This window comes from Galendromus occidentalis, unplaced genomic scaffold, assembly GCF_000255335.2.
Source record: "Galendromus occidentalis unplaced genomic scaffold, Mocc_1.1 scf7180000076522, whole genome shotgun sequence".
Taxonomy (NCBI): domain Eukaryota; kingdom Metazoa; phylum Arthropoda; class Arachnida; order Mesostigmata; family Phytoseiidae; genus Galendromus; species Galendromus occidentalis.
This window is the reverse complement of record NW_003804511.1, coordinates 1-112,748: the sequence shown is the minus strand read 5'-3', so window position 1 is coordinate 112,748 and position 112,748 is coordinate 1. Positions and strand designations below refer to the sequence as shown.

The following is a 112,748-nucleotide window of genomic DNA, read 5'->3' as shown; positions in this document are numbered from 1 at the left end:
AAAATGAGTCACGATGAAAGCTCACTTTAGTACTTCTACTCGTTCGAGGACATTCGAGCCGACTCGGGTCGATGATAATAAGTATTCCACTCCTCCAATAAGTCAGTCGTCTGTCATCGATGACACAGCGGCTAATCCGTGATTCGAATCTGAGTGAGGTTTCTACGAGATTCAGCGTACTTTTCTTTCTGTTTCGTCGGGTCGTTCCAAAGGCAGCAGCGTTTGGGTGGAGCAAGCAGTCCGTCATGTCCACCGTTCATTCTCCCGTTTTTTCGGCCAAAAGATCGACAGATCTTCAAGTGGAATACTTCGCTGGAGCGGTGATCGATCGGTGAACTTGGGCCGGGGGCCGGTCAGTTTTAAGAATCTAGAGCGAACTAATGGGCTCGAGTTGATTCAAGTTTGATGATTCGCCCCGGGCTCCCTCTCCATCGAACGTGAGAATGTTCCGCTGTGAATTCGATAAGACCGTGTCGGTACCAAAGCCTGCGGGGGAGGGGGGCCTCAGGAAGGCCGAGTATGGTGAAAGGTCGAGAATGAGTATCGGCGATAACTTCGATAAAAAAAGAGAGGTAGAAGATGATGGAGATCGGGGAGCCAACATATCGTGGATTGGATGCGCATTCGATCGACGCTTGTGACGCTGAGCCATACTGGACAACGGCACAGAAATAATCAAATGTGCCTCCGGATCGTTCTCATCACAATGGCAGAAGCCCACGTAGAGGTCGATCGAAGTAGCAATCGTACCCGCCGCTTTGGACTGCAGATACCCACTCTTGAAGTGCTGAGAAAATTACTGCGGAAATTCTGAGCTTCCCAAAAAAAGTAACGCAGACGGAAGGAAAAACTGAAGTACGCGCCGCGGCACACCACTCACCGCGTGAAGGCTGATATTCGATTGCTTGGTTTCCGCGAAGCCACCGCGGAACGAGGAGTTTCGGGGGTACTTGTCTAGGCGTTGTATTTCGAATGGACCCGGACTAAATCCGTTCCTCGGGAGGAGGATCAATGTGGATGAAAGTCCTTGTCCTTTATAGCTACTGACGCTCACCTAAGCGATCTGATCTGACCAGCTATTTAGATCTTTCCAAGTATTCCCTCCAGTCTCGAGCGATTCATCGGCCGGCGAAACAAACCCAGTCAATATTAGGTCAATAATTGGGTGCGATCATCGATTTCGACGTTATGATAATAAAAGTCGTCCAAGCGCTGAGCCGCCAACTCATGAGACGGTACCCAAATGAATGTCCATCTGAGAACCTCCTCTGCATGCACACTCAGCACAATGTGATTCCGGTCGGGGAAATTCCAGAGGATCCCATTTCCGTCCTATGTTCTCGATGCTCGGTCTCCCAGCGAGGGAATGGGTCTGGGCATAGAATTGGTAATCCCTCCCCGTGGTCGGCCGAGATCAACTCGGGACGCCGAGAAAACCCGGAGAGCATTCGAGACCACCTCGCTCGGCTCAATCGATGATGCAGGAGTTCGTCTCTTCACCTGCTGGCATCGCCAATGAGATCGTTAGCATGAGAGATGTTCTTCATTGTAATACGATGAGACGATTCGAATGTTGTACCAAAAGATTCTTGACCGCTCTCTGAGATCTAGCTTGAGGGAGTCCGCGCGAACTTCCTCAGCGGAGCCCATCGTCGAGGTACAGGCGTTTCTCGGTGTGAGTGAAATAATAACATACGAGTGAGGGATTACAGTATAGAAAAATGGAACGGAAATGGCGATTCGATTACGGAGAAATAGAGCGCCACGTCTAAGACCGTCACGCAGAAGTTCTCGTTGGCAGAAAATACCGCAATACGGACAGGATAGCATCAGCCATCCGTCGGATCGCATGGACGTAATGATAATAAGAATAATGGAAGAAGTATATACCCATATGTATGCGGATCGAAAAGCGGGCGACTCTTCGGGACGGTAGACCGCCACGCCTCCTCAAGACTACTTACTTAAATAGATCGACTCGTTGCAAAATCTGCAGTCAGGATTCGGGCAACAGAATCAAATGGCATTGAATTTTCTTGAGAATTATTCGCTCACTTTCGGATCTTTTGAATGTTTCTCTCCTCGTTCGGAAGAAGAGGAGGGACGGAACTGATTCAAGAAAAACGCTGACGCTGTTCGGGAGAATCTGGGGGCAGAGAATGAGAAAAAAACTGAAGCCTTGTACCGACTGCGGTCTGATCTGCATCAGCAGCACAGGCAATTCTCGAGAAGAGATACCCGATCTACTGCTGGGCCGTCGACGACTGCGAGTATTTAAATTCAGATGCCGCCGCGGAAGTCGCAAGATTGGGGAGATGCGGCTGAGATGCTCACCTCCCGATGATCCTCACTTCCCGTATTGCATCCCGAGCGCCATGCTGTTGATGCACCGGGGTTCCAGAGGGGAAAAATGTAGGAGAAACTTTTCGTTCAGCCGACTTCTTGTCTCTCGAGGCTCGACTGGCCGCTTGCCTCGTGTGTGGGTGATGATGTCTCGAGCGTGATGGAGGGCTCAGTCGATAACTTCATTGCAGTCAATGGATTTCCTCTTCGGAGGCTCCTCTTTTGGGGAAAAACGAAGCGGCGGCGGTAGCAGCAGCCGGATCTAGACCCTCTTGTCGGTCCTTGTTCATCTATTTTAACAGATGATTTCATTGAGATTATTACGACTTTGGTCGTCGGCCAAACGGGATGCGAACATTCATTTTTATCCCGGGGACCGGAATCAAGTGTCAGCGGGAATCGGGGAGTCGAGAATCGCTCTTCCTGAAGATTTGAGAAACTTGGGTTTGAATACAGAACTCGAACGGAGTGAGGGACCGGAATAAAATCGTGCTGTCCATCGAGGTCGTCGACGGCGAATGTGAGAATGCGTGATTGACGGAATATCCTCATCGCTCTGTTGCGGACTCTCGAAAATTGCTTAGTTTCAAATAATCTTCCCACTCGGGTTGGACGTATTCCTGACTAGAAGTTTCAGAGTCCGCATCCTGTCCCAGAAACATGGATAGATTCTTCAGTGCAATTGCCGTCGGAAAACTCGCCAATGATATGTTGTGCGTAGTTGGAGATTGGGGAAGAAATAAGAACCGTGGTCATCGCCATGGAGCCAATCGTCACACTCCGGGATCGTCTTGGGATCAACGATTACCCTGCTGATCGCTGTGATTTTCTGCAGGGTCGCGCAGGGAGGTCTCGAGTCCTGTGAGGTCCAGAAAACTCAAAGGGAAGTCCACGGGAGCGAGCTCCGCCTGCGGAACCCGATCGAGGGCTTCTCCCAAGTATTGTGCGATGATTCTCGCTCTCAGCGAATCCTGTTGAGATGAGAAGAGTTTGAACAGCAGGAAATTAAAGGAGAAGGACTCTGGGCGCGAACGAGGCATCGCGGTCGTCTCAGCGTCGCGTCGGCTGCACTACAAAAAGAAGACGCAGCGGCTGTGAGTATCGGAAAATGCGCGAAGGAAGCTGCTTGAGACTTTAATGGATTGCGCCTATGGAGGATAGTAGTCAACGGGAGCGCAAGCGAAAATTGGCAAAGTTTCCTAGAGGACGACGACAACGCAGGGAAAGAGGTCACAGCTCCGGGCCGGGTGATGAAGCCTTAAAAAAGAAGAAAATGAGGAGTTGGAACCCACGGCTGCCGCAGAGTAAAGCTCTCCCATTCGAGCCGCTCTCCGTGGAGAGTTCAGGCAGAGCAACTTGGCAAATCGACTTGTTGCTCGGCTCACTCCGACCGACCAGGGCTGAGGAAGAGAGCAGAACGATTCGGTAGACAAGGGGATGGGGCCGGGGTGAGCGATCTCCTCAAAGGCGTCCGAAACTTGCTTGGACCAGAGGTCGCTCCCTCGCTGTCGTCCCGTTCCCCCCACCGAGCGAAGTTCATATATCACCCACCTCTACCGATGTCGGTCAGTGGGGGCCCTGGTAGCCTATCGCCATCCGGGTGTCCCGAAGGCCGAGCCGGTCGGATGGCGGGGGAACCAGGTCGCTTGCCGTGCACTGGCAGGCAGGATTAATAAAACATCCTTGTGCCGTCCTACAGGACGACCCCTCCGAAGAGTTCCGAGGCGTCCCTGTTCTCGGCTCTAAACCGTACTGTGAAAAACATTCTCAGCACGTAAACTGTGCAAGACGTGAAAGGCTCCAATCACAGACATAGAGAGAGCAGACACGGGAAGAATGGGGAAACCTGGGTTCCGGCTGAAACCATTCGGATTCCTTCCATCCCCTCCTCTTCCCGTCTTCAATGTATGTCGATCAGTCGATGGCGGACCTTTCCAAATTTCAGTCGAGGAGTCACAAGCCCCTGGGGCAGGGTGGGAAGCTACACGAAGCTACGAAGCGAGCAGAATGTACACTTGAACGGAATATCCGCGGAATAATCGATATAACATCTGAACGGGCGTCCGCTGCCGCTCGAGATTTCGCTTCCGGTCCCCCGGATATGCGCAAACAGAGCTGCTCGTCCAAAATCCTCCTCTGTGAAATCTGACTTTGGACTCCTCACTCACATCGCTTCCAAGCCGGTCTTGACCCCCGGACTGCGAATGTTTCCCCTGGGTTCTTCATCCCCTGGAGATTGGGTGAGCTCGAACTCGATTTAGGGATCGCGCGCAAAATACTGCATGAGTATTGAATTTCTCGTCGATCCCTGCGAGGCGAAATGTGGGCAATATCCCGCATCCTTTCCCGTTTCACAAATATTCAGGGGTTCGTTCGAGGGAATTTCCTCAGGAATGACGGCCCTTCATGCGTGAAAAGTGGCTGTGGCTCTTCGTCCTTTCGTTTTCTGTGACTTCTATCGAGCAAGTTGACAAGCTTCCCTCATGACTGATGAGTGACGAGTAACCACCCGTCAGCATAATAATTGAACACAAAAAATATGATTTACCGCGAGCGAGCGAACGGTATTGTCAGAGTTTCGGGTAATTTCTGGCGAGAGCACGACGCACCTCTTCGGGAAAAGCGTCAGCGAGAAGCTTCGTCTGGAATAATGAACGACTCATCCGAGAAGCCAAAAATCTTGGCAACGGTTCTGGGTGGAGCCCCAAACAGCCCTTGCTCGATTCTGGACGGTCGGTCGGTAGATCCATTCATCCATCCGTTTGTTCATTCGTCCGAAAGGCGGTGATCTGAGATTCGACAGAGGACCATCAAGGTCGGTTGGCTCCGGCGTCTGAACTTGGCCATCGGCCCTCTCCCGGCGAGAATACGCGAAGGTATTTAAACGGCTGAGCTAGCTACCGAAATCAAGTTCACTGCAGTTTGAACCGATCCAACATGAAAACCGTGAGTACACGTCCTCTAGGTCTCCTCGAAAAATTCATTCCGATCGGTTGCGTCTCCGAGTTCGCGACTCAAACCCGATCTAATCCAATGACGTCAACAGATCGCCGTTCTCGCTTTCTTCGCCATTGTGGCCATGTCCTACGCCGGTGTCCTCAAGGACGTCACCGGAGGAACCTACGACCTCCACACCGGGCAGTACTCCTCCGCTCTCACCGGACACGTCTACAACACTGCTCCCGTACTCGCTGCCGCTCCCGTTCTCGCCGCCCCCGCTTACGGATACGCTCATGGATACGCTCACGGACTCTACGGAGGACTCTACCTTTAGAGTGATGTGAGATCAGTGCGCGAATAAATTGAAAAAAAGGCGATCAGAGTTCTATTCATTCGACGAGAGGTGTCCCTTCCCGCAAACCGGGTCAGAGATCCAAGACACATTTTTCATCGAGCGGGAGATCAAGGTGGCATCGGTCGCAAGAGTCTATCGTCGCCGATCTCCGGATAAATCGCATTCTTTGACGGAGCGGGTTACCTTACGGCATCGAACTATGGAAATAACGAGCGCACACCACCAAGCTCAGCGAGGCTCGAAGCCTATGAGCTAACTATGTCAACGACGTTAGACTAACTATGTCTTGCGAAGGTGGGCGCCGTCCTACCTGAAGAATCGGGAGAGTATGCTCTCGATCCATTCATGGTCTGAGAACGCTATCAGGCCCGACCGTGTAGACCGGATTCTCGAGGAGCTCTGAATGCCATGCGAAAACGTCTTTGGTGTAGTTGCACAGTCTTAAATTGACCGCCACATCGCTTCGGAGGGAATTGAAGATCGATTTGCACAATCAGATATTCTGCTCCTGTCTTCTTCCACGTTTCATGTGGCAAGGAACCCTCGAGGCTGGATGGTGTTCTCGGTCGAGCGCAAGGTACTTCTCCGGACCTTTGCAATCTGGTATCTTGAGTCGATCCTGCAAACTAGAGGTGCGAAATTCCGACCGACGGGCAGAAGTGAAGGTGAAGCTGGTGAGCTCGACTTGCGGTTGGACTTGGAATATATGCTTGATACCTTGGAAGGAGCGCTCCAAACAGAAGCGCATGCGGCAGGCGCGGGGAAAGAGGTTCGAATTCCAATAGATGGAGGGAATTCACAATGCAGAGTCATTCTTGTCAATTTGCTTTGAAACTCTGTTGAATTTAAATGTTTAAATCATAAACAGCCTGCACGGTCGTGTCTCGGAAAGCTCAGGGTGCGAGGTTCTGGCCGGGTCGCTCGGGATCTGAATCCATGAAGAGTGGTACGAGGAAAGAGGCGGTTCGGACCGCGGGTCGTATACCCTTCATAGAAATACTGCGATGGCGCTGGCTGAATATCTAGGGGAAGATCACAATACCCATCTCATTCTCCAATTATTATATCCAACGAAGCTGAGTGATGAACGGACTTCATTGTTCGGCCTGGAACTTGGATCTGCTGACAGATGGAGTCAGACTTGTCTTTCAACCATGACGTATTTGACCGTTGAGGAAATCGGGGGTACCTCCGATGATATCCCCCCAACGACGGGGCAAGCCTCGATGGCGGGGCGAGCGAGGATAGCTACCTGGTGATAGCTCAAACCAGGGTGAATCCCGTCGTCCAAGCTCCTCTTCGAGTTCCGTCTCAGGCACTCACAAGCTTAGGGAGAGCGGCCACGTTGTATTGATTTACACGGAGTCCTTCAGACCACATCGTGGGATTTCGGACACAGGGGAGCGTTGCCAATTTCTGGCGGTCATCGAGCGGTCATTGCGTCTGTGGATTTTGGCGAAAGCGAAATGGGAAGACGAGTGATTCCGCATCAAGCTCACCAGTTCGAAAAAGTATGAGTTCCAAGCTCCACAGACCTTCCGGAATGACGGGATGTGAACGTTTAAAGATTCGTACATGGATCATTGATTTCCTTATCACCTTCGATCGAAGGATCGAATTTCCAACTTCGGGGAGCTGTTGAATCAGGGGCCGTCCCAGGCTCCACACTGTGCTTTGTACCCCGAGATCTCTTGTCCCTCCAATAGGAGCTCTTCGTAACATATTTCCTGCTCATGGATGTCGACAGCTACGTAGCCCAATATATTATTACAGATTTATAGATTCTCGATCATCGATGGAATTCCTAGTAAGTTCCTAACTTCGTCAAGGGCCCCGTCGAGCTTCACAGGAAAGCTCAGCTGCCTGAGAGAGAGTACAGCCGTTAGGATCAACGAAGCGTTGCGGAAATCGGTTGTAAAGGGAGGCTCGGAGAATCACCCTTGCAGACGTGTAGAGCTCCCACGGGTCCTTCCCGCAGCGGTCAGAGGGATTGCTCTCCTCTTGCAGAGTCTAGAGTTCTTGCAAAGATCCGGGATCGGATAGTCTTGGAAACTTCAGCATACTCAACCGATACGATTGTAGTGGATTCGACCAGGGAGTCAACAGGCGGCTCGCGTCCATAACCGGCACCGAAAGAGGGAGTGGTCACGGAATTGAATCACAGCTCCAATAATTTATTTTCAGTCCCGCAATCGTTCAACTAGGTGCTCGAATTCACTGCAGCTTCCCTCCACGGATCTCTCCCCGATTGCACGATTCGCTCGATCAGACGGAGACGTCAAAGGTTAGTCATGTTCTATCGACCGCGTATCAATCTTCCGATTTAAGAACAGTTCCCTCTCGGGATTTGGGACTAATTTTCCCCCTACTGGAGTTTTGACAAACACCACGGATAAGCGGAACTTGTAAAATGCAAGAAAATAAACTCTCTGGTATCACATCGTAACATTGCAGATCTCGAGTGCTTCGTCAGATCTAGAAGTTCCGGTTCGAGGTTGTACCCGTCTCCGGACCAGGTCCATTCTTGCGTCGCTTGCGGACGTGCGATTCGCCAGAAAGCGCTCAAACGCCCCCGGAATACATAGTACTTAGTTTTCTAGAGATGATGTATCTTAGAGATTTCGGATTTTCCCATCGCTGAAGATGAGACCCCTCGTGGGGAGAGGGACCAGTTCACTGAGCTCCGAAGATCCGTCACCCTATAATAGTTCATAGTTAGGATTTCTCAATGATCACGGTTTCTCGAGAATGCGAAAGCGTCAGATGCGTATCTTTTCCTGGAGGAGACACAATTTATCGGACTCGCAATATCTCAACGCACGTGATTACTGTCGATGAAATCCAGGAGCTTGAGTGCAAGTTTTCGAGAGCTCTGTGTTAGCCTGCGCAGCGCGGATTCCTCGCAAAGACCGAATTGGACGATCCTCTCGCAAATCTTCTCGTTCAGCTCTGCGTCGAACAGAGGCAGACCGAAAGTGCAATCTAGCAGAGTATAAGTGCTGCACTGCGGCGTCGGACACAAGAGGGTGATGTAACCGCATTGGTGAGATAAATCCAACTCCTTGTAGAGAATCTCAACGCACTCCAGAGCGTACAGACTGTCCGCTGCGCATTCGAAGCAAGAGTGAGTTCATAGTCGAGGAAGAAGGTTATTTACATCGCCATACGAGTGTTCAGCTCTTTCCCGGTCTCACCTCTGTCGCTTTCTTTCAGCAGATCGAAGGGAAACGGTAGAAAAACTTTCTCTTGCTCGAGATCGTACGCTTGAACCATCGAGGCGGAGTAGGTGAGGAATTCGTTGACAGTTGGCAAGCTGGACGCCGAGAGGATCGTGGATGGATCATGTCCCCAATTCGTCAGAGTGAGCTTCTCGTAGATCTGAGGATTCACACAACGCGAGTCGTGAATCTACGGCCAGGAATTTCAGAAAGAGAGTGAGGAACATAGAATACCATGCGGCTTACCTCCAGCTTTTGCTACACAAGAACACAACAAAAATTTTAGACAACACATCCAACGAAAACGAGTTGTACTTTACTAATGTTTTCATGCACTTTGAACCTCCCGCTGGCGAGAGCCGGACACTCACAAGTAATTCTTTGGGCAATTTCTTCAGACGGCTCCCACGCGTCAGCAATACCGAAGTGGGACCCTGTCGGGTTAAATTGTAGAGGAACAACTTAAACCACAGGGAGTTGACCTCAGGAATCGGCGGGCCTAGATGACACGGCGAGCAACCGGTGACCGGACGGACTTCTTTGCTCAGCGGAGCCATCGAGATCAGAAGACTTCATGGAAACGTAAGAAATTTGAGATCTCGATCCCACATTGAGAGAATACCCATCGAATAAGCATGAATACGTATAATGAGGAACTTTCCCGCAATTTCCACTCTAGCCCTCCCTCACTCGTAGTTCTTGTTGAGCAACCGTCGACAAGTGTCAGCGTCAAGGTTCTGGAGAGCTTCGCAACGCACGAGATCCAACGGCAGGGCCGGATTGAAGAGTTCCAGATTGTTCCGGAGGAATTTGATTGTTTTCGAGAGAGCCACAGTGTGCTCGTAGTAGCGCACAGCATCACCCTCTCCCGTTTGTTCCTCCACCTTCGGAACAGACCATGAAATTCATGAGCTATACTGCGTCTTCGCGCACATGATTGCATCGGAGTATCGGTCGGTACCCCAATTACTTTCGATGTGCTATCCCCAACTCAATCCAACAGACCTTATCCAATTCAAAGAGGAACGAGTCGAGGATCTCGTCGGAGATCTTCCCGACTTCGAACATGGTGACAGCGTGCGACTTCAGTGATGCGGAGAGATTGCCCATCATGAGGAATGCCGTCAGTGTAGAATCGAAAAGGAAACCGATCCGCTTGCCTAAAATGAAACTCTATCCTCAACCCGATTCCTCGTCAATGGGTACGTATGGGGCGGGACTTCTCGGAAGTTTCCTCTGTCCCTCATGCGTCCATTTCTGGGCATATACGTACATATTTATACATATGTATGTATTTAATCATATATTCGACCGGAGATTCCCGATTGAACGAAAAATCCGGGACCTTTTGACGGATCGCTGGTTTGATGGAGCGCTCCTTGGGGACTGCTCTCGGGGGAATGCTCTTTTTGCGTTGACGCTCCGGCTTGCTTGTCTGCTGAGATGTCTATGACAGTGTCCGACTGCTCGAGCTCATCGTGAAGAACGCAAATGAAACCGTCGACGTCGTCGGAAGAGCTGCGTGGATCGGAAAAGATCTTCTTGCTAATCTCGATCGGGTCCTCCAGTGCTAATTCGATCACACTCTTCAAGTTTTCATAATCCCAATTCAGGGGGAATTTGGACGAAAGAGAGGAATGAGCTCACTCTTTGGGGACGGCTCCGGAGTTAGCAAGCGGGTTGTCTGTTTTCCAAGACGGGTGGAGATCCATCCTGTCGAGGTTCTTCTTGTGCGCGAAACCCAGACGACAGTATATCGAAACGGCGTTCTTTATCAATTGAGGCTCCACCTTTAAAGGAAGTTTCCTCGAGGAGTTAGCTGCGGAGCTGAACACACCTGAACGCATTGAGCTCCGCAGACCTTCCCGAACTCACCTGCAACACCGTGCTGAGCTCATTGACGGGAGTTCGTTCATCCAGAGACACGAATATTTGGTATAGAAGTGACTCCAGAGGATCGCCCGAAACGCAGTTCATCACGAATCCTTCGAGTGGTGGCACTGTTATGAAGAAAATCGTTTCCTTCACTATCGTCTGCTGTCTCTCTTCCGAACAACTGCGACCGAGAGGAAGCCGTGAATAGAGAAAACCTCCTTTCCGCGTCACGTCGGAGGACGAGAAATGCGATTTTCCGTTCAAGAGCAGGGAAACTCACCAGCAATGTGATCGTTGTCTTCAATGGGGACGTCCAAGTAGACCAGGCCCCGGACGTAAAGAGCTTTGATGACGTCCACGTCATGTTCTCCACATTTCTGGGGGCCTTCGTCTATCAAGAGGTCCACCATGCACTTCTCCGCTGGAGAGATTTGCTGGTGGGAGAAGACCGGATATCAGAACGATTCCGAGTCAAGAAATGGTCGGTGGATCAATTTCGGATTTGAGGCAACTATGTCCTGAGAAATCGAACGATTCGAATGGCTGACCTTCACATCAGTCTCTGTGATGTATCCTACGTGAACGATCCACCACGACTCGACGGCGATCGTCACGGGTTTCGGCGGCAAGACGCTACGGAGATTTTTCTTGCGCAAAGAGAATATACTCTTGGTGGACTTGCACATGTTCACAAGTTCGATGTACTGGTTTCGTCCGATGCCGAGCAATCGCAGGACGTCGGCGGCAGTGAAATTCGGCAAACAATCGTAACTCTTCTCCTGGCTCATAATATCCTGTCGAGGATGACGCACAAACTCGTATTTCAATCAGGCAGGTGTCAAGTCTAACCCAATGAGGTTCCATTCATCTGATGACTCCAACATGCCTGCATCATTGATATGTAGTATTGGAAGGGCGTAACGCGCATTTGCGTCACGATGAAGTCGCTCAGGTGATAGGGGTACAGCATCAGATGCTTCCGCGAATACTCGAGCAGAGATTCGTAATACGATTTTTCGTCCCGATGAACCCGTCTCACTAGAATGAGTCGTCGATTAGCTAGAAGGCATACGAAGGCATACGAAGCCCTCCACGAGCAACGAAAAATATACTTGCCCAGATTCCCTCGATGCTTAAGTTGGTTCCTTATAGAATATTGCATCACATGTTTGTCGTAGTCTTGCTCTGAATTTCCCAGAGCCTGTCGTACCGCGGGAGACACTCTCGACCAAGGAGTGTTTTTGGCGATCGCGTTCTCGACTTCGACGTTCATGGTCTGTAGGAATTATCCGATCCACGTCAATACGGGGGAGAGGAATGTTAGGGACAAATCAATGATCTAGGAAATCGGCAGGACCGAACTCGAAGTCTGGCATGTCAAACCGCTAGGGAAAACGCCAGTCCTGGAGAGACACCAGAGATTCTTGGCTTATGAAGTGCCATCAATTCGAGAGTCGATCAGACCGCATTGTAATAATAATGAAGAATCTGTTGGAGACCCTGAGTTTTGCAAAGGAAGGGGTCGTTCGGCGACGAGCGAATTCACCGCCCGCATGCTTGGTGGTCCGAGTCGAGTTTTCCTTCGAGGACTTCAACCGGATCGGACTCGGTCGAGGCATCCAAGGTTTCTCAGGGTACTCAGAGTTCCGTAACTGGCACCTGATGCGAGTCTTAGTGGAGATATCACACAGTGCCCATGTGACTGACTCACTTTCGCTTCGAGCCGAAATCAATTTCTCCTGTCTCACGGCACCTGGACGCGGACCGCAAGCCACACTATTCGGAATCGGGAGGCTACATGATTATCCAGAGCACACGTCGCGAACGCACCTCTGGTCCCTGTCAGAGCATGATCTGAATACAAATGGCAGTGCCTCAGGATCGGATTGACATGTTTACGGAGAGATCTTAAAACTCGGAAGGTATTCGACGGAACGATGACATTCGAGGCGGCGCGCGATTCCCTCAAGACTCAAGATGCCTGCTAGAATGCGGTAAGCGGAATAAACTTCATGGTGCAAGTGGGTAAGTGGAGCTGATAAGCGATTCACAGATTCCACCAATTTGATTCCCCCCTCTCTCTCGGATATCAACAAGACTGGTCTCCGATAAATCGTAGGCTTTCATGGTTCTAGAGGATCGAATAGGGGAGAGAAACCGCAACATCCGATGGGAATTCGCCCATAGCCCCGGCATCGATGGGATTCCAATATCTTCGGGAGAGTTTTGCTCCCTGAATAATTCTCGGCGTGTCATCCGCGATGAGACCCCGAGTGAAAAATACGTAACGGGTGCCGGGACGCTCCTTACGGCGATCCTTGATTTCACGATCCGGGGCAAATGTTTCGAAACAAGGCTCTCATACTCATTCTGGAATCACTCATGGCGATCCTAGAGGACTTGCGGCCCTTAAAAGTGACCGATCTGTCTGGTAGTCCGTCAGTGTATCCGGCGCCTCTTTCTTCTAGCTTCCCTTTCACCGGGAGAGAATGCCTCCGCTCGGGAGAGCTGTAGCTAGTTCGCTCGGCCGGGGATGACAACCGGTGGCGCGAATCCCGTCCACAAGCAGTGCTCTGAGCGAATGTAATCTGTGAACTGGGTTTAAGCTGGCGTTTTCCGGTCGAGACCATACTTTGGTTCAAGCAGTGTTGGAAGTTCGGAGACTGAGTGGTTGTCCGACGTGAGGAGATTGCGAGCAGTGTACGTTCGTTTCTTTCCATTTCATGAACTTTCTAGTACCGAGCAGAACGAGCATTCAGTCTCTTCTGGGGTTTGGGAAATCACGTGCAGTGCCTCGGATTTTTCGCCGATGCTTCTCTCTGACCCACAAAAGCACGAAACAGCTTATGAGTACCGTTATGTAATGACTACCGCCCTCCGTCTTGGTGGAGGACCGCTCCGGTGAAGACCACAGCTGAATGTTCACGGCATGGATCTCACCAGATTTATGCCGAATATTCGGGAGCAGATCAACGCGGTGGTCTTCGAATCCACGGAGTTCGGTCGCGCGGAGTACCGTTATTGAAACACGACCGCCCGAATATGGTCATGGAACAGATAATGTCGTCGAAAGCGGCGGCTGAACTTTTGAAGTTTCATCTATCGATATTCGCTGATAAGTTTCATGTTACTTCATCTCTAAATCAGTCGCGGAAAGACCCGCACAAATGCAACACCCGAACAAGCGTTAGCTCATCATTGATTGCTCGCTCGCTCGCTTGCTGGGTGTCCTTGTCTCTTACCGTTGGATTAACGGTCGGACTTTCCAGCGGTTCCGACTGGTCCGGCCGTTTCTCGGCTGTGGAGCGGTGACTGGCGGCGTAGCTGCTGCTGTCGAAACATTGAAGTCGCTCTGCGCCGTCGTGATAAGGCTCAAATGGGATAGTCTGAAAGACAATTCCTCGCAAAAATTCTAGTCGATCACACTAAGCAAACGATCGGACCCCCGAATCTGATTCGGTATCTATTGTACGAGCCTCGCTTTCACGACTCGTTCGAGTCATTGACGCTCAAGGCTCCGTGGGGTATCGATGGCCTTTTCTGACTTTTCCATAGGTCTCATGTTGAAATCAGCTCATTTCATTCCTCTCGAGATCACCCCAGGCAGTGTGAGACCGTTTTCGGGTCGACGAAGTTTTCCGATGAAGAACGATGAGAGCGGGTATCTCTATGGGGCGCCATGCTCTTCCGGAGAGATAAGTCTCAGCACGACGGAGAAAAACCCAGAATAATTTGGGATAAGATCTGACCGGACAGATTCTCATGCCCTAATTCCGTTCAAAGTTCTTGAGGATCGGAACTCATCCGTTCGAAGGGGGTGCGAAGGCTGCGGTAGTCGTTCTGGAGGTCTCCCGCGAGCTTTCCGTCGGACGGATACCCGCAAGCCCGAACCGCGACGTCGGGATGCATCCCGACGAGCTGCGGGTGAAAACCAGGAAAGCCACTTCGACGGCGGCGGTCGCTGCGACGTCGGACCCACGAAACAATGGAAGTTTGTGATGCGAGTTTCGGTCGGCTCGAGAGAATACATTGAACTTCTGCGGATGAGCAAATTCGATGGCTGGGCAGCATTTCAGCTTCTGCACGCGACTATCCGCCGAGGCTATTGACTCCCATGTAGCTGTAACTGTCATCGTTTATGTCGCAGGCGTCGTTGCCGCAGCTCGTGTTGCTGTTTGTGATGTTAAAGCACCTGTCGCTCGCTTTCAGATTTATGAAAAACCCCGAGAGCTCACTATGATCACCTGAGTGAGCAGTTGCTCCCCAGACGAAGGATAAGGCTTCACAGGAATCTCGAGTATCCGAGAGAAACTCCGGCGACATAACCCCGGCAAGAATGAGCCATCAGGATAACATTCTAGAAACTAAACTGGTGAGTTCGATGCTCGAGACTCGGATTGAGTAGAGTTCGGGGGAGGAATATCTCGAGATTTTGCGGAATGAGCGACTCGCTGCTCTCGATTCATAGAAGCTCGAGTTGGGACTGAGAATTTCCATCCGGAATCCTTTGATTCCGTCTGCGGTCTACTTCCAACAAAAGTGGTCCCGATGGATTCTCAAGAATATGCGATGATGCGATTAGCAGGGATAATTCGTCCGGAACAGCTCCGGTCCTATGCAAATCGTAATGTGCCCCTCAAGAATTCGATTGCTTCATTCAGACAATCTATTCCCCGGAATTCATTCAAGATCCTAAGCGGCTTTCGGGAATGCCTACGTGCTCGAATAATGCTCTAGCTTGGAGAATAAGAGGTCACAGAGAGATGAGGAGCGGGTTCATCAATTTCGGGATGACGTCAATCCAAACTGTGAGAGGCCACCTCGAGGAAGTGTCTCAAGCGCCAGTTTCAGTCTCTCAGTCTGTCCAAACATCCGCGTTGACCTGGTCTTTTTGATCCGCTTCCGCGATCCGAGGTGAGGAAGTTTGATTGAAAATAAAGGCGAACCTTCCTCCGGAGCGGAGGCAGAAACATTCTCGAATGAGAGTTCTCAATGCTGGCTCCAATTCTATCAATTCGGTATGATGAACGGTGTATCCATCAGCTCGTATGTGGAAGTCGGGAAACTCTTCGTTCTCATTCGGGGCAGGTATAGCTCGATGGAGCTTCCCTGTTTTTCCTACAGACCGGATCAGATAGCGGAGCTAGTGAGCCGAGTGCACTGACTTCGTTTCAACTCGTGATTCCAATACGAATTTCCACGGGGATCCCTGCCCCTGCGGCTTACCCGTCGGTGAAAGTTCTAAGCCGGCTGTAGGCAGGACAATCCGTGCTCCGGTCAAGGTGCCGCCGTATCGGTACCATTGAGCAGCGTGTGATGAGTCGGGGCTCAGCTCATGTCAGAGGAATAAGGGACTTCGCTGCGCAGACCGGAGAAAATCTCGACTTTTGCCACCGAACGAGCTGGATACCGCCACCGATCGAGAGCCAATTCATGCGCCCGCGCCGGTCGGAACACTGTCATACAGGGAGCGCGATGCATCGATGTCTAGAGTCCGAGCGATACGCCCGAAGGCACAGAGCTCACGCTGGGCTCTGCGTGCGACCCGCGGTTCGGCGCAGTGTCATAGCAACCCGGAATCGATGCGCTCCTCCTACTTAGAACACATCGCTGCACCTTGAGACGTGTTCGCTGGAAATTCAGTCGCACGGAATTCTCTAACTTCGGAAGAGTCCGATCGAGTCGATTTCCGACTCGACCGATTCGAGAATGCTGTGGATTTGTGTTTCCTCGGGGGTGAGTCTGATCCAGAGGCCAAGCCTCCAAGCCACGGAGAATCATCGCGCCGTGCGGAAACGCGTTAGACTGTACCCTCAGACGTCTCGATTAGTGAACGATGTCGCTATTGAGCTACATAGATAGCTGGTTCATGGGCTGGCGCTTCAAAAATGCGACGGGGTGGTGCACTTGCGGGCTCGGCGAGCGCCCCTTGTCAGCTGCTCAAGAATCGGACTGGTCAGATAGCTTTTGCAAACGCTTTCGATCAAAACTGGCTTGACGAATGATCCAAGTCTGGGTGACGCCGCTTCATATTTCGCCGTATCCCTTGTCAACCGCCATCTGGTTGAGCCCACGACGTACGACCTTGACTTGGTTCATGCGTCCATGGCTCGTTTTTGGTGTAATCCTATTCGTTCAATTTTTTGCTCATCCCTGGATATATATGTATGTTCTTCCCTGAGCTCCAAAATATTCGTTCTCGCCCTTGAGTCGGATAATGTTTGTCAACCAAGTCACGCATTACGGGCACACGGTGACCTGTATGTGTGCGAGTACCGGGTCCTTGCTCGCTACCTGACGATTTCTCAGAGCACCGATATGGGCAACAAGTTATGAGAAGGAGGGGGGATACTCTCAGAGATCCTCGGGGAAAGGGGTATCTCCACGGGAAGTACAGTGTAAGAACGGATCTCGGAAAGCAGTCGCTGTAGTCGAATGAACCAGGAAGAATGCGATTCTGCCGACGCTTTCGTTTCGTCAGAGAAAGGCAGGAATAGGTAATTATGCCCAGATCAGTGATCGGTGATTTGCGGGAGATGGGAGTTGACATTTGGATGAGCTCTCACCGGACCGCGCTCGGTATATGGTTCGGAATCGTCGATAGCTGATCCTGTTTCTGGGAGTTCCGTCCCTCCCGAAAAGTTATTTTCGCGGATCAAATGTTCGTTGGTGCGTCCCCTCCTTGAGCGGACCGAATGTCCAGCGACACATTCGCTCACGACGCTTTCGGCTTCCCGCGAGATACTTGCTCAACATCGTCGCCTCATCGGCTATTCAACGACCAAGACGGTGCTCGGTGGAAGAATCCGATTGTGTCAAGAAACTTGACAAAGCGAACGAGGAAAACTTCGGTATCGTTGTTTCAGCAATTTTCGCTGCAGAAACCCACAGTGGCCAAAGCTTCGGGATACCGAAAGAGGCATTCAATCGACCGCCGGCCAAGGAGCCGCCCGCCCGCCTATCCGGCCGACCAATGCTGCTTGCCAGCGCAGCTCTTCCTATCTGACTACATGGCCTTTGTTCTGCGTCGTTGAGAAAAAAAGTTCGCCGAAGCCCTTAACGTTCTTGCTTTGGGCCGAGTAAAACTACTCGGTTCTATCAGCTCGAGAGATAGGGCGATCATTGATGAACATTCTACCTATAGGTAAACTCGCGGAGGCTCGTACGTCTACGTATTTCGGCAGCTGCTTGCGTACGCTTTTCGTTTTCCTCCCCTGCGGAGGATGTTTTCACGTCTCGAGCATCTGGAAAACAACGGAACGAGAGAGATCGGTATCCAGGTTGTCGTCGGCTCTGCCGTGAAAGAATTCTGTTCCGCTCTAGTGTTTGTCCGCGACGGAGGCGATGTCTGGCGAACAACGTATTTGTCTTGACCCGGCTTGTTTGCGGCGCGTCCGGAAAAAGAAGAACTGTTACTCTGCCGCGGCTCCGAGGTACCGCGGGCGTATTTTACTCCCTCCGTTCAATGCAGGAGCCGATGCAGTCGTCGTCGTATCGAGATGGAAAACACGGGAACCATTCCGTAATTCTCTATGGTATCGATGAGGCTGTCTATCGGTGGCCAGCTCCACAGCCTGGCACCAACTCGCCCTTATTTCGCGTGGTTTTACGGGTTGATGATCTAGTGACTTCCCACTTATTCCACCCGTTCGGTTCTAGCGTCGCTGACCCAGAAAGCGCGAAGGTCGCGTAGAGCTTATTTGTTCCATGGAGATGCGGTCCAGGGACGACGGTCCGATGGGACCAAATCGAATTCGAAGCGGTCGAGAGGGGGAAATAGCATTGTGGGAACATGCGAAAATTATATGCTCGATTATATATCGTTTTGTTCGAGGATACCGTATCGACAGGTGTCCGTGGATCGGCATCAATTTCAGCAGGAAGTAAATTCGAGATATCTTCAAAGCCGAGTCATTGACCGCCGATTCAGAATGATCACGTCGAATCGAAATGCAGCTGCTCAACCACAAACGAAGCTTTTGAATTCCACTCAACATTTGGCGTGGCGTTCCCTCGTTCATCGACGATTTCGCGTGTTCTGCAATAAGTTTAGAATGAAGTGATTCCGGATGAGGGAATCGACTCTCAGAGGCAACGATGGCCGCTCAGAATTGAACCAGGAGGACGCGTCAGACTTGTGCTCCGCGATTACGACCGGAAATCTTGACATCGATCCGAAGCTGAGGCTCGAATTCCTGATGTCCTCCCGCGTCGAATGCGGAAGAAACCTCTGCGCGTAAATATATGTCACAAATCACGTATACTTTCTGATGTCAGGGGCCGTTTGTTCTGCTAGGAATCGACTTTCTCGTGAGAACTTTCGATCATAGTTTTCAATTTTTATTTCCAGTGTCCAGGCACGATGGAGAAGACAGACTCAACATATACTCTCAGCCCGTCAGAGTCGGTGCCATCCCTTCATCACCAAACCTACAGCAGGAATTGTGGTCACCAAGTTCCTCCGTCGGTAAAGCACAAGATCAAAGTCACCTTGGAATTCATCCGAAACCTCAAACTCGAGGCTTTCCTTCTAGTCTACGTGATGGCCTTCTCGATGAGACTCATGATAACGCAGGATCTCCTCTTGACAAAGGTGTGTTCATACCATGTCCCAATTGATTCTAAAGTCAAACTTTTCTCGAAAAATAAGCGAAAATATCCCACAAACTTCGGGACCGCTCCACTGTCGAGCGGGCGAGCCCTTCAAGCGGATTTTTTTTTCCCGAAAGTTGTCGAGCGTTCATTATATTTGCCTGATTCTCAAGTACTTGAACGTTCGTATCCGTTGATTGCAGACCTGTCTTCATCATTTAAATTACTCGGAGCAAATGTGTTCGCATCCGACGGAAGAAGTCAAGAGCGAGACAGAGAAAATCGCAAATACAGTCAACCTATTCACCATTTTGGTGCAGCTCGTGCCGTCCGCCCTGCTCTCGATATTCGTGGGAACCTGGAGCGATCGCTATGGTTAGTGCTGATACTGATTACTTCTCTTCGTGGGGGGAATCCTCCCATTCCACCTTCCTCCCCGATTGGAGAGCCCCCTCACGTTTTTTCTTGTGGAAACTTTTTTTGCGGCCCCAGACTGTAACATGGAATTAGGGGTTCGAAGCTTCACGCGGATCTGTCAAAGCGCTAGGCGGCGTCGGAGCGGCGAATACGGACGCGCTTCATCCTTCACCTTATTCCACGAATCTGACAGTTCTTACCGGACCACGGAGCGACTGGCTGCGTGGCCAACCAACCAAGCGACTGATCGAGCGACCGACCGGCGTCTAATTTTAGTTTGTTTCCGTTGGCGCAATCGGACATGGCGCCGCTTACTGGTGATGATGCCGCGCACGTGCGAGCCCGCCCTCCCGTCCGACTGGTGGTGCGAATTGTTTCCAGATAGATATCCCGATCGAAGCGCGGGAAGCTATTTTGAAGCTCGGCATGGGAAAAACACAGCCCAGAGGGAGGAGCACTTGTCGTCTCGATAGTTGCCCTGCGGTAAACACTATGATTGTCACAAAAAATCGCTCGTCAACAGGCAACAAAATGCCGATCCTCATCGCAATATTGGGTGGTCTTGTCACCGACTTTGGTAATGCTTTCACGGCGGTCTACATGGAGAGTTCTCTGTACTGGTCGGTCCTGGCAGCGCTTCCGAACGGCATTTCTGGAGGTCTAGTCAGTGTTTGGGCAGCTGTGTACTCGCACGCCACGATTTCAACGAGTCCAGACCTCCGGACTGTCAAGTTCCTGATGATAACGCTCGCTATCCAACTCGGATTCCCATTCGGACAATTCATATCGGGACAGGTATGATCCATTCGCATCCTTGCGTAACACGATCGGAGCTGGAGGAAGGTTTTCAAATATTCACCGCAATGATTTCTCAATTTTTTCCGTAGGTGTTCAAGTCATGGGGTTATGTACCCGTGTACGCGGTGTCTTTCACGCTCTTGTTAGCGTGCTTCGTGTGGATGCTCATCATGGTGCGAGGTCAGAAGAATCCCGGCGTTTCAAAACTCACCATGGCGAAAGACTTTTTCAAGCTCGATAACTTCGTCGAGGGAGTCCGGACCACGGTCCGAGAGAGACCGAATTCGGGCCGGAAACAAATACTTCTGATGTTGGCCACCATGTGTGTCATCGTTCTAAATGCTGAAAGTGAGTGAAACTCGAAGGAGCGGAATACGCCCTTCAAAATTCATGAGGATCTTCGATGCCGGGTCATCTCATCACGGTAATGCTCTTGACCTCCACTAAATTGAGCATTTCACTTGTAGCAACCCGATCGGTTACGTACTACTTCGTGAAGAAACAGTTCGATTGGTCCGTAACGAAGTACTCTGACGTGACGTCTCTATTCGCATTGGTGAATCTTGTGTCGATTGGGCCGCTCGTTTTGATTCTCACGAAAGGACTAAAAGTTCGCGACGTTACACTGTCTATCATCGGCGTGACATCGATGCTGCTGCAAAATTTCACCAGGGGTCTCGCTTATCGCGAATGGATGTACTACGCAAGTGAGCATCGGGGCCCGTTCATGTACCTACATCTAACGGAAGGAAGTCATTCTCCATGATGAACAGGAATTCGATTCTGTCACTGGATCCCTGGATCAAGCGGGCTAGTCTGGATTTCTTCCATCATGGTGATAATCTTATACTTTCCTCTACTTCAAGGTGCGATCCTGGGCACCGCTGGCGGAGTTTCGACGATTGGCATCACGTCTCATGTTTCACGCATAGTCTCGCAAAACGAGATAGGTAACTATCCAGTGACCCGACGCTTCCGTAGATGATTCCTATCGCTTCTCTGTCGAAGGACGAGTCGTAGACGCATCTTTGTGACGGGGCGCAATGTTGAACCAATCATTGACGGACGATTTAAACCATTCCAGCTCGGATGTTCAGCTTCTGGGCTGCCTGCGAGGCCATGGTTCCCGTGCTCGGCGATGTCATGTCCTCACAGGTGTTCAATGCGACCATTGACGCCTTGCCAGGAGCTCCTTTCATAATTTCGTCCCTGCTTTTGATTCTTCCCCTCGGCTCGCTTGTGTGCGTATAATTCTCTCGTGGATACTGTCCACCTCGCGAGTTCACTGTCGATCGATATTCTAGAACGGTGTTCGACGACTCGTGGAATTCATCTCGAATTCAACTTATCCAAACTTGCAGATACTGTTACCGGAAGTCGATGGACGACTTCGAACTCTTCGAAGAAGAAGGAGGGGAAGCCAATGGGTCCGAGATGGCGTCCTCACCTTCGCTGTGTAGCCCATGAACGAACGAACACTCGGCCCCATGACAGGAGAGCTGGTCAGCTCGTTGTAAATTTTTTCCGCAAGATTCTTCGAACAAAAGTCATCCTGCACTGTTCTTAGGTGGAAATGTTTTTTAAGTTTCGTCGATTTAGAATTGGACGCGTTCCCAGCAGAGCGATCAGCGGGCGTCTGATCGAATGTTAACACTGACATTTCTAATTTGATCACTGCTGATTCAGACGACGATTGTCGATCGGCTGCTGTGATATTGAGGCCGCGAGCTGCGACTGATCGGAACCACATTCGTTCGATCCAGCTCGAGAGTTACTGTTTTGCTCGGGTACCGAGACAGTCTATGAAAATGAGAGTATATATCGTGGAAAGAACTAGCGAGAGAACGAATCTGTATCATTGTTGCGATTCTTCGGCATAACCGCCAGCATTGTATATATATTCATTCTATCGAGCTCGACGTCTAGTCGGGCGAGTATGATCTTACGGGCATATGATCCTTTGGGAGACCTGCTGAGAGTAGTTACAGAGTCGAACTCGGATCCGTCGCAATGGATTCTAGTGAAAATCAGAGAGAGCTATGGTGGAATGCTTGAATTGGTCTGCAATAAAAAGCGATTTCAGCTGCGGATGAGTCTGATTCTGTGAGGTAGTTCGTCCGCTCCGACATCATGTCGGACTCCGGCATCCACCTGGCATGAATCACCCCGCTCGGTTTTTCTTTGAAAGACGGTCAATGGGTCATATGGGTATATTTTCAGAACATGTTGTGGCGACGCTCCCGGGAGCACAATCACGTCCTCGACTTTTGAGTGAGGGATGCGGATGGGATATTTCCCGAAAATGGCCCAACCAAAAAAAATGCATTCGGGTAGACGGATCGAGATTTTCCACAGTTTTCTCTACGCGTTTCAAGACGGTAGGCTTCTTTCGCCACGCACGTTCGGCTTCTCTCACGGCAAAGGATTGCACGTATGGATGCTGTTTGGGAATTCCGTCAAAGAGATAGCGAGGCGAAAGTCCGCAAGCGAACGGCTGCTGGAGGTCGGTTCCCTCTCTCGACGAAGTCATGAGATGACTTGGGAACTGATTCAGATAGCGTCGAGAAATCTCTCCCCGTGATCGCGGAGAATCGGAATAGTCAGCAGGAATCGGTGTACATCGCAAAGAATTTACCTTCCTTTATTCAATCAATCTCACAGTTTCTCTCTTCCGCGGAAACTACTCAGGAATCGTCGTGAATGATTTGGGCACTTTTCCAGGGTCGAAATGCTCGAACAAAACAAAGAGATGGCCATCCGATTATTTACAGTCAGACAAATGAAAAACACCGCTTTTCAATCAACGACTTTTCTTCACCGTTCCTGACGGAGTGATCTGGGACCTCTTTCCTTGAGTCATCCTCCGTGAATTCCCGTTATCTCATTCCGCTCCCCGCGACTCCTTGGGAAGCGACGAACACAAGACCACTGATTCGACTCGGGCGTTCCGAAAATTCAATGGGGACCAAAGACGATGAGAAGAGTTTCGCGCATGTATCGGCTATATACAGGCATGAGAAGGAAAGTTTTCCTCGACGTTGAGGTCTGTTCTCGCGGGCTTCTCGCTCCGAGCTATTCAAGGTACCCTGTGATGCTCCACGAATTTGACGAAAGGAAAATACGAATGAGCAAGAGAGAGGGGGACGAGAACAGAGGTTTCCTGGGAGTTGCTCAAGATCCACTTCTGAACAAATTAGGGTGAAATCAGTATTTCCCTCCCGTTCACTGATTATTACTGCTGCTGCCGCCGCCTCCGTCCTCGATAACTTCGGTCGAGGCGTCCTCGCTCCGAGACTTCTTCTGCTTCTGCTCTTCAGAGTTCCCGTCTGATTGTCGCTTCGAGCCGCAGGACTCTTCCGAAAGGCGGACTATGATACAGGTCATGTTGTCACAGCCGGTCCCGTCGCCGCTAGTGTCCGGCGCTATGCATCGTCGAAACAGCTGCTCGCAGATGTCCGTCAGTTTGTCGCCTTGCTTGTAGCAGGCCGAAACAAAATCGCACACTTCTTGAGAAGTCATGCAGTTCCAGATGCCGTCGCAAGCCAAGATCAAGAACTCGTCCGTCTTTCGGTCGATTACGATCGATTGGACGTCGGGTAGAGGACTGATCATCTGTTCGGCGAGAGAGAATTTCCGGTTCTGTTTGTAGACATGGTCGCCGATGGCACGACTCAAGTTCAGTCCTCGGTTAACCCGCCCGTCAGCCGTTATTTTCCCGCCGGCACGCTCGATTCGCATTCGCTCGGCCGCGTCCTCGGGCTTATGATCGACCGACATGTCAATGGCTTTCCCGTTTCGACAGATGATGGCGCGCGAATCCCCCGCATTAGCGACGGTCAGAAGGTTTCCTTTCAAGAGGGCGACCACAGCCGTGCTCCCAGATCCACTGCCGGGGACGTCGCTGTCGAAGACTTCGACATCCTCGTTGCTAGCGATTTCATCATCGTCTTCTTCGTCGTCGTCTTCGTCATCCTCGTCCTCTTCCGACGAGTCTGCGGCGTCGTCATCGTCAACGTTCTCCGGGTCTTCGCTCTGAAACAAGAGAAATCGTGTAGGTGCATGCTTCTAATGTACCAGTTGACGAAGCTTCATTTCCCTCCTCACATCGAGGAGCTTCTGTATTTTCGGCGAATTTCCACGATCGAAACTCACGTCCTCCTCGCTGCTAGACTCGCTTTCTTCGTCATCCTCGTCGTCGCCGTTATTATTGTTGTTCTCCTCGTCGGTGATGATACGTCGCGCTTTCTGAGCAGCCGCGCGGCCGCCGCGTCCTAAGGGTGCGTTTGAGGGAGCGGGAGGATCTTTGGTCGCGGACGAAGCAACTTCATCGGAGGAAGAGCCCGCGGCGATAGCTTTCGACACGTCTGAAAATTGGAAGACGTTTCTGAATCGGCTGAGCTCAGCTGGTCTCGTGAAACCCCATCGGGTTGAGCTCTGGCATCAGAGGGAAGTTCGCCCGCTACTCACCTTTCGGTTCCTCGGGGTCTTTCTTCGCGACACCGTTTTTCTCTTCCTTCGGTTTGCTCGTCTCAGTTCTATCTTTTTGGTCCCCTTGCGATTTTTTATCAGTGACTTTCGCGACTGCTTCGCTGCTGTCGTCATTGTTGTCGCCGACAGCAGCCTCCTCCATGGAATCTCCATCCGCTTTCTCGTCCGTACCGTTCGCTTCCTTCTTCCTGTTCTTCATTTCTTCCCGTGCCTGCAGTTGGACAAAACTGGTTGCAGGAAGCCCCAGGAGCGGACATTTACATACACGGCTAGGTTGAAAATTTGAAGATAAAGCTCAGGTCACGTTACGTACTTTCTTGTAGATGTTCAAAATTTCTTCGAGCGGCATCCTCGCTTCTTCGTGGAGCTTGTCTGTTTCTTCTATCACTTCTTCCGCGTCGCCTTCATCCGCACTATCGTACTGAGCTAACTGTTTCAAAATTTCGATCGTCCCCGGTTCCGTGAGTGTCTGATCGAACTTGAGGAACGCGTCGATGAGCGCTTGTTTGAAATCCCCCGCTTTATACGAGCTCAGGGTTTTCACGAAGATCGGCAAGTGCAGCGAGCAGTACTTAGACACCTGCAGAGAGAGTAGCACGAATTGATTCCGATCATCATATCCTTCCAGACAGCCTCCTACAGAGTAATATCGACAGCAAAGAGACCTATATCGATGAGGTACGGAAGAACTCATCCGCATCCTTACCTCACTGCCTCCATGCCCGTCGTAGACCGCAAAGAACGAGCAATCGTCATCGAAATCTATTATACAGTTGTGGGCATCTTCTTGGCTAGTTCGCCAGCCCTGCACCGAGGATGCACCGAAAGACAGGCCTCGGCCGGAACCACTCGAAGATTCCGGCTCGAAAATTGGTCGCGACCGATACGCTCCCATTTCCTTGTTTCTGTGGAGGTGGAAGTCATCATTATATGGATTCACGCTAAGCGGCTAATCCAGCATTATATGAATGGTCTCGACCCTCCGGCAATTTCTCGAAGGAAGACATCCCCGTGTTGGCCCGATCGAGGAGCTCTACTGACCAGATCATTCCTCTGCTTTCGAGCTTCGATAGAGTTCTCATTCAATCAGACACAGTTCGCCGCGCCGATCGATACGTGACCATTCGTTCCGTCGCGAAGGAGTCAAACAAACTCTCATAGGACATGAATTGTGAGCTCGTTCCGGAACTCCTTGAACATTTCTCAGCCGACTTCTTCGTCTTGACAAATTTCTGATTTTGAATGTTCATGGCTCGAGCACGTGATTTGACCCGCAATTTATGACTCGGGATCGACTAAAGGTCCTGTTATCGATTCATCCATCGGAAAGACAGAAGCTTAGGCTGCACGATCACTTCGAGGAATACGAAGACTTACAATATCTACGAATGTAGGGATTTCAGGTAGATAAGTGACTGAGAGCAAGATTGATCATGTCGTCGAGTTCCAGCCCGCTTGAGACAAGTTCGACGCCGGTGTGCTTGTAATCGATATTGCAATAGCTTGGAGCGTTCACGTTTTCCTTTATTGGCTGTAGGGTAGTCCATGAGAAAGCCTCGGAGAACAAAACACGCTATCAAGCATATTTCCTCAACTGACACGAGTTTCAGATGAGCGGTTTCTGTCGCGGAGCCGCAGCCCCATGAATGATTTCCCGGGGAACCCGCGGAAGTAACAGGGCTCCGTATTCGAAGCTGGAACGTACGGATTCTATTCCCGACGTGCGCTTCCGACGATGTAGAGGATCGATTGGAGAAACTCCGACCACCGAGAACGCGCTTACCTTCCTTAGAGAGATCTCTCCGGATGCGATCTTGTAGCGAGAGGCGACACGTTCTTGCGCACACCGAGCTCCGGCACCGAGTTCGCGTTTGGATATTGGCGCGAGATCAAAACAACGAGGCTTTTGTTTTGGTGAGACACGATGAATTCACAGCGCCGACCAACCGACAAGCTCTTGGACCGAACAGGAGAGCAGTAGCAGCGGCTAACAGAAGTTATGGTGGCAGCAGCGGCAGCACGACGAAGGCGACAGCGGCAGCGGCGGGAACTAGAAGTGAAACCCGGCATGTGCGGCTTCGCGGCTGCAGGCCATACTTTTCGAGAGATTGTACGAATGCTCGAGAGACAGTTCAATTGGCAGCATGTCGAGGCAGCGGGGAGCTCACAGGATAAGAACAGGAAGCGAAACTGGACAAAAGCGAAATCTTTTGACGCGAGAGAATGGAGACGCTGATGATCTTTGTTGAAAGTCCGCGCGTGAACGGGCTGTCTCGCCGATGTCCCCGGACTCCGATACCCCTGTATCAACAGCTCATCGTGCATCACAGGGATCCAACCTCGGACCGGGGCCACATATTACCACGGCCACCTGTGGTCATGCGTGGGCGCAATAATGAACTGCCTACGGTCGATCGAGGTTTTCAACAGTTTTTGCATCATCGGTTGGCAACAACCAGATGGAGAGCCGAGGCTGTTCGGAGATCCGGAGCCGGAGGATAATGAATTTTCCGGTTATGCGGGGGAGCATTGGAGCTGCAGCATTGCCGCTGAGGGAACACCGAAGACACCAGGTGAGGCGCCGGCTGGCGGACCGAATTCGACCACGGTCGAATTGTCTTTGCCTTGAATGAAGTATGCGTTTTCCGAGGCCGGCATTGTAGGAATTATTTAGTCTGGGAATTCCAGGACTTGGTCTCCTGCTCGCTGAGCAGGCACTCCACCGTACCTAACTAGATATCCCAGACCACTCCTGGAAATGGCTCGAGTTCTAAAAATCGTAAATCCAGGAAGGCATTTATGAAGGAAGGCGATCTCATCGTCGACAACTGAACTTCTTTTTATATGTATATACGCATGCATTCCATGTAACAGAGTTTTGCATCGTTCCATGTGCCGCTGGGTCCTCCCCGTGCGCCGAGGAGATGCGCGACGGGGGAATTACCGTTTTGTCAGGGAAACGATACGAGGAAGCCCCGGTTTCGCGTCGGAAAATCGCGAACGATTCGACTCCCTTCGAATAGACCGAACTTGATAGACTTGTAAGCGGCAGTCTCGTGAGGGGGCAATCCCCCTTCTTGTATGGAGGGGAGGAATTCCATGGACACGAGCCGCCATAGGCGATGTATTCGTTGAGTTTCGTATAACAGCGATAAATAGAAAATCTGTGGCTCGTCTTTGTGTAGCGCTCTCCGTACAGCGGGTGGACTACCGCGAGGGATCCCTCCAGCCTCGCTCCGTCTCGCTTCCGGGACCCCTCTCGCTCGGACTCGATCAGCAACAGCTCCCTCGACGCGGGACGTTCCGGCTTTTACGCCTCATCGCGTTCATGGCGAAAGCCGGTCGTAGAGTCGCGTAACGTTGTCGTGGAGGAGCTCTTCAAGCTCTGCAGGAGTTAGAATATCGATTGTCTTGTCAGCCATCGAGATCGTATTTGAATAATTGTAGTAAAAGTTGAATAATTGCATTAAAGCAAAGTAAATGAAATTCCAACTCACCAGTCGGGAGGTTCCCGATGACAACCTGCTTCTCTAGGAATTCAAGGCACAGCTCCAAAGGCAACCCGAAGGCGTGCATATTATGCGTGAAGGTGGCTAATTGACTGAACGTGATTTTCTCGAGACACTCCCGCTGCAAATTAATGAAAACGCTGAACTCTCCGGGCCATGCTCACGAGCCATAGGAAATCATGTGCGATGCCCATGACTAGAGCTCGGAAGTTCAGGCATTCTACCATAAATGTCTATGGCCTCTTTTTGGACGCTTCTCTATCGAAAATACCAATTGAGGTTTTTCCTTGCTCAAAGTGCCTTTTTAAGCGAACAAGACGCTGAATTCCGGGGGTTTCGGGACAATTTAGGTCCACGAATGGATTCGACGATGAATAAGGTCGGGGAACCCATGCTCCAGGAACAAGTCCTGCTTCCGATAGAATCCGATGATCCGCCTAGACGTCAATTTTTCTTTTCGATGATTCGAAATCTATCACAATTTCGCGATAGAAATTGTGCCACCAATCAGACCGGTCTCGATCACTGGCTGATGGGACTGACGGTCGGATGCGGCGTTTGCCCCGCACATCACGCCTGTTTTGCCTAGTTTTTGTGCCTATTCTAAGGTATTCTGGTGCCTTTTCGCCTACCATTTCCGGCATATTTCAAAGCCTGAACTTCCGAGCTCTACTCAAATTTCATGAGAGCCTACCTGGGACTCCCGGTCGGGAACCTGCATGACGCCTCCGACCGTCGTCGTGGGAAGGTTGAACTTTGCGCGTTCCGAAAGAATCGCTTCGAAAAAAGCGCAGTTCCAGAAGGTCAGACTTTTCCAAATCCTCTGCGGTGCGAGATGTGTGTAGAGGTGTTCGCGTTCCGAATTTTCATTCTCGACGTAGAACGTAAGACACATGTTCATGAGAACTTTTGCAGGTGACCAGTCGTGGGCCTCGTTGCATTCGAACAGGATCACGGCCAAGCTCTGGTTAAGACTAAGGAAGGCGCCTTCTCCGACCCGCTGATTTCCGACACGCTTTGCGTTCAAGGCCCGAGCAAACGCGTCTCGGCCCTGGGCCATCCTGGCTAGAGCGCCGAACTTTGCCTTGTCAGTTTGGCTGATCAACTCGTAGTTGTCGAAAATATTGTCGACGTAAGTCTCCATGAATGCAATGACTTCATCGTTGCTTGGAACTACGCTAGCCTGGTGCTCCTCGTCTCCACCGCTTGAGAAGGAACTTGTCGATCCGACTCTGCGATTAGAATTTTCAAATATCAGATCGAAGTCATCAGAGCTCAGGTATTCCTCACGGCCGCAGAGTCCAGGAATTGCGGGAGATAGTGTTTGCCTGGAGCGATGTGAGTCAAGCAGGAAGACCTAAGAGTAGAGGAGGGAACGAACAAAGAAAGGAAGAAGGAAACATTACCTCATGCAGGAGGACTCGGCGGTACTGCTCCGATTTTGATGTGGTCGATCTTCGTGCTCCTCGATGTCCGAGACATCGATCTCACAGTCCGACGCAATGCTACTCATAACGCTCGTCGGCGTATCGTCGACGTCGTGTTCGCCGTTCGAAGGGGAAGCCGAGCCTATCCGGCTGTTCAGGACGTTCAGTGATCCCTGACGAAAGATCAATGGGGATACGTCGGAATTCGAAGCATCCGCGGTCGGAATATACATATTATTTCATGGCTAGACCAAGCATGGAGATCGTAAATACTAGAACTTACGCGATGCGTATCGTCATCCAAGGCGGATAAACTATTAAGGCCACTGTCTAGGGAGTCTCGAGATCCGTCCTCCTGCCTTGTGCCATGCCTGGAGCTCTCGTTACTCGATCCTAGTCTTTCTAATTTATTCGACTTCGACTTTGCCGCCCGCTTCTTTCCCATACCCTCTTTCCAACTGAAAAGGAAGCCAAGGTAGTAGCCATGTTCTCACGGAGGAATTCTGTCCACGCAGGGCATACAATTCCGGGATTTGAGCTTGTAAAGCCTTGGACGAGTCTGAAACTCACCGTTGCACTTTTTCCGCCACCGAGCACTGTTGCATTTCCATGGAGAGTTTGAAGTCCAAAGAACACTGCCCCGATCGCCGTCTACTGGGAGCGTCTAGAGAGCCGACGCTCTCGCTTTCGCCTTCAGCAGAGGGAAAAAAAGAATCGATGAACAGATGATGTCGAGCTGACCTCATTCTTCATCTCGATCTATTTTATCCATCGCTTGGGCCACAACGCGTTGCGGGAGCCACGATTCATTGGATTCGGATCGGAAACTAAAGAATTCGATGTTAAGCTCGGTAACGCGATATGTGCCTACCGTTTCTCGAAGCGAACGCGGAGTCTGCTTCAGACGAAATCATTGACGCGACCGAGTTCTTGTGCGCGCAGCCGCCCTGTGATAGAGAGAATGGCCCCTGTCTGTCACCGCTGACCCTTCTCTGGAACATTCGTCGAATATATTCATTCCGGAATGAGCCTGGGGACTGTCGAGGCTTACCTTGGATTGTTTACCGGTGGAAGTTTGCGGGTCTGATGGAGCTGCTGACGACGGTGCTGGTGCCGGATAGTATCGTCCACTTGCGGTCGAGTGCGCCGAGTTGTGGAAGAGTAAACCAACGAGCTGCCGCATCTGACGCACGCTCCGAGCTCCTTGTGTCTCGCAACACCCGGGAGCGCTCAGTCGGCTGGTCATCAGAAATTTAACGCATTTGCCAACACCCGACAGTCGGCTGCTCTCTGCGGAGGACACGGAGCGAACGTCGATTAGTGATCCTGAGCAGTCTTCGCGAGGTCCGCTCAAGGACGCTCCTCAGCGGCCGTAGGATGCGAATCTGGGGGAACTTTGAGCATGCTCCAAGAGGTTCCAGGAGTACCTGAGGCTGTCTGCCGAGCTTCCTGGGAGCCGAGGCTCATCTCTTTGGAAGAAATGTCACCAACTCGAATAAATCACTTTTGCAGGAAGATTTCCGGCATCAGTCAGCTCAGCTGACACTTCCACATTTGGACCTCGTAGGGAATCCGCCGAAATCGAGAGAGCACGGAGGCTCAAAGCTCCAGGAGAATAGGATCGATCCGATAAAACCTACATGGCCAAGAGCCGCGCTGGGTGATCTCACAGAGACGATCGACTTGAACTCCGACCGAGCTTGTGGAGCACGCATCCGTCTTGGGTCATGCTCCGTTCAATGATGACATACGAGCATTCGTAATAGATAATGATAATGATAAATCAGACGAGCACTTAGCCCGTCCCATGTTGGAGCAGAGAAGCCTCCTTCGGGCGGAGTTTCACCTGCGCACGAGTCAAAGGTTGCATCTGAAAGTGTCAGATCCTACGAGAATTGGAATCAATCCAGAACTTTCACTTTTCTCTAAGTCGCATCACTCCTCCTTCCAAGTCTACGACGAGTTTCCGAAACTGAATGGGTCGTTCCACCATCGATTCCCCTATACTCCTCCCAACTTCCATGGAAGCAGTCTTTGACGTTGACACAAAATCTGAACAATTCATTCCAAGGTATGAGTGCTGCCGGGAGCTCACTGGGAAGCCCGAATGAAGTACCGCTGTGAATCAAATAAAAATCGGCACACACATTTCAGCTGGATGGAGAGGTCCAGATTACCCAAGTACGATCGTGACCGTCGAGAGCTCGCGTACACGTCTTCCGAATTCACGCGCTCGACGTCTCCAGTTGTGAGACTGAGAAGGACCGCTCATCATTCTCTCTGACACGAAGGTCTCCATGGAATTCAGAACGCCCTCAGCAAAACGATGCGAGTACTTGAGATTGTTTCTCCGATCTCCAAGGTCCATCGCCGTAGTGAACACTCCACATAGGATTCAAGAACGCCATTCGGTCTGGGCTCGCCAATATAGCGCGTCGATTCGACTCGAATATGCATCTCCTCGGGCTATATGCCACGCCGACTCCGAAAGGCTGAAGGATACCTGACGTCTGACCATTGTTAGAGATACGCTACAGGGATTCCCCAACTCGGATTGTTTCTCGAGCCAAGTGGAAAATATTTCCAGTGCGTGTTGACTTATCCAGATCTTGAATAAACGCATTCCCTCTCAACAAAGAGTGCAATTCACCGACATTTAGTCGATGTGATCCAACTGCGATGGGAGACGATCAACAATTTATAGGAAACGATCAGCTCCGAAAGATTTTAGGGAGCCTTCGGCCCGATGAGTTTTCATTCCGCTCGAATCAGGTCGGCAGGTGAATCCACAGAAGCCGCAATTGGAGCCGCTTCGAATGGATGCGATAGTCCCCTCCATATCTCCGGTCATTGATTCTCACTCGGACCTGAGAATCATTCGGGCGTCCTTCGAGATTCAGGGCCAGGTGAAACTTCATCTACGGGCAAGGCCGAGCCCAGAGCTCAGCTTGCAGAATTGGAGAAGCTATTCCATGAATTCAATTTAAAACTTCATAGAAGCGATATATAGGTTCCAGTAACGAGCATTGCGGCCTCCGACGAGCCAGGCACAATTTTCCTCAAACAAGTTCCCCATTCCACCAACAAAGGAAAACAATGATTTAGAATTTCCTGCGGATTTGTCTCATGCTGAGAAGAGGCTGTCGAGGATCATCGGATGCTCACTCGTAGAGGAACTCTTCGAAATACAGCCCCCTCAGAAACACTGATTTCGGAAAACCTGCCCGGATAGATCTATCGAGGCATCTCCGGCCAAAGAGCATCCCGAGCGCGCTCGAGAAACACGCCGAATATCGCTAATAAGATCAACCTTATAAGCTTCTGAACAGAACATCGGAACATCTGACGAGAACCGTAAAAACAACATGGTTCCCGGGAGTTCCGGACGGAACAGCTCCTGGGCCGCTCACAGCAGACGTCAGAAGAACGGCTTTCCCACTCAAAGATTTTACTCAGCAGGTTCGTGTAACTGAGAGCTCGAGCAAATTTCCCTCTCGTGGGCTTGATCCGGACTGGTTCGAATGAGCACCGAGGCAGGATCCCGTCCAGGAACCGAAATCCTGCGCCCGATCCCAGATATCCGAGAAGAAGAGCAAGCATCGTCCGAAAACCCGATACAGCGAATTCACGAAGCGATCGACACACGATGCACGGGGAAGAATAATCCCAGCTTCTCGGTCGAAAATACCTTTCTGGAGAGACATCGTCCTCAGGGTGTTTGCTTCTGCGAAGATTCCTCTGAGCTGTATCCAAGGAGCGGGATCGGAGATGCCAAGAGAGAATTCCGACAGATCCGCCAGTCGAGAAAGACCGGACGGACTGTCAGAACGTGTTCGCGGTGGCAGCGTTGAGGGTCCCGGGTGAGGAGGATACAAGGCTAGAAACTGAGCGTAGACATTTCCTCTCGCTCCGAAATAACTTTCACGACTCACAAGGGCCGAGAGAAAGATCATCATGAACTAAAACCCGACTGGAAGTCGCGATGCTGTGCGCCCAGATGTTTTTTTTTCAAGTCCACTCGAATCTGTCGATTGGCAAATATCCTTGCTAGCGTTGCTATCGGATTCATTTCTCCCAACGCTCATCCAAACTGTCATCTACCTCTCCGATCTGAGATAGTCGGAAGTTCCAGCACCGATTCCTATCCGACTTTCAGCGCGACGACCCTCCTGGTCCAACAAGGGTAACTACCTCCGTTTCTGTCGCATCTCTGGCAGCGAATCCGAATGCCACCGGCGCACAACGGATAACGAAGTGTTGTTTGTTCCCAGGTCCACTGAAGGATGAGCTTTGGGTGATGCTCAGCAGCTGTTCTAGGATGAACTTTACCATGCGCTGTCGTTCACACTCGCCAAGGACGAAGATTTTCGAACAGACGAACAGCTGACACCGACTGCAGTAATATGTCCGCAAAGCATCCCGATTGGGTGTTACCTAACTCAGTCGAGCGGATAGCGGTTGGAGCTGATCGACGAAAACCCACTGAGATCAAATTAGTCGATGGAAACGGCGACTAGTCCGACATCTCGAAGGTATATGTGAGAGCCGGAGGGCGTCGACAGAGCGCGGCGATTGTGGAAACTCGCCACGTTGCTGACGGAAATCGTGGCCGTAAACGGCTATTTTCGGAAATTTCCCACACAGTATGCGGGATCTGTCCCGTTTCTCCGGCTGAGCCGCCATCGGGTCCGACACTCCGGGAAAAGGAGATCGCTTGAAGATCACTCGAGAAATCACTTAATTCCTGCGAGTTGCACGGTTTTGCGCTTCGTTCCAATCACATTCTCCCACAGAGAGTCCTGTCGATACGCGTGAAGGGAGTCCTTCGGATGCATCGGAATGCGATCGAATCGATCCCGGACGTCCCTGGCACTCGACTCGCGCGGCAGTGCGTATCAACTCCAGTCGGAACTTTTTAGTTTCTTGTGTTCCGGAAAATCATGAATTGTGAGATACCCGAACGCGTACGCCGATACTCACGACGAGAATCCCGGAGTGGTCTCGGCAACAAATCGAGAATCGACTCGATCCAGACTCACCATCTTCCGTCGCTGCCTCACCTCGGACACGCTCTGCCTCGAAGAAATCGAATGGCAGAAAGCGAGTTCATGGATCGTCACAAACTTTTGCTTCGAAGTCTCTCGAAATCAAGGAGGCTGCCATTTTCCTCGCGCATGCGCTGAATTGTCCTCGGGCGCGGGTCGGTACGCGCCGTACCAGAGTTGAAACTCCGCCAAAGACGCTACTCACCACAGCAAGACATCCGCACGGTACAAGCGTCCGCGTGGCGTTTGCTTCAACAGGGTGATGGCACGGACTTCTCGGAGAGAATATTCCATCGTAATTAACCTCTTCGATGCACGAAAACCGATGTACGTCCGTGGAAATTCCCCACGGGGAAGCAGGCAATGCGACGGAATATCCCGCCGCCATGGAACTCTCGGACATTTCGTTGGTTTCTCCGTGAAAGTTCCTGGGCCAGAGAGACCCGTGAGAGCGTGGTCCTCACTAGCCTTAAGCCGCGTTTTGCCTTGCCGGAGTTATTCCACAAAATTGCCTGATTTGAATCCAGAATACTGGGGAGCGAGCATTAGGAGCGGTTCCTCCTCATTTTGATATAGAGATGAGATGGAGTTTTTGAGGAGCGTGCTAGGGAGTGATCTTATCCGATCGAATGATCGCGGACATCTAGATCAGTGCTCTCAAGCTCGACCAGAGCATTTATTCATCCATATGACCTGGTCTCGCGTGATGGATAATATTATGGGGTCCGAATCGAAATTGAATTCATCATGACGCGAGTTCATTGGTATAGAAGGGTCATTGAGGTTTGTCTCTATATGTGCCCCAGAGATCCATGGCGGTCCTTGAGCTCGTAGGTTTGAAGTCTACGATGTTGGAATCAACTTCCATGGGAAGATCGCAGATCGGTCTCGACAGTTACTGTCTTCAACATTTATGAATTAAACAGATTCGTCGCAGGTTCATTCCCACCAGAGTTCTGCTGTCAATAGTCGAGACAGTGGATTCACCTTCAGATTGGGATGTTCACCGACTGGATGAGGGTGGCGGACTTGCGCGCCGTGTAGGACACACTGCGGGAAGTTTTCGGCGGGACAAGTGAAAACACGAATGGTCAGTGGAGACGTCTCGAGACTACTGTTTGTTACTGGAGCTCAGACTACTGTTTATTCCAAGCTAAATATCGATCCAAATATCTGTGATACTTACGGGGCGGGCAGGTCGATCTCGTCAAGCGTTGAGTGAGTCGGAGACACAGATTTCATAACCGCGATGGGTCTGATCGGTATTCTCGACACCCCTGACCAGACCGAAATGATCGAGATGACAATCAACCGCAACTCTCGGGGATAGTTTGGGACTGCGTATTCGCATTCAAGAAGCCGTACCGAGGAGAACTACGATGTATAGAATATATATGGAAATATCTCCGAGCTTATCTAATCCCGTCATGTCAACGTCCATCTATCTCGGATCACGAGAGGCGGGGTCAAGGCAGCAGAAGCTTCATCACGCCCCACCCCCCCCCCCACCCTCTCGGATCGGACTTCTCGAACCGATTTAACTGGCTCGGATCTAATTCCTCCGCGTCGCATCAAGCTAATACGATGAACGAGTCGCCGCGTCATCGCTTCGGCTCGATGGGGTACTTAGCTCAGCAGACGCGGACCGGAGCTATTCGAGTCTCGGTTCGAGCAGTGGAATCGAGGCAGAGTTCACACAGATTGACATTCTAAGGGATCATAGGTGACACATTTCGACATCTCACGATTGGGTATGCCGATCAGGCCAAGAGAGTAGCGTCAGAGGGCTGATTTTTCAGCATTCCTGATCGTTTTCCGCTGCTGCTCGTGGTTGAACATCGATCCTTGGCGCGGTCCGGATAACAGCTTCCGGGAAGTCGTCGGGTGGGAAATATCACACTATGGATCGCTGATCGAGAGCTTCGAAAGACTCATCTTTAACAATGTTGAATCGATTATAAGATCTATCTACCTAGATAGGACGCCAGCAGGCTATCTCTGGGCACTCCATCAAAATCTGTATCGATGGATTCATTGTCATCGATCCAAATCCTCGCGGAGGAAATCGCCCTCCGATCGAGACCGTGGAGTTGCGGAGATACATATGTCATTGAAGCTCAAGTTCCTTAGAATCGTCCTCAGCCTCCGAGGCATCGAAGGCCGGCTCTCCGCGCAATGGAGGGAAATTCTTCTTACTTCTCCTCCACGCTTCCAGAGCTCAGGGGTTGACGTCGCGCGTCAAGGACACGAGAAGACGTTGTCCTGCTCAGAGCACATTTCATCGCAGTGGGATACACAGAGAATTTTCTTACTCTTCCGGCGATACGTCTGCGAAGGGCTCATTGTCGTATGCGAGTCCCTCGAGTTGCGCCGTGAAGCTGAGCAGTCCATCTGATAATGTCACATGCTCGCTGGAAGAGAGATTCGTTGTCAGGCTAGGAACTTGGAAGACAGAGCGCGTTTTCCCTCAGACGACGAATTAAGGGAATCAATCTGGCGTTCAGAGCCCACCGAGCGATCTGCACACGAACCTGTTTCGGTCGAAAGCGAGAGTTTACTGGCGTTCTCTACAAGCTGCTTAAGAGAGAGCTCTCGCGGAGCACTGATCTGTTTCTGCGGACTGACTTTCAAGCCGACCTGGTAAACGAGCGATAAGAACGTCTCGCTGTGAAGAGCTTGGGATTGCTGGCAGGTGAAGTCAACCACCGGCGTGTCGCGATCCAACAAGAAACTATACATCGATATAGCTTCCACTGGAGAATGCATCGACGGTCGCTTGTATTGGTTGACTGAAACGAGAGAAGATACTAAACATGGCGAATTCTCATGGATGGATCTTGGATAGAAACCCGAGCCGGGAAGCGGTTCGAAGGCGGATCACAAGATTCTGCCAATATAATTTCTCGGTCCCGAGATCGTACTCAGCTTGATGTGGGTCATCTCAAGGAGGACCTTCTGGATCCAAAGCACGTCCGAGGCCCTCCCTTGCTTGGTCAGGTTCTCGAGAATAGCCTCCAAGCTCAGCTCAGGCCGGGGTCTTCCGCTATTCGAGGTGTCGTTGTCGGACTCCGAAGCGCAACTTCTCATCGGTCTTCCATCGAAACTGGTGTTCGAACCCTGAGAGCTGGACGAGTCTTCGGTCTCGAACAGGAGTTGATTGATGTCGTTGGAGATCATTTGCTCACGATGCGATTCCATTTGGAGGTGCATCACTTTCTCCAAGATCTCGTCCCGTTCCAAATGAATTCCTTTCTCCCTATAGTGATCGATCACGGATCCTATGGGATCTTCGTTCTTCGAGAATTTCTGATAACATTCGAGCAGTTTCTGCAGGTTCTTCTTTTGTTCTGGCTCGTTCTCGAACGCGTCGTCTTCTCGATCGTTCGAGTCGCCGTGGTTGTTCGGGTTCTTGCGGTTGAGACTTGAGGTGCTGCCGTTCGAACTCGAATCCGTGGACATATTGGATTCTGAATTGTTGGTGTTGGAATTCTGTCCGTCCAGGGATCTCTGTTCACTGCCGCAGCCGGGTGTCGACGGACGCGGATGTCTATTCAACTTGAGGTAACGATTGATCATCGCGTTCATGAAGTCCCCAAAGCGCTGCAAGAACATCGGTTTTGGAAACTCCTGATTTCCCGCATGATATCTTCGGCATTTTCTGCACAAGACTCTAAGCTGTGGGCGTTTCTGAAGTGCGGGGCTCTTTTTTTCCGTAGGAAGGGAGATCGGACCCACCTCTGGAATCTGAATCTGTGGCTCATTCAGAAGCTCCACGAAACAACAGAGGGTTTTGGGTGTTAGCAAGGTTCCCGGATCGTCCAAGTCGACGGCAACGTGTTGCATCATTGTCAGTACGCAATGATTCACGAATGCGCTGAAACACGGAATTGTAGACAAGACTCAATGTAGCTCTTCTCACGATTTTCGGAGGCAGAGAAACCCCTCAGTGTCCCTATGAGGGCACTCACCAATTATTTCGAAAGTTTTGTAGTACGTCACTGTAGCTATCCATGACCTCTCGATTCGCAAACCTTCGGGAACGATCAAGATAAGTATTTCTTTGAGTATTCAGCTCATGTCCTCTAAGCGAGAATATTGGATGAAAACCAAATTATTTGAGGAGCTCACAAATGCAGATGCTGGCGAACGTCTAACTGGATATCGTGAAGCCGGTTGCACCAGTCCATCAGAATCATCAGATGGTGGTTCGCTGCGATAGCGTCTGATAGGATCGCCAACCTGGGTTCCACCGGCTTCCGTATGAAGTACAACAGGCTGTGTCTTAGGTCCTCCATTTGCACTATGGGCGCTGAAATGATAGAATGGAGTTGAGAATTCTCGCCGTTTCCGATCATACTCTCCGTCAACGAGATCCACATTCCATTCAACTCCCGCCTGAAAACAAGCTTCCTCACCCAAAATGTGAAGAACATCCTCCTTGTAACAGAATTGATCCGCGGAGCATATCAATTCACGAATCGCCTTAATCAGGCATTGATGGCTAGAACAGAGAATAGCGATTAAGAATACCGCTCGGACCACAGGCACTTCTCAACGCGGAATTCACGCCGTACGGTGTAGAAAATGCAACTATCAGGATCGAGAACTCACGTGCGACGGTCAGATTCGGGAAAACCCCCACTATCGTTGTGGTTTCGATGCGAATTCACCGCTTCGTAGACTAGAAGACCCACGATTTCCGGCGTCAACAGCGCTCGGATATGATGAAAGGGGAGCTCCACGGCGACTGACAATCTCATGAAGTACGCTATCAGCCAGCTGATGTTGAACACATGGCGTCCTTTGGTGCTGATGTAGATTTGCTGGAAGAAGTATCATCGTCAATAATGAGTTCTGTCAGAGTGAAACGCTCAAGAACAAGATTCAGGAATAAGAGTCCTCATTTTTCCGGGGTAAACATTGTGAGTTGCGAGGGGAGCCTCTCCTGTCGTCAGCGCCGTCGATGCTTACACGAAGAGTCACCACGAGGGCGGAGAAGCCGCTGTGGAGGAAAGCCACCGTGAACGTAGCGAGCAAATTGCTGAATTCGTCTTGACTGGGAACTTCGGCTGAGGCGTCTCGGAGCATCAAGCGTTTTTTCCTCTCCCACAGAACATCGCGAGCTGAAGCGGAGTTTCTGCATGCGGACTTCGCCGCATCCAGACACACGCTGGCAGTGCACGGATACTTGTGAGCACGGCCCATACTATTGATCGCCGAGGATGATTTACGCGACGAATGCGTTCTTAGCTTCAGACTCCTATTTTGGACATCCGGTTCCATGGAAGAGTCCGAATTCGAAGGACTGTCCTTCGAGTGCATTGCTCTGTGCTTCGACGATGCTTTGTGATGCGGATGTTTGATATGTCCCTTCGTGTGGGCATCAGATGCATCTGAGGAGGAAAAAACCGTTGTCGAAGAGAATCTGACGAGACATCTACTCGGTGTCAGAGACTGACAAGGAATCCTTTTTTCTTTACCATTGTCGGAGCCAGATGATGAGAATTGTCCATTGGACGAGTAGGACATGGCGCTCTCCGACGAAGAATGCGGCGAGTTTGCTTTCTTCGATTCGCTGCCTGTCCTTGTCACGGAATTCGACGTTTGCTCTCTTGGACCTTGCGCCGACTCTTCAGCTTTGGCCGGAGGCTTGCTGCGATCCTTGAAGGCATTCGACTCTTTCGAGGATGATCCGTGGGAATCGCACGATTCCGGACTCGACGAGCTGTGGATTTTGGATTCATGTTTTCTCGATCGTTTATCTACATTCCCTGCTTTGGAGCAGCTCGACTCCTCGATCGAGTGAAAATTCCTTTTAGCATTTCTTCCTCTGAGCAGCGTGAGACCTTCGACTCACTTGAAATCGCATTGAGAGAAGCCAGAATCGTCTTGATTGCCCGAAGAGCTCGACGACCCCGCCCCTTCACTCTCGGTCTTCTTCTCTCGAGTTGCGTTCGCTTGTTGGATCTCTTTGGCCGTGAGTCTGCCGCAACGATTCATTTCGTTCGCCGTATCGCATTTCTTCTCGCCCTCGTTCAATTCTGTAAGCACTGTGGCGGAATTCGGTATCAGTCCGTGAGTCCCTATCGCAAGCCTACGGGATGATTCATGAACGTCCAGGCCTCGATATTCACCATCGCTCCCGTTCGAATCTTCGTTGAGACTGCTCTTGGATTTGGAGGAATCGTCTTCTGCCGAAGAATTTTCTTCAAGCGGAACGAGGCATTCCCCGAGCTGCTTCTGGAGGACCGCTACATCTTGATCTTTGAAAATGAATGAGATGATCTGGACTATAGTCAGCGCCCAGGATTCCTGTCGATTCGGAAACGGAAAAAAAACTCGACTGAGAATAGTGGACCGATGTGGTCGACCTCGACACGCGCATGAAGTTGATTTCTTGCGTTGGCAAATTAGAGTCAATCGCATACCTTGTGGACGCTGTTTATCATGAGGATGAGGACCCCCTCAAGTCCGTGAATTATCAGATTCCAAGCGATTTTGTTCTTGATCTCGATCCATGTCTTCAGGTTCTGTTCGTTCACTCGGAATCGGTTGCACTGGGGCGCATCAGGGACGTAGAGAAGATTTTGAACCAAAGTCAGGTTCAGACATACACTCGCAACTTCGGCAGTGCTGAGAGAACCATTTTCGATATCCTGTGAGAGAATAAGAGCGTCAGGACATGCTTTGAGGCCACCGTACGTTTTCTCTGAACGATGAGAGGAGAGGGAGCCAAAAACAGAAAATCCACTCGCCTTGGTAACTTTGGCCTTGATTGACTTCACCACAGCTTGAGTGGTTCGCTAATCAAGGAAAGTCTTTTTTATCTCCAATGACGTTTTCGACAATCTTTTCAAAAGGTTCCTTCCATTTTTATTTTGGTTGCATCGCTCCGCATCGACCAGATCCTCCAACGGCGTAGTGACATTGACCAATAACCTGCGGAGCGAGAACGAAAAACTTGGCTCGAAAAAAAGCGTAAAGAGCTCGTGTTCGCTTTGTCCCTAATGTAAAGCTCCTAACACCCACTCGTTTTGAAACTCAACATGGCCCTTAATCCCTGAGTGTGATGGATTTACATAAGCGGAATCGGACTCTCATTCGAGAGCGCATCTTCAATGGGACCTCCACCGCTCACCCGTAGGATGTTTTATAGGGAACGTGGGTTGGGATAATTCTCACGTGAGTCATAACAAGCGAGTCCGTTATGAAATGCTTCCGAGGTCTGCCCTCGTCCACGAGAGTCTCTCCCGCGCCTGTATATTACGGGGCGCATCGGGCAGCCTTCGGAATTGTGCAATCGTGGGAGTTTTCCTCAGATTGAGAAAACATATCTCTTCTATGGCTCTCTGATGCGAACAAGAGAAACCCAGAGCTCGCGGTCGAGGAGCGACGGAAAATAGCGGACTCCCGCAACGCTAACAAAATGCTCTCCAGAAGCAAATGCAATATGTTGTCGTTGATAAGATATTATATCGCCCGGAAGTTGTTCTGTACTCACCTCACAACGGGATCGAAAACTGGGGGAATTTCAGTAGACTCAATCAGAACCGGAATGATGTTCTGCAAGGGTAAAATCTGTAGCTCCCGCTTCCGCGTCTAAAGCAGGTGGCATACCTCTCGGCCTCAGGGTCAATGGAGATGGTGAAGTCCAATCGAAAAGCTTCCAAGAAGACTTGTCACGATAGTCGTCTCAGCCGTAACAAACCCTCTAGAAAGCCCGTCGATCAGAGATTGTGTCTCGCATCGACAACGATTCATGCAATCATCATAACACCTCAATGAGGAGCCGACGGCTGATAGTCTGCCACGGACCTTTTTCAGAGTTTCGGGCTTCGAGAGCAGACGGCGGATCCTCTGACTTTTCACCGCTGCTTCTTCCCGGAGCTTGGTGTCCATCAGTTTCAGGGTGCCTGAAAGGTCATAATGCTTCTGATTCAACCCCGACCATGGCGATAGTTTGTAAATTCATTTATTCCCTTCAAGTCCCCGGCACAGGGACAGAGATAGAGAGAGAGAGATCTGTCAGCTGAAAAATCAGGACACCCACTGAGGCAGTTGGGACTGACGACGAATTTCGTTCCGTTCCATCTTCCGAGTTGCTGCGGCCATTGGAAATAAGGGCGTCCTTCGACCGCGGGACCAGGCGCAAAGTTTCGTTGAGTAGGTGCAGAAGCGATATTCCTAGCGATGCCAAGCCCGGAAGCCGCGACAGGGATCCTGGCACCCCCAGAAGTCCTGCCGCCGCTCCTCCCCCCGATGGTTTCGCTTCGTCTTCTGCACATAACTCTGCCCGCGTCGTCGACCATCCTCTGAAATTTCGTGCTTTAGCTTTCGTTTCATCGATACCGAGGTTGCGGAAGATGGAAGTAGAACGTTCCTACGCTTTCAATTCCATGCTGTTGCGATCCATGCGGACACCAAGTCTCGACCATGCAAAGAAAAACTGATCTACGCAGAAGTCTCCTGCCGATCGGAGCCGCAAGAGTTCGGTATTCGCTACGAATAACTCGGGAGTCGAGCACACACTGGAGGGGAATTAGGTTTTTCACGAGACATCGGCATGAGACAATTTCCGATCCGGGTCAACTCACCCAATTAAGTTACAAGACCGCTAACGAAGTGACTTTTTAATTTATATAGACGGCGGCAGAAAACACGGGAACTCGCTGAGAGCTTGTTCTTCGCGATATGTCCGAAAGGCAGAGCGCCGGAAGGAACGTTGTTTCCGTAAGGAAATTCACAGAAGCCAACATTAAACACACGTCGATCGAACCGCATTTGGACGAAACTGGATCCCCGTAGCAAGGATGTCAGTCAATAATCCTGAAACACACGTATCGTGCCTTACTTGGACATTCTATGGAAGTATTACTCTATGCGTGTATTTTCGGCAGGGATCATTGTGTGAGCCTGTGTCGTGGCATTCTCCTCGCGGGAATAATCATACGATCCGAGCAGAATTTATCAAAAAAGTGAACGTGTTTGCCCTGATATACCCCGTCCCTATGGGCTCATCCCTTCTCAGGGTCCATCTTGGGGAGTATATCTATACGAGACGAAGCTAAGGGAATTGCTACGGAAATGATGATTTGCTTCCGGATTCGAATCGAGAGAGGGAATTCTTGAAGGTCGAACCTAAGGCCCATTTCCTACGTCGACCGTGTCGAGCTATCTCCACTTAAGAAACATACCTTTGGCATACGGTAGCCAATAAGCGACAGGTCCGGATAGTGGCTCTGGATCTTCTACTCAAGGATTTCAGGGACTGAGTAGGGCCTGATGCACGGCAGTCGAATCCACGAACGAAGACGCCGATTTTACACTTAAATTATCGGTCGTTTCCTTTGGGGCTGACGCGTGAACTTCAGGGAGAGCGAGCTTCAGTCGAACCCCGAATGGAGGATAAACTGGTGGATAAACCAGGGAAGCTCGTCGCTCAGCCAGTCGGTCCTACCGACTCTGCAGCTTTGCCAGTGGACGACAGACTGAGTGGGGTGCCTTCGCGATAAGCGCTTATATCCAGTTTACCCTTCCCTGCATTACATAAACTCCGATTGAAGCTTCTCGGCTGCTCCTGCCTCTGAAGGAATGCTGACTGAAAGACCGCGCTAAATGGAAGAGCGTGCCTGCGTGCCAACGTGCTTGTGCAATTGTGTGGAGGTTTCCTCTCTCCCTCGACAGTAGGCCAGAAACACAATGGGATTCGCTGTCTGTCCTCTCATCCGCAGATGTTTGGACAAGCCTATTTTGTTGTTATCTTTTTTGTCATGCCTGCGCCCACGAGCTCCCAGTGGGCGTTGCTCATTGGGCTACCGTCACAAGCCTAGCAATACGATACTCCCCTCCCGGGGTCGGGCAATGTGAATCAGGGTGGCGGCCAATAGAAACATCGTAGGAACTGACGTAATTCCTGAGCATAAATGCTCCTAGCTGACTTCATTTTGAGTTGAGTACGGATTCCGCATGAAGCGCCGCGATTGCGATGATACGATGCGCAGATCCTTGCCGCGGAGTTGTTGACGCGGGAAGTTTATGCGTCCATTACGCTCGGTCTCCTGAAAACCCCCCCTCGTCTCGAACCCGCCCCCTCACCCCCCGAATCAATTTCAAGACTAAAGTACCCGATGCGAGGAGACTCATCGAGGAATCAGAACCTGTTTCGAGAATCGATGCACAGCAGAATACTAATCATTTAGTCTCGATCATAGGATCAATCTTCCACCTGGGCACCAAGAGGTCATCACCTCCTCTGGAGAGTTATTCCGGGAACGAATCGGGACGGATCGATAGGCTGACCTGCAGCGTCGACTCTCATCCTTAAGCGGTGAGTCCGGATCTTTTCTTGACTGCTCCTTGGAATGCGCTATCGGAAAATAACATCGATTTTGGACTTCGCACAGTGGGGCCAAATCGGATTTTGGTTGGACTTAAGTGTTCCATGTAATTTTTCAGCTTTCTGAGGTTTTGGAAGTCTGGAGTAGCGAAGGAAGACTATTGAAAGCATTTCCAACACCACAAGGAGTGAGATGAGCAACAACTAACAACAATATGAGGAAAAAACATGATATGATTAATCGGGGACGGAGTTCACTTTTTATTCTACTCGGATTCCTCCAACTCCGTAATACTCATTCATCGACAGCAGAATAATCAATGATCGCTCGAGCCAGCGGAAGCTGCCTCAGAGCCCTCTGATTCCTCTCCTGTGGGTCTAGCATCGTCGTCTTCTATCGATTCAACATGTCCCGTTAATGAGTGGCACGAATGGTAGTTGAGTGAGCATCGCACCTCTGGATCCGGAGTTTTTCCTTCATTCCGTGGGAATCGCCGCATAGAGACTATAAGAGGATCTGAGGATCTTGGTGGATATGAGTTGGAGAACATAGTCGCTCTCTGTTCGCTCTCCAGTTACCTCTGGGACTCTGGGAACGAGTCTACGCCGCGCCAAGATGCGACGCTTACGTCTCCGAACGGAAAAAAAGCGCGAGTCGTCTCCGACGCTGATTCGGATTCGAAAAACTACATGAGAGTGGTCCCGATCCACGAGATCAGATATCAGATCCCAACTTCGGACAGACAGTGTTCGAGAACCGCTGGGTTTCGCGGCTCAACTTTTTTTTGCGGCGAGTAGAGGTCCGATACTCCTCAAAAAGAGATAGATTAGAGGGAGGACACGTGGGGACACAGCATTTCTGACATAGAGAATTTAATAAATCTCCGAGCTTCCCAGCAAGTCCAGAATGCAGAATCGGCTGACTCGACCGGAATCATGCGGGATTGCGAGATCAGGACGGGAACTGGGCGCAGAAAATAATTTTCCCCCGATTTCACCGATTGGGGGGGGGGGGGAATTCAAAGAAAATTGTCGTCAAAAAGAAAATTCCATTCTCGCAGGTACCAGGGTGGCTGGGGGACGCGGAAAATGCGGTGATCATTGCCTCGCGACTTTCCGAGTCTCCCGAACATTTTCCAACCCATGACCGATCAAAACGGGATGAATTTCCAAGGACTTTAGTCCACCTAGAATTCAATTCGGCCTCACTGTGCGTCGCGTCGCAAGGGCGTCTATGAGTTCCTTTCAACTGCGGAATGGTTCGCGCTTCCCCGTGTCCCGGTATTTCTCTTGCAGGGGGCTCGATAGAGTCCGACGAGACTCCTTCAGGTCTATCCCACAAGCACAGTAGATACTCGTCATGAGGGACCCGAATAAAATCGATAACCGCTTATAAGGGACCAGCGGCGCTACCCCAGCTTCCAATACCTGCTGTAATATGTTTTTATCGATTATTATGGATATATGCATCGTGGGCTGGGAGCGATGCGACGAGCGGAAATCGTAGGAGGAGACGCGCGCTCCGGCTTCACTTCGAGCATTCAAGAGCGCCGTCGAATCCGACGGAGCCTCCCGAGGAACATGCGTCTGTTTTCCACCTCACACATTATTCCGAACGATCCAGGTCATTCCGATCGAATCCGGGCTGCGAATCCGATGCTCATTCCGAAGAAATTCTCGCGGAGTCCTCTGTCGTTCTCATCGAATTCGGAAACTTGAACCATCGAACGTTGTCCGCCAGTATGAGCGTTTTAGAGAGAGGCATTCTCGGGAAAAGCGGTTCCAAGCGGTCCTGAGCGTTCGACAAAGCATCTTTGCGAGCAGCCAAAGCAAGCTCCCTCTGTCAAGAACCGCGATCCTTCTATAGATTTGCGCTTTTTTGGAAAGCCTGAGTCTTACGTCGGACATTCGAATACCATAGAATAAACGATTTTGCGTTCGGCGAACGCTGTTCCTCTGCATCCTGCTCTCTCGCGGGAATCCCGACAGCGATCTATGCTCTCAAAGTCTAAGGATTCCCCATGTTCCAATGCGGTCCGGAATTCGGAATACGGATACGAGCATATGCCTTTTTATTGGCATTTATATTCATTGTCACTCGAGTCGGGCCCCTGAATGGATTCAGAGAGATCAACATGTCGCTCCGGTCTCGAATACCACCCCGAAATCGCGCGAATAGCGGGACGAACAAATTTCGAATCGGTGAATACTCGCAGGCTGGAATCCCTGGCCGATCTTCCCTTTCCTGTGCTCAGAGTAACGTCATCGAGGAAGTGATGCTGTCACCGATGTTTTCCCAGATGACGTGATGTGTATTGATACCGCGGGTGTAACGGCTCGCATAAGCCCTGAAAGTGCCGGTCGTAAGTTATTCACCTCCGCAGCATAATGAGTACGAGCCCAGGCGACTTACAGGCACCTTACGACGTGCAGAGACCCCTCCGATATAATCTCAGGAAACTTGCCGCTCGATCTGAGGGCGGTTGCCTCCGCAGAAGAGCGTTCAAGGATACCGGTGAGGGAAACTCATTGCTCGCAGCGCCTCGTAGGACAGCTGCTCTAGAACTCCGTGTGTGGGTGCCGTTGCGTCGCGGTCACTGGACAGTAGAACGAGTCATCGTTCCTGGTGAGATTCCCAATGGTTCGGTAACGGCAGCGGATGACTCGGGCTGCGGCTTTAGGCTGACGTTCCCGCGTGAGTATACCCTTCCGGTTTCCGAATACTCGAGTGAGACCTGGAAGTTTTTCATTGAGAGCTTCACCATGCGATCAAAGCACGGCGGCTCGGGACGTTCCCCGTGAATAAAAACTCGCGATGGACCGATACATCATGTATGTATGATCGTCGCTAATTTCCACCTTGAGCCGTCATGAAATCTGCGAAATTCCAAATGTGTTCGCCGACGAAACCGCCTTGCGCCCGCAGATCGTCGAACGCTCGGTGGTGTTCCATGATCAGCTCAGTCTGATAGTCCTCACTGAACATCCATGCGGGAGATGCGTGCAGTCCGGGTACTGTGTCGGCCCCATATTCGCTCATCATTACGGGCTTGTTGTGCTTGGCAAGCCATCGCCTACCCGTATTGATGACCTGAACGACGCGAATAGACGCGAATAAGACCCTTCAGCCGCATCGAAGTCCCCAAACTAGCGGGAGATCGCTTGATTCTCATGAGAACTTCAGATAGAGTCCGGAATGTGGTTGAGAGACCTGTCGCCGGACGACTTCCAGCGCGCCCGCGTCGCTGTACCAAGAGGCATATTTGTTGAACATGATCACGTCCAGGAATTGAGCTGCGAATTCGAGCGAGGGGTTCTGATTGATGGCCGCTGTCACGGGCCGCGATTCATCAAGACTCTTCACCAGCTTTGCTATCTGCAAGGGAGGAGAGTGGATTTGGATTCCCGGAAGGATCGCCTCCGAATTCGCATCGGATGAACTGCGAAGAATATCGAACCTCAGAGAAATATCTTTCGCTGGCCGGTTGATTCGATTGCGGCTCATTCGCGATGGACCACATGAAAACCGACGGTCGATTCTTGTCTCGAGATATCTGAAGCAAAAGGAGAAACAAAAAATTGGCCACGATCGCATGGAAATACCTCGAGCGTAGAGAGAAAATAAGAGCAGAGGAATACGGAGCTCACGAGTTCTATGAGGGCGTTTTTGTGAAGCGCCAAGACAACGTCATTGAAGCTCTCGAGACCAACGGCGGGACATTCATCGATGACGACGATTCCCATCTCATCGCACATGTCCATGAGTTCCTCCGAGTACGGATAATGCGACGTTCGGAATGAATTCGCACCCAGCCATTTCATCAGATTGACGTCCTTGACTATCAGCGGTAAATCGAGTCCTTTGCCTCGCACGTCTGCATCTTCGTGTTTGCCTATTGATTCGTTTAGAACGGTCGGGGGAGGAGACAAAGCAAAAAAGGTACTTCGAGTTCTGGAGAATTACGTTCCCCGCAGCTCGAGTTCTGAGATGTGAAACGAAATCGCTCGAAATCCTGGGACAGAGTCGCCGAGTATTACCGAAACCGGTGAAATAGAACGGTTTCCCGTTCAGCAGTATTTGGTTGTTGGATGTCACCACGGTTCGGATACCGAATTTCACGGGATAGACGTCGCCGATTACCCCACTCGTTATACGGAGGGAGACAATCAGAGTGTATTGATAACCTGTGAGTGTGGAATCCTCCGTTAGGTCGTCTCCTGCATTCAGTCCGCCTTTGTTGTCGAGAACAAGAGAGTCCGTGTGCGTACGGAAGGCGTATCTCTTATGGAACGCATGATGCTACGCATAGATTGTCAACAAATTCCCTCTGCGCCTGCATTGATGCTCGGAGCTGAGGGCTGAATCTCTTCCCAAATGCAGCCGAGCCCCTCGACTGCCGTTATGGTTCCAGGAGAAAATATTCAGCAAATACGCTGGATGGAAGCGAGGCTCCCTCGATTAGTTCAAGAGCGAGTTATGACTTTTCGTTGAATTGAGTGTTTTCAATGTTCCAAACGATCATACTTGACTTTGCACACATGCTATTACGACGAGAGTTCTGATTGCGGATCGATGATCCGGGTTTCGGAACGGACTCGGGATTTCCACACGTAATCAATACTTGCGCGACGACTGAGTCGAATCAGTCTTTTCGGAATTTGCTCACCTGGTATCGAGCTGTGTGTATAGGGCCACCAAAGTGTTGCGTTTTCCATGAGGATGCGACCCGAACAAGCAGACATCGAATTCACTTTTCGACCTCCCTTGTTCAGGATGATGATATCACAACTAGTTCTAGATGCGTCTTTCCCGGAGACGGTCACATTGACGGAGATCGCTGACTCTGCTCAATGAGGGAACTCCGAGTCAGGGCAGGAGGATAATATCTGATTTGACGATGGGATAAGAATGATATTTTCTACATCCGAATAGTATGGTAAGTATGGGGGAATGAGCAGCTCGTCTGACGTTTCTCGTTGGCCTCCTCCGTCCGAATCAACACATCCGAAATGAAGGTTTTTTCTGTGGAGTAGAGGAACACTCCCCGGTGGATGCCAGCGTAATTGAAGAAATCAAAATTCCCGACGTTCTTGTAGTAAAATGGTGGGTAGTCCGTATCGTTGATCTGTGGCAATCAATACGATTCGAGGAGTATGAAATTCCGAGCTCGCATTATCAGCGCTCGTAGCTCTCGAGTATCCTGTCGGATTTTCGCCTCCTACCTTCAGCGTGAGCGAGCCCTGAGGCAGGGTGTATAAAGTCAGCGTATTGTTGATGACCACCGTGATGAGGTTGTCGGGGGACTCGACAGGATTCAGATGACTCCCTACTTCAGCTTCGAACGGAAGATGCCCAATCGTATGTTCCATGGCCTTGACGCCATTGACGTACTGAAATTCGGTCGGCGTAGGCGGATCGAATCGGGTATCTCGGGGGAATAGCATCATATTCGAGTCCCTGTAGCAGAGACTCGCGACTCGGGAGACTCACCACAACAGCGTTGTAGTGCACACTGCCGAAATTGAGAACGACACGTTTGCTCCGCCAATGAGATGGTACGAAGAAATTCCGCTGATACCATGCATTGCCGACATGATCTCTCACAGCGGCGTTCTGGGTCAAATCATTGTAGCTGGCGGGAACTGCTATCGGTTCGTACGGTATAGCGAACTACACGAACAGAGCCTTGATTACGTATTTCGCAAAAATTATTCAGAGTCTCTGTCACGACCTCTTACAATTACTTGTGGTAATTTTGTAGGTATTAATCTCTGTCTTCAATTTATCTCACCTTATCCCAGTCACGCTTGAACCAATAATCTACGAATCCTCTGTTTGGGTCATCGATTGGCGCGAGCTTAAACTTCCAAATTCCGTCCAAACGTCGGACATCTCGCGAAGGAGTCTCCTTGGGATAGAGCAGAGCCTGGCAGCAGCCGAAGCATAGCGCCGAGAGAACGACGACTCTACCGAGAACATGTTTTATCAATCGACAATTGGCGAGGAGCTCTTCACTACAGACAGTAGCCTCGGGGTGGAGTCGACGCTGTTGGCGGAAGCAAGCCTGAATTTTCGTCTAGCAAACAATTTCTAACCTCATTCCTCGCGATGGCGGATTTCTGCGATGTGATTCGGTGCGTCGAGGCTGAACGAACCACGATGCCGTCGATAATGCTCTGCTCGATTGTGACGAGGAGACGCTCAAAGATGAGATGGATCGAGATAGGTAGATTTGCTCGAGGGAAGCCGCCGGACGATTGAATGGTCAAAAACTTGAACAATACACTCATTTGATCGATAAAGAGATCTTGACTCCCGGCTCCCACACGCTTCCAAATTTGGGGGCTCGGGGCGGAAGAGACGCGCTTCCTGATTCGAAATGTGGAGGACGCGTTGCGCGAGCTCTATCCCAAGTCCAATCGCGGAATGGCGAGAAGATTGACAGGGACTGCGGAGATGCCAAGGCGGGGCCAAAGATGAGATAGAGGGAAGAGATCTCCGAATACTCAATCGACTCTGGGTTCTCTTTGTTGGGGTTCCCGTGGATATCATTCATCACGAGCATCTCTATGAATGGGAAAAGTCTGAGGAATCTTTCCACCGACAACTTCCCGTGGAGTACTCACACTCCATAATTCCTTATGAAAGAATCATTCAGTGTGTTACGAAACTGATCCAAAAGGTAGATCAGATCCCCGCGCGAAGCAAGCGCTATCATATTTTCCGCTGAATGCGAATCGAAGCATTCCATGCAGAGTCGGCATGTCTAAAAGGCAGTATCAATCAAGCCGAAAGACGAGCATTTAATCTCTCGAAGTTGCTCGTGAGTGCGTGAGCGGATAAGTGGGTTGGTGGTTAGGTAGTCTATTTTGAAGGCTGCCATAGCGACGCTCGTCCCTCTTTGGAGCCGCCGACTCCACAACAGAAAATAAGCGCCGCTCGACCAACATCCCCTAGCGACCTCGAATCGGCGGGGTTCGTTTCTTGCCCTAGCTTTTCAAAATGCGAACTAGTGTCCTCTGGCAGGATAGCGTCAAAGACACGGAAAACAACGAGCAGGTAGGAGTCGCCCGGAAAATTCCCGAATTCCCCGATATTCTCGGATCTTGCCCAAATCTATCCGAACATCGATTCTCCGCAGGTTATTTACGATGTATGTTTCGAGCCGGGAGGCAAACGTCTTATCGTCGCCGCCGGCAACAGAGTTTTGGTTTACGACACAGAAACAGGACAGCATGTGGACGCTCTCAAAGGACACAAAGACTTCGTTTATTGTCTTTCGTATGCTTCCGATGGTCAAAGGTCCGTGAGAATGTCGCTTTCCCGATACATGGTATGACAAGCCTTATCCCCTGTTGGAACTCCTAAAAAAACGCCGCGGTTCCTCGATTCAAGGTTCGCGTCCGGCGGAGCCGACAAAATGGTCATCATTTGGACGCCGCAACTAGAAGGAATTCTGAAATATTCTCACACGGACTCCCTCCAATGTCTGGCACACAATCCAGTGACGCATCAGCTCCTGAGTTGCGCATCCGGAGACTTTGGTGCGTACTCGCGACCTTCTCCGAAAAAAAAACCGAACTTAGAGCCTTTGTATCCGCCGAAACCAAGTTTTCGTTATCCATATCGAATCCCCAGGGATTTGGAGTTGGGAGCAGAAATCCGTGACAAAGCATCGAGTCACGTCTCGGATAACGAGCTGCAGCTGGAAACAAGACGGATCTTGCTTCGCGATCGGCCTCGCAAGCGGCATCGTCTCTGTCCGGACGCGGTAGGTTGCAGCGAGAGGCATGGGGGCTCGATTGCGTATTTGCCACGGAGTCTTTCTCAACGAAATGGAAAATTCCAGAGCCGGAGACGAGGTTCTGAAGATCGAGAGGCCGAGTGAGGTTTGGGGAGTCGCTTTTTGTCCCCCGGCGGACGACGAGTTCGATTTAGCGATCGCCGATTGGACGCAGACCCTATCGTTCTACACATTGAACGGTCGTATGGTGACGAAAGAACGCCCACTTGGCTTCGACACCCTCTTTATGAAATATTTCGGGAACAATTTCCTCGTTCTCGGCGGCTCGAACAATGCATTGTCCGTTCTCAGTCGCGAAGGGGTCCATCTGGGCGGCCCCCTGTGCGAGCAAAAAGGATGGATCTGGTGTTGCGATGTCATTCCGGACAAGGACACCCACAACGTGGCTATCGGTGAGACGAATTCGCAGGCCCTCCTTTTAAGTTGAAAAATAGAAATGGACATGGAACAATGTAAAAATAGCTCCCAGCTCCGTACGGAATGGATTACGTGTACGAGCGTTCACTCTCAAACAGGTAGCAATGACGGCACGATCGCCCTCGTGCAGCTGGGCTTGGCGACTGTCCACAGTCTATACAGGGAACGTTACGCGTTCCGGGAGAACATGACGCACGTCGTTATTCAGCACATGGTCACAGGAGAGAAGGTACGCATCAAGTGCCGGGACGTGGTGCGTAAACTGGCCATCTACAAGGATAATCTCGCAGTCCAATTGGCCGAGCGCGTCATAATCTACGAGCAGGCAGAGGCGATGCACTACAAGGTCAAGAAGAAGCTCAACATGAAGGTCGAGTGTAGCTTATTGGTGATCTGCTCCGACAACCTGGTTCTGTGCCAGGATCGCATTCTGCAATCGTTGAATCTCGACGGCAACGTCGAGCGCCAGTGGACGATGTCGGCGCCCATTCGGTACATCAAAACTATCGGTGGGGCGAGATCTCGGGAGGGCCTTCTGGTGGGCTGCAAGGACGGCAGCGTTGTCCTCGTCTATCTGAACAACTCGGTCGCATTGCAAGTTCTCAATAAACAGAGTCTGGGCGTTCGTTGTCTCGATTGCACGGCGTATCGAGACAGAATCGCGACGGTGGACGACAGCGGCGATCTGAGGGTGTACAACAGAAAAGACAGCAAGAAGACCGCGATATTCGAAGTCAAAGACTCGGCGGCCAGCGTTGCTTGCAGCACTCAACTCCAGGACCTCTATTCGTATTCGGGAAATCAGAACTTGTGTGTTCGCCTCGCGGCGAACAACTCCGCTTCCTCGCTCGCATTCGAAGGTTTCGTCGTGGGTCTTAGCGGGAATAACGCGTTTTGTCTGCAATACAACACGATGATTACGTTCCGCTTGGCCTTAGGGGTGGCGATCGATTCAGCTCTGAAGGAAAGTGTTCAGACAGCGTACGAGATGTGCTGTCTCGGAGTCTCGAAGACGAACTGGAAAAAACTCCAAGAGGTAGCGAGCAAATCCGATAATTTTCACGTCCTGCGGAAGATCGCTCAAAGGACCAGGAACTATTCGGCTTGTCTGATTCTGAAGGCAGCCGAAAGCGAAACCGATATCGCAATGCAGAAGTTCCTGATTACGTCTCGGCTCCTCAAACAATACGTCGAAGCGTCCCGGATCGAAGGAACGAGCGCCCAACTCCAAGATGCCATAGACGCCATGGCCTCCGACCTCAATATATTGGATCGGGCGCGGTCTTCGAAGAACCGGAGCGCGATTCTGAGACGAGCACAATGGGCTCAGAGAATGAATGACTCGAAGAACGCCGTCGAGCTCTTCCTCGCGGCCGGCGACACGGTGAGCGCTATAAAGATTTTGGCTCGAAACGATCAGCAAGACCGCATTTGGAACATATTGAAAGACTTGGATGCGTCGAAAGATCGTGAGCAACTGCTGCTCTGCGCCCAGTATCTGAAGAGCATCGATCAGGTGAAGCTCTGCGTCCGGATATTCGAGCAGCTCAGCGACGAGGACCTGTTGTTGGAAGTCTATTGCGACACCGCGCTCTGGGACAAAGCACTCGAGATCGCGCGCCGGAGAGGGGACGACGTCGAGAAGGGGGTTCATTTCAAGCGAGCCAACTGGCTGGCAGAAGACGATAAGTTCATCGAGGCGCAATTAGCCTTCCAGAACGCCGGGAGACCCAAAGAAGCGCTCCGAGTTCTCGAACAACTCCTCGACAACGCCGTCGACGAGGAGCGCTTCACTGATGTCAGCTGGTACTATTTTCAGATCGCTCAGCATCTCGGATCTCAAGAGAAATTCAACGAGGCGGAATATGATAAGTTGATGAAAATGGCGAGGGTCTTCTTCGCCTACAGCTTCATCTACCGCTACATTGTGGATCCGTTCACGGTCCACCCGGCTCACACATTATTCTTCATCTCTCGCTATCTTGTCAACGAAGAAGCGACTCTGAACTCGATCGATTCCGTGTCGAGATGCAACGTCCTGATAGCGCTCACTAAACAATGTACCGCGATGGGAGCATTTAAGGTCGCGCGGACCATTTATACGAAACTACAGAATCTCCTCCAACCTCGTAACAACGAGCTCAGACAATCGGTGGCCATCCATTCAATCATAAGTCGGAGCAAGGCCTTCGCCGACGCGGAAGAAACCGAGTTGCCATGCTACGCGTGCTCGAGCATGAATCCGGCGCTCGCGAAAAATAATCAATGTCTCCAGTGCGGCCAGCCATTCATTTTCTCGATGATCACATTCGAAGTTCTACCGGTGGTACCCTTGAAGGATGTCACCATGGGCGATGACGACTTTACGGCGGCGTTGAGCGCCGGAAAACTTTTCCGAGATGCGGAATACCGCGTCGTTCAGACGGGCGGTCATCAGCTGAGTCCGAGAGCGGTCATCGTTGTGCCACGGGAAGGAAAACGCAAACCCGATTACTACTTGAACGTCATGCCAAACGTGCCGGTGTGTTATTGTAGGGGCTGTTACAATTTGTTCGCTAGCGACGATTTCGAAATGAGTACTCTGCAGTATGGACACTGTCCCTTCTGCAGGACCCCAAGCGACTCGTCTGCCACTGAAGTTTCGAGCTGATGGTAGATAACGTTCTACTATGTGAATAAAATTTTCTCGGTATCTCCAAGTTCCGGTCGTGTTTCTTGTGCTCTCTCAATCGAGAAAATTTCTGAATTCGAAAGCTGAGATAGGAAGGTCCGATGCGTGATAATTCGGACTTCAATCCGGTCCTGGACCGTCGAATTGGCGGTTAGGAATGCGCCACGTGGACGATCGGAGACAGAAGGGAGCAGGTTTCGAATCGAAGCTGATGATCCTTCCAGGAGCAGAATAGAGCTCACACTGAACTCGAGAAGCCGTCGTGAGGACGTCAAAGCAGCCGAATCCTCCGAGCGCCTGGTCCCGGTTGTCGAAGGACCAGCACTTCAAGAGCAGCGTGATCTCGAATGGTTTCCGACCCTCCTCCACATTTATTCCGAGGATAGATATTCTCACACTCCGCGCTGGAGCCCGACGAAAACTTTCGATAAGTTCTCAGTCCTTTCTGCCGTGATCCGAGTTAAGCTCAGAACGCCTGCGTCTTGGTTACCCGTAGGCTTTCGAACGGCGAACTGAGCTTCTCGTGACTGAGGGGGCTTCCTGTAATTAGCAATAGACTCTGCTGAAGTTCTGGTCCCGGCGGCAAGCCTCTCCGCGCCATACACCTGAGCTCCGGATGTGGAATATCTGTGTTCATGATCACCGTCTCGTGCTCATATTTCCGTCCGACTTTGAAACAGTGTTCATGATTGGCTTCCTCCGTGCATCCACTGTGGCGGGAATCCGATCCGCAGCAGAAAGCTGAATCGGTCACGCGCGGAGACGGCCCACCGTCGACGCGAGCATCACGCTCCGTGCGGCGATTTCACTCAGACTCACCGAGTCAGCAGGCATTACATCTCTGCGGGCGTCGGCTGTGTCGTAGGTCGCGGATACTGGGATGGGAAAGATATTCCACTTGAAGTTCCAGATCTCTTCTATGATCGGCCCCGAGCTCTCGGAGAGACTATCATGCCCTAGCGGAGCCCGGAGTTGCTCCCATTGGCGGGCTTCGTTCGAATTCCACTCTCCTCGCCTCCCCTTCTCTACTCAACAAACATGGCTGTGCTCCCTGGCTGACAGACAGAAAGCAGCAGCAACAGTCTCTCTAGATCGCTGAAGTGTTTCTACAGATATTTGGAGCGCAAATCTCGACCGGGAGAGCCGAGTCTCTAGTGTTTCCGACTTGCGAGCCAAGTTCTCCGGGTCATGGCGCATCGGCCGCTGACACAGAGCCCTGATGAAGAAGTAAGTTGTGAACGTCTGTGACTTCGCGAGAACGTCCAAATCGATGCAAGCGAAACTCTTAGTAGTGGTTCGGCCGTTCATCGTTTCGGAGTCCTCAAACAACTACGCAGATAATGGAGTTCGGCACGGGTTTCTCGTGAGTTCCGGACTGGCGTCGATTCGCATGCATGCGATAATCAGGACGGTTTGGCAACCACCAGGAACAGACCGTTCTGCGCAGAGAGCTCTCACTCGCTGAACTTGACGGTACGGTCAGGATCCTTGGCAGCTGTTTGCTGCTTCCGAGGCATTCATAGAGTCTTCATGGAATCTGTTCAGCTCTTTCGTCTCGCATCACAATCAGTTTATCGCCCCGGCCGCGTTCCGGCTCGGTTTCCGGGGTTTGTCCATCCGTCGATTGCAACAGATGACTGCAATGGAGCATTTTGAATTCTCCTAAGTTCTCGGGAACTTGCGGCAATGACTCCCTCCGGGAGGGCGGTCCATCGCTCAGTCGATCATTGGGCAGCACGACAATCCGACCGGAGCCCGAATGAGTAGAAAAATATCTCACTGTCTGATTCGCTCTGTATGTCGAGTTTGAAGCGGAAACTACGTTGCAGATGATGAAGAACACCGAAAACTGAGATTAAACTTGTCGAAAAAAATACGGCTAGACGAAATCAGAATGGAGCTCGCGAATGAAGTGAATCCCTTGCGTCAGCCCTACAGATCACCTGTAAAAGTATGTCGGCGGAAAGACCAATTACTTTGAGTTCTAGCTTCTTGAGAGCATCTTGACTGCTTTTTGCATTTCGTTCCGGGAGCTGACTCTCGCGAATTTGACCGTTTGATTCTGTGGAATAAATACCGAAGCGGATGCACATTGAAGTTGCCTTCGCGCCCCGTGAAGGGCGACGTCCCTTCGAGAAACCGAGTCGGGTGTGGTTGCGGATGCGGAGCTAGCTTGCGCTCGGATCTCAACAGCAACTCACCGCTTCTCGAGGCCGGTGTGCATTCGGCACTTGACGACGTACTCGTGAGGTGGAGCTTGATCGTCGGATGTCGATGATGGTTCGGATTCTCATGAGACACCTTGGTTGCTTTCACGCACTTGAATCCGCATTATGATTTTCACTCACTCCATGCGCACGGGGGAGCGAATAATATTCGCGATATTGACCAAGTGCTCTGGACTCTTGCAAGTGTTCTAACGAATCGATGTCCCAGGATGAAGGGTACGAGGAGGACGAATTATCCGCCAACGAAGCACCGGCTCCTGATACGAATTGGCTCCAGTTCATTTCGGGACTTCGCCTGGAGCTATTCTTGTTCGTGTATTCAATTTCGTATTCCATGCGTCTAGTCATCACCCAGGATTGGTTCCTGCATAAGGCGTGCTGGGCAAGGTGAGTTTCTGCTTATTCCGAATAATATTTTCCATAGCGAGTTGAAGACTTATGTCGATCTGAAGTTCCCGGGACACATAAGGGATTTGTCAGCCGCTTGTCGTGTTCGCATCATTATGACATCTCGGGTATCGCTCCTTTACGTCATTTAATTTTGCTCCGAAGCACAGCGCCCCAAACGTTGAATGGGATGGCTGAAGGGCGGTCGAACCTGACCGGGGCTTTTCTGAATGGGAGCTCGATCCCGAGCGGGAGACGTACGCTGAGCTCACTCCCTCCATCAAAGACCCCATGATGTGCGGAAGCGCCAGGGCTTTGAAATGCAGCGACAGGCGGTCCCTGCATTTATACGCTCGCGCGATAAAGGAGCATTGGGAGAGCGAATCTTGATAGCTGAGAGAATTGAGGTATCGATCATTCAGGTTTTTCTTCCCTCCGCAGGTTCGACTTCAATGAATCCCTCTGCCACGACATACTCAATAGAGATAACGAGGATCCGATCAAAACCGCCATTACAAGGTAAGACATGGAGCACGGAACTCGCGAAAAGTCCGACCGAGAATTCGAGGATAGTGAGCTCATTTGAGGGAGAAAACTCAGTCATTATGCATTGCATCGGTAAAATACAATCAGGAATTCCCTTACAGATCAGCGAACCTGTACAATCTTTTCCTCTTTTTGGTGCAATTCATTCCTGCGGGACTCCTGAGTATTTTCATATCCCCCTTCGCCGATATTTACGGCCTGAAGGTTCCGTTGATGATAGCGACGGCCGGAGGGTGCCTTCAAGTAAGAATAACATCTTCTGCCTCTATCCATCTCGCATTACTCGTTGCTCTCCTCCGTACCGGACTGTTGTACGTATCCCTGATCTACTGCATTCGCCAGGATCTGCTGACTGTCGTCACCACTTCAACGCCCTCGATACTTACTGTCTTCACCGTGTTGTGCGCAATCCCCAACGGTTTCACCGGTGGTCTCGTGATAACCTGCGCCTCCGTCTACTCCCACGCAGCTCGGAACTCAGCGGATAGTCTGAAAACGATGAGATTCGCCGTTATAATAACAGCGATGACTTTAGGATTCCAGCTGGGAATGTTCATCGGAGGACAAATCTTCGCGCTCGCCAACGAGAAACACTTTTCGGTTTTCGTGGTTTCTGCCATTCTTCTCATTACGTGCCTCATCTATCTCTGGGCGGCCATTCCTCTCTCGGACGAGATTAGAAACGCGGCTCGCTCCGAACTCATACAGGTCGGTTTATGTTGTGTTGTGCCAACCTTCTACCGCTGTTGTCGCACTTCATCACGAGAAGGTCAACCTTGGTTGCGCGACGTGTTTCCACGATAGGCTGTCGTCACGCTATTTCGAACTCGAGGCCGCGCTCTGGTCCCTACTGACCGAGCGAAATGGCTCAAGACGAATCGGAGTCTGAGCTGAAGTTACCCCCTCGGAATTTCAGGACCTCTGTCGAGTTGACAACCTCACCGAAGGCTTCAAGGCGGTCTTCAGGCCGCGACCGGGCAAGAATCGGAAAAAACTCTTGCTTTTGATGGTTTCCATGTGGTTCGTTTTGTTCAACAGTGAAAGTGAGTTGATTTCCTCCGAAATCTCCATACGATCTGTTTTTCCGCGGCATTTTTGTGCACGAGCTCGACATTAAAGGGAATATCTATGAGTCTCGGCCTATAGGTTAACCCTATCATTCTGACCTCCAACAGCTGCGAGGAACATCAACTACTACTACACGCGGAAACGCTACAACTGGTCTCCAACTCATTTTTCGAACATAACGGCAGCCTTCGGCATATTCCAGGTGAGAGGCTCGCTCGCTTGCCGTGTAATACAACACGGAAATATATGAAATCGCAAACTTCGTTCTAATGTAATTTTTGATATGCATTCCACAGCTCCTGTCAACGGCCACCTGCATCGTGATCTTCAGCCGAATCCTCCGACTTTCTGATCCAGCTTTCGCTTGTATCGGAGTAGTGGCGTTCATGATACAGAACGCCATCAAAGCGTTCGCCTACAAGGACAGCCTCTACTACTTGGGCTATGCGTTCGGAGTCCCTGGTGGGACCGCCGCGGTTGGCATCTCCACGGCCGCTTCTCGGATCATCGGTCCTTCGGAGGCGACTAAGGTCTTCTCCTTCTGGACAACTTGCGAGTCATTGGTGCCGGCCGTGGGAGATGTGATCTCGTCTCTCCTCTTCAACGCCTTTCTCGGCGTATTCCCAGGACTGCCTTTCCTATTGGGCGCTGTCTTGCAGCTCATCCCGCTGGGAGCGCTAATTTACTGCATCCGTTATCCTAAGATCGAAAAAGATGAATTCGTCCACCGGAGGCTCACATGAGCGGTACGTCCACCATCCAGAATCTTAGAGATGAGCTGCCGATAACAGATGTCCGAATGTTTCGGAGCTGATTCATGATTTGCGAAATCCGGAGGAATAAACCAGAATGTAGGTCTTCCTCCGGACAATACGAGTCTCGGCGTGACATTGCATGGCCGTCAGTTTCAATCTTACTTTGCTCCTCAGGTGCGGCGAGGAATTTGCAGATTCGAGGGAAGCTGATGTGATCGCAACAGGCGACCGGTGTCAGGGGCGGTGGGATAACCGAGTCGTGAAAGATATCTCCTCAAAAAAATGACTCCGCGACCACGCCTTCCGGATCCCGGTACCCGCACGCTCCTGAAACACATTGAGCCTTCTTACTTCGTTGCTTCTGATCGAACGAAACTCATAATCATCATTGATTCGACTGTCTGAGTTCTCTGCCGATCTTACTGTCGAGAAGCTCCCGAGAAGAGGGAAGTCAGACATGCTTAAATCAATCCCTCTCCGAGGTTTTTGGAGATGCTCCGCGTCATCAGAAGGACGGCTTGTTTGTGTTCTCGTTGCCGTACTTTTCCAATGGCGGTCGAATTACACCAGAATCGTGAGGTGACCTTTTCAATTCAACTTAAGCGATGCTCTGGTGAAAGTGCGTATCGCATAATTGTACAGTTCCGGGATAGATGCGAATTTCGAATGGGGTAATCTACCAATGTAAGAATTGTTGTGAGAGCAAGTACCCCTAGCTAAGGTTCAAAACCTCATCAGTTCCATCCGACCATATCGGCCCCGTGCTTGCTTGAGGGTCCGAGCCCCCATGCGACTCCTGGACATTGCGACGCCTGTCCGGCTGAGCGGGGTTGCCGATATCGCAGCTTGTGCACGAGGCCTGGATTTCTGGATTCAGCTGGGGTTCACTGGATACTGACAGATTGGTTCCGAATAGATTCTCGAGGATACTCTTTGTTCTCGGATCGGATGAGCATTCTCTTGTGGGGAGCATTGTACATCAAAACCAAAGATTGTCAAGAAATCCATGCATACAATAAAACTATGTCTTGAAAAACTGATCATTATTCCCGCTGATTCAACGCCCCAAACCGATGTTCCCGAAATTTTTTCACGTCCATACGAAGCCTCGACTCTAAGGAGGCCTCGACTGCATGTACCGAGTCGACCGAATCCCCCAGAGAACGATGAAGATCGAATAATAATTAAACAAATGCCAATCAAGTTTGTTGAAACTTCGAAATCGCGGTCGATTGTGGGCGGTGCCACCACGAGATGACCCGTTCCTCGTGGTTACTTTGTGTTCCGTACTTCGAATATCAGGGAGGAACCGGCGACCGATGCAAATCGGCGCCAAAAGTATCGTTCCGATTGCTGCGAATCGAACGACTATCCAAATTTACCGAAGGTCACTCGATCGGACCTATTCACCTACGACAACATATGAAAATTCTATCGCGGGAAATTGATTTCCACGACTTAATTGCGAAGTTATCCGAATAATTTCGCCAGAGGTAGATTCTCGTCTAGATCTTTCCTAGCTCCGAGCCGCGACCGATCAGTCTATGTTGTTTGAAAGGTAAGACCTTGGAAAAGAAGGCCGGAATGGAATTCTTCGCTGTCGTTCTCATCGTGGCCATGCATCTCCCTACTGGTGATCTTCTAGAAGCGGTGCCTGTAGCCTCATTCAGTAACGTTTGTGCTCTGACACCTGCTCGAATAAACGAGTTCCTGAACTGTACGCTCACTCGAGCTCTGATCGACGGTCGCTTGAACATCGTGACAGATTTCAAGAAGCAGGTGGGAATCGGAGAACAGTTCGCTCATTGAATTCTGGTCAACCGGTCGAGATGGAAGATATAGAAGGTAGCGCCCCAGAGAGCAACCAGAATATTCGTAATTCTCATCGGATTTCGTCTATTCCCGGCAGACATCTTCTTTCGGGGACTTGACGATGGGCGACGTGGTTCGCATGATGTGCAGGAGCATGGGAAACGATGGACACGCAGGAATGAACTCCTACATGGAATCGCTTGACTCCGACGATGATCGTCAATACATGTTAGTGAACGTGAAGCTGTGTGGCGGTCCTGACCTGGGAGGTCTGTAGTTATTGAAGTTCTAGATAACGTTGAACTTCGAGCCAAGAGAATCCAGCCAAAGACTGGAACCTGAACAACGAGGTTACTTGACAACAACCTCCGAGCATACTTCGTCGTGTATTTATTGAGAAATTACGAGCATGCGCGAACTACGATGTGTTCTTCAATACTCCCACTCGTGCTTTGTCACATGATCTTGATCCGATCTCGCATACGCCCGAACTTGCCGACTGGAAGAGCTTTTGTGAACATGTCTGCCAATGGATCATCAGATGGCACATGTCCCACCAAGAGTTCCTTCGCCTCGTATCTTTCTCGAACGATTTGGAACCTCATGTCAATATGCTTAGTCCGATCGTGCAGAACCGGATTCGAGATTAGCAACTCGGCCGCAGCATTATCCAAAATGAGCAAAGGAGGATCTTCTTGAACGCACATGATCTCCTGCAGCAGACCTCTCAGCCAAGAAACATCTCTGGAACAGGTATATGCCGCCACATACTCAGAATACGTGTAGAATCGGTCACTATAGTTTGTTTCTTGGATCTCCACCGGATGATACCACCAATCGTCATGAGACAAGTTCCAGTGACAGACTTCCGTGACTCCAAATCCGAAGCCCAGCTTGCCTCAAAGTAGGCGATTAGCTGATTCTTTAACAAAGTACCAGAGTAAACGACACCAAGCTCGAGATTACCTCTCAGGTATGTATCTCAGGACTCGCTTGGCACTCGTTCAATGCTCTCTCAAGGGCGACTCACAAAATTGAGCCACCCGGTTAACAATGTAGGCGATTTCTGCTCGCGTTCCAATCGCAGCAAATAGAGGACACCCAATCAATTGTCTGACTGGTGCATGATGAGCTTGTAGCATCGCGCCATTCTCATCAACATTCTTCCTCAACACCTGATCAATTGCATGAGGCGTACCAGTGAGATTGCAATCAATCATGGAGAAACGTTCCAGCACTCTCTCCAGATAGGCCGTCCGGCGAATCTTGAGAGTTTTCCGGTGTCGATCTCTGCTGATCCCGAGTCCTATGAAACAGTTGGCTTCCCCTGATGTCATTTTGAAAGTTTTCCTCAACTCTTCCAGGAACTCTCATATCACTCCCTTGGAGGATGAAATACATGACCCGTCATCAACATAGAGGGCAAATAACAAATTGTTACGCCTCCTCACGAAGATGCACGAATCTCGTACACATGGCTCGAGGCCGAGAACTTTCAGCACAGCGGAGATTCTTCTATTCCATTGCAAGGCAGCTTGCTTCAAGCCGTAGAGGGCTTTCTCTAGCTTGCAAATTCTTCCACTCCCGTCGTCATATCCTCCTGGCTGGTACATGTAGATGTCTCCATCTAGTTCACCATATAGAAACGCCGTTGTGACATCGCATTGAACCATTTCCGAAGCATTCGCTGCCACGGTCGATAAAAGACATTCCTGCTTTTTGGGAACAGCCCAACGCGACCTGACGGGCCTTATATCGATCCATGGAACCATCGGGACGAAACTTGATTCGGAGGACCCACTTGGACCGAATCACATTATCACATTGCGGGGGTTCAACTAGTTTCCACGTCCCATTTGACATCAGAGAACTGTATTCCCCAGCTGCCGCCTTCTCCCACTGTTCTGCGGCGGGGGACTCCATCGCTTCACGGAAAGTGCACGGATACTCCAATACAAAGTACCCATGCAAATCGAGTCCATCGTAGGATCGGAGCCCACTTCACGTTCCAGGCGCTTAGGATCCGGACTGCGCGATGTCGAGGAATACAAATCTTGCCACGATCTCACTGCTCGACCGCTCAGTGTTGCGCCCGCAGAAGAGTTTGGGGGAGTCTCCGTCACAGAACCGCTATCGTCAGCTCTCCCACTGTGACCAAGATTCGCCACACGCTTCGGTACCGATTCGACAAAACGACCATCTCTGGAGATCTTGACGCCATTCGTACCCGGCAACCACAATCGATAGGCCTTGGATTTTTCATCATACCCGACAAGGATACGCCTTTCACTCTTTGCATCCAGCTTATCACGTTTATGACTCTCGATGGAGACGTACCAAACACCTCCCCATATTCGCAAATGGGTGACCGACGGTTTTGGGTTGTACCAGATCTCATACAGAGTTTTCCAATTCAGACGCTCAAGGGGAATCCAATTCCGAATGTGACAGGCAGCTTTAATAGCTTCGACCCACATCAATTTCGGCAGGTCCGTTGCCTTGAGCATCGATCTTGCTGACTCTATCACCGTCCTATTCTGTCGTTCCACCCGACCATTTTGAGCGGGCACATAGGGCGTAGTGAATTGATGTTTCACCAAGTCACCAAGTACTTTCTGCGCAATTCATTGAGCTTGGCTGACTTGAATTCTGGAGCATTATCACTCCGCAGACAACTCCACTTGTGACCAGACAAATTAACTCCAGTGAGAACATCTTGTACAGCTCCATAAATCTCATCTTTGCTTCGTAGAGGATGAACCATCAAGAAATCGCAACAGTCATCCACGAAGATTGCAAGCCACCTGCATTTTCGTGGGGGTTCAACGCTCATGGGTCCGCATATGTCGAAGTGAATCAATTCAGCGCATGTCTTCGATCTCTTGCTCGAGGGAAGGACTGGCAAGCGCGACTGCTTCCCTAGACAGCAAGCTTCGCAGAACTTCTCTGCTTCAGAAGTCAAACTTTCATTGTTAACGCTGAGTCCTCTCACAGATTCGTTCCTGAATGTCGCCTTAATTGTTTGATAGTTCACGTGGCCAAAACGCTCATGCCATACATTCAAGGGCTGTGCGTCGGATTTGACAGCCTTCGCAGAGAGACTTTCTTCGCTCAAACTTTACATTTCATCCGATAGAGCCTCTCCCCGCCCTCACGAACTTCGATCGCCACACTTTGTCCCTCGCGAATCACACTCAGACCCTCGCGGTTGAATCGCGCTTCGCATCCATGATCAGTGAGCCCACCGATTGACATCGAATTCTGATTGATTCCCGGAACATGAAGTACGTTCACCAACTTAGCGTGGATTAATTTTCCTTCAATCAGACTCTCGATCTGGATTGATCCCTCTCCAACGCCTTTCATTGTACGACCGCTTGCGGAGACTACTGGTCTAGGATTTCCAAAACCTCGTTATCCGTGAACCAAACTCTCCGATAAGAAATTTGTCCACAAGCACCAGTATCAGCGAGCCAATCGTCATTTCCAAGCATTGGAGTTCGAACATGGAACAGTGAAATCAATCAAGTATATTTGCAAGTATGTGACAAAAGGGAGCGATAGGGCAGTTTTTGGAGTTGGTGAAGCGTCCGCACCCGTGGACGAGATAAAACGATATCAAATGGGACGATACATCGGCAGCAATGAAGCTATATGGCGTATCCTGTCTATCCTGTCTATCTACGACTCCCGTTCATCAAGTGGTTCATTGTAGGTTCCTCCCTCACTCGTACCTGCGCAGCAACGCGCGCCGGGCTGCGCTATGTCTTCTATGTATTTCCACCTCTTGTTAATCTTCTTGTTCTTGATCAGGATCCTTTCTCAACAACGATCTTAGATTGTGCTCTGGATATGTGCTCTGGGCCCATCACCTATTGCATTTCTAGATAACGTTGAACTTCGAGCCAACAGAATCCAGCCAAAGAACGGGACCTGAACATCGAGGTTACTCGACAACAACCTCCGAGGAGACTTCGTCGTGTATTTATTGAGAAATTCCGAGCATGTGCGAACTACGATATGTTCTTCAATAGTAGTCGATCTGTACCGACTCTCAACAGTAGTACAGACCCAGGTGATGGATATCGGAGGATCTGCGGCAGCGGAGGATGAGAGCGTCGCTTTCTTATGAGATTGAGGTAGCCATTCATAATTATTTTGTCTTTGAGCCAGTTTAGGTTGTGGAGTGTTTCCAGGCCGGAACGACGCACAGGGTGGCCAAACCCGATTTTAGGCGGCAGAAATTGAAAATGAAAATTTTGGAGAAAGTATGGGGATCTCGGAAACACACACCAATCAGACACCAAGCACTTGTATCTCTGTGGAGAGACTCCGGAAAGAGGTAGTTTTCTTTGCTCCGGACTGTCACTCAGCTCATTCTCCAATCAGGAGCAGTTCTCAAGAAATCATTTTCTATCCGCCTCAAAAAGGTATCCCTCTAATAGAGAGTGCCCGTCTAATGGAGAGTGCCCGAATGAAAGAGAGAGCCCCACTATCAGAGAGAATACGGTGTACATGCGACGAATTATACACGGCGAGCTCACGTTGGCATGAGCCTTCGAGAGCCTCTACTTCAGAGTTTTGCCCGCTCGACGCTAGGGTTCGCTGGCGACTGAGAGCTTACGCAGCGCCAATTCCGACCGGTTCGCTCGTTGTGAATATGCTTCGAGAAAATAGCTTCTCGACGCCATACCATCCCTTTTCCTCAAATTAAAGGAATATATGTATGTGATCAGCCCAATTTCGTGCGGATAGTCCCAAGTTCAAGTCCGTCTCGCGGGGTCTCGTTCTCTGCCGCGGCCCACGACACACTGAGCTCAAGGCGGTCTCTGCCTCGAGGCTGCCTCGAAGATTAGAAATGGTAAATCGCGTGCAATAAAACGGCAGTGTCACGGAGATGATCTTATAGAATTCGATCTCCGAAAATGCAGTTCTCAGTTCATTTTCATCAATTCTCGAAGAGATCTTGGCTGAGCGGGAGTAAGACGACCAACCACCCGCAGACCTCTTCTGCTGATGAGTCACTAGAACGAGGGTATATAGAGCTCCGATCACCCCATGCATAGCATACTAGATCGCGAATTGACAGTGACATCCCTCTGCTAGCGCCCGGCGGACAGGGCGCATAGTTGTTGATATTGCAGTTTAGGAATTAATTGTGATGTTAACAACTGTCCCTGTCTTTTTGCGGCCCGTGAGCGGCGGGGTTACGCTAGGTAGGAAGTCACCGCGAGCTGCGTCGCCGAGGCTGTGTGATTCAGCCCGGCCGTTGTGTGCAAGTTAAAACGCTCCTCAATCCTGTCACGACGGCACCTTCTGCTTCTGTCTCTAGTTTCGATGGGGCTCAAGATTGAGGGTCGCCAGAGCACACCGTACGATCGGGAGGAGACGGTTTTTCGTTAGCATATCGCACCTTCTCTGACAGATCTCGATTGCTCTTCCGAATTCGGAGCCACTTCGGGGCGATTTCTCGCTCATTCAAGCTCATTGCTATTGATGGAGGGCACATGTGTTGCATACACAATGAAAAGAGTTCGTTTTAGTCGGCGTCGTAGACCTAGTCGCTGGGCAACTTTCAAGATGATTGACTGCCTGAGTGCAAGCCGTGCAGATGGCAGGAAACAGATGGTCCCTATCTCGGCCTTGCCTCGACGTGAAATTATGTATCGCTTCCTGCGTGCCGCCGGGGGCACACCCGCGCAGTCCCTCTGAAGGAGAAACCTCGCGACGACACCTGACTGACGTCATCTCGTGTTCAGGCATCGACAGCTCCCAGTAGGTACTTTGGGCGACGACCTTTATGGAACACGCATTATCTCCCAAGTCTTTCCTGGGAACTCAATGATATATTTGTACGGAAAATCACTTCTGAATGACTACGCTCTCTGGGAGATGTGGGTAGACAGTCCGTGAGACTGACGTCAACAATGCTTCGGTGGGTGACGTTTCACCCGAGGGAAGCGCCTGCGCCGCGAGGCGCCTGAATGGCGATACATCAGGAGCTACGATCCAACACGTAGAGAAGGTCAATCTGGACGAGGAGACTACATAGGTCACGGATGATCTCAAGAAGACGTATCCGGATGTCTCCTCTCCGGGATTGGGTCGATGTACAGAGGCGAAAGCGTATTTCGAAATGAAAGAAAACGCTTCTCCGGTCTTCCGCAAGAGTCGCTCGGTGCCGTACGCCGGTCGCCTGTTGCGATCACATCAGCTTCCCTCGAAACTGCAAATTCCTCGCCGCACCTGAGGAGCAAAGTAAGATTGAAACTGACGGCCGTTCCATGTCACGCCGAGACTCGTATGGTCCGGAGGAAGACCTACATTCTGGTTTATTCCTCCGGATTCCGCCAATCGTGAATCAGCTCCGAAACATTCAGACATCTGTTATCGGCAGCTCATCTCTGAAATTCTGGATGGTGGACTTACCGCTCATGAAAGCCTCCGGTGGACGAATTCATCTTTTTCGATCTTAGGATAACGGATGCAGTAAATTAGCGCTCCCAGCGGGATGAGCTGCAAGACAGCGCCCAATAGGAAAGGCAGTCCTGGGAATACGCCGAGAAAGGCCTTGAACAGGAGAGACGAGATCACATCTCCCACGGCCGGGACCAATGACTCGCAAGTTGTCCAGAAGGAGAAGACCTTAGTCGCCTCCGAAGGACCGATGATCCGAGAAGCAGCCGTGGAGATGCCAACCGCGGCGGTGCCACCAGGGACTCCGAACGCATAGCCCAAGGAGTAGAGGCTATCCTTGTAGGCGAACGCTTTGATGGCGTTCTGTATCATGAACGCCACTACTCCGATCCAAGCGAAAGCTGGAAAGTCGGAGGATTCGGCTGAAGATCACGATGCAGGTGGCCGTTGTTGGATCGTAGCTCCTGATGTATCGCCATTCAGGCGCCTCGCGGCGCAGGCGCTCCCCTCGGGTGAAAAATCACTTTACGAAGCATTGTTGACGTCAGTCACACGGACTGTCAACCCACATCTCTCAGAGAGCGTAGTCATTCAGAAGTGATTTTCCGTACAAATACATCATTGAGTTTCCAGGAAAGACTTGGGAGATAATACGTATTCAATAAAGGTCGTGGCCCAAAGTACCTACTGGGAGCTGTCGATGCCTGAACACGAGATGACGTCAGTCAGGTGTCGTCGCGAGGTCTCTCCTTCAGAGGGACTGCGCGGGTGTGTCCACGACGGCACGCAGCAAGCGACACATAATTTCACGTCGAGGCAAGGCCGAGATAGGGACCATCTGTTTCCTGCCATCTGCACGGCTTGCACTCAGGGAGTCAATCATCTTGAAAGTTGCCCAGCGACTAGGTCTACGCCGTCGACTAAAACAAACTATTTTCATTGTGTATGCAACACATGTGCCCTCCATCAATAGCAATCAGCTTGAATAAGCGAGAAGTCGCCCCGAAATTGCATTCATTCCTAAATTGCAATATCAACAACTATGCGCCCTGTCCGCCGGGCGCTAGCAGAGGGATGTCACTGTCGATTCGCGATCTAGTATGCTATATATGGGGTGATCGGAGCTCTATATACCCTCGTTCTAGTGACTCATCAGCCGAAGAGGTCTGCGGGTGGTCGGTCGTCGAACTCCCGCTCAGCCAGGATCTCTTCGAGAATTGATGAAAATGAACTGAGAACTGCATTTTCGGAGATCGAATTCTTTAAGATCACCTCCGTGATACTCCCGTTTTATTGCACGCAATTTACCATTTCTAATCTTCGAGGCTGCCTCGAGGCAGAGACCGCCATTGAGCTCAGTGAGTCGTGGGCCGCGGCAGAGAACGAGACCCCGCGAGACGGACGTAAGTTTGGGACTATCCTTACGAATTGGGGCTGATAACATACATATATTCCTTTAATTTGAGGAAAACGGATGGTATGGCGTCGAGGAGCTATTTTCTCGATGCATATACACAACGAGCGAACCGGTCGGAATCGGCGCTGCGTGAGCTCTCAGTCGCTAGCGGACCCCAGCGTCGAGTGGGCGAAACTCTGAAGTAGAGGCTCCCGAAGGCTCATGCCAGCGTGAGCTCGCCATGTAACTCGATCGCCCTGGAGTGCCAAACTTTCTCTGGTATTGCCGCTGGCACCGCCTCCTCGTGCGGACGGCGTTGCGAGTCCTGAGCGGACCTCACCCGAGAATTCCGTGAATGTGATTGGCAATCGAGCTCACCCATCGCTCCAGCGATCGAGATGTCCAGAGCCGTGGCTGTAAACGGAAGTTCCCCCTTTAAGAATGCAAACGGCCAAGATGCCGCCTCTCGGCGGATATCTCCTGGAATTTTCTTAAGGGATCGCCGGACGAAAATGTACCACAGCTCGCTCCAATTAGTGCAGGATTGCCGTTGAGAACGATCGACTGCTTGCACTCATTAGCAAACACGATTTCCGTATCGGAAATTCGTCAACTTAATTCGGGGGATGGGATGAGCAGTCACCCCGGATGAGGGGGCCTCCCGAATATCGGATAAGTCCGTCCTCGGAAGATTTTGCGAGATTAAGTCACAAGTGCGAAAACGGGAAGGAATGCCAACCCCGAGCCCAGACTTTGGTCGACGACGCTGATTCATCAGTCGAGACATGTAGATCTCACTTCGAGTGGATCGCACGCATTTCCCTCATTGGAACCTTTCCCGACGTTTGTCGGAAAACGTGCTGTATCTTCCCTTTCGATATCCCGACCATATTATTGGACAGTTGAGGCTATGCGACCGTCTGAAAAACGCCTACTCCCTGATGAAGCAGGAATTTCCGAAGGAAATTCTAGACACGCGACGGCGCCGGCCTTGTCCTCGGTCGAACGCTGGTGCGCTGATTCCGCCCCAAGTTCCTCGCATGAGCTCACAGTATAGGGCGCTCCCGAGTCCCTTCGGGACATTTCTCCGCCGTCATTCTGTATTACCTTGAAGCATTGTTGTTGGGGATAGCGCGCTCTGGTATCGGAGAGATTGCTTATAGGACAGTAGACTGAGCGGAACAATAAATCAAAAGTAAACGAAGCGAAACACTTCGCTCACGGTGCTTCGCTGACGGTTACTCTCAACAATTCTCGACCGAAAATATCGGAATCGACAATGAATGACACCTTTTTTCTGCTAAACGTGGCGCTGGGTGTACTGTACACCAGTGACGTCCTGAGCTTCGCGGTCGGTTCGTGACAGGCGGAAGATGCTAATCAGCTGTCCGGACAACTCATCGGGGTCAAGTCGCTCGGGCACTGCTAGGACGCCGTGCGATAGGTCCAGAAGCTTGTTTACATATGTCCATGTATGTATCTTGCGTGTGCGTGGCACGCGTAGAATCCAGGAAGGACAAAATCGTCCAAGGCCCGGGTTTCAATGGAAATGATGCGAACAACATTGTAGATTGCGGCCGGTAGCTCCATCGCCTAATGGCCGCTCGCTTTCCATCGAACGATCCTCAGGTTCGAGGACGCGACCGGGTTGTGTTTCGCTTCTTGCGAAGGCTCGGTTTCCGCCGAGGATCTTGTTGATCCTAGACGCTTCGCCGTCCGAGCGAGTTCGGTGGGATCTGAGGCTTGCACTCAGGGGGTCAATCATCTTGAAAGTTGCCCAGCGACTAGGTCTACGACGTCGACTAAAACAAACTCTTTCCATGGTGTATGCAACACATGTTCCCCACAATTTATTCCCAAAATTGTGACCGTAACAAGTTAGCGCCCTGTCCACCGGGCGCTAGTGGAGGGATGTCACCGCGAGGGTGCCACGCCGCCTTATTTCCACATGCAAGACGGGATCTATTTAAACTTCTGGATACCCGGAAGGACAATGGTGACGGGTAGACGCCTCAACGATGAGCAAAAATGCGCCGCAAGATAGCTCCCTTATGAACCATCGCTCGGGTCACACTTCTATCACCGGAGGAAGCGTGATTCAATCCCTATCGCCGACGAGTTTTTCTTTTGGACCCATAACAGAAAAATGGCGGCCGACAGGTGGTGTTTGAAATTTCGCGCCCGTACGCGTGCTGTCTGCTCTTGATTGCTGCTGCTTTCATGCTCTCTCCATATCTGACCGGGGAGCTTCGAAGAAGGACTGGACTACACACTAAGCACTGTCAACACTGTGATTTTATCGCGACACCATGGTGTTCGAATCGGTTGTCGTCGATGTTCTCAACCGATTCCTCGGCTCATACGTCGAGAATCTCGACCCTTCACAGCTAAAAATCGGCATATTCGGCGGTGAGTTGTCCCCTTCGTTGAAATGTCTGATCCGATGGAGTGGATGAGGGAGAAATTCCCACAACTGCGACGCGCGTGTAGGTTCATGATGGAATGAGCTGACGGTGCTCTTCCCTGGGGCTCGATTGAGGTGCGCGGAGAAACAGGTGTTCGGAATGGCGACCACTCGGCGAGTCGCTCGTTCTGATTGTCAGTGAGATCTGGTTGGGACCACAAGAGACCTCGGGTTCTCCCCGATCTCAAGAGGAATGCTCTGTTCTAAGAAGAGCATGAACCTTCCCGTTTCGACTGTGGAAGGATAAGTCTATTGAAGTCAAAGTCTCTGCAAAGATCCGATAAATAGATCCATCCAAATCGATCGTCTGACAGCTCTCCATTGTCCAGAGCGCGATTGTTCCGGAGATATACCTAAGCTCGAGAATAAGAACAGCTTTACAGATTTCCATCGTCCGTCGCGCTAGATCTGCTCTCGGCCACTCGGTACATTCCGTTCCCGGAATGCGACTGCTTCCGCCAGAAGATTTGGCCTCAGGAGCAAGTTAAACTTGAAGGCATTCGACGGGTCCCAACTCCCAACCAACGAACGCTGCACTGAATTTCCGAAATGGTTGTGATTGGGACTTTCTTTTCCCTGAATTCGGCGCGATCTTTCCGGAGCATCTGCCGAGCTTCGGGAATCCTGCATCAGACGGCGCGTCCATAAATAGCCGTACACCACGGAAGGCTCACAGGAGACCGCGGCGAAAAGCAAAATCGCGCGGTAGTCTTTACTGTTTTAGATTTGACGGCGAAGTCTGCTGATGCAAGCTCGACGAAATGCTGGTTTGTTCACTGCTCACTCCGCCGCACGCCAAGGTCGTGGGATTCGTCCGTGAATGAATATCCAATTCGACTTTTGCGGCTAGTTCGAGCGCTCATGGACATGACGGCGATAATCCTCGTGAACTGGATTCTCGACGACATTCCACTTGGCTTGGAGACTAAATTATAGAAATTGTAGAAAACGATTATTCCTTCTGAGCCTACTAGACATCGCAATTCTCGCTAGACCCCTGATGTTGAACGATATTTTCCGCTTTTCAAGCTGGACCCGGGAGCTCTGCGAAAATCAGGTCCCAAAAACTTGTCGAAGCATTATAAAAGAAGAATCGTCATACAAGTAGCGAGGTCTGCACGGACCCACGACTCCCAGCCGAATCGCTGAGTTCGGAGGAAAACGTCCTGCGGTCGGACGGAGAAAAATGAATTTTCGTGAACGAACGTCACTCTGCCGCAGCAGAGGATCTCGCGTTTCGGGGAGAGAAATCGGGAAAGGATCCCCGTCCTTCGAACAGCAAAGATCCGATTCGTACATCGTTCCCAGTCGAGATACTTCCGATGCCGCGGATTTTGCCACTGTCAGCCGAGATCGCTATCAACTATCGGTTTCCTCAGTTTGTAAACAAAGCCACCTAACAGTGGCGTGGAAGAGATATCTGATCGAATGACTCATGATGCAAGAGAGACACCTCATCGCGGGATCGTGCCAGCCGCCAGGACGGCGAGGGTGAACGTAATTCTTTTTTGAGGAGAATTGGTATTGATCACTCGGCTGAGCCGACCACAGATTCGGAAGCGGTTGATTTGCTGCGGGAACACGCTCTGTCGATGTTGGAACGACAATTCTCGAACTCTCTGCTGTAAAGATGGCGCCCGAAAATTCCGCGAGCTCGTAGATTGGTGGACTCATGGTTTCTGACCATCGAGCAAAGCGTCTCCCAGAGTTCCGGATCAGAAGGAATGACATTCTCGGTCCTCTCGGTCGCGCTTTTCACATCGCGATAAAGGGAACAGATTATTCCCCGTCAACTTAAAAGGCGGAACTGTTCTGGACTCGTTGTCGAGACTATCGAGTGGCGACAATGTTAGGGTCAGGTCAGACTGTGACTAAGGTTTCTTTCTTTTTCCAGGCGATGTCGATCTTAAAGACCTGATCATCAAGCCGTCGGCATTGGACGACCTCAATTTGCCGTTCCAGGTGACCTACGGCTTCATAAGTGAGTTACCGGGAGAAGAGGCAATAAGAATTATTTACTCTGTCTCTGTACATATTAGAGCTCTCGACTCAATCGAATGGAACTCGACTCGGCATCGAACTCGAGAGGGCATGTCAGCTCAACATTCGCAGCTTCATTCCATCGGAAGCTCGACTCTGTAGATCAAACACGAACCAACAGTGTGCGATTAGTAATTTGGAGAGGTTTGGAACGTTTACGAGCGGAACACGAACCAGACTGCGCCACCTAGCTGCGGCCGATTTGTACCTACTCTACTGTTTCCTGGAAAATATTTCCAATGAGTTCCGGGAGACTTTCATGGGTCGCCTCGCAACGCGGCTGCTTTATCAGACGTTGATGTTGAGTGTCGACTCAGCGCCGCTACCAGTGATCATCTATCGCTTCCAACTGGTATCGCTTCGCGGCTCGGCAATGAGCCGAAGTCACTTCGTCGCTTTGCTCCCGCGTCGAGTCTCGCCTCTCTCTTCTTCTCCCTGGTGATTCCGCGAAAGAATGACGTACGTCAAGCGCCTGATGCACTCTCTGGGACTCGAGCCTGGTGCGAGGAACATTCTCTCGGTCCTTGATGCATTGTCTCAGCGAAGAATTCATTCTGCACTGATCATTATCTTCCGCAGAGGAGGAGCAGAAAGCTCGTAATTGGATTCGACCGTCCGGGCGTCCACGGCTTACAGTGAAACTCGTTATAATAAATCGTTTATTTAGAGCGGTCGCTCGGAAAGAGCTCAGAGTTCGTGCCTCCTCCAAGTCACTCGATCGCTCGCTCTTACGCTAACTCCTCCTACTGACTGAATGGGTTTAAGAGAAACGCACCAACTCAGCTACGCTCGACTCTATCGGTTGACCCAAGAAACACAGGGTGTGGCTGAAAGCTCGGCAAGGTTGCGAACTATTGCGAACACACTCGGGCAAACTGATGTGAGAATCGAGTCATTGGAGAACGATTGGTCACACTATCGCTTCCCGAGTTCACGGAGCACAACTGGCAATCATTCAAGCAAGATCGCGGCTTCTATTTTGATTGAAAATCGAGCGAGAAATATATCATCCCAGCGAAGTCCCGCTTGAATCCTCGCTCGTTCGGTGACGGGAGGAGATCTTTGGCGAACGCTCTGAATTAATCGGTGGTGCTTCCGGGTCCATACGAATCTCGGCGTTTTTTTTGCAGAAAAACTCACACTCAAGATACCATGGAAGGATCTCTACGGAGCTCCTGTGGTCGCGTCCATCGACGGCGTGTACGCCGTCATTGTTCCCTCGACTTCGACGAAATACGACGAGCAGAAAGAATTCAGGGCCAGTCAAGATGCGAAACAGAAAGCTCTGATGAGAGTAGAAGAACTCAGAGCCAAAGTACGTATCCGCTCGGATCGGACGGCATCGTTATCTGACCTCCGGGAGCGTCCGAAAGATCGACCGCCTGCTCTACCACGCACTAGGAGCGGATCGAGCTCTTGAGGAGCTCGGTCAAGCAGAATATATGAGGTTCCCTCATGAAGCCCCTTCCGTTTCACTAATCAGGCCTGATCATTCGTTCCGGTTTTTTAGGAGCTCGAATTGAAGAATCCGTCAAAGAAGCCAGAGAAGGAGGATACGCTTGTCGAGAAAATTGTCGCTCAGGTTGTAAAAAACGTTCAAGTGAAAATCGCGAATATCCACTGCCGATATGAGGACTCGTTCACGGATCCAGCGAGACCTTTCTCTTTCGGCTTCACTCTGAGCAAACTCAACTTCGAGACGACCGACGAAAACTGGAAACCCCAGATGGTCGACAGAAACGTGCATATCTTCCGGAAACTGGTTTTCCTGGACAGCTTCTCATTTTACTGGAACCCGAAAGTTCGTCTAATCTCGCATCTCAGTTCACGGGAAATCATGTCGGAGTTGATAGATTCGATAGCGCGCGAAAACTTCAAGCCCCCCGGGATCAACTACTGTGAGTGCGCGCATCGGGCATCCGGGGAGCTGATTTACGATTATTCGCTGCCCCATCCGGACGAACTGTGGTCGCTCGCGCTAATTCAGTTCTGCCTCCCTTAGTGGTGGCACCAATAACGTCGACGGTTCGAATGCGGATAAACCAAAAGCCGGAGCGAGAATATTACGAGATGCCATCGATCACAATCGATATAACCATTGAAGACATCTCGATGAAAATCTCCAAAAATCAGTACCACGATATCATGGCTCTCATGGATTCGATGAATCGTATGTGGTTGGCTGATAAATATCGGAAACACCGTCCTGCCGTGCCGCTCCAGAGCAACGCAAAGCAATGGTAGTGTGTTCCCGCAACTAGGGGTTCGGAATATATGGTTGAAACATATGTAGGCATGAGAACATGCGATCGTCATTGTAGGCAGCGAAAAACCCCTCCCTCCATCGAAGGAGATTATTCATTCTGGACTATTCGCATCCTCCGCGCAGGTGGAAGTTCGCCTTCACCTCGATTCTGGAAGAACAGGTTCGACCTCGACGACAGCAGTGGAACAAGGATTTCCTTCTGGAACACATTCGGAAGGTGAAGGAATACAAAACCGAGTACGCGAATAAACTCACGAAACAGAAGGAATCAGATCGACTGAAAGTGAGTCCCTATCGTCGATTTCATGACCCTGCGGTCGAGGGAAGCATTCGATTCGAAGACCGCGCTCTGGACACTCCACGGAGCTCGGGCCTCCACCCTAAATGCTTATCCATTCGCCCAGAAACTCGAAGAGGAGCTCGATTTGTTCAACATCATTCTTGCTCGGAGGCAAGCTGAAGTGGAAATCGCGAAGCAACCGAAGATCGAAGCTAAGAAGGGCTGGCTTGGCGGCTGGTGGGGAGGAGGAAGCGAAAAAGGTTTGTGGTATTTTTTTTCGTGGGGATCCTTCCAACGAAACTCGATGGAGCGGCTGCTTTCCGTTCACGGGGTCCAGCTCCTTATAGCATTCCACATCGGCAAAGGACTCTCCAATTGACCGTTGTGAGACTTGGTAGATGATTCATAAACTTTCCGTTGCTTTCACGCCACACAGAGAGATCCGCAACAGGTGAGGAGAGCACGAAGCGCGGAGATCCTGAAAATGCTTTGGGGGCGAGGGCTCCGACAGTTCAAGAATCGCCGCCGGCTTGGGACGCATTGGGGAATACGCATTGGGGGAACTAATTCACTCGATCAGTCCAAGGAGATGGGGATCAAACCAGTCCTCGAAGGTGACGCGCCAATCTTTTCCAGCCGCGAATCCGATCGTGAAGAACTTCCAGAAAGAAATGACGGCCGATGAGAAAGCAAAACTCTACGCCGCAATAGACTACAACGAGAACCAGGTCCCTGCAGACTTCCCCATCACTTTCGTTGACAAGAAACTGAACTTCCTCCTGAAAACCCTTTCCATCAACATAGACGACGACAGCACTAAGTGAGTCTGTTTGGACTACCAATTTTTGCGCAGTTGCTGTCCCGAACGAGTCCGTCTGCTCTCGCAGTGGATGTGCCGATGACCTCATCGCAGAACGCTCGAACTCTCTTCCCGCAGGAACGTCGAAACAGTCTTAAAAACCACCCTCAAGGAGGTGTCTTCTTCCATCGACATGCGTCCGAAGGGAGAAGCGATGAAAATCGGCGCAAAAATCGAGGGTTTCCATATCGAAGGTTTCCCGAAAACTGAAATCAAGAGGCGAACGCTCCTCACATCCGACAAAAACGCCGTGAGTCCGTTTCCCCGCGGGCGTTATCCTGCCGGGGATTTCTCTTAGCTCAAAGCCCTGCGTAGTTTTTGTCAATAATTCGTTCGCGCTTCTGCAGGGGACTGAGAAAGCGACGCAGCACCTTTTGGACGTGACGTTCGAAACCAATCCTCTGGAGGGAGGTTGCGATCAGAGAATACGAGTCAATGCGGAGCCCGTTGAAATCTTCTATGACGTTCGATCTGTTGAAGCCGTTGTCGACGTGTTCCGTCCGCCAGACACTGTTTCGCTCGACAAGTGAGTCTGTTGAATTCTTCTTGAGCTCCATCCTCATCGGCGAATTTTCTCAGTCCGATAGACAGAATTATTCTCCCCCTCGAATGAGTTGATTTCAGGGCGTCATTCGATTTACGGGCAACTCGTCAGTCCGCGCGTTCCCTTCATCCGCTCTGATACTATCTCACATGTCACCATCGTTGACTTACAGCATCCAGAACACCGCTGTGTCGAGCTTCAGAAACTTCAAGTCGATGTCTGCGACAGGGCTACAACACGCAATCGACAACAAGCCCTCGCTGGACATTTTGGTCACAGTGAAACCGTCGTACATTCTCATATTCGAGGACGGAAAAATAGATGATAACAAGAACGTGCTAGTGTTCAGCATGGGTCAGCTGTCCGTGAAGAGTAAGCCTCGGAACAAGGATGCCCCCACAGTGAAGGACATGTTCGAAGCAGGAACCGGGGAAAAAGAAGTCCTCGAGGTGAGACCCTATCTGTTCCTCGAATATTCACCCGTTATCTGTCGGAACGATTTCAAATGAGTGCTTTCTCTTCTTTCCGCGTTCCAGGCGCTCTTCAACGAGGCGTACGATAAAATGCAGTTCCACCTGAGCGCCGCTGAACTCATGATCGTTCCTGGCTGCGAGGCGTGGAGGGAATGCGTGAAGTCGGCGAAGAAATCTTCGAACATCCATATACTCCAGCCGACAGATCTATACATCAATGTCGACATCTGTTTCCTACCGAACGAGAAGAGAATACCAAAAATGAAGATTTCCGGCAAATTGCCATGTTTGGAGATTGATCTCTCCGACGAGACGTTGATCAAGGTCCTGAAAATCCTGGAGACGATGGGCGGTCAATCGCCTCCCCAATCCAAGATAAAAGAGATGGGCCAGAGTACGGCAGTAGAAGAGGTCAATATCGGCACTGCCCCGGCGGCCAGCCAAGCAGCGCTCATCAAGGATCGGGACGCCGAGAATATCGCCAACCTCACCCGAGACAAGGATAAGGATGAACTTCGTATGAATCAGGCCGACATTTACGATGCGGTATTTGTCGACCTTGCCTTCGAGATCAGCAAGTTCCTCGTCAGGGTGCAACAGTCGAAGGTGGAGAACGGCAGAAGCGTCGCGAATCCTCTTCTCGTATTCGCTACGAACGAGTTGAGGGTTTCTCTCCTCATGCACCTCGCCGATATGTTCTGTGAAGTCACGCTCAAGGATACGGTCCTCACCCATCTCGCGTACACATTGCCGGACGCCGAGAATCCCCTCAAAGTACTGGAGAGCAGCGTCGATCCCGGGACGGGATATATGCTGAAATTATCGTGAGTTGAGATCGATTGAGGAGAGAGATTGGAAGCGAATTGCCAATAATCGAGAATTCTCAATTCTTGACGGTCACCTCTTGATTCATTGAACGGAAGATTTTTCTGAGCGTCATTTCTTCTCTCCGCAGGTACACCCAGGTCGAGCCGAAACATCCCGATTTCCGCACTCGCTTCAATAGCACTCTGGCTGCGGTGAAATGCAAAGTGGGCGAGATGACTTTTGCACTCCATCAGGAAGCGATCAAGTCGCTAATTGAATTCTCCACCAACCTCACCGATCAGCTGAGCGGCGACTCAGCGAAAGCGTCCGCTTCGTCAACGCTGCCGGTGACTGCCGAAAGATCTCAGACGGCAGGAGCCGTCGCGGCTACGGCATCGCCGAGTCCCAACCCGATGGCGTTGATGAAAAAAGCTTCGAAGAAGCCTCTAGTCACTCAATTCAGCGCTCATGCCTCACTGGCCGCTCTGAAAATCATTCTGTGTCGGTCTCGCCGTTTACTGGCTCAGATGGACGTCACCGGTGTAGAGGCGGGAGTCGAACAGACCAAAAGGAGTATGACATCTCATGTCGTCCTCAGAGACATCAGCATGATCGATCCGAACGAGGGATCCAAGCACCCCCAGATTATATCCATCACCGGGGACGAGGTCCTCAACTTGAAGATCTCCCAGTTCGAAGAAAGCGGGGCCGAAGGCTACACCAAAATGGATAAAGTGGACATGATGGTCGACGCCACGATCGGGAGAATGCACTTTGTTTTCCTCTGGAAGTTCTCCCTCGACCTCATGTCTTTCTTCGACGCGTTCCAAGCTGCCAAGGATAAAGTCGCCGACGCGACAGCAGCCGCCGCAGCGGCGGCCAAGGGGGCCGCCGAAATGGCCTACGAAAAAGCGTACAAGATGGCTCTCAACGTGATCAGTAAGTATTCGGCATAGAGATATTCTGACAATAATTATTGCTGATGAAAGAACAATTCCCGGACCTTTGATGGTCGCCCTTGAGCTCCCTCCCTCTCGCGCTGCTAATGACCTTGCCGTCCTCAGTCAAGGCTCCGGTGATCTACGTTCCGCAGAGCTCGTTCTCTCAAAGATGTCTAGTCATGGACTTCGGAGTTCTGAGTATCGGAAACACTTTCCAACCTGGACCCTCGACGCCCGCCAACAGCGTTCCTGTTCTATACGAAAATACGAAAATCAGCATCGACAATCTTATGATGTATCGCTGTGATTTAAAGCCGCTCAAGCGCGACCCCGTGGAGAATACTCAGTTTTCCATCATGGACCCGGTGTCGTTCGGGCTCGAGGTTCAGAGAAATCTCACGGCCGCGGCCCACAAAGAGCTCCCGGAACTACGAATGAAAGGGACCGTCACGTCCGTCAACCTGAAGGTCGGCGAGGACGACTACGCCGCGCTGATGAAGACACTCAGTGAGAACTTCGCCGAAAGCCCGCCGGGCTATTCGGCCCCCGCTGATCCCCACGCTTCAGTGGATCAAGCGTCTCAAGTACAGGCTCCGACTGGAGGCAAACCCAGTGGAGCGGTCGCCGTAAGCAATAAAGAAGTCGTCACGGTGGAGCGCCACCGTCAAACGAGAGGGGCCGAGGAAGACGAGGAGAAGCTCGCGCGAATGGAAATATTTTTCACGCTCCAGGAGATCAAGCTCGAACTGTTCACCAGACGCACCGCTGAGAAATGCAGCGAGCTATGTGCCCTAAATATCGCAGGGTTCAAACTCTGTGGGATATTCTACCACGACGACTCGTACTGGGTGAACATGTTCCTCGTTAATCTGCTGCTCGACGATGAGCGAGCGTGCCGACGCGACGGTATACGTCGGCTGATATCGAAAGTTGAGGAAAGCGAGAAAATGATCGACATCATCTATCAGGCAGAGAACACGGGCGCATTCGCTGCCATTGTTAACGTTTCAAAAATGCGTTTCGTCTATAGCGCGTCGCTCAACATGGCGCTGCTCGATTTGCTCAATCAAGCGAACGTCAACGCTGAGAACCAGTTGGAGAAAGAACGCGAACTGTCGGAGAAAAGGACTACGGGTCAATCTGTCCTGACAAGCACTGCCGCCGCTCAGGCGGCCGCAGCACCTGCCGCACCGAATAAAACTGTACCTTTCACTCTGATTCTCCAGATCGTTCAACCCGACGTCGTTCTGGTTGCCGACCTGGAGAATCCTTCCTCGGCGTGCATTATTTTCAAGAGCTCAGTCAACATTCGGGTGAAACAGGACGAGAACAAGATGAACACCAGGCTACAACTGCACGATATTGAGATGTTCGTCTCGTCGCTTGACTCGACTGGGGCTCGCTCGGAAATCCTGCGTCGTTGCGACATCGTCGTAGAAATGGATCAGGATTCAAAGTCACAAAACGCCAAGATCGATGTAACCCCCATCGAAATCCACATGACGCCCTCCGCTGTGGAGATTGTCAGCGCGAGCTTGAGCGCACTCAGCCCCGCACCTGTGAACGCCAGTCTAGATGATGTCCCGGATTTCTTTGATCCGACCAAGATCTGGGTGCCGCAGAGGTTCGATAATCTCAACTTGTGGTTCACCAAGAAAGATGCGACGCGGAGCAACATCGAAAAAGCTAAGGAGGCTGTTGAAATCCCAGCGGGCGCAGGGGACGATTCAGCGGGAGCTGTTTTGTCCCAGGAAGCTTCTTTCTCCATGGAACAAATCTTGATCACCATCGAGCAGGGCTCCGGCGCTCAGACCATGCCGATGCTCCTCGTGAGCTCTAGCCTAAAAGGTGATGCTCGCAATTGGGCGTCTCAGTTGGAACTAGACAGCGTCCTCAACTGTTCGGTGTCGTATTATAACGAAAGGTACGGTGACCGGAAAATATTGCAATGAGAGCTTCCTACGATCACATTGTAGATTATTGTTGAAGTCGCATAGATACATCGCGGTGATCCGAGAAGAGGATTTGTCGCGAAGCGCCAGATTCGCGTGTCCCAGTTTTTACGCACGATTGTGTTCCGAGCAGGTATGCCGTTTGGGAACCGATGCTCGAGTCGGTAGAGACTGTGAGCGGTGCGAGGAAACCCTGGGAGACCACCATGGAAGTGCGAGCTGCGCCGCCGACTGACCGCGAAGATGGAATATCCGCGCTGGACTTGGACTCCAAGTTCAAGGTCGTCATGAAGTGCTCTGATAACCTCGAGTTCACAGTCACGAAAACCGCCCTGCAGGTATTGCAGTCGCTAGGTCAGGAGTTCTCGCAAGCTCTCCAGAAGAAGCAGGACATGGTCGACTCCCGGAAAGTAGACGCGCCCTATTGCGTCAAGAACTCTCTCGGCATGCCTCTTACCTTGAATGTCGAGGATTCGAACTTTATGATCATCACCACGGAAGGTACGCGAGATTTTTCGTTCGAAGATCTTCTTGAGTCGACACGATGCACGGAATATCATTAACAACATTGAGATGACAAAAAATGACATCTCCCCCAGTCGAGACATTCTGAATGAACTGGTCGACTTCCCTTTCCAGATGAGGCCGCTGTGATCGAGCATGGGAAGAAACTCCATCTGGACTTCCGAAACCGATCCACTGTGGTGTCTTTCTCCGCCGAACCGACGAAAGATGTCAACGAAGCCAAAGAAGACAAATTGTTCTTCAATGCACAAATGAACTTCGGCAACATCAGCTCCGATCGGAAACTCAACGTCAACCACACGGCGAAACGAGTGTTCCGAGTTCCTTTCAGATCCTATCCCGGCGACGACTGGTCGTTCGTGGTCGACGTGAAGTCGCACTACGGCTCCAGACTCGTGACTCTCTGCTCCATTGTCAATGTTTACAACGCTTTCTCCGTCCCGATGGACGTTTACTATCGGAGAAAGGACGAGTTGGAAAAATGCGCCTCGGTTCCCCCCAAATCCCTGAGTCACATACCGCTGGTGGCCTTGTACACTCGGACGAACGAACTCCTGTTCAAACCGGCTGGCGATCGCTATCAAATGGCAGAAGAGGGTTTCCAGTGGAAAAAAGAGGGTCGCTCGGATCGTCTCATCGTATGCAAGGCGACGAACCCGAGCAAAGCCGTATGTTTCGATCCGTCATGATGATAAGCTGTCCGGGCCCATTCGATGTGCCGTCGACCCACTTGCCCACCTATTAAACTGATTCCAATGCTCTATTTCAGTCCTTATTCATGAACATCATCACGTCCGTTGAGCAGCTGCCGTACGACGATAGCCCGACCGAGAAGTGTGCGGTCTACACCCTGAGACTGGCGCCCACTGTGATAGTCAACAACCTGTTACCCTTGATGGTGGATATAAACTCCAAGGAGAGCAATGTCCACTTTGAGCTGAACAGCGGCGGCGAAATCGAGCTCTGGAACTCGAAACCGACTCAGAGCGTCCTCAATATACGGCTCGACTACGCCGGGGTGAACTGGCACTGCGCGAAAGTTTTGGACGATGAAATCGAAGAGCTGTCGGCGATCACTCTGAAGGACTCAAACAACGCTGAACACGTCTTGGTGAGTTTCGCGAGCTCCCGATGGGGCTCCGAGAGGCTAGGCAGAGGTTCATCGGTGCTTTCGGTCGAATCCGCAGATTCACCTTCCATCGATACGTGTCGAACAAGTTTCTGTACAGATGTGGTTACAGGATTTGGCGATGCATTGCGAGACCAAAGAAGGAAGCAAAGTCTTGTCGATCCACTGCCCGTTCTGGATGGTGAACAAGACTCAGACCGATCTCTATTACAAGGTGAGTGCGACCAAGAATGACGCGAAGCTCCAGGAACGCGAGACGGCGAAACGCCTTCGAGAGAGTTCCCTTGGTCCCCGTTGTAGTTTTTGAGAATTTCTCGTTAGATTTCGCACATTTCATACCAAACCACACCACACGGAAGCAGGTCGTTCTATGTCTCTATCTGGATGATTCTCCGCGGTTTCCGCATCTATAGATCGGTCGATTCAGATTGGAACGCATGAACGCAGCACAAGAGGAGCTAGTTGTGCTCACTCGGACATGACTTTCTATGTAGTAGATACTAGGCCGTCATCCACTTACATTCCGAACTCGACTGACTGACTGATTCATTTCCCAAATCCTTTCTGCCGCTGCATAGAAAGGGAAACGCTCGAAGGCTGACTCCGCTCCTGTAGGCCCCAAGCCCAGAAGACAAGTGAGTTCGGATATGGATCCGGGAGCTTCGCGACGCTTGCCGTGCTAACGAAAGCGTTTCTCTCCGTCGATTGATTTCTCCTCATCCCTTGTGTTGTGTTCCTGAGTTCCAGTGTATCGAAAGACCTCACGATCTCTGTTCGGGTTGTGTTCGCGTGGTTTTCGTTCGAGTCTCCTTTCTCTCCGTAGTTCGATCAGGCAAACGATCAGGCGCCAAAAAGTTCCAGTAGATCGACTCGAGTGTTGACGGAATCGTTTCTATCCCTCTCGTCTATTCTCATTCATTCCTTCTCTCCGATCCACATCGTTCATTTGCCGCTAGCGAGATCATTTTGGGATTGTCAGATACGAATGCTCCACGGTTTCCCGACCGAGTCAAGACATCGACACTGGCGGAAGAATGAGTCGTCCCCAGGGGCCGATTGGGTGGTTGTTGTGAAGTGAATGAACCCATACTCAGCGTTTGGTGAAAATTCCTCGATGACCGTGTACGTTCGCGAGCTCGAGCATTAACCGATGGTTTGATCTCTTCTCCTTCAATCTGAACTGCTTCGAAACTTTCCCTAAGCTGGGCTCCGCTCACGCCCTAATGGAATTCTCCGCTTGGGCTCTCGACCTAAACACCTGATGCGTCCTATGCTCTGGATCGCTCCGCTGTCAGGTTCAGGATTTCGCATCGTCCTTAAAATTTTAAGAACCGCATTGCAGATAGCAGAATCATCGACGAAATCGAAATGCTGTTCGTGTTTCAATGGCTCCCAGCCGAATGAGGTACATCGATGAGTACACATCCTAGTAGAGACCTTAACGGTTGTGGTTCATTCCGATGCTGTTGACGGTTCAGTGTCGGATTCATTCATTCACTAACCAACCTCCACCTATCGGCCCGATAGGATTCCGCACAAGAACACAAACATCGCCGGCACATATCGAATATGAGTCAGGCTTCTAAGAGTTGACTGATCCCCGATTGACGTAACCGTACCGAGTTTTCGCAGGGGTTGGAGGATAGCGTCCGACACGCACAAGACGATGAAGAGCCCCTGCTGTTCACTTTCGGGGCGAAGAACATGTTCGCGCCGAAGAAGAAAGTCTGTGTCCGAATTTTCGACTCCGACTGGTCTTCGAAAACGCCTATGGATGCCGTCGGTCAGTCCGGGACGGTCATGGCTAAAAGCTCGAAGACGGACCAGATCTATCCGGTGAGCGATTAGAGATTGTAGTGTTTTCCGGAGCAGCCCACGGGCAGTCATCGGAATGGATCCGAGGAGAACGGAGATTCCCGAGCTCATGACACAATCAAGGATCAGATCGACGTCGTCGATCCAGGATGAGACACCTAAGCTCTCGAGATATAATCATCAGATGCGAAATCGGCTTTGGAATTTCGATCGAGAAAAATACATTCTTGATGCTGAAAATGACTTCCTCTGCTTTTCAGTTGAGTGTTCACATCGCGCTCAGCTCGACTACCCTGACGAGGATCGTGACGTTCACGCCTTTCTACATGGTGACCAATAATTCTAAATTCGGCGCTATTGAAATCCGGGAGAACAGCCCCAATGCCGAATGGATCCTCGTAGAGCAGAACAAATGCGTTCCACTGTGGCCGATGGCTGTGGCCAAGATAGAACTGATCGCGCGATATGCTGGATCGACCGAAATAACGGTGCCGTTCGGTTTGAAAGAATCCAGTCTGGTGCTCCTGAGACTCGACAACAAGGTATTCAATACGTGGGGGCTCCTCTTCAGCGAGTTCGCGGGAATACCGGCGCGACCCCTGGAGAAATCCTTCCGAGTAGAGCATTGCTTCTCTTTTTCCAGTACGCCGGAATTTACATGTCGTGCCAAGTGGAAGAGAGCGCCACGGTAGTATCGTTCACGGAGTACGAGCAGGGCCTGTCGGCTGTGTTCCTCGTCAACGACACCGACGAGAACGTCTACTTGCGTCAAGAGTTCAACGGTTCGTCCTCGCGATGTGTACAGGTCGGCCAGTCCGTCCACTACGCATGGGAAGATCCCCGAGAGAACAGACAGCTGGTGTGCTGGGTTTACGACAACGACGTTTGCAAAGTCGGCCCACTGACGGTAGGTTCGGACGAAAATCGGGAGGCGGGGAGCAAGCCGGAGAACAAGTCTGAGTCGGCAGCAAGGAAATGTCTGAGGCGTTTATGTGGTAGAGCTCGTCAGACCCTGCCCCGCCGAAAAAGAGAGGTCAAATTCTATTTCGAACCCACGAAACGAACCGGTCCGTGGAGCCCATCCAGTTCCGATGAGGGCAAAGAGGGGTTTCCCGGTCTGAGCGGGTCTCCACGGAGAAAAGATCAAGCAAGCAAAACGGAGACGAATCCCCATAAGTCTCTTCTAGGTCTTCGGGGACCGAAAGTTCGCGGCATCCGTATTCTGCGGAGCTCGGTATCCGACGAAGACACAGTCAAGGGCATTCTCAAGGGTAGAGGCGTCGCTGCAAGAACGACTACCCCGAGAACGAATACTCTAGGTAGTTCTGGGAGGTCAAAGGCTAAATCCAAACGTCGAAAGAGAAAGAAGCCCCGAAAGAAGGAACCGCCGAGGAAACCTTGCGCCTTGTGCGATGAGCGCATCGCACCTCACAGGTTCCGGGAAGGTGCCTACAAAGCAACTGTTCTCCCACAGGACGCAAGTGGTCAAATCAAACTACCTCAGGATAAGTTCATATTCTGGGCCTCGTTCCTGGACGGCAAGCAGCGAGTCCTCTACTTCAGTAAGGATTCAGAGCACATGGTCCGAGTGGAGAAGGTCGGACAGCTCGAGAGGTGTAACACGGAATTCGACCTCGAATACCGAGGTATCGGTATTTCCCTCGTTGATGATGAACCGAAAAGAAGAGAAATTCTTTACGTCTCCGTATCCGGCTCGGGCGTGCAATGGCTCTCGCGCAGCAAGCACAAACCCAAGTACAAGCCGATCAACGCAGAACTCAACTCTCAGGTGAGTCGGCGCGACAAACAAGATCCCTTCTCTGAACAAAATCGAACGAGCGACCGATTGCATATATCATATATATATATATATATATACGGGCGAGGATTTTAAGGCTCCTCGTCGTCTCGCTTTCCTCCGCGTGTCTCGCTCAATTCTGAATTTAATTCCGGCTTCGTAGGTTGAGGCCGAATATCAGAAATATCTGAACATCGCAAAGGCCATTGGACCCGCCAACACCCAGAGTACTCCAATGGGAAAATACAGATTGGATTTCAATCGCATGCAGTTGACGACTCATGAAACCAAGAATATCCGACGATCATGCGAACCCGGTTTATGGCTGAGGATGAAACTCATGGACACCCAAACAGCGGTTCATTTGAAAGTTCATCGCATCCAGATCGATAACCAAATCCGAGACTGCCAGTTCCCGGTGGTTCTTTCACCGATTGTCTACAAGAAAACGATCGGCGAGCAAAAGATCCCCAAACCATTCATCGAGCTCTCGGTGATCATGCGACAGTTCCCCGGCGCCTCGCTGCGTCAGATAAAGTACTGCAAGATGTTAGTGCAGGAATTCGCCATCCGCGTCGATATGTGTTTCATAAATTCGCTCTTGGCGTTCGTAACGTTGTCGGCGAAGAAAACCACCTATGTAAGTCATGCTGAAAATTGGGGGAAATTGAGATTTTCATGATTTCGGTAGAGTTGTGATGTCCTTGAATATTTTGTTCAGCTCAAGATTCATTCACTCGGGGATTTTTCATCCCCAGGCCGAGCTCATGGAGCGTGACGTCAGCGTGGCGAGGACCTCTCTGAGAGAGATCGCGTCCGTCCATGCCGTTCAGGGACAACGCGATTATATTGACTATATGCATCTCAGTCCAATGAAGATTCACCTGTCGTTCTCGATGTACGCCGGTGGATCGGCACCTCCTCCTCCGGAAGGAGCTTTCAGTGGGGTCAAGCTGCTGCTGCAGAGTTTCGGAGTGACCTTGACCGACATCCAAGGTGCCGTGTTGAAACTGGATTATTTCGAGCGGAGCAACGATTTCCTCACCATGAACCAACTGTCTGGAGACGTTGCATCGCACTACAAGAAGCAGGCTCTCAAGCAAATATACGTCGTCATTCTGGGACTCGACGTCATCGGGAATCCGGTCGGTCTCGTCATGGGAATCTCAGCCGGTGTCGGGGATCTGTTCTACGAGCCATTCCAGGGAGCCATCCAAGGTCCTGAAGAATTCGTCGCAGGTTTGGCCCAAGGTAAGACTTCGTTCCCCGCGTCATGGAGCAGGTTCGGGCGAATTGGGAAACCTCTTCCCTAGAGTCCTCGTTTCCGATCGTTAAATTATTTCCCGAACGCAGGTGTCGCAAGTCTGATAGGGCATACGGTCGGCGGAGCTGCCGACGCCATGGGGAAGATCACGGGCGCACTCGGCAAAGGCGTGGCCGCCCTCACAATGGATGAGGATTATCAGAAGAAGAGGCGTATGGAGAGGAACAAGCGACCACAAGACATCACCGAAGGTATCGCCCAGAGCGGAAAGGATCTCGTCATGGGATTCTATGACGGAGTGACTGGCGTCGTCACCAAACCTCTTGAAGGCGCTCGAGAAGATGGCATCGGGGGCTTCATGAAAGGAATGGGCAAAGGTCTCATCGGGATAGTGGCTAGACCTGCGTCTGGAGTTGTCGATTTCGCAAGCGGGACATTTGCTTCCGTGAAACGGTACGTGAGCTTTCCCTCCGCTCGGCATGATGCTCTCAATGAGACGCGTTGCTGCCCAGAATTTCTCACAGCGAGTGATTTGTGGGCAAATTACAGGGCGACAGAGCTTGAAGAAGTAGCTCTTCCTGTCCGACCACCCCGTCTCGTGCGCGATAACGGCATTGTTCAACCGTACAATCGCATGGAAGCGGAAGGTCATCAGCTTTTGCAGGAAGTAGAAAATGGGAAATACGCGGCAACCGACGCCTACTTCACCCATCTGAGCGTGTGTAGCGACGGAAGGAACTTCGTCATCATCACATCCCAGTGAGTGACCCTTCTCGAAAATCGGGAATCCGACGAGTCGTGCGTAGCGACCACTTGACTCGATTCTTGTCTTTCCGCACTTCCAGTCGGATCCTGTTTGTCGAAAAGGGCGACATCTTCGGTCATTGGAAATGCGAATGGGAATACATGTGGGAGCAGATCAGGCCGCCCATGGCTTGCTCGGAAGGAGTTAAAGTGCTACTTAAGGAACCCAAACGGAAGAACATGTTCCAACAGAGGGAGAACGGGAAGATTATCAGCATACCGGATCGCCAGATGGCGGAGGTCAGTCATGCCAGTACATACACTCGATGTGGAAGCCATGATGAAAGACTCGTCCCCGAGATCTTGATGCTTGCCGGAGAGAACTGACATGTTTCCTTCATTTTAGTGGCTCTGTCAGCAAATCAATCGTGCGATGAAGAAGAACGGCTGAATTGTAAAAATTGCTCTAGGAACTCTCCGCGGGCTTTGTTGATATTCCCGACTTCAACTTACTAAATTAAAAGTCATGCTTTTCGTTATGATTTTTTTTGGTCAGGCGCTTCCTACGAACGTTCCACTCCTGCTCCATTATTCGAGGTATCGGCCGTGTGACCCGTGTGAATCCTGATCCCGCGCCTCGATCGTGGAGTCCATTGATCCTATTTATTACTTCTTTCACTTTTTCCTTCCTTTCCGCTTCTCATAGGAAGAGTGCTCGCCCCGAGTGCGAAAAGCTGTCGAGGGTTGCTGCGAAGTCCAACGAATGCAGCGGCTGGGCAAAATCAGAGACCCTCACGACACGAAGATGATGCTTTGTTTTCTATGCTGACCATCTAACTTTACGGAATAACTCGACCCAGGCTTGAAAAGAAAGAAATCATAGTGAGAGGATATGGAACTTCTAATAATGAATTGATGCAGCGACATTACCCCATATGCTCAGAACAGCACAGATGGATCAAGCTGACTGATATTGACTCCTTTCGTGAGGTGCAACAGTTCGGCGTACTCGACGTCTCTCAGTGATTCCGCTTGCCGCAATCGACCTGTCTGTCGAGGATTGCGGACATATTCGTTATTGTGTTCGAGTTGTAGCCACTCGTTCCATACGCAACGCTCAAGCCGTTATTTTTGCCTCTTGACTCGTTACAGGGGACAGTTGTTTTCGGGACATACTCCTTGACCAAAATCCCGATCTCTGTTGATATTACGACGGGGAAGAAGCAGACTTTCTGTTGTTCCCTCCGATTCACAGCCAGAGGGAGACGGGCACGCATTCAATGAACTATCTAAGCAACGACCCTTGATGTTGTCTCTAAGATGATATTGATGAAGCTCATTTTGGAGACTTATGGATTCCTGTAAATTCTCGGTACGAGCTCAGATGATGAAAATAAAAGTCGGAGTTCCTGAATTCATCAGCGCGGTTATCTCCGTGGACGGCTCATGCGTTCGGAATCGAGATCGATCGCCAGTTCCCAGCATGGAATGAGACACATCAATGTGACTCTCTATTATACCTCCTATATATCTCCTCTCCCTTTCCCCACACTCCGTCCAAGACTCAGTAGACTCAATCCGATCAGTTTCGGGTGATGTGATGACGGTGTTAGATAACAGAGAAATGTCTCGATACGATGTAGAGCGATTCAGACTAGATGTACTTGCTCGTTGCATCTTGTGACCTCGAGAATTTTCAGGCATCACGGAGGGGTCTGCTAGTATCAGTGCGTCTATCACGATGCTCATCGAATTCCGCGTCAGATCCAGAGGACAACCAGCCACGTCCTCAACAGGACTGAAGAACTCGGTTGCAGAACTTCCGGACAGCGCTCTACTTCGAAGAGTGAAAACGAGTCTTAGCTTGGGTGTCGAGGAGCGAACCTCTACCCTCAGTCCTCCCCATCTGGCCGATTGATGGAATGTTCTCTCTTGGGAAGATGGGAGAATTCCCACTAAGGTGCCAAACTGGACCGTTCTTCGCCTTCATTTCGGATCTCGGTTTTCAAAAGTATCGACGCGCTCTCGGGGAAGTCATTCAAGCTCCGGAGGTAGCAAAGTAACGAGGAGGACCCCGAATTCGCCGAATAGGTATTCAAGAACTCCGTCTGAGGGACTTCGAGAGTAGGATCCCAATTCAAGGTAATACTCCGGCACCCATCTCGAACCGAAGTGCGTCTGTCAGCAAATATTTCCGGCTCAGGGGGAATGAAAGCCGCACCATTCTCATGAAACGGGTCATCGGTCGAATATGAGCGGTCGGAGATGACCACCCGACTCCGAGGGGTTCGGAAACTCAATCAAATTGGAATGGCGCGACCCGTCGTCGAGTCTGTAGAAACGTGATTGTTGGAACCGTTTTTGATGTCCGTGTCGAATCATTCAAGGATGTCGAATCTGACGAGAGGTTTTTTTTCTGCATCGAACTGTCGTAGGCTTGGCATTTCTGGCGTTAATGACTTGGATGATTAAGACGACTCTCGGAGAGAGTATCGAGGACATTATCTGTATCGGATGTGCCTGGAGCCCCCGGTTTTCACTCGGGTTTGATTTGCGGAGTTCTCCTACCAGAGAGCACGAACGAGTTTCCCAGGCCTTGCTGCCTTTGTGCCGATTCGTCGTTCCAAGGGGTCGAAGTGGGTCGTAAACCAAGAGTTTAGCCCGAACGGTGCGGTACTACCGAGTCGACCGCAGACATCGCGCGAAGTGAAGGGAAAAGTTCAGATAGGAACGGAGCCCTTACGAGGCAGTTTGTCGATGTCGGAGTGTTATATCGGATGTGAAGCGCCTCATTTCCCGGATCCGTCATGCAAACAAACCCTCATTAACGCGCGATGTTTCCGCGTATCGAGAAAAGAAAACTCATGCTGCCGCCCAGGTTCGTTTCTCTCTCCGGCTCTTGTTGTGATCGTCGCCGGCAGCATCATCCAGCATGCGTCTCGTTGTGGTGGGCAGGGCTCGTCGCGTATTTCCCTCGCCGCTTCGGAGCCATAGCAGCTGACTGCACTCGCTCTTTCATCGTTGCAATGGTGGACTGGTCGGCTGTCACCCCTGACTACTCGATCGAACCTTGTGTTTGTGTAGTGCTCGAAGTCCGTCAGCCTCCTACGTAGAAGAGGACGTCGTCAGTTCCCGACAAAGTGAGTGATTTCCGTCGGCGAGCTCGGCTCAGCTGCTTCCAATCCTCGGAAGATTACATCTGGGAAGCGAACTTCAAGGTCTCTAAGTTTCCTTTACGAAGTTTCCCGTGGCCAATCTGAGCGAATCCAGTCCCGTTGAGCTCGGGATCCGTGCGTTGTGTCCTCTGCGGAGGTTTGGAGCTCCGACCCTCGGCTCCAGCCGTGGCTCTTTGGCGGTGTAGTCAGCTTCGAAACTCTGTGTCGGCTCGAACCTTTCGCTCACTCCAGGGGGGGTATGGGGAACGCTGGGCCCATCCAAAATGGCGGCCCCGAACTTCACAGACGAGCCGACTAGCAGATAGCTGAAGCAGCTGGCCAGACGATCGAAGCGTAAGTTGTGAACAACTTGGTTTAGCCTGACCGCGGGACGCTCTATTGGAGCATTCGATTTTGGCGCCATCCACCGCCGTACGACGGTGCTTCGCTCGTACAGTTATCGGAGACGAAGCCCCAGTTCTGGGATCGCGTGAACTGCGGCGAGTTTCCACGCGGTGAGAGTTTTACCGTAGCTTAGTTGTAGCTCGCTGCTGGGCTTTGGCGGATGTTGGCAGCTAGCAAGCGAGATTCTCGTGCATAGACGACGCCCAAAAAAACCGTTGAATAAAATATATAAATGGCGAAATTTTCTGACGACGTCGATGCGAGCGGGGCCATCTCCCGCAGTATCGTCCACGATCTTGTCTTGGGTTTCGCTTCCCGACTCTCGTGTGGCTTCGACGAAGAACCCGAAAAAAATTGGACGTCTCAGGGCAGTGAAAGTCTGCCTCCTCCGCAGAGAGTCAGCAATCGTCCAATCTGAGCTCCGAATCTAATTTGAATTTACGCAAAAATTTGCCCAAATGAGACATTCGCTCTGCGAACTATTTGCTTAGTCAGAGCTTCCCGAGTATCGTTCCCCTTCTGATATCGCCTATGAGTGAACGTGCTCGAACTCACTCGAGAACAACAGATGGCCTGCTTGGTCACGCTCCTCACTCAGAACCGTAGAGGACGTCGAAAAAGTTTTTATTCTGCGTGTTTCGTCTCGGGCCCGAATTGCTCAAGTGTGGAAGTCTGTCTTTATTTTCTGCGAGTATTTTCCCGTAGCAACACTTTGTCAAGCTGTCCAGCGACAGGAGGAACTACAAGAGCTCTCTTTGCCGTAGAAAACGGTTTCATTGGATAATAAATTGCTATCCAGGATTCTCTCGTATATATTCCCTCCTAGCACTTTCGACGCGTTCGTCACCGCTGACAGGAGGAGTCGATTGTTGTGTGGTGACGGAGTTGTAAACGGGACAAGTGGATTCTCGTTCTCGCAGTTCACGTCATTGTAGAACGCTAGAAGACCAACTTGAACTTCTCCCGATCCGGCCAGGCAAGAGATATAAAATTCGACGTTTGCCCTCCTCGGTGACTAAGGTTGTGTTTCCGGAGCTGTGTCTGAAAGCCGGAACTTTCCTCCGGATGTGACAAAAATAAACTTCAGCAAATGGTCGAATGGGTCCCGACTTTTCTCAAAACTTTTATTTTAGGATCTGACCGCCCGATACTTGAACTCCATCTATTCATCACTGTTTTTCTGGCTCTCCGGGGAAAGTCTCGGCGCTTTCCATCATCGACGAGGGCTGTCATCGGAAAGTGTCACGAGCCCTAGTGTTAGGCATTCATCCGATGCGATGATTGTTTAGCGTCCAAACTTCGAATGAACGGTTTGGGAATTTCCGGGAGGAACGAATTGGCGTCGCTTACGTGGTTCTTTGAAGTTCTGAGTCGGAACGCGATATTCCGGATCTGATCGTATCTGTTGGCTCGCTCGATAGATCAAATTTCGCAGAAGATTAGGGTAAACCATCTCGATTTCGTCCGGACAGAGAGTTCGATCCGTAAGTCGCAGGTTTGGCTACGGCATGGCTGAGATCGACCGAGACTCGAGAACTTCCGGCCGCGATGCATTTGATTGTGGATCAACAAGGAAAATTCCGAGGACTCTAAGACCGCTCCAGATCACGATCGATCGGATTTTTTTCGGCGGTTCGGCTCATTCGCGACGCTTAGATCTCGTGCCAATATGGTGCTTGGAGCGGTAGCGATTCGTCGCTTCATTGATGCGCAAAATGAGAAGCATGACGGAACTTTTTTCTTTCGGCGCTTCGAAGGAATAACTCAGCTCGCATAGGTAGAAGTAGAAATCCGCTTAGGGCTTCCGAATCCCGCCCACGGATCTTCTCATAGACCGTCCCTGAGCGTTGGAGCCTTCTGATTCTAGTGTTCAATTACAGGTGTACTGGCAGTTTGCCGCGAGATGGGGCTCTTATCCTGTTTCCGTAAAGTACAGCATCTGGGATTTGTTCTTTCCGGAGACTCACTTCTACGACTTCGAGGAGATCTTTCGTACTCTCCGGCAGATGACATAATCCTTCCTAAGGGTAAGCTTTGACATCGTAGCTCGGAGCCTAGGAAACCAGCATTCCTTTCCAGTAGGCATTCCGTCCTCCCGCGCGATCGGTGTCGATCGAGAAAAAATCTAGATGTTTGAACTTTGAAGGCTCTGTTCCAGGAGAAATCTCCGCGATCGCGGCCCTCAGTCCGAGGAAGATCGTGATCGTGTGTGGATCTGACATCTTCCTTTGTTCGAAAAAGAAAATCGTCAAGATCTACGAAGGTGGAACGATCAAACCCCTCATTGGATGCTGTGGAAGTGAGTAGTCGATGTCTTGCGCTGTCCGTTTCCGAAAATGAGGACCTAGATTCCCCCATCAGAGGCTCTGCCGGGCTCTGGTTTCTGACTAGCGACTTATCGGGTCTCTGTCGGCACTCGGAGACTACGAATCCCAACGATGCTACGCTGACCGATCCGTCAACCGGTAGTCTCCGCGAGTCGATGTACATATCAAATTCGGTTTGACCATTTTCTTTCATTCTCATTCGTGATCTTGTTGTCATAATCCGGTTATCATCGATCGGAAGTAGTATCCCCCGACGGTCAATGGCTGCCGTAAGCGCTGTTGTGATCTGTTATCATCGTCCAACGCTTCCGAAGCGTCTGTTGTCACCACCGGGGCCATGGGACGAGCGCTGGGTTAAGCAACGGAAGAGCGGCTGTAAACCACCTGGGGGCACGTCGCCGGCGGGAGCGAACGTCTCGGCGCTCACCCTTCGAACGTCGTCGGTCGTCAGAACCGCACTATGCAACGGAGAAAGTCGTTGATTATGAAATAATGAAAATCGTTGCTTGTTTAATCCGCCAACATCGGATTCGCATGATTAGGCTTCGATGTACGGTTATCCGGCAAGTCTGGATCGTCGACTTCCTTCGTCGGATCATTCCTCCGCGGGCGGCTGATTTTGGTCGGGGTTTCCGCCCGGCGTGGGAGTTAGTCGAGGCAAGCGTCACTCACTTTTCTGTCAGTGACCACGACGCGTTGCGTAAATGGTCAGAAATCGTTTGAGAGTTCTATGTGAGCTACTCTGTCGGACCATTCCGCTCAGGAGCCGACGACGGCTTGCCGCTTCTGAATCCATTTCATCTATGAACCCGCGAAAATCTCGTTGACTCGGGAGATAGCAAGAACTTGAGCTCCCAGGAAACCGCAGGATTTCCGTGAGAGGTATTCGATCCTCTGGGATGCTCCGAGCTCCGACTCTCTCGATGCCTCTCTTGGACCTGCCGCACACAACTCCGTGGTTTCTCCTCAAGTCGAAAATATTGAAATGCGGACAAACGGAACACCGTTCTGATAGGAGTGCAGCGGTAGTCAGAAAATTTCACAAAGTTATCCTTACAGAAACTTTGTTCGCCGCGTTGAATGGACGGCGGCAGATCCATCAGTACAATGTCAAGGACCGAAAATTTGAGCCTCTCTGCATTAAATTCCAAGATGAGGATGAGAAACTCTTCAGTATCGGGAACTCTAATGTAGACTCGAAGACTCTGTGTCTGGTCGTGTACAAACAGAACGAGGCGATATCCAGGTACGTAGTCATTCAGCTTCCTCAATGAAGGGAATGAAAAGAGGTTCCTCGTGTAGAGAACGTAATCGGTAATGCCAGTGTGTGATTGGAACTATTCCGACTTTCCAAACCACGAGCTCTGACGGTAGCGCTTTGAATTCAACGAAGACCCGTCGTTTCCCTAGGGTTCTGGAAGTCGACCTCAATACCTTCGACAGAAGAGATCTCAACTGTCCGGGTGACGTGATGGCAGTTTATCAATGCGGTGATCGCATCTTCGCTACGGGGAGCGTATCCGCACAAAATACCAAACAGGTGAGACCATCGACTATTTCCAAGGTGAACGGCGCGCTGCAGCAAAAGCATCTCGGAGAAGCTCCGACCGACTCCCCTGATCGCTTCGTCGGAGACGGAGACCGAGTTGAATCTGTCGCCGCGGGACGTTGCCGGGAGCGCCGAGAAGTCCAAAATTCTACGGGCCCAGTTTCTGGATTTAGAAACTCCCGAATGGGAAGTCGCTGCCCTCTGCTCTGAGCGACACAGAGAAAACGGCGCGGCGTAAGAAAGAGGCTCGATAGCGACGTGCTCCAAGATCGGACCAGCGTTCACTCAAATTCTTGCTTTTCAAGTTCTACGAGCTCAACTGTCGGACCAAGACGTGGGTCAAACGTGCCGATCGGACCCATGGTGTGACGAATCAAACCACCGACAAGGTTCTGTTCGTGGACGGTTTCTTCATTAGTTTCGTGGAGAAGGCTGCATCGTCCGGGAAAGAAGTCATTGAAGTTTACGATGTCAAGAAGGAAGTCTGGAACTCACAGGACTCCGAGTTCTCAAGGATCCGCGCGGTCGCTTGTTGTTGAAAGCCATCAAGGATTGGAATTTAGAATTTCTGATAGGTACCGTGATCGACTCCCAAATGCCAAACGAATAATACCAGCTGCGCTTCGATACAGTCGACTAGAAGTCAACTGATTCGTATGTCGAAGCGTTCCCTCCTCGAGATCCTGTACGATAATTTCCCTCAATTCCGCATCGACGCAGGGACAACCCACAAAATGTAAATATCGGAAAAGTGAAACAAGAGGAAGTGTCATTTCAATGGGTGATTCAGACAAGGCGACTGTGATCGTCTTTTGCGCACTGCATGAAACTCACGCTCGTGGGCCTTGGCGTGCTAAAGCACAAGACAATAAACGAACGGAAGGTGTTCTAATGGAGGGAAATTCTTTATTTCATCGTGAGTATATAGTTTGTATTTTTTATCAAATCCAGTCACATTTCATCAAGTTGGGCATTAGGGAGAAAAACTCCACGGGTATATCCTGATACACAGCTGAACGCAGGAAGAATCGCATTTGTACATGGAATCATCCCGAGCGTAATGAAGGCATAAATATACAAAAGATCGGCGGAGAGAAGCGAGGATGCCGTGCGCATAGAGTCGACGAGAAATTGGAGCAGACGTATTCATCAACCGCCAGCCTCACGGTTTAGGTCCGTATATGTATACAGGATTACACAGAGGGATTATAATTCATAATATTCGCAGATGGGTACTTGGAGAGAGCGGAAAAATCCTCAACGGAACCACATTTGTATCACTAATGCTCAGTTTCATCTGTTCCGAGCTCGGGGGAAGAGCAGAGACATTTTCGAGTTTTTCCTATGAAAGGACCTCGCGGGCTTTCATACTGGGATTGGGTCCACCCCCTCCATCGCCGGGTGTGATTGACGTCGAGTTTTGAGCGGGACAATCAAGGTGAGTAATATAGAGGTGTCCATCACTAGGTTTAGACCGTAAAATCCACCGAGCCTACGATTCACGAACTTTCCGTGAGAGTGTTGTTCACGAATATTGGGCTCGACGACTCAACCATGGGCGATTCGATCTACCTGAATGCCGATGACGATCCTTTCAGATATCCACAATGAAGGCTATTTCCTGCTCTTCTACCGGCTCCTCGGTGAGCATTGGTTCATCTCGCACATCTTCATCGTCATGAGAAGCATCAGCGCGCGGGGCTAAACTCCCATGAAGATCGACGGGTTCCTCGTCTGGGAGAACTTCTTCTTCGGCGGTCAGCGGGGACGCACACGGGGATCCTTTTTGAAGGTCACCTGATAGGGAATCGAGTTTCCTCCACTGATTCAATTCATCCCTGGAGCGGGGGGCGGGATTTTGAATAGCATCGGAATCGGTATGGAATAATAATTACTATTCCATACCGATTATATAATCGGAGGCGTAAAGAGTCTGATCGTACCTTGATTCACAGAGCTCGTGTGGGACCTTTCCGAAGCCGGACTCTTATGTTTACGCTTCTTACCACCTTCATTCGGAATATCTGTGCGGAGAGACAGCATACTTGAGCGCATTTTGTTGACCATGAACTCGGGAACCTTGAAACTAGCGAGATCGTCGACCTGAAATCGAAAACTCAATGGTTAGATGTTCCAGAAATCGCGAGTGCCGAGCTCCGCCCAGGATTCGACGATCCTTCTACTCGAAAGGGGAGAGCGCAGAAAGCGCACTTTGCGAAGAAAGTGACGCTGACCTCAACTCCAGGTGCATCTCTATATTCCTCGGAGTTGGCGAGATGTTGAATGTCTTCTAATAAGAGCAAGAACGCCCTGCCACCGGCGGACGGCATGAGTCCTTGTTCGTATAGCCAAAGCTTATCTTCGGCGTCTCCGCAATATCGGAAGACATCCTGGTGTTTCATGTAGAGACGACCCCGTTGAGCACCCAAACCCAAAGCCTTGTTGGCTTTGGCACCCATCACAAAAAGCGTTTCCTCGGTGATTCGCGCCGGATCCCAACGAGGTCCTTCCCGCTTCACGGCTTCGGAGGATTTGCAAGAAGAACGAGATGCAGGAGTGGAGCGTCCGGATCCGCAGGACCAAGTTTTCGTCTTGTTTAACTGGAAATACACGAATTCATCGTCAGGATCAGGAGGCTCTGCTCTCCGGGAACGATTATCCTCACGAAGATTGGGGTCAGCATGATCATTCCAGTCATCCAATAAAGAATGGACATTGAAGTGAACTCCGGAATCCATCAAGGAAAAACGGAGATGATGCTCACTTTTTTCTTTGGTACATATAGTGTATGGGCTTGACTGGCGTCGCTCTCGGAGTCCGACGGACAGGTTCTATTTGGCGAGTTACGATTCCTTCTGGAATTGTGATGATGTCTTTTTGGCAGATCGCTCCCGAGCAAGGGACTCGCCCTTCCGGACTCCTGGTCGGACAGCGGACTCAGTGCCCGATCGCTCCGATTTTGAGGTGACACTACGAATATTTTCTTCGCGTGCTCGAGCATCTGTCTACACACGGCTTGGAGGTGCTGTTCCGATATGGAGTTTTCGCCATTATTCATTCGTATATTTTCCATGCCCGGTTTGAAGTAGTCGGCCAGATACTTATCCATTATCTGAAAGTGGCAAGTTTCCCGCTCAGGTTCTCCGGATCACTTTCTGTGGTGCGAGCTCGAGGACCGGCTTAGACCGTGACAGATATCTGACTTCGATTTACCTGCCGGATCTCATTGTTCACGAGAGGCTGGACGTACTCCCTCAAGAGCTCCAGACTTCGGGTGGTTGACGTCACGCAGCCCGCCCTTGCTTTGTGCATCGAGATCGAAGTTCCCTTCTGGTATCCTGTCGTCGCCTGGAGATTCTGGGAGCGCATGTTGAAGTTCCCCTGCCAAGGAACTGCTTTCGACGGCTCGAAATCGAAGTAACAAACTCCATTCACAATATGTTGCGAGGTAACATCCGGCGTCGTGAAACTCTCCTCGCGGCCGTTTTCCGACGGCCGTCCTGCATAAACGGCAGAATTGTCAAAAAAAATCCGACATCCTCCAAGAAGAGCTTTCGTGGAAGATCAAAACTCGAGACCGTGCTGGGGAATCGAGAATTCGTTGAATATAACGCTCACCCTGCTCATCTCCAGATGATTCTCTTTCGCCGTTGTCCGACGGGGAGTATATCCTGATTTCGGGGATTACTGGTGCGTTGTGTAACATCGTTGCAGTCATCGAGCTCCCGGGTATAGGTTCAATCCGATTGGGGAATATCCGGATCGGTGTGATTAGCGGGAAACATACTGAGCTCGGAAGATGCTTCCCACTCAGACAGGGTGCACTCCGAAGCACCGGCTCCCTGACTGAGAAGGAAGCAGAAGAGACCGCACAAGCTCCATCGTTCGCGGCGGAGCCGGACTATCTCAACTTCTCGGGGACCATCCGGAAGGACCCACTCACGAAAGTTTCGCGGAAACTTCGGCGCACGCGAAGGAGCAGTTTTCCCTTCTGAGAATCGGGTGAAGTCTCTCGACGACAGAGTCACCTGAGCTCTCTTTTTCCAGCGCTTGTGATCCCTTCGGAACTAGGATGAACTCAGGTTCGAGCCCCTGCGTCTCCCGATGAAGTATTCACCTCGGATTCGAAACAGAGGTATTACCGTTCGTTGTTGACATCGTAAACGATGGAAAGAGTTCGCTCGAGAGCACGGAGGGTAAAGAAACACTCGACATCAGCGCCAGCGACGGACGGACCTCGAAGCTCGCGAGCGCGCCCACCTTCGTCGCCCCTCAGCGAATCCCGGAGCTCTGGGCCGTCGATATGGCCAAACAGCGTCGATTGATTCAGCTTAGCGAAGGGACATGAGAATCGGCAGTCTTCTCGGCGTACGCTTCCGTGACAGAGGCGCTGAGCACTCGATAGATGGCGGGGGCTCTCACTGACGCTGAGGACTTGGGGCCGATACACCAGCACAGGATAGGTAGGGCATTGACGGTTCCTATCTCAATGAAGACGGTAGTGTGGAAGCACATACCCGATGTCTATTCGAGGGAACCGCTGCATCTATTTTCGAATTGCCTCTCATAAAGCGTACAGGGAGTATCGGATGGGAGCGTAGGGTTCTCGAATAGAGGATGGTATCACCTCCCGGGCTGCTTACGGGATTCCGAGGCTTCTTTGTGCAGTCCGGATCTTCTGCCACGATCCTTCGATTGACTGGAGCCCGAGACGATGGAACGGATGCCGTTGAAAACATCATCCGACACTGAGCCTTATCCATCCCTGTGTGTTCGCCGTTCAGCCTTCCTTGGCGGCTCGATCAGTACCTTCGACGACCGTCGCTGTATGTATGTATGTAAAATGTATCCGTCGGGTTTCACGGGATGGCTAATTGAGCAGGATGAAGACCTGATTGTACATTGGGCTCTCGGTCTTCATAGTCATTCGCGCAGAAATCTCGTGAAAGCAAACCATTAGTTAGTAGAGTTAACAACGAAGAAGAGGGAGAGCATCTCCAGCGGGCCATAAACGATGCGCGGAGGGCGGACAGAATCCCTGGTACTCCAACTCTCCGTTGAAAAATGCGTTGTGATGCACTGTGGGAGAGGGAATAAGCGGCGAACGTATTTCATCAATGAAAGAAGCTTGATACGACGACGCGCGTACGCGACCTCGAAGTGATCACAACCCCCGATTTCAACTACAGTGAACATAGTCGGAAGGCTGCCAGATAGACGAATTTCATCCTAGGCGCATTTGTTGCAAATGACATCGACCTATACCTCAGACTGTTCAATTCCTACGTGTTTCCAAAAGCCACTGCTCACCCGTCTGGAACCCGAGATTGGCGAAAGACACGAAACTCTTCTAGTCGATCTGTGGGAGATTCCGACGGAGGCTTGCCTACCGTTGTGGAGTGGAGAGTAGCCTAGTCGATCAAAGGGTCTGGGCAAAACCTATGCAAATTCTGCCCTCCGAAGCCGATCTGATCATGTGGGGTCTCATTTTGAAGGTAATTTCGAGAGGAACATTTTCCGCATGGTCCCGGATCCGATCGCACCTCGTGGTCCCCGTAAACGCCCAAAGAAGTTTTTTCTTCAACCCCTTCTATCTCGAGAACGGCTATAGCTACAGAGTCGTGCGATAGCGCGATTGAAAGCTCTCGACGAGAGCTTTCATTTGATACTAATATCGACCTATATGGCCGTTCCTAAGGCTTCAAAAAAGAGAAAACAAGTTTTCGGAAGCTTCGCTTTCATACTTCCACACGAGACGCCACTTTGATACTTTGTCAGATAAACGTCCCAAGTGTCCCCCATCCATTAGAAATCATATCAGGAAAATCGAAGTGTCACTTTTTGTTGAAAAAAAATATTATTTTCCCCGGCCAAAATCCGTTTTTTCCGGAGTTTTCCCGTTTCGCCCCTTTTTCGCCCGATTACTCCTAAACTAGCGCTAGGAGCCCGTTTTCGAGCCCGGATTCTGAAAGCTGAAGCCGAGAGCTTTCGATTGCACCCCCTGGTCACCCGATTCGGCCTCAGGGACAGGAGAAAACGTCCATCCTCAGAGTTTTCACCCAATCCCATTGAGGAAGCACACGGATGTCGCGATTCAGGGTGACACTCATTAGGACTCATCGGGTATCGAGAGATAAACACGAACTATAGTCCTTCATAAAGACTTCGACTTTATTCAGTCATTAGCTCCATCCGCCTCTGACTCCGTTTCGCCTCCAGACGGCAAAAATAGATTTTCCAGGTTCGCTGCCGGACGAGAAATGGTGTCGAGATGTCTCGCATGAGAGAGATAGAAAACCGAAGCAGCAACGTGCGAAAGAAGAATAAGGATTTGCTGTCCCTGCTGACTGAGGGCAATGTCCTCGTCGTCGACCGCCGATTCCGAGATACTGTCAAGAATATGGAGGAAATGGGTTTCCGAACGGTTATGCCGGCAATGAAGGGTAAGAGGAAGCAACTACCCTGCGACGAAGCCAACAAATCCCGTCTGGTTACGAAGGTGCGGTGGATCGTCGAGGCAGTCTATGGACGGGTCGCGCAGAGGTACAAGCTCCTGCACCATAGCCTTGATAACAAGCTCCTAACCAAGGTTAAATCTCTGTGCGGAATCATCGGATATCTGGAGAATGCTTACGGACCCCGATCGTGGGGAGAGGGCGAACCGAGCGAGGTCGTCATTGACCACATGGAACATCGTATGAACCTGCCGAACACTCTCGGGTCGCGGGTTGAGAACGAAGGATGGAATCGACGTCGGACCCTCCTTCAGAGGATTTCCGCCCAGGACCTGACCGACTTCCCGAAGCTGACTGAAAGTCAGCTTCTCCTGTTTGTTTCTGGACCATACCAAATCAACCTCGCACGGTCCTACCTGGCGGAAATGATGGACGGCGACGGTAACATCGAGATGAAATTCGTCAGGCAGGCGCCGAACGTCGTTCAGCTCCAAGTAAGGTCCCGCCACGTAAATCGCAAAACCTACAGGATTTACATCCTTTACCATCCAAGCGAGAACAGTATCGACGGAATCGCGGAGTATTGGTGCGAATGTCCAAATGGCAACAGGACGGTGGGCTGTTGTTCGCATGTTGCTGCTGCAGTTTTCTACCTCTCGTATGCGAGATATCTCGACACCATTCCTCGTCCGGCAGCGAACCTGGAAAATCTATTTTTGCCGTCTGGAGGCGAAACGGAGTCAGAGGCGGATGGAGCAAATGACTGAATAAAGTCGAAATCTTTATGAAGGACTATAGTTCGTGTTTATCTCTCGATACCCGAACCGGAATCAAACTTTTTTCACCGTGATGAATATTCATTTCGATCGCTTTAACCCCTTCCGAAACGGTCATTCTCACTCTTGCAGCGGCAAATTCGGTGACGTCGCAATTGAGCGCGGTATGAATTCGAGCGCAGCAAGCATTCGATCACGGAGTGGAATAATGGCGCGGAATAAGACAAAAGCGTGGCGCGCATCTGGATGCGGCGTGAATTTGTGCGCGGCGTGAATCTGGTACGGCGGCGTGGTGGTTCGGGGAACTACCACGGATCCTGGGGTGAGTCCTTCTTTTTAACCACATCATCCTACATCATCGACGCCGCGTGAGTGGAAGCATCTATGGTCGTGAAGGTCTTTTACGATTAGTGATGACAGATTCGAGTTTGCGTCTGCGGGAAGCAATCTCGGGTATTCTTCATCTTCCGTCGGGTCGCGTGATCGTTCTAGTCTTGTTTTGCATCGGATGAAACCCTCTGGAACGGAGATTGGTGTGTATTGATAGAGGACGCTCGTTTTTCCACATTCGCGTATTCTTCCGCGAACAGGGTTTTCTGTGTTAGCTGTATGAGGCTTGACCTCACCGAGATCATTTCCGAGGCGTCGACTTCATTGAATTTTCTTCTTGCCGGAGTCGCTTTCTCTTTGTTGAGAACGCGTTGCCGAGCAAGTTGAGCTTCGGCTCTGAAACGTAACATGAGACACCAGAATCGAATGCTCGTCTTCCACGACGAGAATGCGTGCTCGAAGAAAATGTTGCCTCTCGACTCGTTGCGATCGTATGCCATGTTCAGGCAAGTCGACACCTTCGGCTTCCTTCCGGGATCCCAGACAGGTATGTCGTTTGTTCGGGAGAGTGTGGCGTTATCTCTCGCTGTCTGGCCGAGTCGTTCTTCATCGTATTGGAGCCATTCGGGGTCCATACCTATGATATGGATCGAAAAAGCCTCTGCATGTAGACACCATCGCGATGCCTCTCAAAGGGTGAATGTCTCTCGATCCTTCGCTTGTGCGAGCATTAATTGATATCTGGCAGCACCCGTCGAAAACTCGGATGAACGATGCGGTGTATAGGTTAAGTTATCCATGAGGACCTTCCTTAGAGGCGAACTTGGGGCCAGATTGGAAGACTCTCCCTGGGGACTGAAGCCTGGCAGCACCATTTGCTCCACGAACCAATGTCAGAGCTGGCCCCTGACGCGCTCCGCGAATGATTAAGCAGCCTAGTTCCCAGCTCAGTGGAATACCAGCAGCCGGCATACGGCAGGCCCATCTTTCCACAACCGAGAGGACCGGGTGGGGATGCGAGGGCCGGAGCCGCTCTATCGATCCGCGGGTCGGGAGCGTCGCAAATTGGCCTCTTTGTACTTCCAAGAGTTTATCCCGCAGCGCGACCCAACCGCTCATTAGTGGTGGTGGTTTTTGCTTGCGAAGCACCCACTTTACAAGGAGCCCCTTGGAAGCCCTGCGGCTCCCCATAATTTAGCTCTGAAGCGATGTTCGTCTCCTTCGGTATCTCACGGCGTCATCGACAAAAGCAGACCAAACTCTTTGTGTCGATATTCATGGATCTGAGAACAACGTATGACGATTGGATTATTCACCTGCTGGAGCAACGAGTTATATCTTTTTTCGTCATTCGAGCTCAGGGAATGATCCGAATAAGAATCTGGTATTACGTGTCCGACTATCGTCGCTCGAAACGCGGCAGAGACCTGTAGATGCGGGATTCTGAAAACTCGTGCCGGAACACACCCGGAGCTCCGACACGGACAGGCAGAGCGGCTTATCCGCGTCGAATATCCGCTGATCGAGATTCGAGGAGATCTGCACTGGAATCCATCCCATCGCGAAAAGGGAGTCTTATCTGACATCTGGAAGCCTCACCTGATCGGCTGTCGGACCTTTTTCAAAAATGAGATAAAATATTGCGGGCGTTGGAAATCTATTCTGAATGCGCTAAACTCATGCGCCGACTAGCTCTACGATTCGCCACGCCTCCACGATGAAGGTCTTCCGCTCATCTCGTTCGTCAAGGCGGACTCGTCGATCGCGATTCATCAAGAGAAGCTTTTTTATCGGCCAGACTCCGCAATCAGCCGAAATCAAACATCAATCAGCAGATTCTCGAGTTTCACCCTTCGCTCTCGAGTGTTCGGAATGCTCGTGATCGACGGTCGGAGAATAATCCGCTCTGGACTCCATTGGATACCGTCGCGGAGTCCTGTGTTCATCATTCGTATAGCACATTGGCATCATTCGTATGCTGGCTGTGCTCGTCGGTGGACCCATCCTCCCAGCGCTTGGGCCATAAAATGAGCGTCTGTGGTAGCCCAGACATGCCCAGAACCCCGTTTCGAGAGCGAAGGGGGCGAATTTCGAGTCGATCCTGGAATTTTACATCTGCGATGCTCATCGTCGGGAGAATAGGCTCTCCTAAAGGATGATGCGTAGCATCGGATGTGCAATCGATCGAGGATCGAGCCCACTGGTCCTCGGTCTTTCCGCCTACGACTCTACGAGGGTATCGGTCTCACTCGGATGTCCTCGGACGGATTATGTACCTCTTCGCCGGACACTGCGAGGGAGCCTCGTACGATCCTCGTCAGTGTCTCCGACTGAAAAATATCCGTCGGATGTCGCTTGTATCGCCTCCGTAGAATCACAGGGAATATCTGAGAACAAGGCTGGCGTTGCCCCCTCGAGAAACGAACGTCGAGCGAGTCTCCGCCATGGTCGTTGGTAACCGTGATGGACACCGTGATGGGTGAGCCATCGCCTCGAGGAATCATCGCCCGCAGGTCCAGATGCGGGGCATCGGGTACCGGGCTGATTTCAGTTCTGAAAGGGTGCTCAAGTCTATTCGAAGTACACCGGACGAGCAGGAATTTATCAGCCGCATGGAGTGGGGATATTTTTCAGAGACTGTACTGCGAGCCGGGGGCGCGCGCTCGGATGGCCGAATAGAATATTCTCACATGTTACGTTAGACCGGTAGGAGGGCGCTTTTTTCGATGCCCCAACGCAAAAGAGCGCTCGCAGTCGAAATTCTCTATCCGGATCATCTGGGGAGTTTCCCAGCTTGACTCCCCATGCTGTAGTCCTCGGAGTGCTTACTGAATCCTCCGCTGCGAAAAATCGCTCCGAAATCGCGTTCTTAGTTCTAACGAAAATCTATCCTCACGGGGAACGGACTTTGCGTTTGATGTTGTAGATTTCGAGAAGATGTATATCCCGGTCTATTTCAATATCTCCCTGTCTTTGAGGTGCCCTCCTGTCAGGTCAGTGCGACTTCCCGAGAATCGGGGAATTGAAGCGCCTGACCATTCCACTGTGTGGAAGCGCGCGAGATCCGGCGGCCGAGTCGACAGGCGCATGGGAGCTACAGCGATCCCGTCTGTTTGCCGCGAGTAACGAGGGAATCAAGAAATCGCGTCGAGGGACTCCCTTCGCTCCCACCGGATCTTCCAGACCGTGTCCATCAGCGATTACTCGACGACGAGGAAAGCTCGCGACTCGGGAGCGCATCATTGGGGAGTCGAGCAGTGCTCGGGTTCCAGTGAAACTCGGAGCGCCTCCTTTGACGAATCTGCCGCCTCGCCGATGGCCCTCGTTTGAGTTGACCGACCGAGTATCCATCGAACGGCGACCGATCCCGACGACCACGAAACGGAACCCGCGGCCAATCCGCGTCTCCGAAAGAATGTGGAAAGCGAATAGCAGTAGCTGAAGTGGAGAGGAGGGAGCGGTCCCATTGAGACCTAACGGAGATTCGAACTGGCGCGTCAAAAGCCGCCATGCTATACACTCACTCACTAATGACAATGACTGATGGCTGCTCCGCTATCCGCTAGATCTCGCCAAGTATACATAGAAGTCTCTATGTATTTTCTGTCGCCTTTTCGAGGGCTCTCGTTGGAATCGGTCAGCGTGTGCAGGTCGGCAAGTTGTCCCGGTGAGTCCTACTCTTAAGCCGCACATCGGTAGGAGGTAAGTTTGCCATGTGCGCGACTTCGCCGAATTCGTCACTGGAGCGTCCGTCTTCAGCATGCCGACTCTCGGCGGCCAAAGTGAAAATTCCTCACTCACCGCTCGTTTCTCGAGCATCCGAAAGGCTGAAGAAAGTTTCCAGACCTAGTAGAGGATTAAATGGATGTGGGGCAGTCGTGACGGTCCCTGAGCGGTCTGCATCCTCACATCAAACGAGCGGACATCGAGAATTCTATTGGTTCGAATTTCAAATCTCCGTAGCACTTCGGCCCTAAGTCGGCCCTTGGTGTGCTCCCGACACTAAGATATTGACATTCGACGCCAAGCGTCGCGAGCTACCCATAATCAGATAGGCTCTTGCGGCTCACGGCATCCGAGATGTGCTTCGATACTGAATGGTACCGGACGAAAACATTCCTTCCCGGAGCGGCATCTCGCAGCCAATAGCGAAACTCAGCGGAACGCCACCCGAGACGGTTGGTAGATGCCCCCCATCCGGGGTGATTCGGAGGCAACAAGCCTTTTTCCCCCTGGAAGCCCATCTGACCTATGTCTCTCGGAAGAAGACTCGTGCCGAACCTAAACAAGGCGATACCAATCGCTCGCTCTGGGATGGCAGCGCAGTTTTCTCCTACTTCTCCTAATTATCGAGGATAATTTGAAGAACCTGGTGAGTTCGTCGTCGGTCCTTCCATCATGGCAGTAGAAGTTGGACGACCTGTCATTCGGTCTTTTGACTCAGTGTGGCGGAGCTCGGAACCATCCAACGAGGGAGCCACAGGTGGGTCGCTGAGTCTGGGTCGCCGACTGAGCGGAGCGATAGACGATGGTTCTATCCCTTCTCATCGTTGTCATCGATCGCCAGATCGAATTTTCAGGAATCTCATGCAGCATCCGAGAGCGCTATCGGATGTTGCGGCTTCGAGAGCACGATTTTGCGGGAGTCAGCGAGCGACGCGGGGTCCGCAACTTCATGCGCCTAGAAACCGTATGAATACCACCGGGTCTTCTCGGAGAAGCTCCTGATCACGGCGAAGTTTCCCCGCTTAAAACAATAGTCCCGGGCGCTTCCTGGATCATTGAGTGTTCATGACCGTCGCTGAAGCTTATAGCGCTTTCCCTCAGACCGCTTGAGAGGCAATTTGGATTTTCAGTCGACCCGCTCAATTAGGGAGCGGACGAGCCCGGGGAAGTCAAGAGCAAACTCGATAGCGACTGCTGCCGTAATTATTCTCGAGCAAGTCGATTCGGAAAGTCCCGCCCCGCCATACCTCTCCCTTTGCGTAGGAGAGCACCGCCAATCAGTAGAATCCCCCCTACAAACCGCGCTGTCCTCTGATTCAGTTTCCATTCGGAATCCATGCAGTCTCTGGATCACGGCTCCCGGTGAGCGCGGGAGTTTCCATCGAGCATTCCTTTTCCTCCTACATTTTAAAGGCGTATCCGCGCGTTCATTCATCGTTTGTATTGACTCGCGTTCGGATCCCTGAGGTTGCCATCGATGTTTTCTGTGCACCGTTGGTTGAGGTTTTCTATCAAAAATGATTCTTTCCAGGTTCATCTCCAGCGCGCGGGCTCCATGTATTAGGATCTTCATGCAAAATAAGGGGGGGAATCCGGAGTTGGGTGCGTGTATTTTTTAATTTAATAGTGAACTTCGAGGAACTCAATAACAGCCCTCATAGATGTCTCGGCCGAAGGATCCCCCGCCACGGGCACAGCATTCACGGCAGGAGGTGGGTGGGGCTGTGCAGCAGCGTGGCATTTTCCCGTGGAAGTTTTTAGACTCGTCTTCTCGCCTGACCTTTAGACCAATCCGAATCATCAAAACTCCGCGCTTTTCAGCAAAATGGCGACGAGGAGAGCCCGCAATTACAATGCCATCTGTGGGCCAGGGACGTCCAGACGTTACTCAACGACGAGACGGGATGCGCCCTCTTCGAGAGATTTCTTCAAGAGGAGGAGTGTGATAAGTCGGAATTGTGCTTCATTTACGTTTGTCGCGGTCTCCGGTAAGGGCAGCTTCCCGACAGAAGTTTCAAGCCTCATGACTACGAATGGGATTGTATCATCAGACCGAAGGAAGGGGAAGTAAATTGAGAACGCCTTTCCTTACCAGTTTAAATCTCAAGTCCGAAAAGAGGGATCGCTCCGCCTGGGCGATCTACAGAAGTTGTTTGAAGAGCGGCATAGTCAGCGCTGTGTCCGACGATGTCAAGGCGACCATCAGAGAGCGACTCGAAGCGGGCGACATCGGACCTGAGCTCTACGACGAAGCCGTTCAACAAGTTGAGGAAAACATGACAAAAACAACCTTCGTCAGATTTATTCAATCGGACATCTATATCGAGCACGTTCAGCGTGTGATGGCTTGCGGGGAGGGTGCCGACTCCACACCGCCGACGGATAATGACCACAACGAAGATTTTGAATCTAGCAAGTCTCCGGTGAATCTCGATTCTGACGAAGACTCACCACCTCCGATAACGCATAAACGTGCCAACAGCAATGCTCCGAGCGGCGATGTGGCGAACGACGACAACAACAACGACAGTTTCTTCGCGAGTCAGATGCCCACTCTCGACGAGGATGATGAGCTGGAGAACTCGACCCTCCTACCGTCTCGGTCGTCGGGCCAGAGAAAAGCGTCGCACGCGGGTGCGCCGCCCCCGAGACCACCTCAGAGCAAAATGATTCAACTTCAGAAGCGACAGAGTCAGATTGGACTGAAGTATATCGAGAATATCGGCCAGCCTGGCTTCCGTCCGCCGCCGAATCCGTATCACGTGAATAACTCGTACTTCGTGCCGCCGTCGGCCTACCACTCGGATATGCAGAGCTTGTCTTCTGGAAACTACACTGATCTCGACAACGATGGCAAACGCATCGATCATCACAGACGGCACTCCAACGAGATCGACCGACGAAAAACTCAAAGGTCAGTGATCGTTCGATGTTCCCCTCGTCTCGAATTCGCCACTGCCTAGTAGGGGACCGAGTGAGGCTCGAAGGGACTCGCCGGCGGTCTATGGAGCGTCGTGACTCAATGCGTTTGTACTAATTGCAGGAAAACCATCAATGGCCGTGACCCGCTTCCGCACACGATACAGAGGACACAGTTTTTGATCGATCGGAACGGCGAGAACTTGTTACGAGAACTACCGAGTGATAACCCCAGGGAGTTTCACCGTATACTTTGTGAAAAACTACAGAAGGTCATCGGGGAGTCTACGGAAGACGACGTGGTGAGTTTCCCCCAGATTAATTTGCCCCTTGGAATAATTCGAATCCGATCTCGAATCA

At 51.1% G+C, this 112,748-nt stretch overlaps 12 protein-coding genes across 12 annotated transcripts; 6 read left to right on the top strand and 6 right to left on the bottom strand.

Moving 5' to 3' along the window:
* Positions 1-8,089: 8,089 nt before the first annotated feature.
* LOC100898824 (protein FAM91A1) lies at positions 8,090-12,597 on the bottom strand. The gene is made up of 14 exons (XM_029113278.1): positions 12,443-12,597; positions 11,848-12,007; positions 11,618-11,769; positions 11,280-11,525; positions 11,012-11,165; positions 10,732-10,856; positions 10,515-10,646; positions 10,202-10,406; positions 9,862-10,016; positions 9,547-9,740; positions 9,228-9,426; positions 8,833-9,016; positions 8,460-8,743; positions 8,090-8,337 (listed from the first exon to the last, which is right to left on the bottom strand). Exons 2-14 carry the CDS (start codon positions 12,002-12,004, stop codon positions 8,251-8,253), a joined length of 2,274 nt encoding a protein of 757 aa, XP_028969111.1. The 5' UTR covers positions 12,005-12,007; positions 12,443-12,597; the 3' UTR covers positions 8,090-8,250.
* Positions 12,598-18,746: 6,149 nt separating this feature from the next.
* LOC100898680 (proton-coupled folate transporter) lies at positions 18,747-22,522 on the top strand. Its single transcript, XM_018642097.1, has 9 exons — positions 18,747-18,967; positions 19,082-19,324; positions 19,527-19,698; positions 20,264-20,535; positions 20,628-20,886; positions 21,006-21,245; positions 21,405-21,488; positions 21,623-21,779; positions 21,900-22,522. Exons 1-9 carry the CDS (start codon positions 18,947-18,949, stop codon positions 22,003-22,005), a joined length of 1,554 nt encoding a protein of 517 aa, XP_018497613.1. The 5' UTR covers positions 18,747-18,946; the 3' UTR covers positions 22,006-22,522.
* A 1,238-nt stretch (positions 22,523-23,760) lies between these two features.
* LOC100898539 (probable protein phosphatase 2C 60) lies at positions 23,761-27,001 on the bottom strand. Its single transcript, XM_003739418.1, has 6 exons — positions 26,810-27,001; positions 25,733-25,931; positions 25,340-25,606; positions 25,006-25,237; positions 24,691-24,902; positions 23,761-24,570 (listed from the first exon to the last, which is right to left on the bottom strand). Exons 2-6 carry the CDS (start codon positions 25,919-25,921, stop codon positions 23,761-23,763), a joined length of 1,710 nt encoding a protein of 569 aa, XP_003739466.1. The 5' UTR covers positions 25,922-25,931; positions 26,810-27,001.
* A 1,172-nt stretch (positions 27,002-28,173) lies between these two features.
* LOC100906539 (uncharacterized protein KIAA0513) lies at positions 28,174-30,567 on the bottom strand. Its single transcript, XM_018642081.1, has 6 exons — positions 30,533-30,567; positions 30,246-30,420; positions 29,942-30,135; positions 29,230-29,767; positions 28,524-28,656; positions 28,174-28,411 (listed from the first exon to the last, which is right to left on the bottom strand). The coding sequence occupies exons 1-6, from the start codon at positions 30,565-30,567 to the stop codon at positions 28,353-28,355; spliced, it is 1,134 nt and encodes a 377-aa protein (XP_018497597.1). The 3' UTR covers positions 28,174-28,352.
* Positions 30,568-37,315: 6,748 nt separating this feature from the next.
* On the bottom strand, positions 37,316-45,325 carry tim (timeless). The gene is given in 17 exon segments (XM_018642080.1): positions 37,316-37,398; positions 37,539-37,796; positions 37,929-38,607; positions 38,743-38,881; positions 38,976-39,038; positions 39,136-39,316; positions 39,423-39,508; positions 39,619-39,830; positions 39,979-40,400; positions 40,488-40,732; positions 40,865-41,057; positions 41,142-41,319; positions 41,436-41,663; positions 41,763-41,946; positions 42,509-42,570; positions 42,823-42,920; positions 45,307-45,325. Coding segments are annotated over 17 exon segments (3,330 nt in total).
* Positions 45,326-47,484: 2,159 nt separating this feature from the next.
* LOC100898398 (beta-glucuronidase) lies at positions 47,485-51,538 on the bottom strand. The gene is made up of 12 exons (XM_029113286.1): positions 51,440-51,538; positions 51,136-51,310; positions 50,835-51,014; positions 50,567-50,734; positions 50,313-50,469; positions 50,011-50,187; positions 49,382-49,528; positions 48,992-49,236; positions 48,802-48,897; positions 48,555-48,719; positions 48,203-48,434; positions 47,485-48,078 (listed from the first exon to the last, which is right to left on the bottom strand). Exons 1-12 carry the CDS (start codon positions 51,442-51,444, stop codon positions 47,903-47,905), a joined length of 1,923 nt encoding a protein of 640 aa, XP_028969119.1. The 5' UTR covers positions 51,445-51,538; the 3' UTR covers positions 47,485-47,902.
* Positions 51,539-52,346: 808 nt separating this feature from the next.
* On the top strand, positions 52,347-56,215 carry Oseg1 (intraflagellar transport protein Oseg1). Its single transcript, XM_003739416.1, has 6 exons — positions 52,347-52,403; positions 52,486-52,646; positions 52,740-52,888; positions 52,983-53,115; positions 53,194-53,540; positions 53,664-56,215. Exons 1-6 carry the CDS (start codon positions 52,347-52,349, stop codon positions 56,213-56,215), a joined length of 3,399 nt encoding a protein of 1,132 aa, XP_003739464.1.
* A 2,496-nt stretch (positions 56,216-58,711) lies between these two features.
* LOC100898109 (uncharacterized) lies at positions 58,712-62,072 on the top strand. Its single transcript, XM_018642098.1, has 8 exons — positions 58,712-58,851; positions 59,293-59,370; positions 59,499-59,640; positions 59,740-60,105; positions 60,314-60,440; positions 60,573-60,667; positions 60,762-61,211; positions 61,395-62,072. The coding sequence occupies exons 1-7, from the start codon at positions 58,799-58,801 to the stop codon at positions 61,206-61,208; spliced, it is 1,308 nt and encodes a 435-aa protein (XP_018497614.1). The 5' UTR covers positions 58,712-58,798; the 3' UTR covers positions 61,209-61,211; positions 61,395-62,072.
* Positions 62,073-73,154: 11,082 nt separating this feature from the next.
* Vps13 (vacuolar protein sorting 13C) lies at positions 73,155-91,197 on the top strand. Its single transcript, XM_029113280.1, has 30 exons — positions 73,155-73,254; positions 75,204-75,290; positions 76,480-76,664; positions 76,860-77,247; positions 77,352-77,589; positions 77,739-77,898; positions 78,020-78,155; positions 78,532-78,715; positions 78,833-79,004; positions 79,102-79,280; positions 79,471-79,747; positions 79,835-80,595; positions 80,727-81,517; positions 81,643-83,443; positions 83,605-83,972; positions 84,111-84,664; positions 84,766-85,107; positions 85,238-85,339; positions 85,704-85,760; positions 86,468-86,530; positions 86,758-86,961; positions 87,201-87,482; positions 87,584-87,847; positions 88,415-88,729; positions 88,902-89,378; positions 89,497-89,989; positions 90,092-90,455; positions 90,552-90,761; positions 90,848-91,046; positions 91,153-91,197. Exons 1-30 carry the CDS (start codon positions 73,155-73,157, stop codon positions 91,195-91,197), a joined length of 9,798 nt encoding a protein of 3,265 aa, XP_028969113.1.
* A 2,968-nt stretch (positions 91,198-94,165) lies between these two features.
* LOC100906394 (uncharacterized) lies at positions 94,166-99,069 on the top strand. Its single transcript, XM_003739392.2, has 6 exons — positions 94,166-94,416; positions 96,187-96,333; positions 96,465-96,605; positions 97,693-97,879; positions 98,044-98,173; positions 98,488-99,069. Exons 2-6 carry the CDS (start codon positions 96,210-96,212, stop codon positions 98,719-98,721), a joined length of 816 nt encoding a protein of 271 aa, XP_003739440.1. The 5' UTR covers positions 94,166-94,416; positions 96,187-96,209; the 3' UTR covers positions 98,722-99,069.
* A 707-nt stretch (positions 99,070-99,776) lies between these two features.
* On the bottom strand, positions 99,777-101,888 carry LOC100897817 (deoxynucleotidyltransferase terminal-interacting protein 1). The gene is made up of 6 exons (XM_029113279.1): positions 101,801-101,888; positions 101,396-101,721; positions 100,947-101,294; positions 100,417-100,782; positions 100,132-100,285; positions 99,777-99,994 (listed from the first exon to the last, which is right to left on the bottom strand). The coding sequence occupies exons 1-6, from the start codon at positions 101,886-101,888 to the stop codon at positions 99,777-99,779; spliced, it is 1,500 nt and encodes a 499-aa protein (XP_028969112.1).
* Positions 101,889-111,130: 9,242 nt separating this feature from the next.
* LOC100897672 (axin-1-like) lies at positions 111,131-112,690 on the top strand (the record flags this gene model as incomplete). The annotated part of the gene is made up of 4 exons (XM_029113277.1): positions 111,131-111,181; positions 111,291-111,457; positions 111,565-112,383; positions 112,513-112,690. Coding segments are annotated over exons 1-4 (1,215 nt in total), but the record flags the coding sequence as incomplete, so codon positions are not given.
* Positions 112,691-112,748: the final 58 nt, after the last annotated feature.

Bases quoted from the DNA above. Each gene is read 5' to 3' on its own strand.
- Vps13 (XM_029113280.1), top strand. From the start codon at position 73,155: ATGGTGTTCGAATCGGTTGTCGTCGATGTTCTCAACCGATTCCTCGGC. The intron at 83,444-83,604 runs GTACGGTGACCG...TGTTCCGAGCAG, and splicing joins GTGTCGTATTATAACGAAAG to GTATGCCGTTTGGGAACCGA. The intron at 85,340-85,703 runs GTGAGTGCGACC...GCCGCTGCATAG, and splicing joins AGACCGATCTCTATTACAAG to AAAGGGAAACGCTCGAAGGC.
- LOC100898398 (XM_029113286.1), bottom strand. The intron at 50,735-50,834 runs GTGAGTCTCCCG...ACCGAATTTCAG, and splicing joins TGCACTACAACGCTGTTGTG to TACGTCAATGGCGTCAAGGC. The intron at 48,898-48,991 runs GTGAGCTCCGTA...CTTTTGCTTCAG, and splicing joins AAAACGCCCTCATAGAACTC to ATATCTCGAGACAAGAATCG.
- LOC100906394 (XM_003739392.2), top strand. From the start codon at position 96,210: ATGGGGCTCTTATCCTGTTTCCGTAAAGTACAGCATCTGGGATTTGTT. The intron at 96,606-97,692 runs GTGAGTAGTCGA...TTATCCTTACAG, and splicing joins CCTCATTGGATGCTGTGGAA to AAACTTTGTTCGCCGCGTTG. The intron at 97,880-98,043 runs GTACGTAGTCAT...TCGTTTCCCTAG, and splicing joins CAGAACGAGGCGATATCCAG to GGTTCTGGAAGTCGACCTCA.
- LOC100897817 (XM_029113279.1), bottom strand. From the start codon at position 101,888: ATGTTACACAACGCACCAGTAATCCCCGAAATCAGGATATACTCCCCG. The intron at 101,722-101,800 runs GTGAGCGTTATA...CTCTTCTTGGAG, and splicing joins ATCATCTGGAGATGAGCAGG to GATGTCGGATTTTTTTTGAC. The intron at 99,995-100,131 runs ATCAAGGTACGA...AGTGGAGGAAAC, and splicing joins GTCCCACACGAGCTCTGTGA to TCGATTCCCTATCAGGTGAC.
- LOC100898824 (XM_029113278.1), bottom strand. From the start codon at position 12,004: ATGAACGTCGAAGTCGAGAACGCGATCGCCAAAAACACTCCTTGGTCG. The intron at 10,857-11,011 runs GTGAGTTTCCCT...TCTTCATAACAG, and splicing joins AGACAACGATCACATTGCTG to TGCCACCACTCGAAGGATTC. The intron at 10,647-10,731 runs GTGAGTTCGGGA...CTTCCTTTAAAG, and splicing joins AGCTCAGCACGGTGTTGCAG to GTGGAGCCTCAATTGATAAA.
- LOC100906539 (XM_018642081.1), bottom strand. From the start codon at position 30,567: ATGCAACAGTGCTCGGTGGCGGAAAAAGTGCAACG. The intron at 30,421-30,532 runs GTGAGTTTCAGA...CTTCCTTTTCAG, and splicing joins GTGGCGGAAAAAGTGCAACG to TTGGAAAGAGGGTATGGGAA. The intron at 29,768-29,941 runs GTAATGTTTCCT...TTCTAATCGCAG, and splicing joins GCCGAGTCCTCCTGCATGAG to AGTCGGATCGACAAGTTCCT.
- LOC100898680 (XM_018642097.1), top strand. From the start codon at position 18,947: ATGCGGAAGAAACCTCTGCGC. The intron at 20,536-20,627 runs GTATGATCCATT...TTTTTTCCGTAG, and splicing joins GACAATTCATATCGGGACAG to GTGTTCAAGTCATGGGGTTA. The intron at 21,246-21,404 runs GTGAGCATCGGG...CTCTACTTCAAG, and splicing joins CGAATGGATGTACTACGCAA to GTGCGATCCTGGGCACCGCT.
- Oseg1 (XM_003739416.1), top strand. From the start codon at position 52,347: ATGCGAACTAGTGTCCTCTGGCAGGATAGCGTCAAAGACACGGAAAAC. The intron at 53,116-53,193 runs GTAGGTTGCAGC...GGAAAATTCCAG, and splicing joins ATCGTCTCTGTCCGGACGCG to AGCCGGAGACGAGGTTCTGA. The intron at 53,541-53,663 runs GTGAGACGAATT...ACTCTCAAACAG, and splicing joins CACCCACAACGTGGCTATCG to GTAGCAATGACGGCACGATC.
- LOC100898109 (XM_018642098.1), top strand. From the start codon at position 58,799: ATGCGTCTAGTCATCACCCAGGATTGGTTCCTGCATAAGGCGTGCTGG. The intron at 58,852-59,292 runs GTGAGTTTCTGC...TTCCCTCCGCAG, and splicing joins CATAAGGCGTGCTGGGCAAG to GTTCGACTTCAATGAATCCC. The intron at 60,668-60,761 runs GTGAGAGGCTCG...TGCATTCCACAG, and splicing joins CAGCCTTCGGCATATTCCAG to CTCCTGTCAACGGCCACCTG.
- LOC100898539 (XM_003739418.1), bottom strand. From the start codon at position 25,921: ATGGGAGCGTATCGGTCGCGACCAATTTTCGAGCCGGAATCTTCGAGT. The intron at 25,238-25,339 runs GTACGTAACGTG...GTCCAACTGCAG, and splicing joins TTTTGAACATCTACAAGAAA to GCACGGGAAGAAATGAAGAA. The intron at 24,571-24,690 runs GTGAGTTTCGAT...CTCTTGTTTCAG, and splicing joins AGTCTAGCAGCGAGGAGGAC to AGCGAAGACCCGGAGAACGT.